Genomic DNA, 137786 nt, shown 5'->3' with positions numbered 1-137786 from the left:
TACCCAGGGGCATCGCAGGGGGGGTAAGGGGTTGCAGTCCGCCCCGGGTGTCATGACGACGACTGCGGCAATCACGAAAATGTGCCCACCAGCACTAGGTAACCCCCCTTTAAAAAGCTCAATAACTCTGGGTAACATTCCCAAAAATTGCAATGGGGGGGGTGACAAAAAAAACCTTCACACCAGGTATCACCTGACCTTACTACACCTCTGGATTTACCTGCCCTGAAATCCCAACATTCTCACAAAGCAAGTGAGTCTCACCAGTTAAGTCTCTCATGCCTCGTTTTTAAATGCTTGGTGGACAGGGTGTGAAAATTCTTGAGGAACCTTAGTGGCTTCTGTCCAGTCCTAGACATCTTTTTTTATATATATATAAATATTTATTAGAGTTTTTAGAAAAAAGAATACAATGATAATAAACATTATTGCTTTGTTTTAACAAAATTTCATAATATCCTTGAACTTCCTCACGTCTCCCGCTCCCATTTACATCATTAATAAATTTTTGTCAAGCAAATTATCATCTTATTTCCAAATCTATAACCACTTACTTAAATACAATAAAATAATTCTCCTGCAAATTTGTTTCTCTTAATCTCTCTTATCATCAATTCTTGATCTATTTTAGTGATGGCCAATTATTTATAACCAAGCATCCTTCTTAACATTCCACTAAATCACAATATTTCTGCAAGTAAATCTTGAATTTCTTCCAATCTTCTTCAATCCTTTCTTCTCCCAGGTCTCGGATTCTGCCAGTCATCTCCGCCAGTTGCATACAGTCCATCAGTTGCATCTGCCATTCTTCCAGTGTGGGTAGATCTTGAGTTTTCCAGTTCTTAGCGAGTAGTATCCTTGCTGCTGTTGTTGCATACATGAAAAATGTTCTATCTTTCTTTAACACCTTCTGGTCGACAATGCCCAGAAGAAAGGCCTCTGGTTTCTTAGTAAAGGTATACTTAAATACCTTTTTCAGCTCGTTATATATCATTTCCCAGAAGGCCTTCACTTTGGGGCAAGTCCACCAGAGGTGGAAGAATGTTCCTTCATTTTCTTTACATTTCCAGCATTTATTATCAGACGAATGGTATATTTTGGTAAGTTTAACTGGGGTCATGTACCATCTGTATATCATTTTCATTACATTTTCTTTCAAAGCATTACATGCAGTAAAATTCAACCCAGTGGTCCACAACTTTTCCCAGTCCTCAAACATAATGTTATGCCCAATGTCCTGTGCCCATTTTATCATAGCCGACTTAACCATTTCGTCTTGTGTATTCCATTTCAACAGCAAATTATACATTCTTGAAAGTACCTTAGTCTTAGGTTCTAACAGTTCTGTTTCCAACTTCGATTTCTCCACCTGGAATCCTAACTTTTTGTCACTTTTAAAAATTTCCTTAATCTGAGCGTAGTGTAACCAGTCTCGCACTTTATCCTTCATTTTCTCCATACTCTGCAATTTCCAATTATCTCCATCTTTTTCTAACAGTTCCCAATATTTTGGCCAGTAGGCTTCCATATTGGGTCTTTTCCAGGCCTTAGCTTCCAAAGGTGAAAGCCACCTTGGAGTTTTATTTTCCAATAAGTCTTTGTATTTTGTCCAGACATTAAACACTGCTTTTCTGACAATATGGTTCTTAAAGGCCTTGTTAATCTTAGCTTTGTCATATCACAAATATGCATGCCAACCAAAAGCATTGTTATAACCTTCCAGATCTAACACATCAGTGTCTTCGAGAAGTAGCCAATCTTTTAGCCAGCAGAAAGCTGCGGCTTCATAGTACAGCCTTAAGTCTGGCAGGGCAAAGCCCCCTCTTTCCTTTGCATCTGTTAATATCTTAAACTTGATTCTGGGCTTTTTGCCCTGCCAGACAAATTTGGAAATATCTCTCTGCCACCTCCGGAAACACTCCGTTTTGTCCACAATTTGCAATGTTTGGAACAAGAACAACATCTTTGGCAGCACATTCATCTTAATGGCAGCAATTCGGCCTAACAAAGAAAGCTTCAGTTTTGCCCAACTTTCCAAGTCTCTCTTAATTTCAGACCAACATTTTTCATAATTATCCTTAAATAGACTCAGATTTTTGGCTGTTATATTAACCCCTAGGTACTTTACCTTTTTCACCAATGATAATTCTGTTTCTCTCTGAAACCGTTCTGACTCTGTATCTGTCATATTTTTCCCTAACTCCTTCGTTTTTTGTTTATTTAGCTTAAATCCTGCGACCTGTCCAAAATCATGTATCAATTGTAAAACTCTTTTCGTACTAGATTCTGGCTCCTGCAATGTCAAAACTAGGTCATCTGCAAAAGCTTTAAGTTTATATTGTTTCGCTCCGACCTCAATCCCCTGCACCAGCCGGTCACCTCTAATCAAGTTCAGGAGCACCTCCAGAACTGAAATAAATAACAGAGGGGAAATCGGGCAGCCTTGTCGTGTTCCTTTTTCAATTTTAAATTCTTCCGTTACCACATTGTTAACTATCAATTTGGCTTTTTGTTCTGAATATATTGCGTCAATCCCATTTTGAAAACCCCGCCCCGCTCCCATTTCTTTTAAGTTTCCCTTCATAAATTTCCAAGAGATGTTGTCAAAGGCCTTCTCCGCGTCTATAAAGATCAAAACTGCTTTAGTGTTTATATTTGTTTGCAAAAGTTCCAAGATGTCAATAATGTTCCTTGTGTTTGCAAACATGTGTCTACCTGGGAGAAAGCCAGCCTGGTCCTTGTGAATTACTTCATTCAAAACTCTTTTAAGTCTGCCTGCTAAAACATCAGCAAATATTTTGTAATCCACATTTAAAAGGGAGATGGGGCGGTAGTTCTTCAGTTGTGTCTTTTCAGTTTCTGATTTTGGTATCAACGTGATAAAAGCTTCCTTCCACGATTCCGGCGCCTTCTTTCCCTCCAAAATTTCATTGCTGACCTCCATCAAAGGTTGAATCAAATAGTCACTCATTGTCTTGTAATACTTGGAGGTCAGACCATCTGGTCCTGGAGATTTGCCCAGCTTCATGTTCTGAATGGCATGTTCAATTTCTTGTCGTGTTATTTGACTATTCAGGAGTAGTCTATTTTCTTGTGTAAATTTTTTAAGACTGTTTTTTTTCAAAAATTGTTCAATCTCAACTTCATTTTGCGGCCCTTGAGTATATAGTTTCTTGAAATATTTCTGGAAAGATTTTCTGATTTCCATGGGGTTCTGAATATTTCTTCCTTCAATTTCTAGATTTGTTACTATGTTCAACTTTTGTCTCTTCTTCAACTGCCAAGCCAGCAGTTTCCCACATTTATTTGCCGATTCAAATGTTTTTTGTTTCATTAACTTAATCTTCCATTCTATTTCCTGATTTATCAATTTAGAATATTGTGCCTGGTGAAGTTTAATTTCTCTCAAAATCGGCTGCGACTTCGGATTTACTCTTAGCTTCTTTTCTAATTCTTTTATTTTTTCCAAAATCTTATCTTTCTTTTCATTTTGTTTCCTTTTCTTAATAGCATTCTGTTGTATTAAGAACCCTCTCATCACAGCTTTACTTGCGTCTCAAATTATTCTTTTTTCCACCGTTGTGTTCAGATTTATTTCAAAATAATCTTTCAATACTTTTTGGGCCTTTTTAATAATCTCCTGATCTCTAAATAAGTTGTCATTCATCTTCCATCGAAAGGAGCTGGTTGGTAACAATGTCAAATCCATTTTCAAAGCGTTATGGTCGGAGCAGGTCTTTGGGCAGATTTCCACTTTTCTGACCTTAGGTGCCAGACCTCTAGTAATCCATATTTGGTCGATTCTTGTCCAAGTCAGATGGGCTTCAGAGAAGAATGTTCCTTCCTTTCCCAAGGGGTTTCTCATTCTCCAAATGTCAATCCAGTCCATGTTGTCTGTCATTTCAAAAAAGGTCTTTGGTAGTCTGCCATCTTTAGTAACCTTTTGACTTTGCGACTTATCCATGTTAGTTGATACAATCCCGTTCATGTCTCCCATCATGATGATGTTGTCAAAGTCCAGATACTCCAGCATGCTCTCATGCAACTTCTTATAAAATTCCGATTTCCCTTCATTTGGTGCATAAATTCCTAATAACATAATTTTTTCTCCTTGATGCTGTATTTCAACTGCCAAAATTCTGCCATGTTCATCTTTGAATAATAATTTGGGTGAAAGGCTCTCCTTTGCATATATCACCACCCCTCTCTTCTTTACTCTGTCTGAAGATATAATTTCCTGGCCGAGTCTTTTATTTACCAAAACTTTTCTATGGAGCCTAGTCACATGTGTTTCTTGCAAGCAAATAATGTCCAATTGTTCCTTTTTTAATATATGAAAGATTTTCTTCCTTTTTTCGGGAATGTTGCAGCCATTTATGTTCCAGCTCAGAAGTTGCAGAGACATCCTGTAGAAATCTGGTTATTTTTCAGGGGGTGGTACTTTGTCCTCCAAGGGTGCCGGTTCCCTTGGTGCTCCAGGCTCCGACAGTGATCCAAGTCCTTTATGAAGGTCTTCTCCGTACTGGTTCAGAAATTTGTCTCTGTCTTCCAATGTTCTGATTTTGATCTTCCTCCCTCTAAAAGTAAACGATAATCCTTGAGGAAATTCCCACCTAAAGATAATTGAGTTGCTCCTCAATAGTTTTGCTAGTTCCAAATATTCTGATCTCAAATCCAAAAGCTGTCTAAGAATATCCTTATAAAATTCGATTCTTTTGTCCAGAATGTCCAGTGGATTTTTGTAGTGTAGGCCCAAAATTCTATCCCTTTCCTCCTTTGATCTCACTGTAATCAGGCAATCTCTGGGCTTGTCTTTTCTTATCAATCTTCCCAGCCTGAAGGCTGATGTAATTTTAAAGTCTTTTTCTTCAAGTTTCCACTGCACGGAAAATATTTTAGACAGGAACTCAGCCAGTTTATCTTCTTCTACTTCGGGTACAGATCTTATCCTTAAATTGGTCTCCCTATTTTTCAATTCAATCATCGAAAGATAGGTCTGGTGTTCACCTACTTGTTTGTTGAGTGGTCTTACCTCTTTTTCTAACTGTCCAAGTCTTTGGCTAGTGTCTTCAACCAATTTCCTGTTTTCCCCTGAAGCCTCCTCCAGTTTTGCAATCGATTGGGTGTTCTGTGCCACTTGCCCAGTTATTCTATTTAGGCATTCTGTGTTCTGATCTATTTTCGCAGTTTGCTCATCAGCCTTTTTGTCCAAAGATTCCACTCTCTTGTCCAAAGATTCCAATTTTTCATAGATTTTTTCTAAAATGGAAGAAGCTGATCCTGAGGCCATATCCTCCAGTTGTAAATCCTCTGTCTCTCCTCCCCCTGCCTGTGGCAAGGAGGCAGCTTCTTCCTCAGAGTGCGAAAGAGGCACAGACGATCTACGTTGCTGTAGAGTTGAGGCTAGAGTTGTTTGTCTCGTTCTTGGTCTTTGTTCTTTTTCCTTGGTCTCCTTTTTCTTTGCGCCACTCATTCCAAACTTATCTAGTAGTCAAGGTCAAGCTGAGTTGTTCCCATGAGAAAGGGACGGCCCAGGTGCAGCACTCAGCCAGCAGGCCAAGAAATAGAAAGTAAAACAATATCACTGTTGTTAAGTCCAAAAACCTCTAGGGGGAGCCTAAAATGTCTTTCAGGAAGGATTACCCCAAAATAAAAGTTAAAGTCCCAAAAACCTTCAAATGTTAAGTTTTTAGCAGAGTTGGTGTTATAAAAACACAATGTCTCAGAACAGTGCTTGCTGGTACTTCAATTGATGTTATAAAGTAACTAAGTCCAAACCTCTCAAATTTTCCCAGTTTATGTATCAAAATGCTTGGGTCTGCAAACTGATTGCTACTGTTGCCAGGCAGTTCCAGCCCTGGTTTCCTTCTTTAAATTGTAACTTCAGCAGAAGAAAGTTTCAAAGTCCATGCTAACACATAAATCCAATGCTTAAACTCCTTTTCTGTCTTTAAATACAGTTCGGTAAATGCTCAGATCCAGTCAGTAAAAAATTTACTTACAGCCTCCACTCCTCCAGCTCTTTGCGTTCAAGTTCAATGGCAGCGGAAGACGGACTTCCTTTTTCTTTTCGTCCTCCGCTTTCCGCCAAATTCAGTTACTTTGGTCTCAAATTGGTCTCCAATTGATTAGAAGTCTCTGTTACTCACGGGTTGCTGTGTTTTAGATGCCAAATGCAGGAAGAAAGGTCGGCGCTCACCGGCAACGGCTTCGCGGCTTCTCTCCGCCGATTGTGGAACGACCCTCAGCGCCGCTGCCTCCTCCGCGATCCAGAGCCCCTTACGGGGTCCCTTCAGCGTTTCGGGGGCAGCTTCTGGCGCCCGCCGGGTCCCAAGGCTGCAGGCTTCTGCCGCCTGCAGTTTTCCGGTGTGGGTCTCCGCTTCGCCGTAGCGGACGACCCGTTCTCGGACGGAGCTCCCTTCCCGGTTAGGAAAGGGCAGCCATTACCCTTCGCGCCGCCTCCGGAAGTCCTCCAGTCCTAGACATCTTGCCTGATCCCTGAGCTCCTGAATTGTGACTCTTGAGTCCACTGCCTAACCTGTCCACTGTTACCCTCTGAATAAAGATCCCTTTTTTACTTCGACATAAGAACCTCTGCCTACATGGGTGTGAGTCACCAAGGGCCTTGGTGGAGATCACATGACAGTGGTAGATGGGGCCAGAGACAAAAATGGGTGAAGTTATTAATGTAATGTTTTACCTTTGCAAAATTTCTACACACACTCGTACAGCTCCCTCTCTCATCCATTCAGACAAGCAAGAGTCACCAGAGTTCGAGGATGTATTTCGGCCAAGGATTTGAAGCGGGGACAGTGAGGAGGGGTGAGGCCTGTGAAGAACTCTGGGTTCCCCATGTCCACTTTAGCAGAAGACAATCCAATAACATGACAAAGGGTTTCCCAAAACCTAGTGCTGGGCCTTATTATTATTATTATTATTCAATTATGGCTCCTAGGATTCTAAAAGCAATCTGTTGTTCAAATGTCACTGGAGCAACTTCAGGGAAGCCACATCTGTGCCACATTGCGAATTTGCCACACTGAATGTAAACCATAGAGGAGTCAGTGAGGATGATTCAAGCAAGCTGGCCAAGCCCAGCCCATAAGTGACAGCAACTATGCCATCATATCCCATGCCCCTAACCCAAAAAACGGTTTCCTAGTTCCCACATATTTCCTAGTTGAAATGTGGAATGAGGGGCAAAGCCAATCTGTAATCAAACAAGCCAGGTTGTATATGGGAAGGAAAAACTGGTCCATTCTAATGAACCAATATCTGTGGGCCCAGAATGAAACTAACTATACATGTTCATTAAAAACTATAGATATTTTTAATATTTGATGTTTTGCTGTGCTGCCGGAAGTCACCCAGAGTAGCTGAGGCAACCCAGTCAAATGGGTGACATATATTATTATTATTATTATTATTATTATTATTATTATTATTATTACTTCACTGGATCCAAATAATGCCAAGCAGGGTTCTTTGTCCTGGTCCTTCTTCCAGGGACTTTCAGACTTTGGCTGTGATCATGCACCTGCTTAACTAGGAGTAAGTCCCACTGAATTCAGTAGCTCTTGCTTCTGCATAGATATGCATAGGATTACACTATTTAACCCAGGGACATGGTCCTTCAGATATTGATGGATTACAACTCCCATCATCTTTGATCATTGGCCATGCTGGCTGGGGCTGATGGGTGTTTGAGGGTCACGGGTTTCCCATCCCTTTAATAATTTTTATTTAAACCTCACCCATCTGTCTGGGTTGTCCCAGCCACTCTGGGCAGCTTCCAACACACAGAAAAACATGATAAAACATTAAAAATGTCCCAATACAAGGCTGCCTCTAATAGCTAAAAATCTGTTTTCTGGATTTTATTTTATTTTTATCTTCTAACTTTAAAATCCAAATACCTTGGATGTATCTTAAAAACAATGTCTAAATTGATGTTGATGTTTTTTGTGTTTTTAATATTTTGTTGGGAGCCACCCAGAGTGGCTAGGGCAACCCAGTCAGATGGGCAGCATATAAATAATAACAGTATTATTATTATTATTATTATTATTATTATTATTATTAGTGAAATAAATAAAAGCCAGCGAGGTAGATAAGTAAAATGAGAACATTTCGTGCTACTGGCACATGACAAAATACAAATAATAAAAAGACTTGTTCCTTTAAAAATAAATTAATTATTGTGACAAACAATCTTTCTTTGGGCTTGAGAACAGAGAGTTTTAACTGTATGTTAGCTGTATGTCTCTGTATGTCTGTATGTCTCTGTTGAGCAAATATCCAAGTAGCGGGAGGGTTGAGAAGCATGGAAGATGAGAGAATCCTAAGGAGCCATGATTTATTGTGACATAGAATGAAAACAAGTTAGACGTCAGACTGTAAAAATGCCTCACAGGATATAATGAAATACTGACTATTTGGGAGGCAACTCTGCGTCAAATATACAACATTGTGTGACAGCACCGTAGCTTCATGAAACTGGGCTACTGATTAAGCAAGTCAAACAATTCGGGACAGATTTATTGCTGTTGTCAATGAGCTAAATTTATTGTTGTGGCACAATAGCAGCTTCCCCGGAAGCTAGAAATCAAAAGACAGAATAACCTTAAATGGTCATGCCAGTAGCACCATTTCACCCAGCATTCTTGTCTCTTGACAATAGCCAGGTCTGGGTGTTAAGGGAATACGCTACAAACAAAAAATAACATTATTAGAGTACTCAGTTGCCTCTTGCACCCCTAGGCATCAGGATAAAGCTTTCTCTTGGACTTGCTTTTGTTTGATAGAGCAGCCAGATTTATGGTGGTGTCGAATAAATGCATTTTTAAAAGATTTCTACACCAGCTTTCGGTCAAAATGAAAATGGCTCCTAACAAGAAAAGAACTTTTTGTCAAGAGGAATGTGGGTGCAACGTCTGTTTCTTTCTTCAACATTTAATAATGTTGGATTTTTAAATCATTTTTTTGCATTTGGTTTTCATTTGTAATATGTTACAGGGAAATTGGATGAGATAGGCTGAGAGACTGTCCTATCCGCCCCACCCTCCTGAGCCTTGCCTCACCACGAGGCAAGGATAAGGGGTCTTTGCTGCACATTACCAAAACCTCATTCATTTAGGTTCAAAACTCCATTTACAAAGCGCCTGCCTAATCAGAAACTCCAGAACCTTGACGGCAGTCCTTAATGGCAAGAAAATGAACAGCAATATATCTGCAAAAGCGTTGCATCTGCAAGGGAAGCTCAGCCCAGTTTGAAGGAGTCTGGAGTCCCAGCTGAGCCCCAGGTCTCCAACAGAGGAAAGCAGGGAGTGTGTCAATACCAAATGTACCTGATAAATCTATCTACGTACTGGCTCAATGGGAAAATTTTAGAAATTCATTAAGAAATCACTCAGTTCCAATGGCATTTAGGGCTCAGGGAAGTGAGGTATAAAGGGAGGGGTGAGTGAGCCCACCATAATCCCTGAGATGTACAGTCATGTCCCAGAGGCTCCCCAAGGAGTCGTAACAGGTGATAGATATCCTGCAGCAGGATTTACGTATAAGCTAAACAAGCTATACCCCAAAAAATAAAGGGGAAAAAACTGGATGTACATTTCCAAGATATAAGATAAAAAGCAAATAAAATAAAACCTACATACAGAAAGAGTGTTTTGTGTTGTCTAGGCTCCTATGATGTAAATAATGGGCCCCGCCTGCTAGCCTGCTCCCTAAAATATCATTGGTTTGCTCATATCTATGTTTAGGGTGCCTACATTCTACATGGACTAATTACGTGGCAACATGTGCAAAGGCTTTAGATACCTATTAGTTCCATGAATTACCATATAGCATATATTCAACACACACAAAAAACAGTGAGAATTTGTTGTTGACAAAGGACAGCTGTACATATAAAGGGCCCCATTACCTTCAGTAGCTTAGGGCCTCATCAAACCTAAATCTGGCCCTGATCCTGCCCCAAGAGTGTCAGACAGATTACCATCTCAATCACAATGCATACCCATCCCATAGTGGGATGAAGACCGGAAAAGACATAGGGGTGCATTTGACTTGACTCAGGGACCAAGCAACTGTAAATACTTTCCTTTGTACTGTGATGGCGTAAATGTGAAAGACTGTGTTTCAGGGGTAGGCAACCTAAGGCCCATGGGCCAGAAGGTGGCCCACAGGGTTCGTTTAACTGGCCCATGAGCCGCTCCCGAACCAAACCACCCGTTCAGTGAATCCCCGCCCGCTGCGCTAAAGATTAAGATTAAGATAAATTTATCAGCGCAGTGCAGCGTGGGGACTCGCTTCCATGGCGCCGGAAATCGCGTCTGTGCAGACGCCAGAAATCGCGGGCGCGCGTGTGAGCAGGCGCACACAATCCGGCGCACGAAGGGATCTTTGCTGGAGTGAACCGGCCAGGTAAACCTTGCTGACCCCTGCTGTATTTGATTGACAGGGGTATGCCTGGATCTCAGGTTCTACCTGAGACCACACCTGTTCTGTGACATATCTATGATATCTTGATGATGCTTTTGGAAACGCATTATGGGAAGGTTTGGGGAACTTTTAAAAACCTGATGTAACGATTGATCGGGGCTTCTGGATGCTTCGTCTTTGTAGTAGTGGAAAGTCTTGTTGCAACAATAAGGATCAGACCTACAGGCCGCTGTTTTTCCTGTTAGCACCGGGCTGAAGTCTCTTGCCTGTGACCCCTGACCTGAACCTATGGGAGTCAAGGTTAGGCAATTGTGGGGTGCTCCAAGGACTATCTTTCACAAATATTTTCTTTTATAATGTTCAAGAAAATAATATCTTGTATTTCTGTAAAGTCTGCTGCCTTAAATGTCAGCCCTTAGAGTATTTGTATCTGTTTGATATTTTGTCATGATCTGTTTGTTTACGTAAGATTCCGTTTGCAGCAGGAAGCTTAAAATAAATTGAATAAATGATGATACTAAAACTGTTCATATTATTTTTAAAAAAGCAATATTAAGTCTCTATTTGCAACATCCAAGGGTTTTTACTTTTTGTGTTGCGTCCTTCTGAACTGCTTGGAGACTATTGTAGATAGCAATGTAAACTGTTTAAGTAAACAAACAAACAAATGTCTCCAGGCCTTCAGATCCCATATAGGCTATTGTAACAGGTTATTTATTCATTTATTTATAATTGAACTTAAACCCCACCTTTCCTCTACAAGGAGCCCAGGGTGGCAAACAAATGCACAATGTAAACACAAAGAAAGCAAAAACAATCTGTATCGTATCCTTCTAAACTGCTTTGAGACTATTGTAGCTAAGAGGTATATAAATTGCTTAAGTAAGTAAGTAAATAAATAAATAAATAAATGCCCCCAGGCCTTAGAATTCCATATTATGACAGATTTATTATTATTATTATTACTATTATTATTAATACCACACCCTTCCTCCCCAAGGAGCACAGTGCAGCAAACAGATGCACAATTTAAAAACAAAGACTTCAAAAGCATTCTAAAACAGTTAAAATATTCTAAAACTAATTGCAATTCAAAATATATAAAAGTAGCTACTATTAAAAACATTTTTAAAGCAGTTACAGTGGTACCTCGGGTTACAGACGCTTCAGGTTACAGACTCCGCTAACCCAGAAATAGTACCTCAGGTTAAGAATTTTACCTCACGATGATAACAGAAATCGTGAGGCGTTGGTGTGGTGGCAGCAGGAGGCCCCATTAGCTAAAGTGGTACCTCAGGTTAAGAACAGTTTCAGGTTCAAAATGGACCTCCAGAATGAATTAAGTTTTAACTCAAGATACCACTGCACTGTGCAGTTAAAAACATTATCCCATCTAATTTTTGAGGTGGTAAATATGTCCTCTCTTTTCCACTCACTTCACTTACTTTGTCCTTATTGAAACAACTTTTCTTTACACTCAGACCTACCCCTCCCCAATAGGAAACTGTGCCAGTGAAACACAAATATAACAGCAACTGAAAGAATGCAAGAACTGAAAGTAGAAGCGGGAGTTTTTACATGTCAGTGTCATTTTGTTTCATTTCTTTGATATTCTACATACAAAATAATTTCTGAAAGAAACCCCCTAACATTAATCCGGCCATTTCAAACATTTTGTTATTCTGTTCACTAAGACTGCACTCTTAAAAAAACACTATGTTGAGTAGTGGGTTGGGGGGTGTAAAATATACAACAGTCACGTGTGAAAACAAATGACATGATCTAACACAGTTACAAAATCAAGAAGGGTCAGAATCATAGCTGTCAACGTTTCCCTTTTTTTAAGGGAAATTCTCTTATTCCGAATAGGATTCCTCGCAAGAAAAGGGAAAAGTTGACAGCTATGGTGAGAATACCAGGGAGAACGCTGCAAACCAAATTAAGCTAGATAATCAAATGAAGAAAGTATGTAGCATATCTGTCATTCAAACAAAATAGAGAAATATACAAGGATATACAAGATCTGTCAATCAAATGGGATCTAAACACAGGTTGGAAGGTGCTTACATCCTTCATATCCAAGCTAGGGGCCAAATTTTGAGACAAAGGAAATCCATGCCCAGCCTTCCCCCATGATGCTTACTTTCCCCCAAGATATTTGTTCCATTAGGGGAGCTTACGTGGATATATAGTGTTTCCAAATAGCTGCAGGGGAAAGTGTTAAATCCACTTCCTCCAGTGTTTCGTCCTGACCATCTCTCAAACAAAAACACACGTCTTATCAAATTGCCAATTTTTAAAGAGATTGGGGCAAGTTTCTCCATCACCTTGTTTAGTATAGAAGCCCAGGAAGCCAGCCACCAAATAATAAAATATAATTGGCATTTAAGATGCCAATAATGACAATAGGGTGGAAATGTGTTCCAGGAGACCAAATAGGTTTCTGGATTAAGATGATGGGCAACTTCAGTTGGACAGTAATCTGTTTAAATTTAAGCATTTCTGTGGATTGGGCCCTAGGCATCTTTAAATCTAAACTATCAAAAGCAACGCAGCTCTAATTTCTAGACTTCTGGTTTCTGTAGCACAAAAGAATATTGAAACATCTTACCTTATTCCAAGTATTTTCTTCTGTTCACAAGAGATTAGTAATAAATCCTAGCAGAGTAGCAGTCTCAAGTCTCAAGTAGCACCTTATCTGTCGCCCTAACTGGCAGTAAAGCTCCGACAGTTTCTCTCATCTAAACATTTATGTGTACGTACATCCTCCTTATGCAAATCTAACAGGTAATCTCCACCTACCAAGCAAAAGTTCAAGGAAGGTAAATGTTAACGGAATGGGTTTGCTGAAAGTGTTGCAACAGTAGGCATTTTCGACGTCAATCACATGACTTACCTGGAAGGACCTGGCAGCTTGACAGAAAATGACACAGCTGTTGCCCAAAAGAAAGAGCACTTCCTTCTCTGTTTATGGCTTGTTTTTCTCTCCAAACCTTAAAGTGTAAACAGGTGACTCTGTGGACAGAAACGCCTCCTGCCACAACATGATGGCTGGGCTTATTTAACTTGGGACCAGTACACAAAAAACTAGAGTTTAGTTTTCATGCGAAGAAGTCAGCTAGGTTGTGACAGTTGCTACGTATCTGCACATCAGCTGAGGCCAAGACCCTGCACATAAAAATATGAACATGGTATACAGAAATATACAACTTCCAACCATGGAGGCAAAGTCTCCATCATGGCTAGGCATTGATAGGACCATCCTCCATGAATCTGCCCAGTTCTCCTTTGAAGCCATCCTGCACTGTGTAAAGAAATTGTTATTACTTTATCTATCCTGAATCTTCCAACATACAACCACATTGGATGTTCGCGAGTTGTGGGGGGGGGGGACCTTTTTTTCTATCCACTCTCTCCACACCATGTAGAATTTTATAAACTTGTATCACCTCCTGGTTGCTTTTTCTCTAAACTAAAAAGCCCCAAATGCTTTTCTAGTAGGGGATTGCTGCATTCTCATTCCGCAGTTTAATCAGTGCAATAAAAGGCATTGCCTTGTTTGCTGCTGCTCTTTACTTCTGTGAGGGCAATATGGCTACCAATTACTTTGATCTATCTATTTAGATCACACAGAAATATGCCTTTGTAAGGCTTCTAATCTATGCTAGATCTGCTATTGGCTGGAACATTTCCTCCTTTCATTATTATTTTTTAATGAAATCTCCATAGGCCAGATGTAAACGACCGCAGGTCTCCTGAACCTTCAGTAGCTGTATAGAAGAAGGAATTGCAGCATATGTAATTTGCCATGCAAATGACACCTCCTGAAATTCTTTCTTCTACACTACTATTTAGGGTGCAAGAGACCCTTTCTCTGTTCCATATGGCCATCCTTAATCTTCACCAGCCTACTTTCTGATGGAAATGCCCAAAATTCACTTTTCATTTGTTTGCATTTAGGGTATTTGGAGTTGACAACCCTGATTACCAAATAAAGTTCTGCTTTAATCCTCTTTTAATTCTTCTTAGACATTTTGTTTAATATGCATTACTTTTTTTTGGGGGGGGGGAGTTTACACTACTCTGTGTGGAGAGAGAAATCTTGCAGCGGGTAAGAATAAGTTGCAACTGGAAAACTGAGGTTCCAGCATTTCCAAAAATCGTTGGTCAAGTAAAACAAATAGCTTCTCTTGCTGAATTCATTTGGTTAAATTTAATTGGTTTCATTGCACTGACTAGAGCCCATAGAAAACTACACGGGTCCTACAACTGGCTTCAGGTGCCCTATCCTTCCTCAAGCTATGGGTCATAGAATCACAGAGTTGGAAGGGATCCCGAGTATAATCTAGTCCAACCCCATGCAATTCAGGAATATGCAGCTGTCCCATACAGGAATTGAACCTGCAACCTTGGCATTATCAGCACCACACTCTAACCAACTGATTTACAGCCCCCATCAAGCATGACCCAATGGTCAGGGTGATAAGAACTGTAGTCCAGCAATATCTGAGGACCCAAAGTTGGGAAAGGCTGCTCTAGCTCCCATTAAGAGCAATCAGACTGGTATCCAGCACTGAGGGCCTTCTGGCGGTTCCCTCATTGCGAGAGGTGAGGCTACAGGGAACCAGACAGAGGGCCTTCTCGGTAGTGGCGCCCATCCTGTGGAACGCCCTCGCATCAGATGTCAAAGAGATAAACAACTACCTGACATTCAGAAGACATCTTAAGGCAGCCCAGTTCAGGGAAGTTTTTAATATGTAACGCTGTACTGTTTTTAACACTTGATTGGGAGCCACCCAGAGTGGCTGGGGAAACTCAGTCAGATGGGCGGGGTATAAATAATAAATTATTATTCTTACTATTCTTACTATTATTATTATATGAGAGCCAGTGTGGTGTAGTGGTTAAGAGTGGTAGTCTCGTAATCTGGTGAACCGGGTTCGCGTCTCCGCTCCTCCACATGCAGCTGCTGAGTGACCTTGGGCCAGTCACACTTCTCTGAAGTCTCTCAGCCCCACTCACCTCACAGAGTGTTTGTTGTGGGGGAGGAAGGGAAAGGAGAATGTTAGCAGCTTTGAGACTCCTTAAAGGGAGTGAAAGGCGGGATATCAAATCCAAACTCTTCTTATTATTATTATTATTATTATGTGTACCAGGGAGAGGGTTCTTTCAGAGATGGGCCCAATGTACCACCCCAAGAACTTTGCATAGTTCTCTCACTTGCCTTATTCTGCCAGGCTTTTTGTTGATTTAATTACTTTTCCCATCCCCGATATACAGTTTTATTGGATGCTGTATTTTAAAAAATCATTGCTACATTGCTTTAAACTTTTATATGTATTGTAAGCTGCCTTGTGAAAGCTTGCCCAAAAATGATATGTAGAAATACAGTAGTAGTAGGAATAATATTTATTTTTTTTGCTATGTGTCCTCTTTTTCCAGCACACACCATCTTTTTCAGGGTTAGAATTTGAGACAATTTGCATTTATTTGCTTTGAATAGAGTCACAGCGTTCTTTTTATCTGCTCTTCAAAACACGGCAACCCTATTAACATGCCAATTTTGTAGACATTAAACCAAATTTACTATTACAAACACGAGAAAATATTGTGTGCGCTATGCAAAAATCACAATGTGGGGAAAACCATGAAGCCAGCCAATGCCTCTACACGGCTCCATCCTTGTTTCAGACATTATGATATATCAATATATTGCGATGATTAGCTGGTGATATATCACGAAGTTGAAAACACAGTGCTAGTAAACACCAGCGCCTTGCTTAAGGCCCTGAAGTGAACATCTAGTCAATGAAATTCTTTTAAAATTGCTGCAAAAATGAGTGAACTTTGTTGCACTTGTCAGAATTCTGGAAGCCAAGCTCTGTACTAATTGAAGTTTGAAAAAAGGGTATTGATTTTCCCGCTTACCTCCATTAATTCAAAGAGCAGTCCAGGCTCAATCACAAGTACCACCTGATATTCCAAAGCATTTTTGCCAGGGATCGAACCCAGGAAAACATCTCTCACTGCACATGCTCCCTTCACTGCTACATTGCTTTAAACTTTTTTATATGTATTGTAAGCTGCCTTGTGAAAGCTTGCCCAAAAATGATATGTAGAAATACAGTAGTAGTAGGAATAATATATATATTTTTTTTTTGCTATGTGTCCTCTTTTTCCAGCACACGCCATCTTTTTAAGGGGTAGAATTTGAGACAATTTTCATTTATTTGCTTTGAATAGAGTCACAGTGTTCTTTTTGTCTGCTCTTCAAAACACGGCAACCCTATTAACATGCCAAGTTTGTAGACATTAAACCAAATTTACTATTACAAACATGAGAAAATATTTTTATAAAATTTATCTATTTCCTCTTAGGTGACTCATTTTGAGGCACTGGTAAAGGTAGCGAGTCTCTTTCTTCAAGCAGATAATGAGTAAGCAGTTAGTCACTCTCAGGTTTGGAGGGAATACACTTCTGCATAAACCTCACTGTCTGTGTTAGGAGACATTGCGGTTTATGAGGAGATACGCTGATGATGTCCAGCTCTATTTCTCCATAATATCTGAGTCAGGTGAGGCTGAGCATGGTCAGGAATGACATCTGGATGGAGTTGTGGAACGGATAAGACCTAGTAAGCTGAGCTTGAACCCTGGGGAGATGGAGGCGCCCTGGGTGGGTTCCTCCAGTGTCCAGGAGGTTGATCCTCTGCTTGTCCTAGATGAAGCTGATCTCCCTCTGAAACAACAGGTGTATGGTTTTGGGGTCCACTTTGTCACTTGAGGCTCAGGTAGTCTCAGTGGCTAGGGGTGCCTTTTACCAGCTATGGCTAGTGCAACAAAGACAGGGATAGCCTAGCTGCACTGAGTCATACAGTGGTGACCTCAAGACTTGGTTATTGCAACGCACTCTATGAAGGTTATCCTTGCACCTGGTTCAGTCCAGCTCCTGTAAAAGGCTGCATTTAGAGCATTGATTGGTACGTAACCACCCCCCACATAACTCTGGTGCTCAAAAGTTGGCACTGGTTGCCCATGTTCAATCTTCTTGTATTAATTTATTAGACCTAAGCAACATTCTTAAGGAAATCAGCCCTGGGTGCTCACTGGAACGACAGATCCTGAAGCTGAGGTTCCAATACTTTGGCCACCCCATGAGAAGAGAAGACTCCCTGGAAAAGACCCTGGAAAGATGGAGGGCACAAGGAGAAGGGGACGACAGAGGACGAAATGGTTGGTCAGTGTTCTCAAAGATACCAACATGAGTTTGACCAAACTGCGGGAGGCAGTGGAAGACAGGAGTGCCTGGTGTGCTCTGGTCCATGGGGTCACAAAGAGTCGGACACGACTAAACAACAACAACAAGCAACATGGGTCCAGGATATCTTAAGGACCACCCGATCTCTTATATTCCTGCCAAATTACTGAGATTTGTGGGGGACTTTCTGTTGGTAGCAATGTTCGAAACTCCCATTGTTCTAGGTGCCTTATGCGACAGGGAATTTCATTAGCATGAGCAGTTTCTGAGCTCTGGGTGCAGTACTGTGCCTAAGATTTCAGATTAAAACTGCAGAGTGGAAGGAAAGGAGGACCTTTTTCTGTCTCCCTGCTTCCAGCTACTCTTTGAAAACTGGAGAAGAGCCCCTCTTAAGAATATTAGTGGGGTGGGCACTGTGAAAATGAACGTAATATTTTAGCTGAAGTTCATTTACTTTCAGCTTTGTATTCTTGTTATTAAAAAACATGCCTAGACAATCCTTTGTTGCACCCATAACCTAGATTTAAGGTGCCATTTAGCTCCTAGATTTCATTTCTGTTTCTAACAGTAGTTGGTAGCCCCCCATGGTTCAGATACATGGCTTCTAACTAATGGAAGCTGTGTAGTCAGTGTCGTGGGCCCAAACCTGTGGAACTCCCTCCTAATTGGGATTAGACAGGCCCCTTCCTTGAACTTCAGGCTCATAGTCCAGCAGCCATTGTCAAGGTCGTGCTTGGTTTTATGATCATTTTTTATTGTTTTACTGTCCCATCCATCTTCTGTAGACTGTTTTATGTGCATGGCTAGGAAATGCAAATAATAAAGTGGTCTATAAATGCCTTCAATAAATAATAGATAGCAAAGGCTGTCTATTAATATAAGCACAGTACAGCACGAAACATGCTGAAAAACATGTACAGGTAAATAATATAGAGACAGAATGTTGTGAAAGGAGAAAAATAGCAACAATCACTCAGTTGCCACCTACTGAGGGACCTGGGTGGCTCTGGGGGTAGAGCCCAGCGCGGGTCATGGGGCAGAGTTACGCACCCAGCAGGAGGTGTGGGTGAATCCCTCCATTTTGGTTTCTCAGCGTTTCTGTTTTTTTTTTTTCATTAAGTATGGCTGTCACAAGTAGGGTTGCCATATATATGTCCAGGAGCAGTATCCAGGAAAATCCGGACATATTGTTGGCAGTGTTGTTTTTGGCAATTTTCAAAAACTTTAATTTTTTTTTGTTCATGATTTTGCCCAGAAAGCTCAACAACTTTGGGCAAAACTTTAAAAAGCGCAACAACTTTGCCCCCAAAAAAGTTCATTGCGCCTTGGTCCAAATGTATAGGACCTTTGTGTCCAGATTAGGAAAAGCAACTTTGTGAATTATGGCAACCCTATCACAAGGACATTCAGCTGCACCATAGAACTACTCCACCCTTTTCTTTCCTTGCGTGCCTCCTCATGAACCCTTAATCTGTTCCAGGATTTCCTCTAATGTTCTGGGGCATGCAGGAAGAAAAGAGAGCAAGGAAGTTCCGTTGTGCAGCGAAAAGTCCTTGTGCTAGCAGAATAATTTTTTACTAATATATATTTTTTTGTATGGAATTTGTTCTAATATACAGTTTTCCTTTTTTTTTTTTGCATATAATTTTTATTAATCCACAAATAATACAAAACAAAATGCATAAGTTTCACATCTTTTCCATTACTTATTTCTCTTTTGGACTTCCCTCAACTGTTCCGTAAATCATTCATAGTCGTAATTATAATTACACATTTCTCAAATTTGTATTGACATTATTTATCTCTTTTTTTCTTATTCCCTTTAGACAATACTTCTTACTTTTCTTACAGAGCTTCTTTAAATCCCTTAAGTGTCATCTGTCCTTCACTTAAACATTCCAGATATTCCACAAATTTTCCCCAGTTCTCGATGAACTTTTGGTCTCTTAAGTATCTAATCTTTCCTGTCAATTTGTCTAGCTCTGCGTAATCTAACAGTTTTATTCTCCAATCTTCTATGGTCGGTATTTCTTGCTGTTTCCAACTCTGGGCCAGTAACACTCTTGCGGCTGTGATTGCGTATCTAAAGAATTTGCAGTCTTCCCTTTTTATCTCATTTCCTACCATTCCCAACAGAAAGACTTCTGGTTTTTTCGTAAATGTGTATTTTAAAATCTTCTTTAACTCATTGTATATTTTCTCCCAGAAGTCTTTCACTTTCTTACAATCCCACCACAAATGGAAGAAAGTGCCCTCTTTATCCCTGCATTTCCAGCACCGATTGCATGTCTTGTACATTTTTGCCAGTTTTACCGGCGTCATGTACCATCTATAAAACATCTTCATCGTGTTTTCTTTTAGCGTCATACAAGCAGTGAATTTTAATCCCTCATTCCACAGTTTCTCCCAATCTTCGAATTGTATATTATGACCCACATCCCTGGTTTCTCTTCAGATCGTATAAATCTTTCGCCTTTTACTAATATACAGTTTTCCAAAGCAATTTTCCTTAAAGGAATATGTTTTTGAACGTTATTTTCAGTCATATATGCATTAATTTTTACACTTCCTCCCGGCATATGCATATTTTTTTATATACACTACTTGGCAGGAGAAGCGCATTGCAGAATTCAGAAAAGGTAACTTTGCTTTTAAATGTGAATTGAATTAAGTTTCTTCCCTGACCTGGAGTGAGGCCCAGCAGGGCCAACGGATAAAGTTTTGTGCGTAGAGCTGCAAAGGGTCAGACTGGCCTATGCATTTGGACCAAGGCACAATGAAAATTAGTAACAGTCTGGGGCAAACACTTTGCTCACCTTGTCCTTGCACAATCCATTCTCCCACGTATGTCACAAAAACAAAGCAAGGACTAAAACTGCATTACTCACGACAGTGATCCCAGCCACATGTACAACACACGTCAATGAAATGCAGAATGCCACTAAGAAATTATGTTTAGAAAGCATTCTGGAAACATTACAGAAAATAGTTTTAAATGCTAGAAAACAATTCAACATTTTATACAGCAGACTGTCCCCCCCAAAAATCACCAAATCCATAGCAGAGAACTCCAGATATGTGCAAAGCAGTCCCTGAACACTCTGTGGTTTCCAGCAACTGATATTACTACCTCCAGCTGAATAATAATTATTATTATATACAGTGCTATTTTTCTAGAAAAAGAGGTGGCGGAATTCACTTGTTCTCTTAGAATGGCAGTGGTGCCCACCTGAGAAGTGCCAGAACTGAGTTCCAGCAAGTTCCGGTTTAAAAAACAAGCAAACCCTGAATTTATATATTTACTTATGCCTCACCTTTTTCCCTGATAGGGACTCAAGGCAGCTTACAGATAAAAAAATAAGATAGCCAAAACATACAGGAAAACAATAATCAAAACAGTTAAAGATTGATAGGACTTTATCTATCTATAATCTATAAAAAACATAACAGATAATTGCAAGAAGAACAGCCAGGCACTAGCATTTTCATTAAAAGCAGACAGTTGCCCAAAGCCTGCCAGAAGAAAGACAACGAGGAGGGAGCCAGTCTAACTTCTCTAGGCAGGGAGTTCCAAAGTCTGGGAGCCACCACTAAAAGGCCTTCCCCGTCTCCACAGAGCATAGTCATAAGGGTAGTAACCACAGATCCCTTAACCCCCATGATTTTGCCTAATTCTCTTTTAAAGCTATCCAAGTTGGTGGCTCTGGCTGGCTTCTGTGGGAGTGAGATCCACACTTCAGCTATGCGGAGCTATCCCAGAGTTAGCATGCATTTCCTCCTGACTCATAGCCTTTGATGCCCTTTTATTCTCCATTGGTTTGAGAAATCCCCTTTTAAAGACCATCAAGACACACCTTGTGGCAGTGAGTTCCACAGGTTATGTGGTTGGTTTGTAAAGATGTCATGTCTTTTGCCTGCCTTGAACAGTTACGTATTTGGGGTGTACAGTATAATCACTAGAAGCGCCCTCAGACAGACTCTCTGCCTGCGGTATTTTCTTATGAGGCTTCTAAAATCCTCGCTCAAATTCTCGTTCTGTCCTCTAGGTGGCGCGGCTTTGGCTTTGCAGGCACCTCTGAGGAAGCTTTGGCTAGGCTGGCGTTTGGTGCAGCTGATTCCGCTACCCACTGCGGTGCTGCATTCTATAGCTTTCTATCTCTATGGTGATTTTTTGCTGGCGGCTGAGCGGCAAGTCTTTCCGGGAGAGCGGCCATAAAGCTATGAAAAATGCAGAGGTGGAGGTGACAAGTCTGCGCAACCGATGAGGGCCGCTGCCGTCGCTCTCCATTTCCAGCGGCGGGCTCCTCGCTCCCCGGTCGATTTCCATTTAAACAGCCAGCTGTTTTGCAAGAGAGGCTGCTGGCTGCTATTGCTGCTGGCTGGTCCTGCGGCAGAAGAATTTATTCTTTGCAGATTAGCTCATCAGCCCTCGCCCTTCAACTGAGAAGCCTGCAGAAAAGTGGACCTCAGAACGCAATTGATTTATCAAAGCATCCCCCTTTCTGAGCTTATTTTCGACAATCATAAAATTGCTCCTAGGCCAAGTAATGAAGTGATAAGGAGGAAAGAATACTGGCAGTCGATTTAGCTTTGCACCTTGGAGATTTCCACTAGAGAGCTATCTATTTGATTTGTTTTTTTTTTTATGACCTTCTTCTTCCATTTAATGCAGATCAGGCAGGACAGGAATAATTGGTAGCATTTCTTGCTAAATTACAAAAATGTTCAGCTGGCTGGGTAATGAAGATGGGCGAAGGAAGGACCCGGAGGTGTATCAGACTGTGAGTGGAGGTCTTAAAAAACTGTACAAAACCAAGCTTCTCCCTCTGGAAGAATACTACAAATTCCATGCCTTTCATTCACCTGCCTTGGAAGATGCGGACTTTGACAACAAGCCTATGGTCCTTCTTGTTGGGCAGTATTCCACCGGGAAGACCACCTTCATAAGGTAAAACGTGGCGGCTCTTTACCTTCCAGGTGGGAACACATTGTCACTAGGGTGTATTGTTAGAAGTGCATGCATGCATAAACTATGATCCCTATGTTCATCTTTCAGGATAAATATTTAGCTGCTAATTGTGTTCTTTGTTTCTGGCTTGTGACTTTGAAGGTTGTTATTCTTCTAGCTTGTGGTTTGATCACACTCCAAAAACACTGGCTCAAAGGAATGTCTCCCATGTCAGCTTCCAGGCAACAAATCATTATGATTTGTTTGCAGGGAGGTTAGAGGGTGCTGGGTTCAAGTAATGGTTGCCCCACGCTTTTCCTATCCCTTTTCCCATCACTTTCCTTATTGCAAACAGTCCAGTTGTTTTTTAGTTCGGTTTTTTTGCGGGGGGGGGGAGAGGGTTTGCTGTGCAAGACCTGCCAATCAACTATCATTGCACTACCTGAATTTGCAGGTGTGTGACTGAATCTAGCGTGGAAATAGCAGCAGTCTGGAAGTCCCTCCAGCAGCTCTGTAAATAATCTCATGGTGAAATGTAGAAGACCTCTATGCAAACATGAATGAATTAATCCATGCAAGAATGAAAGGCTATTCAAATGATCATATCAGCACTGAAAAACAAGTTGTGCTAATTTTGTTTTTGACAGAAACTCACTGTTGTACATTTGTTACCTTTTGCATATAACTGGGGGGAAAGGTTCAGAAAAGAGCTACACCTTGATGATCAAGGTGATGGAGGAAAAGGTTGCGGCATTTGGGACTTTTTAGTCTAGGGGAAAGGTGAGGAAGAGGTGAGATGATCCAAACAGGCACTTCTTTTGCTCTTCCATGTTATTGCTTCAGACCCGCCCATTCCTTCCTATTCTGTAGTGAGGTTGTGCTGTCTCTGGAGCTTAGCAACAGTCTTCCTTGTTATCAGTGTTGCCTATTCTGATGTGAAACTGTTTTACACGGGGGGTAAGTACCAAAATGGATTGTACATGGTTGATCTTTCATCACTGTCTTCTGCTTTTATACCAAATGGAATAGCAGACATGTAACGGTCTCCTTTAAAATCCTTCAGAATGTTAAGCAGGACTTCAGAGATGCGATTAAAAGATGCATGATATAAAATCATAGAAACTTAGAGGAAGGGACCCTGAGGATCATCTTTCTGGCCTAGTCCCCTGCAGTGAACCAGCAACCTTGGCATGATCAGCCCCACGCTCTAACCAACTGAGCTATCCAGTCCCAGATTAAATTTGGACCCGACAGATTAAAAACCTTTGGTGGCTATCCATGATACCATAATGCTTTAAGCTGCATCTAAAGACAATTGGCCGGAGAGCCTTCAGTCTTCCTTCCTGACATCTTGAGCTATCTGCTTTAGATCAAGGCGAAGGGTCAAATGAAATTGTCAGCGTCACAACCAGTGGATGAGGTTTGCAGAGGCATGGCCGGGAAAGCTGGTTTTTGGTATTCTTAGACGGGTTTGGAAACTGAAAAGGAGAAAGAGGCCTGCTGTGCTTAAGGTCAATGGAGTATATCTGTCTGGTTCCAGGGGAATCCAACTGCGTTTTCTTTGCAGATCTCTTTTGCCAGCACTCCCTTAAAATCCTTCCTGCTGTGTACTCATTTTCTCACCCCAGGCTGTCTTCTCTGAGTTCCAAAGTGTGCAAACTGCCTGCTGGAGCTGAACTCTCCAGTTGCACCTTCCTTTTAAATTTAAGTGCATTACTATCTGCTAATGAGCATGATCCAAACTGCAGTAGCTTTTATATATTGTTTGCACGAGGCAGAGAAGGCGAGAAGGGACAGTAGAGTCACAGTGCTCTGTATATTGTCATCCCTGCTTACTCGGCTAGAAGTGATTACCGAAGAAGAAGAAGAAGAAGAAGAAGAAGAAGAAGAAGAAGAAGAAGAAGAAGAAGATAGCTTTGGCTTGAGTCCACTAACCTCGTTCATAACAAATTTCCTTTTTATTTATTTAGCAAGATTTCTATACCACTTAATCAAAACAGAAATCGCAAGTCGCTTACATAAAAATTGTATTAACTATTCCTTTAAAAATAACCATAAAGTAGACTTTTAAAATACTGGGTTGTAGCCAAAGAAAGTTATCCTATTAACACAAGGATTTCTGCCTGTGTGATTAGACTTCTTCTCCCCGCATGTTCCCTGAGTCTGTTCTGAGGGTTCCCCTAACTATCCAGAACATTTTTTGGGGGGGGAGGTGCATGGGGGGAGAGGAAATCTCCTATTGCGCAGGTGGAAATCCCTGCACTAATGGGCCAATTTTGCTGGATACAATCCTTCAGACATCATAAAATTATCCAAGTATAGATGAAATCAATAGGTTTTAAAAACAAATGCACCTAATGAAATTGCATGCCTGGGTAAGCTCGCTTAAGCAGAAAAGGGTTTTAGCAGACGTCAAAAGCAGTACAACCAAGGCACCTGCCTAATATCAATGTTATTAATAAAATAAACACAAACTGACTACTGCAGTGCTGGCTGCCCACGTGGGCTGTGTTAAAAAACCTTCTCCTTTTCTTTGCCACTTAACCACTCTTTCCATCTTGGAGGTAATGTGCTCTTCTTCCTTGGAGATTTTTAAGCAGAAATTGATGGCCATCTGTTGTGTATGATTTAGTTGAAACTCTTGCTCTACAATTCTATGGCTCAATATCACCCACGAGTTTTGTTTTGTTTTCATTGTGCCATTCCTTTCACTGGGCATATCTACCCTAGAATCATAGAATTGTAGACTTGGAAAGGATTGCCCAACCTTCTGCAATACTGAAAATGGTATAAAACCTAAAATAGCACAAAACCAATATGGCTGTCGTGGTTTCATTCAAAGTATCCTGGGAGTTGGAGTTTAGAGAACGTGCTGCAAACGTGCTGTTAGAGGTCTCTCTCTACACACACACACACACACACACACACCCCTACCTCTGTTATTGAGCTACAGGTCTCAGCAGAGAAGAAATGACCACAGAAACCAGCCTAGGTTCTGGCCTGTGAAGTATCTAAAGAAATAAAAATTGTGAACAGAGCAGGCCAAATTAAACCAACATGTTTATGCAGGGCTGTCCAGAGTACTGCCTGGTCAGGTGTTAATGGGTGACTTGAAGGCTGTGGTCAAGGTTCTTGGATGGATGCAGGCATTGTGTGTTCTCAACCCTTAGCCCTCGTGGCTGATAACATCTGGCAGGGAGGTAATTAATCTCTCTGAGAGAAGTGTCCCAGGCTGTGCTATTTTTCTTGATATTTTTTCACCATGAACACCTCCCTTGTTCTCTTAGAATGGTGATGGTGCCCACCTGAGAGTTCTCAGAACTGAGTTCTGTTGAGTTCTGACTGAAAAAAGCCCTGGTCCCAGGCCACCTGAATGCTACGGCAGTGATACTACTCCTTAAGAAATCCTCTTTGGTCCCAGAACTATAGGTTCTGCTTGTTCCCCTTCCTGAACATTGCCCTTGAGTTGGTGGATCAACTCCAGACAGCCTTGAACAAGATGGATATTTTAGGTCTATATCAACCAGTAGTACCAGGGTTCATGGTGGTTTTGACACAAAAACTGCCTTGGTTGCCCCATATGATGACCTATGTCAGAAGAGTCTCTACAATCTCTCAGCCTCATGATTCAATCAACCTTGGTATCTTTCTGTGGAAACTGTCTGAATTGGGAGTAGAGGCCACCACTGCTGTGAGTCCACTCCTACTTGGATGGTTTCAGGATGTTGTGCTTGTGCGGGGGGGGGGGGGAGAGATAATAGTTGGTCCCATGATGTCTTCAAAAAGGGAGTTCCACAGAGTTCGGTTTTATTCCTTATGTTGTTTAATATTTACATGAAACTGCTGAGTGGGGTCACCTAGAGGGTGGGGTGACCTAGCCATCAGTATGCTGACAACACACAACCCTACTTCTCTTCTCAGTCAGCCTAGCCTGAGTCTGGATGAGAGCCAACAAACCCAAGCTCAATCTATATAAGCCTAAGGTGCTATTGGTGGGAAGTTAATGCTGAAGGTTCTGAACTGTCTTCAAGAGCAGCCCCACCTAGAACATACTGCAATAGTCTAACTGAAAAAGTTGCCAAGGTGCTTCTGTTTCACTTGACCAGGCTGAATATAGAAGGCACCACTGCTCTTCAAGCAACACAGAGAAGCATATCAACTTGCCAGCATGTGATTCTTCCACCAGCAGTGAATGCATCATGCTTCACTGATGTGTTGTTTGATGTCCTGGCACAGTCTGTTGCTCACAACAACTTCCTTGTCTCTCTTCTACCTCACTCTCAATATAATAAAATCCTTGTTCTGCTGAATTCTTGTTGCACCATTTCCTCGGCTCTCCTTGGGCAAATGTTGCTGGCTAGGTTTTGCTGACATTTGACCTAACTGGCTCTCTGTTTTTCTTCTGTACTTCAAGCAACATCAGATTCTTCTGAAAAGTCCCAGTCAGAGCCAGACTAGATGTGATGCTGTTCACATCATTTCAGCCTTGCGTGTACCCCCCCTTACAGACACACACTCCAGAGAGATTACGTGTGTGTGGACCCAGATTAGCACTGTGCAAGACAGGTGGGGGCTGTTATTTCCTATGGGAAGAAAGCACCCATTGCTGATTGAAAAAACAATCCTTTCTGCTCGTTGCAAATAGTAGGATATGGGGTGGGGGAGATTATTCATGCAGCAGAGGCAAAGGATTATAGCCACACACCCCGCGCATCACAGTCCTGATCCAGCTCTGCCCCTCACCCCGCAAACTATAACTATACAAGACCAAACAACATCAACAACACCACGTCTAGATTGGACTGTGTTCTGGCTAATTTGACTATGGGCTGATTCGCCTGCACAAATCGTTACATTTATGTACATGCCACAAAGAAATGTTTTGCCGTCATACTCATGATTTGCAGGGAAGACACAACCCTCCACACGCTTGGACATGCAGTGGACAAGAGGTAAGGAGAGCCATGCCTAGCCATTCCTGGCGCATGTCCACTCAGTGGCTCAGATATGCAGATTTCCTTCTGAGCTTGTGGTATTCACTGAACCGTGAGCATTGGTTTCTAGAGCAATAGCCATCGTTGCAGAAGTGGAATCAACTCTGATGCTCCCAGACAGTGTTGAATCTTCTCATAATTTAGTGCTTTTCCTTAATGAACAACTTGAAAAGAAGTTGTTACTAAGCGCAGCAGTGGCAACACCTCCTTCTGTTTCGTCAAGCCAGCATATTTCCTGGAGCACATCACCCCATTAATATTTTTATATATCCATCCATCACTGCCCACTATTTTTTTTAATGTAAATATAACAAAGAGGAAACAAAATGCAAACATTGCCAACTAACATCAACAATGCAAATATCTTAGCCATCCTCATTTCATGATATTCAGCAGGATTCATTCACATAAACAGCCCTGTGGAAACCCTGTGCACAGGGAAATAAGTCCACCTTGCATACAGAATATTTATAATGGTGTGATGCTGAATTCCACCTGTAGATTTTAGGCTGTATATGTCCACATGGGTTAAAGAAATTATTTATAATAAGCAATTTTTTAAAAATTATTGGAAATTGGAGTCTATATGCCTCACTGAATGTTATGTCTTCAGAGACATGCTCCTTTCCCCCTTATATGGGAAAACATTTGAATGAGGGGACAGAATCCTACAGTACTAATGATCTCAGGGACTCTGGATATCTGGAAAACGGGATAATTGGATGATGGGACTCTGGATTATTTAGCATCTGCCAAGAAATTAGACTAACATTGCCTGCTTTGAATGGCTGTATCAAATGTGCTGGGGGGAAATTGGCAAAAAAGTAAGAGATGCTTTCAAACCCAAGGGCTCTTAAAGCATGAGGATGCCCTCCCAGTGGAAACCTGACCTCGGTTGGTCCAGAAGGCAGGCCACCAGATTCCCAGATCCCTCTTCTGATTAATGCACAGCATAAGTGGTTGGTGCTGGAAATAAGTGTGGATACTTCTCGAGTTGAGCTGTCCTTAGGATTTCCAAAGGCTCTTATCTTGACCTTACTCCCTGCTTCTTTTTTAATCCTCTTCCAGGGGACAAAGAGCTCACAATAGAAAGCACTTCCAGGTAGCAGTCTGCTAACTTGCTAAAAACTGCTGAGGGTGGAGAAGATGGTTCTTTCGGGGAGGCTTGCTGTGATGCTGAACCTTTGCTGTTGAAATGGCTCTGGGCTTTCCTCTCTCCAGAGGTTTGGCAGAGCCTGCATCTGACTGTCGCTTGCTTTGTGATATTCCTAGCTGGCTGGAATCACATCCTGCTCCCCCTGGATTTTCTGCTGTCTGCAAAAGAATGATCATGTTCAGTTTGCCTCATGACTGGGGCCAGCAGACAGGCTGTCCACGCAGCTGCTGCCTGCCTCTGTATATCACATGCTTGCTTGTGATGTATGGAGATTGCTTATATACGATAAGCCATTCCCCACCCTGCTCCTCTGAGTGTCTTCTTTTTTTATATAATAATTTTTATTAACTGGCCAATCACATCAAATTAAATCACATCATATAAATTCCAAATTACAAAGCCAAATTTTTAAATTTTGTTGGGGGAACCCATACTTCAAGATCCAAAGGGGGATTCAGATCATCTTCTTATTACTGCGTTAATGTCCAAATCAGTCCCAATCAGTCCAAACAAAGTTCATAATTCTATCCAGTCTTATCTTGGTGTTGCCACATCATATCTTGTTCATATAATTTCTCTTTTTCCTTTACGATCTCTTCTGTTAGTCTCCTTAAGCCGATAGCAAGTATAATATTCCTGTGTGGATTTCCCGTTCCTCCACTAAGTCCAGATGGTTTCCATATATCTCCTTCGTAGATAACATCACTCTTTCCATCGTAAATTTTGGCATTTGTCGCTCTTAAGTCCCACCGAGAAGTTGATTCACGATATGTAAACAACTCTATTTCTCTCTTTCTCCTCCCAGACCCAAGAGCTCCAACAATGCCTCCCAAAATGGCGACGGCATTTTATTTTTGACTGCGTCACTCCAAAACTCTTAGCTTTCCAGCTTCATCTTGAAACATTGCTTTGGATCGAAAGTTTATCTCCACACAGCTTTAAATCCACAGCTTAAGTCCTTAATTTCTGACTCATTAGGGGAGGGGATTCTTGTTAAATCACATAGAAAAAGGAAAGGCAGGTTTTTTTTCCCCCTCCCCCTCAGTCATTTGTCATACCGTATCTTGACGTATCTTCTCATATTTTATTCTTGTCTTGTTATCAGAGATCTCTTCTGTCAGCAGTCTTTACTCCCCTTTTTCCTTGATGTATGTGCAATTAATCTCGTCCAAATTATTTCTTTTAAAGATCATTGCAACCAGCGGCGCGAATCAGGGACGGCGTCAAGGAGTGCCAAAAATCCCACAGGAGGGCTTTGTGCCTAGTGCCCCCATCCCCATAAATTCGGGGGTGGTATAGGGCACAGAAGGCAAGGGCCGTCCCCACAACAATCCTGGTGGGGTTAAGGAGGCTAATTACCCCCATCATAGCCTCCAAATTACCTCGTGTGGGTCGGAGAGATGTTATTGTCAGCCATCTTCCGATGCGCCACCTAGTGGCCCCCCGACTCTGAGTGTCTTCAGGAAGACACAGAAGTGAGTGATAGGGACAGTGTTGTGTAATTGGTGGTTTATGGTTCCCTTTTGGCAGGAAATATACTGAAAGGCTTCTATTATTTTTGGAAGTTAACTCCCCTGACTCTTCAAACACAAGAGGCTTTGCAGATTCACAGCACAATAGCTAAATTGGCAGAGCAGGAGACTCTTAATCTCAGGGCTGTGGGTTTGAGCCCCACGCTGGGCAAAAGATTCCTGCATTGCAGAGGGTTGGACTAAACAACCCTCGTGTTCCTTTATACTCTGTGAGTGTATCAACATCTGATAGATCTTGCCCCCCTTAGGTTCCCAGGGAGATCCCCAAGTCATACGTTTGGGTCTAGCACAGAGCAAGACAAGCCTCTGTGTCTCCAGCTTCCAGCATCAGTCAAAAACTGTCTCCCACACAGTCCCCCTTTGGCCTATTATTTTCCATCCAACCAGGTGAGGTGGGGAATGAAACTGGTCTTACTGGTTCTGTATCCCCTTCTACTAGATGCTAAGTTTCCCTTGATACAAAATCGCAGCCCTGGAAGGGACCCACAGATATCCTGCAGATGGACACCCACACACCCACAACCCTATAACAAAATGAAATAGTTTTAATATCACAAATCTGGTGCTGTCCAACAATTTTGAAGGAATCTATTTTTTTATAAGATATTTATTAAAGATTTTCTTAATACAATAAAAAAATAAAAATAACATATAACTTTACAATAGCCATATTTTCTTCGCTTCATTGGACTTCCTCGCGTCTCTCGTTCCTGCATTCCAAGTTTATCAAACTTTACCCAGCAATTTATCACCTTGTTTCAATTCTTGATTTATAATTTTCCAATATTGTGTCCCTAATTTTAGATAATTTTACCCAAACCTTAAAAGCTTAATTTTAGCATAATATTTATCCAAAATTTATCTTTTCTTATATTTTCACTTATCTTCATATTCCTTTCGACTAACTTAATGGTGCCATATTATTTATAATCTTGCATCTTTCTTAACACTCATACAATTTACAATATTTTTGTAAATAGTCCTTAAATTTCTTCCAGTCCTCCTCCACAGCCTCTTCTCCCAGGTCTCGGATTCTGCCAGTCATTTCTGCTAGCTCCATATAGTCTATCAGTTGCATCTGCCATTCTTCCAGTGTGGGCAAATCTTGGGTTTTCCAGTGCTTGGCGACAAGTATGCTTGCTGCTGTTGTTGCATACATAAAAAATGTTCGGTCCTTCTTTAACACCCTCTGGCCGACAATGCCTAAAAGAAAGGCCTCTGGTTTCTTAGGGAAGGTATACTTAAATACCTTTTTCAACTCATTATATATCAATGCCCAGAAAGCCTTAACTCTAGGGCAGGTCCACCAGAGGTGAAAGAACGTTCCTTCAGTTTCTTTACATTTCCAACATTTATTATCAGACAAATGGTATATTTTTGCGAGCTTGACTGGAGTCATGTACCACCTATATATCATTTTCATAATATTTTCTTTCAAGGCATTACATGCCGTGAATTTCAGACCGGTGGTCCATAACCTTTCCCAGTCAGCAAACATGATATTGTACCCAATGTCCTGTGCCCATTTTATCATAGCCGATTTGACCGTTTCCTCTTGTGTATTCCATTTTAACAGCAAATTATACATTCTTGAAAGTACCTTAGTCTTAGGTTCTAGCAATTCTGTTTCCAACTTTGATTTTTCCACCTGGAATCCTATCTTTTTATCCAACTTAAAAACCTCTTTGATCTGAGCATAATGTAACCAATCTCGCACTTTATCTTTTAGTTTCTCCAAACTCTGCAGCCTCCAATTATCTCCATCTTTTTCTAATCTTTCCCAATATTTCGGACATTTGGCCTCCATATTGAGTCTTTTCCGGGCCTTAGCTTCCATTGGTGATAACCACCTTGGGGTTTTATTTTCCAATAAGTCTTTATATTTTGTCCAGACATTAAACACTGCTTTCCTGACAATATGGTTCTTGAAAGCCTTGTGACTTTTAACCTTGTCATACCACAAATATGCATGCCATCCATAAGCATTGTTAAAACCTTCCAAATCCAAAACATCAGTGTTTTCAAGAAGCAGCCAATCTTTCAACCAGCAGGAAGCTGCTGATTCATAGTACAACTTTAAGTCTGGCAGGGCAAAGCCCCCTCTTTCTTTAGCATCAGTTAATATCTTAAACTTAATTCTGGGCTTTTTGCCCTGCCAGACAAATTTAGAAATGTCTCTTTGCCACCTCCCAAAACACTCCATTTTATCCACAATCTGTAAAGTCTGGAACAAAAACAGCATTTTTGGCAATACATTCATCTTTATAGCAGCAATTCGGCCCGACAAGGAAAGTTTCAATCTTGACCAACCTTCTAAATCCCTTTTAATTTCTGACCAACACTTTTCATAGTTATCCTTAAATAGACTCAAATTCTTAGCTGTTATGTTTACCCCTAGGTATCTTACTTTTTTAACCACGTTTAACTCTGTCTCTTTCTGAAACCTTTCTGATTCTGAAGGTGTCAAATTTTTTTCCAATACCTTAGTTTTCTGCTTGTTAAGTTTAAATCCCGCCACCCGACCAAACTCCTGAATCAATTGTAATACCCTTTTCGTACTAGATTCTGGCTCCTGTAGGGTCAAAACCAGGTCATCTACAAAAGCTTTGAGTTTATGCTGTTTCGCTCCGACCTGAATTCCTTCCACCAACCGGTCCCCTCTAATCATGTTCAAGAGCACCTCCAGGACCGAAATGAATAACAAAGGAGAGATAGGGCAACCTTGTCGTGTTCCTTTTTCAATTTTGAACTCTTCCGTCACCACATTGTTCACTATCAATTTAGCCTTTTGTTCTGAATAAATTGCATCTATCCCATTCTCAAATCCCCGTCCCACTCCCATCCCTTCCAAGTTTTTCTTCATAAACTTCCATGAAATATTATCAAAGGCCTTCTCCGCATCTATAAATATTAACACTGCTTTTGTATTAATATTTGTTTGCAAAAGTTCCAAAATGTCAATAATGTTCCTTGTGTTAGCAAACAAATGTCTACCTGGGAGAAAGCCTGCCTGGTCCTTATGAATTACTTCATTTAAAACTTTTTTAAACCTGCTTGCTAAAATGTCTGCAAATATTTTATAATCCACATTTAGGAGGGAGATGGGGCGGTAGTTCTTGAGTTGTGTCCACACCTGCAACCACTAACAAGCCTCTGAGCATTCTATATCTCCACATCTAAGCTGAACCAATGACACATCCTGTGCTTCTTGTTGATTTCTAGGTACCTTCTTGAACAAGATTTCCCTGGGATGAGGATTGGGCCAGAACCTACAACTGACTCCTTCATTGCTGTGATGCACGGCGATACAGAGGGCATCATTCCTGGAAATGCATTGGTGGTGGATCCCAGAAAACCCTTCAGGAAACTTAATGCCTTTGGCAATGCCTTCTTGAACAGGTCAGTACGGCATCAGGATGCTTTGCAATGCTGCTATCATGATAGAAAGATATTGGGCTTGAATTGGATAAAAGTTGGGTGTTGTGGATAAAAATGCACTCTGTATACTTCAGAAATCCTCTTCCAAATTTCTTGCTGGATTTTGTACCTAACCCTGTCCTCAGCGTGGAGCCAATATAGCAGGAGTTCTCCACTAGTCAGTTGTTTGGTTTTCAAAGTTTATAGCAGTCTGCTCTTTGCTGCAGCTTACTGTTCATTTGCCTCTGAGCTCGTATGCATTATTAAATACGGCAGCAACCAAAAAACAAAACAAAACAGCATTGATGTCACTGTGTGCCATCAATGCCGCACAAGTCTCATAATGCAATTGCTGCATCAGAATTGCTAGCTTGCTGTGTTTTTGTCAATGGGCATTGAAATGGGAGCAGGAAAAGAAAAAGCAGAGAGGGGGCTGAAAGCTGTGACAAACTGTGTGCTTTGGTTCTGGAGATTAATTTAAAACTCTTTGTAGTTAAAGAGTTCTGAAGGAGTGAGACACAGGCCAAAGTGAATGAGAGAAACGGCAATAACAGAGTAGGGGGAATTCTTATTGTCACTATTTAGCCTAGTCCTCCGGTACAAGAAAAAAATTGCAAACTACAAGCCATGCACATGGAATGTGGTTCTGTCTATGCAATGCAGACTACAGAGGACAATTTGCTGAGCTTGTAGCTTGGAAAAAATGGTTGCAAGTGAGAGTAGCCACTTATGTATAAGTAGTAAGGTTAAGGCTTATTGGGAAATGATATACAATGAAATGAAAAGGATGTTTAAAATAAAATTTGTAAAAAAAAAAAAAAAACCCAGAAGCCTTTCTCTTGGGTATTATAGGGATAAAGGTAAAGGTACCCCTGCCCGTACGGGCCAGTCTTGCCAGACTCTGGGGTTGTGCGCCCATCTCACTTAAGAGGCCAGGGGCCAGCGCTGTCCGGAGACACTTCTGGGTCACGTGGCCAGCGTGACATCGCTGCTCTGGCGAGCCAGAGCTGCACACGGAAACGCCGTTTACCTTCCCGCTGGTAAGCGGTCCCTATTTATCTACTTGCACCCGGAGGTGCTTTTGAACTGCTAGGTTGGCAGGCGCTGGGACCAAGCAGCGGGAGCGCACCCCGCCGCAGGGATTCGAACCACCGACCTTTCGATCGGCAAGTCCTAGGTGCTGAGGCTTTAACCCACAGCGCCACCTGCGTCCCTGTATTATAGGGATAGAACTACCTAAATTGTATAGAAATTTATTCATGTATGCAACTACAGTGGCAAGATTGTAACTTGCCCCAAAATGGAAAGAAGAAGAAGTCCCAGCAAAGGAAGAATGGATACAAAAACTTATGGAATATGCAGAAATGGCAAAACTTACTGGAAGAATAAGAAATCAAGATAACAAACTTTTTATTTAAAAAATTGCCATTTCTGCATAACTTTTTATAAAAGAATGGAAATGGTTTATTTAATATTTACAGATAAACTGTAAACAGATAAAAACACTGTTAGGATTATTATAATAACCTGCAGCTACATAAGAGTATGCCAACAAAGGTCCGTATAGTTAAAGCCATGGTTTTCCCAGTAGTGATGTATGGAAGTGAGAGCTGGACCATAAAGAAGGCTGATTGCCGAAGAATTGATGCTTTTGAATTATGGTCCCTGGAAAAGACCCTGATGTTGGGAAAGATTGAGGGCACAAGGAGAAGGGGACGACAGAGGACGAGATGGTTGGACACTGTTCTCGAAGCTACAAACATGAGTCTGACCAAACTGTGGGAGGCAGTGGAAGACAGGAGTGCCTGGCGTGCCCTGGTCCATGGGGTCACGAAGAGTCGGACACGACTAAACGACTAAACAACAACAATTGTCAAAGTCAACAAATGACCATGCTGCAATGAAGCTGGTATTCTGCAAAGTTTCTGCCACTCACCCAGTTCGTCCTGCTCTTTGCTGGGGAAATGGGTTAAACTGTACAACGTGAGTCATGACTTGAATACTCTAGAGATATGCATTACTCTAGTGGTTTAGGAAGAAGGAAGAACCTTTGGCAGACAGTGGATTCTGGATGATTTAACGAGTTCCCTCCCCCTCCCACCCAGTTCTTTAAGATGTATGGTATGCGGAACAAGCAGCCAGATTAGAAATGGCTAAATGTTTTTCCTGTTCCCTAGAAATCTATGTGCGTTGTTCTTGAAAGTTCATGTTCCTTCTTGCCTGACAGAGTGGAACCGAATGGAAGAACAAAAGCCTTTGGATGCAGGCAGCAGCTGTAGCTGTAACTGGTGCTATGCTGTTTTTATTGTAATTGTTAATATGGTTTGTAATAGATCACACACACACACACAGTTTTAATTCTATCAATGCTTACTTGTTTTCTAATGATTGTTTCTTCTCCCCCCCCCCCCCGCAAAGTTTCTAGCAGTTCTTATTTTTGGCCTTAGTCTCGTCATGGGGAGAGCGTAGGGTACAAATAAATATATCATAATCATAATTATAACTCGCCCTCCTCCAATCTCACCAGAGATTGTTGGACTCGCACCTCTCCTTCATCCATAATCACTGAGCACACTGACTGGGGCTCTTGCGAGTTGTAGTCCAATAGCAGCTGGAGGGTACCCAGTTAAGGATGGAAACTGGCAACATGCTCCTTCAGACGTGCATGGCCACTCTTTCCTTTCCCCGTGACTCAGCCGCTCTCACATCTGTTCTACCTTCTGAATGTACAGTAGCCTCTGCAGGTTCCTATTTCTGTTCACCCATTTGTGCAGATGATTGAAGTAAGCCCGCTGCAGATCAAGGGATAAGAAGAGTTTCGATTTGATATCCCACTTTATCCCAAAGTAGTCTCAAAGCAGCTAACATTCTCCTTTCCCTTCCTTCCCCACAACAAACACTCTGTGAGGTGAGTGGGGCTGAGAGACTTCAGAGAAGTGTGACTGGCCCAAGGTCACCCAGCAGCTGCATGTGAAGGAGCGGAGACACGAACCTGGTTCACCAGATTACGGGTCTACTTCTCTTAACCACTACACCACACTGATAAAAGGTAAAGGTAAAGGACCCCTGGATGGTAAAGTCCAGTCAAAGGCGACTATTGGGGTTGCGGCGCTCATCTCACTTCAGGCCGAGGGAGCAGGCATTTGTCCACAGACAGCTTTCCGGGTCATGTGGCCAGCATGAATAAACCAGTACTGGCGCACGGAGGGCCGTGACGGAAACCAGAGTGCACGGAAATGCCATTTACCTTCCCACCACAGCGGTACCAATCTATCTACTTGCACTGGCATGCTTTCGAACTGCTAGGTTGGCAGGAGCTGGGAAAGAGCAACGGGAGCTCACTCCGTCACGGGGATTTGAACCGCCGACCTTCCAATTGGCAAGCCCAAGACACTCAGTGGTTTAGACCACAGCGCCACCCACATCCCTCGATCAAAGGATAGTGTTATGCTTCAGTGTTGAAATTTTAGTACAGTGGTGCCCCGCAAGACGAATGCCTCGCAAGACGAAAAACCCGCAAGACGAAAGGGTTTTTCGGTTTTTGCGACGCTTCGCTAGACGATTTTCCCTATGGGCTTGCTTCGCAAGACGAAAGCCCATAGGGAAATCTCCGGGGACCTCTTTTAAATGCTGGCGGTGGGGAGCAAAGCCTTTCCCCCCCCTCCGGACTTCAGAAGAGGTCCAGGAAGGCCGGCGGGGGCGAAAGCCTTTGCTCCCCACCGCCAGCATTTTAAAAGCGGTCCCGGATAGCAGGGAAGCGCTTCCCGCTATCCCGGACGGCTTTTGAAGGCAGGCGGGGGGGAGCAAAGACTTTTGCCCCCCGCCAGTCTTCAGAAGAGGTCCAGGACCTCTTCCGAAGGCGGGCGGGGAGCAAAAGTCTTTGTTCCCCCTGCCTGCCTAACCGGGGGCTTTTAAATCGCCCCGGGACTGTCCCGGGGCGATTTAAAAGCCCCCGGACGGCTTTTGAAGGCAGGCGGGGGGGAGCAAAGACTTTCGCCCCCCGCCGGCCTTCAGAAGAGGTCCTGGACCTCTTCTGAAGGCCGGCGGGGGGCAAAAGTCTTTGCTCCCCCCTGCCTGACCTTCCCGGGAGAGCGGAAAAACGCGCTGCGATTCTCCGCTCTCCCCGACGGCTTTTGAAGGCAGGCGGGGGGAGCAAAGACTTTTGCCCCCCGCCAGCCTTCAGAAGAGGTCCTGGACCTCTTCTGAAGGCTGGCGGGGAGCAAAAGTCTTTGCTCCCCCCCCCCCCGCCTGCCTTCAAAAGCCGTCCGGGGGCTTTTAAATCGCCCCGGACAGTCCCGGGGCGATTTAAAAGCCCCCGGTTAGGCAGGCAGGGGGGACAAAGACTTTTGCCCCCCCGCCCGGCTTCGGAAGAGGTCCTGGACCTCTTCTGAAGGCTGGTGGGGGGCAAAAGTCTTTGCTCCCCCCTGCCTGCCTTCCCGGGAGAGCGGGAGGGCAGCGCTGCTTCTCCGCTCTCCCGGGAAGGCAGGCGGGGGGAAGCAAAGACTTTCGCCCCCCGCCGGCCTTCAGAAGAGGTCGGGGAACAGACTGTCCCCGGACCTGGTCTGAAGGCGGTTTCCATAGGAACGCATTAATTGATTTTTAATGCATTCCTATGGGAAACCGCGCTTCGCAAGACGAAAAACTCGCAAGACGAAAAGACTTGCGGAACGAATTAATTTCGTCTTGCAAGGCACCACTGTACTGTTTTTCTGCTGATTCGTCAGTAATGAATAGATCAGGGTGGTGCATATAATTGTGATAGAATGAAGGTAGGCGATGAACAAGACTGCATGCCACTTGATGTGGGAAGATGGGTTTTGAAAGAAGATGCTTTGTTTGTTCACGCAAAGAGATTTATGTTTAATATGATTCAAATAGCTAGAGTGGAGAACTTGAATACCTCACCAAGGATTGCGCTGGAAATACACATATGTGCTTGAAACACAATGTAAATTATACTAGTCACTCCTACTATTTATATCTTTTAATGTAGCAGTATGTGCATATGAAGCTTCATATCCCAAACACTTACCAGATTCTTATTCCAGAAATCCTACCTTTTTTTTCTCTAGCTCTGGTTGTTGTTTTTTAATCATCATACTAAATTTTAAAATCTTGATATATTTTCATATTGTGGTAACCTGCTAAAGAATCTTCATTATCTTTTTCTCTGCACATTAAATAATGGGAACTCATGCTTAGCATTCTATAATCTGGGTGGCAGAGACTGATCTCTTTTTCTGACTGTCAGCTTTGACAGCTCCTGCCTGGATGCAGGGGTCTGGACCAGTGGACCCTCTTCTGCCCTTGTATTTGCACATAAATCTGAAGACTGACATGCAACATTTTGCATGAATAAGCATTCTATTCCTGCTGAAGATGTTTCACATTTCAAAAATGTAGGGTTGTGAATAATGAGCTGATCGCCAATCAGCAAGCGCTTGGTTTTCTCTGGATTTTGACAGGCATCTTATATAAAAATATTTGGCAGGTAGACACTTGTTTTTTATTTATTTATTTATGTGTGTGTTTATATGCCATGAAATGCCAAAGTAGGCATCTAAGCAGTCATCGTTAAAATTCACATTGTTAAAATCTGATATCTTCCCCACTCCACCCAATTATTGTACTTGCTGTAACGTTTTATTGTGTTTTTCCCCTCCCTTCACCTCTCTCCGTAGATTTATGTGTGCTCAGCTGCCAAATCCTGTATTGGAGAGTATCAGTATTATTGATACACCAGGGATCCTTTCAGGGGAGAAACAAAGAATAAGCCGAGGTAAGGTAAAGGTGCAACTTCTTATTTTGGATTAACATAGGTGCAGTTCTTTTGGTGTCAGCTTATGACTTGTTTCAAAATGCACAAGTCAAGATGGCGGCCTTACAATACTGTTCATTTGATCACTGATTTGGAATGTTCTAGAAAGCTTTAAAATGGATCTCAGGGGGGGAAATCGGGACAGACTTTCTGCATCTCCTAGGTAAAATTTACTGCACCACTGCAGCAGAAGAGAATAGCTCATGTTTTGAATGCTTTCCGCAATATGAAAAATCCTCAACACAGAAAAGTCATGCACTGTTGAGGGGACCACTGGCCAAGCTAGATGGGGGTGATGGGAGTTGTAGTCCAACAACACCTGGAACCTTATACTTCATTTCTGTTTGTAGGCATGTTTTTCAAAATGGGAGATCATTCAAAATTGAGATGCTTCCCCCTCAGGCCCAGTAGTTTGGAACCTGCACCAATTAACTTCTATGAATGTGTCCATTGTATGTTACAAGCTTAAAGTAAATGTGTGTAATTATTATTTTGTTTGATTTATATCATTTTCTTCTTTCAGTTCTCCTGAGTTTGTTTGCCATGTTAAAAAAAATAACCAGAAATAAAATATTTTCTATAAATTTCTGCACAAATATTTCCTCAGCTAGAAATCTGCTTTTATCAGGATTTGATTACTCTTGTGGTCCCTTCCAACTCTACAGTTCTTTGAGCTATGAGGAAATAGCTGTTGTCCTTTTGGGACACCAGGCCTGTTCGCTTAGGCTATTATTCCTTGAAGCATCCTCTAGATGGGCTGTTTGTTATCCAGATTTCCAGGTTTCTTCATTTAACAAGTGTCTGATTTCATTTTCCTCCAGCCAAAGAAATGGGTTATAGCAGTCTGCACAGATGCCCATATGGAGGTATTTACATCAGAGCAGCCACCTGCTTTCTATAGCCTTGGCTATTTTGTTCATAAAGCTAAATGCTTTGAAAAGAGCAATGAGCTATTCAGGCATGTAGCAAACTAATCCTCACCATACGCACTGCATTAGGGTCTTTTAAACAGGATTGCCGTTAATAAATATTTGGGATTGTGGGTTTGACTTCGGTCTAGTCAAAGAAAACGTAGGATCGATCTAGAAGGTAAAATCGCTAAATGGTCCAGGCCTAACTAAAATGGTTGAATTCTTCAACTTCATTGGCCCCACAACACCCTGTGATTGTTTAATAGCAATTCAAGTATGCTTAATTACACGTTTAGATTGCTCTTGAGAATTTTGGCCTGCTAAGATACTTTCCTTAATGGGATCTTGATTGTGCGTTAAATGAAAGCAGAGACTTTAGTCACAAGACTTGGTTGAAGTAGAGAGCCAGCGTGGCTTAGTGGATAGAGTATTAGACTAGAACCTGGGAGACCAGAGTTCAAATCCCTACACTGCCTTGAAGCTCACTGGGTGACCTTGGGGCCAGTCACCGTCTCTTAGTTTAATTTAGCTCACAGGATTGTTGTGAGGATTAAATAGGGAGGGGGGATCATGTATTGCCACCTTGAGCTCCTTTCAGGAAAGGTGGGATATAAATTTAATGATGAAATCAAATAAAGACTTTTCACCAAATTTAGCTTCTGATATTGAGTGGCTTACATGACAGAGGCAACGCCAGCATGTGCAGATTAAGGCTTCCTGGTATGTTCACAGGAAGTGAGGGGAAATGGTCAGGCCTTCTGGCCTAGTGTAACCTAGGCAACTGTCGCCACACCTGTGCCACACTCCTAGATAAAGCCATAATTTTAACGGCAGCAACTCACTTGCAGCTTCTTACTTATCACAGCACTGGAGAGCTTATTTCTAACTGCAAATTTAAAACGTGATGCTAGGACCTTTAAAATGCAGCCTTGGGCTATGGTCACATCCACAGTATATGTTTAAAGCATGTAGCCTCACCCCAAAGAATTCTGGGAACAATAGTTTGTTAAGGGGGCTTAAAGAAGAGAAATTATCCCGTTTGGCAGCCTAGCTGCCAAAATAGAAGTGAAGAGCCTCTGGTCTTGGCTATGACCCTGGGATAGCTCAGCCAGTAGAGCATGAGACTCTTAATCTCAGGGTTATGAGTTTGAGCCCCATGTTAGGCAAAATATTGCTGCATTGCACAGGGTTGGACTAGATGACCCCATGGTCCCTTCCAACTCTATGATCTGAGTAAAGTGATGGACCAGTTAGCACCCACCATTTGCCTATCTTTCCTCAGGTTTTGGAATAACTGTGATTCTAGCTGTAAACCATGTTACCAGATCTGCACCACCTTGCAAGATTATATTAAATAACTGAAGGTGGCCCCCAGAGAGCTGCTCAGAAAGGAATGTGGCCCTCAGACTGCAGAAGGTTCCCCACCTCTGCCATACGGCCTTGTCTCTGTTCTTATGGGGATGTCTTCTTTCCCCAAAAGGTTATGACTTTGCTGCTGTCCTTGAGTGGTTTGCCGAGCGGGTGGACCGCATCATTCTCCTCTTCGATGCCCACAAGCTAGACATCTCGGACGAGTTCTCGGAAGTCATCAAAGCCCTGAAGAACCATGAAGATAAAATGAGGGTTGTGCTCAACAAAGCAGACCAGATCGAGACCCAGCAGCTTATGAGGGTTTATGGCGCTCTCATGTGGTCTCTGGGGAAGATTGTCAACACGCCTGAGGTCGTGAGAGTCTATATCGGTTCCTTCTGGTCACACCAGTTGCTCATCCCAGATAACCGCAAGCTTTTTGAGGCAGAGGAGCAAGACCTCTTCAAAGATATCCAAAGTTTGCCCCGCAATGCTGCTCTTCGGAAACTGAATGATCTCATTAAACGGGCACGGCTAGCCAAGGTGAGTCTCTCCAAGTGGATCTGCCCAGGTTTTACTTTTTGATTTTTTTAATTATTATTATTTTAAAACATCTTTACTCAAAGTTCAAAAAGTACATAATTATATGTGCACCAGACATGGTGAGATGCAAACGAAAAAGAGAAATAGAAATAGAACCCATCCAGAAAGGAAAACAAGGGGGGGGATCCAAAACTATATTTTACAAGGTTGTTGTTGTACTTCACCAGATCTTAACCTATTACAGTATTGTAAGAATGGATTCCAAATATCATTGAATTTGTCCATGGCAAGTCTGTGTTTATATGCAAGTTGTTCATATGTTGCGAGTTTATATGTCTTCAATCCAATTGTAGAAGGGAGCCACATTTTTATTTTTTCCAATTCATCAGTATGAATTGCTGTGGTACGGAGAGCCCACTCATATTGTCCTTTTGTAAGGTTCCATGTGCTGGGTATATAATTCAAGAGGATATTTTGCTGTGAGATGCTGTAGGAAAGGAAAAGGAAGGGAGAAGAAAATGAGAATGAAGCACAGATGATCCATTGGAAGGGTACATAATGTTAGCTGTGTTCTGGTGATCCCATTGTTGCAAACACATAAAATATGTACCCACCCTCTGAAATGCCCTTAGGTTCATGCGTACATCATTAGCTCACTTAAGAAGGAAATGCCATCGGTGTTTGGCAAAGACAATAAGAAGAAAGAACTCGTGAACAATTTGAGGGACATCTATGGACAGATCGTACAAGAGCATCAGATTTCACCAGGAGACTTTCCTAATCTGAAGAAGATGCAGGTAAGGGCCAGAAGCAATAGAATCCAAGAACCATGGCAGAATCTGCTCCATTTCAATTGCGCAGAATAAGTTTGGAGCAAAGATGAACACTGCTGCTGCGTCTGTTGCAGAAGCATACCTCGGGTCCCTTGCACCCTTGGAAAGGAGCTGTATTGGCACATGTACACACATACACCCCCCCCAAAAAAAAATCACCTTTGAGCCACAGTGCAAGAAGGGCTGGAAGCTACTTTCATGTTTGATCTTGCCACGATCGCAGTAGCGCATCGCCACACAGAGATGTGTCATACACTCCGTAATTTTGGTGTGCCCCCAGCGGAGGCTGGTTTCACCAACCTCTGCTCTGTTGGGACATTTGGGTTCAAAAGGAATGTTTTAACCTGAAAGACAACCTAGTTTTTCGTTTAGAATATTATTGTGAAGGGGAAGAGCCGCTCTGCTTCTAAAATCCAGAATGACCGACATCTTAGTCTGTCGTAGTCAAAACGTAACTGTCCCATGGCACCCAAAAGACAGTACACACAATGCAGGATAAGTTTTTGCTGGCCAAATCTCACTTTGTCAAATGCATGAGGTGGTCTTCTAAGTAGGCAGATTTATATAGTGTGAGGCTAACAATAGTAACAGGCTTGGTTTAGTTTATTACTTTTCCTCCACTTTCCCACAAAGGTATTCACAGTGGCTTACAGAATAGACGATTGCAAACATTGAAGCAATATAAAAATAGAAATGAGCACAGATCTATAAATAGTGATCAGCAAACAAAATTGAAAGGATCACGACGTTAGAATCAAAAGCTGTAAAAAGCCAAGGTCAGTAGCATTTTAAAACACACACCATACGGCTGACTGAAATATGAAAGTATTCAATAAGCAGCTGATAGCAAATGAAGAGGGGATCTGCCTGGATTGCTGTAGCCACTCCTCTTATGTTGAATGCTACACTGAACAATAAAACAGTCCTCACCCGCCACTTTTGTTTGTGACGTTCTTTTCAGGAACAGCTGCAAGCTCAGGATTTCAGCAAGTTCCAGCCCCTAAAGACCAAGTTGCTGGATGCAGTAGAGGATATGCTGACCAATGACATCGCACAGCTCATGGTCCTGGTGCGTCAGGAGGAGTCCCGGAGGCCTACTCAGATGGTGAAAGGGGGAGCCTTTGAAGGCACCCTCCACGGCCCATTTGGACATGGCTATGGGGAAGGGGCAGGAGAAGGAATTGATGACGCGGATTGGGTGGTGGCCAAAGATAAGCCCCTGTACGACGAGATCTTCTACACGCTGTCACCCGTTGATGGGAAAATAACGGGGGCCAGTGCCAAAAGGGAGATGGTGAAGTCCAAGCTGCCTAACTCAGTGCTGGGCAAGATATGGAAACTCTCTGATATCGATGAGGATGGGATGCTGGATGATGAGGAATTTGCTTTGGCGAATCATCTTATAAAAGTGAAGCTGGAAGGTCATGAGCTTCCTGGGAGTCTCCCATCCCATCTCATCCCCCCATCTAAGAGGAAACTAGCTGGGTGAGAAGACACCAGAAAGAAAATGGGGAACAGGGAAGGGAAGGGAAGGGAAGGGAAGGGAAGGGAATGTACCAAAGTTGTGCCTGCAGTGATGCTAGGTCACCTTTTGGCTTAGAACTGTTTTCAGATGTGAAGAGGAAACTGTTGTGAAGCAAAGCCCCAGTACTTTCTCATGATGAGCTGCAACTAGCTCTGTCCTGGTATCTTCCAGGCTTCCATGTATTTGTTGATAAGAACTGATACAGATTGAAGGTGCAAAGTTGGCTGGGATCTGGAGAGCTTTTTTGATAGTTTCTGTCACTGTTCAGTCAAGCAATGTCTGAAATTCCTGTTGCATATATCCCTGATGCTTTAGAAAAACATTCTAATCCCTGATAGACCCCAAAATTCTGGATGGGAGTTGTGCTTAAAACTTACCTAGATCTTAAGTATTTTTGTGAAATAGTCTTTACTTTCTGTTCAGCCTTCCTGTCTGTTGTGCCTTTAAAAAAAATTATTGAGTACAGGAAGCCTACAATTTACAAGGGGGTTTCTTTCTGGAAAGCCAAAAGCATGTATAGTCAAGAGACAGTGGGTTCAACGGCAAGTGGAATTGCCAAAGTCTCCCCTCCAGATACCTGCCCCCTTTCTGTGCCCTTTTTAATTTTTTGTTTTGCCAACCACTTAAAGCTGAATGTGCACAGGTTAAATGCATGTATGTTGCAGGCTTACTGTACACATTTGTCTGCAGAATATCTCTGGAGAACCAGCCCACAGGAAAATCACCCCCCTAGGCACCTGCATTTTCTTATAGGTTCTTGGTGAGAAACCTGCATTGAAAATGCCACATCTTTCCATTGCTTTGGAAATGCTGGGTTCGAACCAAGAGCCTTAAATCCTTTTCTAGTTAATGGGGTGCCAGTTTGTAAGTCTGCGCCACTGTACTTCTGTGACTTTAGTCTGAGAACAGTGGTGCAGCTGGGAGAATGGGGTAGAAAGAGTGAGAGCTTAGGAGTTCAAGAGAGTCCCTTGCAAGGAAATGATGACAAGATCAGGGGCAGGGGATCAAGGTTTTTGACAAGGAGAGCAACTCATCCTGGGATTTCGTATCCCTAAACGGGACAGTGCATTTCACATCTCTTTGAATTATGGTCAAGCATGGTTTTGGACTAATATAATTTAGTGTGTTTACATTCCATCACAGATATTGATGTTACAACAGAAATGACAAATCTCTACTCTTTCATTGTCTGTTCAGCCCATGTAAGACATCTGTCCCCAGAACACCCATTTGCACATCAGTCAGAGGATGGTGATCTTGCTGTTGCTTGTGGGCTTCCCATAGGTATCTGGTTGGCCACTGTACTGAATGCTGCATTGCACAGAGCTTTCATCTGACCCAGCAGGCCTCTTCTGTTCTGTCCTCTTCCCACCTGCAACCTTCATCTTTGACTTAACCCTAGGATAAGTATTCTGAACCTTGTCCAGACAGAATAGCCAAGGTATTTTCTGCTGCTCTTTCTCAGCCTAATTTCAAATCAATCCTTTTTCTCCACCCCATTATTTAGTTGGTGTCTGGGTAGAGGTTCGAGTCTATGTGGGTTTTGTTGATACTGAGAAGGTGGATGAAGACAGAACAAAATACCTGCACTAATATTCTATAGACAAACAAGATTCTCTTCAAAGCTCCTGTCTCCCCAATTGAGATGAGGTGGGGGCTACTAAGCAGAGGACCCTCTTGCTGGTGCCTTCTCTGTGGTCTTTCCATTGTCAAGTGAAACTTATTCACCCGGGACTTTAAACAACTAGCTTTTTAAAGCAACTAAAACCTGGGCTTTGATTTTGCGGCCTGTGTTTTTATTTTATCCAGCTGTTTGTTGAATGGTTGCATTTCTCTCTGACAAAAATGAAAGTTATTTGCTGCGTTTTATTGTTTTCATTGATTGCATTGTATGTCGATATTGTATTTTAGGCTTTGTCCTGTAAGCCACCCAGGGGAGATGTGTTGATAGTTGGCTATATAACTATAATAAAATTAACAATAAATATTCAGTGTGTAAAAACAACCTTATTGCAATGCATTTATCACGACTTACGTTTATGCATCTATCCTGATCACAGTCTTATTCTCCACTATGGTGAGATGTACTCTGTATTTAAATTGAGAAATAAATTTGTATCTGTGCCCTATAAATTAGCAGTTGCAGTTTCTATACAGATCTGTGTCCTCTTTTTCGGCAGTGCCTAAGTGGTAGCTCTAAAGTGTGAACTGGATTAATTTGGGGCAATCTTTTGTGCCCCATTCCCCACTGCGTGTCATGCTACTAAACTGCAAAAGTCTGCAGGCTAGCCAGAACACCCCCTGATTTTGCCTGTAAAATCAGTGAATTCCACCGTTCCATGTAAGCCTCTTTGGTGGATCTTCCTTTTTTAGCCAGAAAGTATGAAGCTCAGTGTGAGGTCCTGAGTCTTCTGAAGGTAATTTCAGCAGGCAAGCTTTCCCTTTCCTTTCCTTTCCTTTCCTTTCCTTTCCTTTCCTTTCCTTTCCTTTCCTTTCCTTGAATGTAAGAACTGTTTCCATCAAAATCTTCACATACTGGAGCTATGTTTAAAAACACACATAGGCATGCCTATAGGAGAAGGAATGGGCAATACCTCTTTTAGACAATCCACAATTTTTGATGCTTGGGTTTGATCACCCTTTGGTGGAAATATAAGGATGCAACGGGGAAATGAAAGTAATTGAAGTATCTTCCCTTTTTTAGATGGGGTTATCAATCTGTTGCATTTAAAATAGTTTTTATTGTATTGTAAGCCGCTTTAAAGGTATTAGCCCGGTGGCTAAAAATGCTTTATTAGAAACAATAACAAATATTCTGCAGAAGAAAGCAATCGGAGAGCCATTCACATCTATTTAAAGCACGTGGCTTCCCCCAAAGCTGCCCAAATGTCTAGTTAGGATGTTCATAGGCTTTATTTACAACCATGTATTAAGAGGATAAACAGCTCCATTTAGATTAAGATGCCAGCCTTGGCCATTCCCCACAGACACCTGAAGCTGTTTGTAGTTTCCCATGCTATATCATCCTTATGTATGTTGGAAGCACAGCTATGATTTGGGGCTCTTCGATCAGTCCCAGTTTCCCTGAGAGTCAGATAAGCAGGCAATGCCCATGAATGTGCAAACAGTACTTTAACCTGACCCTCGCAGTTGCTTCATCCCAGAGTAAACACTCAAGGGGACTCCTGCTGACATTGCTTCAGGTTGCTTCCTCTGCTTCCATTAGCAGCCGTTCACTTTGATAGCGCAGACAAGATCATGCGCTTCCTCGCCCGACTCCTCATCTTAGCTTTTCTGGGTTTCATTTCCCTGTTGTGGTGGAGGCACCTTCTCTGGAGAAACACACCACAGAACCAAGGTAGGATTCACCGCCACCATAAGAAGACAATCTGAGAAACAATTATAGCCTAATGCAGTCCAGCAATGCATTCTCGTTCTGCCAAGTGCCTCTGAGTTCAGTCTTCAAGCGTACTAGAGGACAGGGGTTGTACTTTTAATAATTATTTAGAATGAAGGATTCTGACAGAGGAAGTTTTTCGCACTTCTGTAGCCTTTTGCTGCAGTAGTTGTGGTAGTTCTGTAAAATACAGTGGTACCGTGGGTTACATACGCTTCAGGTTACATATGCTTCAGGTTACAGACTCCGCTAACCCAGAAATAGTGCTTCAGGTTAAGAACTTTGCTTCAGGATGAGAACAGAAATCGTGCTCCGGCGGCGCGGTGGCAGCAGGAGGCCCCATTAGCTAAAGTGGTGCTTCAGGTTAAGAACAGTTTCAGGTTAAGAACGGACCTCCGGAACGAATTAAGTACTTAACCCGAGGTACCACTGTATCTCATATGGTGAGATATTCATAAATGCCCATTCCTTGGTCCTGTTTACTCAAGTAAATTATATTTGCTTTTACTCTTCTATTTAACATTCACATTGACTGGAGAGCCAATGTAGTATAGTGGTTATTGTACCAGACTAGGACCTGGGAGACCAGTGTTTGAATCCTCATTCAGTCATGAGGCTCACTGGGTGACATTGGGCCAGTCCATGCCTCTCCACCTAACCTACCTCACAGGGTTGTTGTGAGGATAAAATGGGGATGGGAGAACCAGGTACACCACCTTGAGCTCCTTGGAGGGAAAGATGGGATATAAATGCAATAAGCTAACGAAATAATAATTTGAAAGCATTTGACAGATTCATGCATGGCATCTAAAAAACAAAGCACATCCAAGGGGACTCCATTTCGATTAGTAATAGGCAATAAAACAACTCAATAGTAATTCTGCTGCCGTGCAAACCAGTGAGAATAATTTAATCCCGGGTCCACAGTCCTTAGCACCCTTCCCTTGCACAGACAAACTCCGCTCCCTCCTCCGATCCTATTTTGCAGGCAGATTGGCCATGGAGGATGCGGAAGAAGATGTCCCACAGACGTTTGACAGTCTCCTGCATATTCAGCTGCTGAGGAAAAAGGTGCTGAGGTCCTTCTGCAGCGAAAGAGGTAAAATCACCCGACTCCCACCTACCCAACAGGAAGCTTCCCAGGCCCTGTCTTCAATTATGGTGGACCACAAACTGCACTTCCTGTATTGCAAAACCCCAGCCACTGGGGTGGAAGGCTGGGAGCGGCTGTTGGAGATGCTTCTGGAGAAAAACGTTAGCCTGCAGCTGCCAATTCCTCACCACCGGCAGTTTGGCAGCCAAAAGGCACTGAGTGAGTATAACCGGACCTCCATGGAGGCTATAATGCAGTCCTACACCAAAGTGATGTTTGTCAGGGAGCCTTTCCAGAGACTTATCTCTGCTTACATGCATGGGATGGCAGACGGCCTAAACTTCAAGGAGTTCGTTCAGTACATCTTATACAGCGGGACCAGGAATCGCAGCATGGAGTGGACACCGTCGGTCAGTCTGTGCAGACCGTGCCTCGTGCGGTATGACTACATAATAATGTTTGGGTTCCTTGACAACGAGGTGCGCCATTTAATGCTCCGGGCTGGGCTTCCGGAGAATATCCGGATCCCCGAGTTCATAGACTCCAAAATCCGGTGGACCTATCGCTGGCTAGAAGAGCAGATGCTCAGCCAACTGTCCCTCGGGGAGAGGAAAGGACTGTGCCACTTTTTCCGGTTTGACTATCAAGCATTTCGCTTTCCCCGCAGTTTGCTCTGGAACCTCACTTGCACTCCAGGAAGTGGTTAGGGTTGTTTTGGCTGGAAGAACAGAGAAAGACCTTTACTGTGATCAAGGACAAATGCAGCAGAAATTAGCTGGTTTAGTGACAGCTTCTTTTGTATACAGAATGGGGATCTACGTTACTTGTTGGTCAGCAGAGATTCCTGGTCAGGATCCATTTTTCCTGGAGAGCTACTTTGAAAGCATGAGTGAGAGCAAGCGTGCAGCCTCAGCCTGCTATAGTGAACTCCATATATGTTTTATGCCATAAATGGCACTTTCCCCATATCTCTTGCCTCCAGGTTGGCAACATGGAACATGCAGCACCTCTTAGGGCTGGATTTTACTTACAGGTCTCCAGTTGCTGACCTAATACAAGTTTCGCAGTGATGAACAAAATGAATGATGTGCATATACTTCTTAGGAAGCAGGTGATAAAGTAAATTTTCTGCTGGCTCTCTTGTGAATCTTATGTTTTCTTCACAGGCTGTGTTCTGATTGTGTTATTTTCCATATATATATATATGTATAATTTTTCTTGGTTTGTGGCCATAATAAACCTAATCCATCCATCCTTACTTTATCTGGTATCCATTCAATCTTTTGAGAACCCCTCCTTCCATACAGTGGTACCTTGGTTCTAAAATGCCTTGGTTCTCAAATGCCTTGGTTCTCAAACAGTACATTGGAAATTTCTTTCATTTCATGGATCAATGGTCTCGTTAGATAGTAAAATTCATGTTAAATTGCTGATTTAGGGGTTGTTTTTAAAAGTCTGGAACGGATTAATCCGTTTTGCATTACTTTCTATGGGAAAGCGCACCTTGCTTTTGGAACACTTTGGTTTTGGTAACACTGTATTCCTTTTTTAATCAGTGCTTAAAGGGCAGTAAGTTCATGGTTGTTTATGGAACTTTGAGGAGAAGAAGTTGTTGTTGTTAATACCCCACCCATCCAGCTGGGTTCCCCCAGCCATTCTGGGCGGCTTCCAACAGAGAAACGCTATGGGAGTTTAAAGCACTATTAACACTAGTTTTTGGAACTGTTTTTGTGCACATGTTCTTCCCACACATGGCACACGATATTCTGCTCCAAGATTCTGGCATAGAACCATCAATGTGAGATGTCCAGTAAACCATATAGGCCAACTCTCTGCTGGATGCAGGAAAGCCAGAGCTGAAACACCCCCCAACTAGCTGTGTAGCCTTTGCTTCAAGACCTCTAGTGGGGAAGAGTCCACCCCACTCCAGGTAATTGCTTCCATAGCAATTGAACTGCTATTACATGCCCTAGAACATGAGAAAGGAATCTGCAGCCCTTAAAAGGTTGCTGGATAACAACTCCTATCATCCCCAACCATTGGGCCATGCTTGATGGGGCTGATGGGAGCTTGTCTAACAGCATGTGGGGGGCAACATAAGACAGGCCTGCTGGATCAGGCCAATGGCTCATCTAGTCCTGCAACCTGTTCTCACAGTAGCCTGCCAGATGCCTGTGGAAAGCCCGAAAGCAGGACACAAGCACAACAGACTGTGTTTCCCTGCAGTTCCTAGTAATGGCCTTTGACAGTGGAAGTAGTGACTTGAGAGCAGGGACTTAAATCAGGTTCTCTATCCCTGCTTTATAAGTGACCAGGACCCATGATGGAGCGATGCAGGAAGCAACAAGGATAGACTCTGAGGTAATTGGGAGTCGGGAGCAGATGTGGCCTCCGGTCTACCTCATTTCGATATGTGCGCCCTTTTGTTTTCTCCAATATGGGTACACGCTTGACATTCTTCTCATGTTATAAACTGGGTGGTGTTATAAATGACTGTTTAGGATAGGGAATACCAACACAAAGGGCAAGAAAATCTTCTGCCCTCCATATCAACATTTTGTGGCACAGCCATGCACACTGTAGAGCCCCCATAATAATGACAGTATTTTCCTAGTGAGTAATTTAGCAAACTTGCAAAGTGCTTTTCAAATCACATTTATTTCCCCCCCCCCCAATAGTTCATTTCAAGCAGTGTTTCTTATACATTCAGATCACGAAGACACTAATTAATGAGAGAATTCATTTAAAAGATTCTGTAAAGTCCTCAGTTTCAGCAAAACTACATGCTTCCTGGTAACTTGTCGTTGTTACCATGGACTAACAACTGTAGGTCAGCGTTACTATTGCTTCATATTTTCAGTTTGCTTCTATGCTTGGCAAGATATTATGTAGACTAGTGAGAGAAACCTCAGCCTTTGTCCTACAAAAGGTACTGTTAAAAAGGACCTTTTATGGGTCAGAAACCTGTAGAAAAGCCATGGGTTGCTTTATGAGAGCAACTGTCAAGGATGGATCTTCTGGCATGAGAGAAAGTCACACTTTAAGCTGCAGTACAGAATTATTGCACTGGGGACGGACTCTGAATATGCCCACTCCACAAGTATGACACAAACCATAAAAGTCAGGAGAGTTAACACCAGCACGGGAAACATGATTGATCTGTTTATTTCAACAGAACAGAAATTGTTCTCTATCAACAGCTAGGAGTCATTTTGGTAAATGGCAATAGTGTCAGCTCATAATTATTAAACAGTTCCAGAAGAGCATTTAATGCCCCTAAGTCAAGTTGGGCATATTAGCATACTAAGCAAACCTTTAGAAAAGCAGCAAGTGTTTCAACTGTCATTGGCTCATGCACATATTTGCTTCTGGCAGGCTATTTTCTTACATTGCGAGAACGCCATTTACTAGCGGCAATCAAAAAAATGAAGCATCCATGAATGTTGAGAATGCTTCTGTCTCATAAGTTCCAGAAAGCACTCTGCTTTCATATAGCACGTCCAATGTCAACAAGACAACTCTATCCCAAAGGCATGATGCAAATCCATTTCCCTGAACGATGCAGTGCACTGATTCTTGAACATTTCAGAGATAAGTTCATGTCTAATTCTCTCTGAGAGCTAGTTCCCATAAGGTTGTTTTGTTTTGATATGAAAAGGAGGTGTTTAGCATAGGAAATACAACATTGTGCGGCCTGGAAAAATGGAGTGCAGACTTTTCATTCAAACAGCTCTATTATGAACTGATACACCTTTGGGAAACACAGGTTAATCTCGGAGCAAACCTGGCCAACTGGCCGAGACTCTCTGCATTGTGCCATCGTTCGAGGACCATTCTTTTGTCAACTGATCACAGCAATCTGCATGAAATTTCAGATATAACTGTACAATTTGCTTCAGTTCATTCGGAGGGGTTCACCTGAAACTTTGACAACAAGTTTGCAGAATGATATAATAGTAACTCTAGGAGATTTGCAAACGGCTAGCAAATGGGATTTAGTGCCTGCTGCACAAAGCATCATAGCTCATGAAGAATATAAAGGAAAGCCTAGCTAGATATCTTTCTGATGGAGTGTTTTTCATAACCCCTCTGTGAGGCCAAGTAATGTGTGAAAGCAGTCCCTTGTGAGCCTCAACACATTCATATTTTTGCAACCTAGCAGATTTACCCTGGTCTACTTTCAGCAAAACCAAATGAGGGGAATGCACCATAAGTGAGGTGGCTGGATGCACAAACAGGGCAAGACTTCTGCTCTTCTAATAGTTGCATAGAAGAGAGATTTTCAGCAAGCATAGCTTGTCATCTGTTCTGCACAGCCAATAAAAGATACAGGAATCCTGGCCACTTTTGGACCTGGCCCTCTTAACTATGGGATGCAAACTGGCTCTCCATAATTCATAAGCACCTAGGTAATAGCTATTTCCCCCTAACTCTCTTAAACATCAGCTCCAAGCACACTTGGGAGTAAGTGGTACTGAAATCAACATATCTACCTATTCAGTAACTATACTGAGGATCGTGACATTAGCCAACCCTTGTGCATTTGCTTCCAGTGTTATCTCATATCCTCAGCATACAAAAGCAAAGTAGAAGGTGGGAGTGGAGGCTGGGATCTCATTAGCTAAATGTTAATGAACTTCCCACATCCTCATGATTCAGAGAGAGGATGCAATGGGGTCCTGCCCTCATTGTTGCTTGCAATCATATATCCAAAAGAGGAAGGATGGAAAAGTGAAAAGGGGGGACTGGCTGCATCATAATCGATTCAAATTAGCATTTCATTGAATGTCGTGATTACACTGTAAAAGTGAACATATTAGCAAACGGGTTTCGCTGATCTTTGCCATGAGCTTAAATGAACTATGTAAGGATTTCAGATTTCACAGAGAACAAAACCATACATTTTTTCCCTCTTGGTTACATTTCACGCCAGCTGTATTCCACCAACAGGAACCCTTTCCTTAGGCAATGGACGATTCAGCTATTAAATTATAAAGCTTCATGAATCTGCAGGGCAGGTGCAGGAACACAGATCTCTTTTCAGCAGTGAGTCATTGCTTCCTTTTGGTCCCCTGAGGTGAAACCAGCTTGATGAGTGGAGATGGTTCCTAAAGGTTACTTCATTCATACTCTCACAGACCAGGGCTTAAAGGTGCCCGGCTCAGCAGATGGACACTGGATAAAAAAATAAGAGTGGAATAATTGAAAGAGAAGGATGATACACAGTTGCCTTCATCTGAAATGTCTAGACCATGTCCCAAAGTTGGCATGGCCTTTGCTGGGCAACTACAGAATGTAACCATCTTCAGATCTACTTATCTTCTACACCAGGGGCTGATGGACTACAACTCCCATAATCCCTGTACATTCACCACACTGGGACTGATGAGAGGTGGGTATCCAACAACAGCTCGAGGACAACCACATGGTGTAAATCAGAGGTAGCCAAACAGAACAAGATTGCCAAGCTGAGCACTGAATTCGGCTGACTGGCATTGTCATGCAGAGCTCTTTTTCAGCCGGAACTCACCGGAACTCAGTTCCAGCACCTCTCAGGTGTGCACCCTTGCCATTCTAAGAGAACAAGGGAGGCGTTCATAGTGAGTTCTGGCATCTCTTTTTCTAGAAGCACTGACTACATGATAAGGATGTAGGCATATCTGGTTCAGTCCCACGTGAATTTTTGTACATATTGTTTGGCTGCAGAACTTCTCTGCAAAATTTGGCAAAGTGCAAGTTGGGAGGCATTCAATGGATGGCTACATTTCTGTTCGCCCATTGCTTCGGAAACTGTAAATTAAGTAAGTTTGCCTTTAAATGCCAACTGAATCAAATTTGTCCCCTGTTCCTAATAATAATAATACCGACTTACTTCACGGGGTTATTGTTTATTTTTATTTTTTTAAAGAAGAGTTTGGATTTGATATCCCGCCTTTTCACTCCCTTTAAGGAGTCTCAAAGCGGCTAACATTCTCCTTTCCCTTCCTCTCCCACAACAAACACTCTGTGAGGTGAGTGGGGCTGAGAGACTTCAGAGAAGTGTGACTGGCCCAAGGTCACTCAGCAGCTGCATGTGGAGGAGCGGAGACGCGAACCCGGTTCCCCAGATTACGAGACTACCGCTCTTAACCACTACACCACACTGGCTCTCTTACCTCACGGGGTTATTGTTAAGGAATGCAATAAGCAACGCAATTGTATGACACACTTGAATTAATGAAGCATTCATTAATTAGCGTTAGGGGAACCCACTGAAATGAAAGCTGCGGACAACCAAGTAATGGTTACTGAATTTCATTACAGAAGATGAAATCGTGAGAAAGGAGGCCAGTTAACCTACCAGTTTGGTGAAGTTATCCACACAACCATTGCGTATTCTCTCTGGGGTGGCTGGACTGTCTAGTCGGAATGGCTCCTTCAGTCCCGATTCTTCCCTGGCAGAGACGATGGCATCTTTGATGGCATAAAACACGGAGGCTGACAGGAACAAGGGAGGTTCACCAACAGCCTAGAGAGATTGAAGAGCATCAAGCATTACTCCAACCACTACTAATTCACAGCTCACAGTATGCAGTACCCATGGCCAGTACCTCTGGTTACGAACTTAATTCGTTCTGGGAGGGCTGTTCGTAACCTGAAACCGTTCTTAACCTGAGGTACTACTTTAGCTAATGGGGCCTCATGCTGCCGCCACACGATTTCTGTTCTCATCCTGAGGTAAAGTTCTTAACCTGATGTACTACTTCCGGGTTAGTAGAGTCTGTAACCCAAGGTGTTTGTAACCGAAGGTGTTTGCAACCCAAGGTACCACTGTACTGGGAATATAGTAAGCTGCCTTAGACCATCTCACACCATTGGTCCATGGCCTACACTGACTGCCATTGGCTCTCCAGGGTTTCAGGAAGTGTTCTCTCCCAGCCTTATATGGAGATGCCAGGGATTGAACCTGGGACCTTCTGCATGCATATTCGGTCCAGAAGACAGCAGTATTGTTGAAAGATCAAGCCACATTATTATAGTCCATTGGTGTCTTCTGGGTTGTACCCCAGAACACAGTTTTGTCCAACCCAGATATGCCATGGACCAGTTGAATGATTCAAGAGATTCAGAGATTGGGAGCCCCTGCTCTAAAAAATATAAGACAAAATATCATTCCTCATCCCATCACTGCTGTTTATTTTGTGTCAAAATGTGCAATGTCTGTGGAAAAGCTGTAGCTCTAGATTATATGGTACCTTGGATGAATAGATGGCTTTGCTGTTTGGACAGTCCCGGAGAAGAGACACGTGAAACTCTGTTGGGATGTCACCGAATGCAGGGATTTTGTACATTCCAGGCCCACGGGTGTACAGGTTGCCTTCTGGGGAATAACGCAGCTCCTCCAGGGTAAAAAGCCCAACTCCTTGGACAAAGGCTCCTTCTATCTGTAAATGTAAACACACAAAAAAATCAAATGAGACACAAAATAAGAAGTCAGCCTCAAAAGTCAGCTCCAAACAGAGCACATTACAGTTGTCTTGTTTGGACATGAACAAATCACCACAGCAAGACCATCCCACTCCAACCAAAGCTGGTAGAGAGCACTCCTGGGGTGGTATTCAACTAAATTTTACTCAGAGAAGACCCATTGAAATAAATGGACCTAACTCAGTCATGCTCATTAATTCCAACTAGTCTACTCTGAGTAAAACATATTTGAATGCCACCCAAGGCCACTGATGTCACCTGGGCTCCCCCAATCAGAACTGAATTGAGAAGTAGGAGTCCTCCAAAATGACCAAGGAAGTTTCCATCCCATAGCCATGTGGAACTTTTCAGTTAATTTTTCTCATAGGCTAGGTCATGTTTGATGCTAAATGAACTTCATGCAGGAGTGGCAGGAGTGCTGCCACTGCTGGTATTAGTAACAAATATTGGTAGTCCAAATATTTATGGGATAATAGCAGAATGAGCTTGTGGCATATGGTCATCATGAGTGATGATTCATAAACAAATTATCTGTATCTGCCCAATTTCAGTATTTAGTTGCTGGTACAGGAAGCCTCAAGTTTAGGTTAGTACATCTAGTTTTAAGAGTTAGGGTGGTCTGCAGGTTAAAATGAAAAATGAATCCGAAAATATGAGGTTTAGCCTCTCCAAAACAAGATTCCTTTGACTACTTGCTGCAATAGGGCCATTGAAGTAAATAGAATTACTCTAGAATAACTGACTTGGAGAATGCAAAACAAAAGCTTGGGAACAGTGCAGTGAACACTAGATCTATTTTTTCCCCTGTTTCATTGTGCAGAAATGAATCATTTGCCAAAAACTTGATGAGCAAAAACAAGCTATTAATAAATAAGCAATTAACCATCTCTCCTGCCACAACAGTTCATGCTGCTGTTTATCAGGCCTGTTGTGTTCATTGATCAATTTAATAATCCAGCTAGCATGCAGACATGCTACAGCGCCAGAGAACAGGATCGTGTTGTATTGCTTACCTGCCCTATATCTATAGCCGGGTTCAAGCTGGTGCCAACATCCATCACGATGTCTGTGCGGACATTCTAAATATTGGCAAAAGCAAAGGCTGAGTAAGTACAGGACTCACTTTATGCGATGAATTAAAAGGGGGACATATGAACATCAATAGGCTACCTTAGAGTCAGGCCACTGGCGCATCTAGTTCAGTACTGTTTAATCTGTTCTCCAGCTTTTCAGGCAGGAGCTTTTCGTCAGCTCTACCTGGAGAAGCTAAGGATTCAGCATGGTACCTGCTCCAGGCATAGCAGATGCTCTACCACTGAGATGTGCCTTTTCCCCAAGTCTCACTTGAACCTGAATTGTCACATAGTAGCTCTGAGCCTGAGCTCGGACTTGGAAGAGATGAACTCTCAGCTCAGCCATGAATGTACCATGTTGTCTGGGAGAAGCAGCTATTTAATAGCCTAGCCTGAGCTAAGAGAGGTGGCCTAAGTTACACGATTATTGCAAAGATCATGGGGAAATAGACGTGAAGAGTACTTCAGCAAAAAGGTCTTGGCTCTTGGTTGGAAGTCAAATATCTGGAGCCTTTGAAACTTGAATATAAGTCTTCATAGCTAGTGGCTTGTGTGGAAACCATTCTCAGAACATAATCACTGTGAAGTATATAATTGCCCAATTATATGCGTTTCCTCCAGAAGTTCATACTATACCTCCCATTATCCCTGGCCATGCTGGCTGGGGCTGATGGGAGTTGGAGTTCAACTGCCTCTGGTTGGCCACAGGTTGCCCATCCCTGATATACACAGAGAAGTCAGATATTTCATTCAACGAAAACCAGAGCTGGAAATAAACTTCCTTATCAAATATACTCAGGTTATTAGGTCCTTTCCCAGTCCACCAGAACAAAGAAATACTTTTGACAAATCTGCCTAGCCTACTTACCTTATGGTCACCTGTCAAACAGTCAATCTCAACCTCAGAACAAGCCACGCCATAAGAGAAGTAGCAGAAGGGCTTTCCTTCATTTTTCTCATAGTCATACCCAAGGTCTGGAATTCTTAAGGGTGGCAAGAAAGAAAGAAAAAATGAAATCTGCAGGAATTTTACTCATCACTTGACTGAAAGAAAGGTCTTTTTCTTACCCCACTGAATCACTTCCTGATGGGTAAAAATGCAAGTTACTGGACTCAACAAGAATTCGGGGAGTTTTGAGGATCAGGCCAATAATCATCATTAGCTGAAGTTTGGAGATCTGCATGCCTTTGATTGCTCTGTCAAGTATATCAGGCCAGATCCCCACCTCTCCCTTTTTATCTTTCAAACATACCAGATTTTTAGTTGCTCTCCAACCTCTTGTCCATATACCTCTAGAACTATGCTTCTACCTCTTCACTCATGTAACTCCAATGTTACAACATTGGGCCTACTACATTATTATGGAACAAGCCAGGAAATTGATGATAAGCCACGGATGGGGAATCTCAGGGGGCCAAATGCAGCCCTCCAGCTTTCTCTGTCTGGCCCCTGGGCCTCTCCCTAGGCCACATCCCTTTGGCACCAGCTCCAGTTCTGGATACGATGGTAGATCCAATTTTAATTCTGTTGAATAATGCTGAAGAAAGCAATGGATGGAATCTCTACTCCTTCCAGTCATCCCATCTTAGTCCATCACTTCCTTTATTCACAAGCATGAACAAAAAATCGAATTTCCTTTCAATATTAAGCAATACAAAACATTTCAAAAATTTATTTATTGCAAATTTTAAATGTTTCCCCTCTTTTTCCAGCTCCACCTAAAACTGTTAAAGAAGTTCAGTCTTCAGTAAAATGCCCTCCTCCGTTTTTACCACCCACAGAGAGTGTGGATAATTTGAGGAGATCATTTTCACTCAGCTCTATAAGCTTAAATTGGTTGCCTGTTTGAGTCCCAAAACTACTGCAGAAAGTAGGGCGTTGCAAATGATGTTGCACATAAAGAATTGGCAAGCGAGCTTGAAAGCTCTTGTGGAGCCTGAGCTTCTACACCAAAATGGCAGTTTAAATAAAGTAAACTGAAATCTAAATTGGTAGGTAGAGATCCAAGCCAAGGGGTAGCCAATGTTGTTCCTGTCCAGATGCTGTTGACTCCAATTCCCATCACCCCAACTCTTGCCCATCTTGACTGGGGCTGATGGGAATTGGAGTTTGAATGTTTGGAGGGTGTCACTTTTTCCACACCTTATCTAAGGTCTTCTGAAGCTTGTAGGAGATGCATAGTTCTGAATTCTGTATTTACAGAATGGAAATATTAAAGGGTTGATTCTACTTTGGAGCCATAACACTTTACGGTATGATTTGAATGAATGGGAACTGCTTTTACATTTGTATGCCATGGGTCAAGTAGAGACTTCAGATGACTTTAGTGCCAAGGAAAAGTTAGTAGGCACATAAAGTTTACAGAATACAAGGAAGAGATTACTAGATCATATCTTCTTATTTCAACTAATTTCATGAAGTGTGCATATCATATCAGACCAGTAGAGATAAAGAGCACTCAATAATATTTAGAAGCATTATTTGCAATCCCACTTGGGTCCTGTTCTGACTCACCTGTAAAATCCTGTAGCTGACAAACTCACACAATCACAGTAGGCTGCTGACACCTAATGAAAACACACAGAGTTCTTTGTGTCTGGGGTTGTTTTTTTAATTAGTTCTGCTGAACTAAAATAGCTACAATGCATTCTGGAAAAGCTAGCAATGGGTGTGTTTTTTCAACAAAATACAAATGAGTGCACTCTATCCATGTGCAAAAAGGGGAGTGCCATTATCAACAAACCTTACATTTGACACCTCTAGACCCATCAGGCCCAACTTTGTGAAATAGTGCACAAATGGAGCTGTTAAACAGATTTCACTCTTGAGAGATATCTTCATTCCAAATCATGAAGGGGGGGGGGAATCTAAGGGCAACTTTCAGAAGCCTAGTCCATCATCATCTGTTATCATCATCATATAAATCAACATCAGGAATGGCACTCAAGTTCATGGAGGGATTTACATGCGTCACAAAACACTAAATACAATTCATAACAGAAAAACTAAAGCCCCAAATAAAATAGATCACAAGAACTGATCACATCAAAATTATGCTCACCAACTCATATGGACGGACTGTTTTCTGTTTTGTGTGTGTGTAAAGAAAACACCCCATCCTAAAGCAGAGGTCACTGCTGGACAGAGTGCCAGCAACAGCCCTTTGAAGCCGCACCACAGAATGTCAGGATGGTGTAGGATGGTGAAGGCACAAGAAGGTGAGATAAAGTGGGACAGGGACCAAGCTAAAGGAAGGAGCAAGGAAGGGAAGCTGCTTAAGATTCACAAATTATCACAGTTCAGTTGAAGTCTCTTGTTGAAGTCACAAAGCTTCATACTTGTTTGGGGCTTACAGAACTGCTGGAAGAGTTGCAAGAATATCAGCCAGTTCCCTACTAGCTCCTTTAGCCCCTGTCATGCCACAATGAATTAATGGATAATTGAGATTTTCCTAATGATAGCAAATCCACACCATGCTTCCAAACTGCAGCAGACACAAACATACCCAGTCTTCCCAGGAACCTTTTGGCTTAGCAAGTTTGATTGGCTCCAATCTCTTCAGGATGGTCTGGCAAGCATTCTAAAAGAAAGAAAGAAAAACAATTCAAAGCAAACAGAATGCATCTTTTGATATTACAGCAAATTGCCACCAGGTATTCTCATGTTCATCAATCCAGATGTGACAACAGGTGTCCACATATCACAGGCTTCAGAATGTCTTGTACTCTTTTGACTAACTATGCTTTTAACAGAAGGCTCTGGCTAGAAATGGGAAAGGTCCACGGTTCAATCCACAGCATCCACAGAGATGCCTGGGACCAATTATTGCCTGAAGTCTCAAAGAGCTGCTGCTCATCAATGTCAACAACACGGAGCTAGATGGACCAGTGGTTTGACACAGTAGATGATAGCTTCCTATGTAGCATTAACATATTTTCTAAGTTAATACCATTGTTCAATTTGGAAACAACCTAACATTCGCCACATCACCAGAGAATACACAGTTGGCTCCTTTACTGTTAAAGTCACCATACTGGGCACTTTTAAGCAGCACACATGCTGATAGTGTGCTTTCCTCCTAAAGCAAAGTCTGCTAGAAGCCTCCCACAAGGCCTATCTTCATAGAGGCAACAAGACAGATTCTTTCTGGGGTGCAAATGCAGTGCACAGCAGACAGAATCAGTAGCATCCCTTGTAGAGCAGTGTGTTGAGTTCTACCCCTTACCAAGACGGCCATCCCATTGATATCAGCACTAACAGAAGCAGCTGTTGGAGATGCATTTGGCACTGTGTTGGTGCTTGTCTCACTGATGTAAATCTTGGAGGTGGGGATTCCAAGAGTCCTGCTGGCAACCTGCAGAGAGACAATGCCCAAACATGAACTTCACTGCAATTGTCATCACCACCAATGGAATTCATAGGACTTGAAACAGTTCTTCTTATTCCAAGTCCACAAAGCTCCAAAGACTTTTGAATAGTCCAATATTCTGTCCTGTTATACAACTGTGGGATATTTTTTTCTGATCCATCTTAATTTATATTTGTAAGTAAAATGAAAACACACAGGAAAGATGCTACGCTTCTGAAGAATGCTGCTTTGTAATCCTCCTACACATCCTCCATACCTTGTGAGAAAGTAAGGGTTGTAGTTAATCAACTCTTACTCAGGGTAGACATTAATGGCCATGACTGCTCTGAGTAAAAGTTTATTTATTATTAAATTCCTCCCATAAGAACCCATTCTTTGGATTTCATCCTTCATATTCACATTTAAATTAGAATGGATGTGGGGGGAAATTGCAACATCTGTAAGATAAAATTCTGAAAATGAATGCTGCAGTACATTTTTAATACATTTAATGGATTATTATTATTATTTTATTATTTACACCCCGCCCATCCAGGTGGGTTTCCCTAGCCACTCTGGGCGGCTCCCAATAGATTAAAAACAGAATAAAACATCAAACATTTAAAATTTCCCTAAACAGGGCTGCTTAATGGATAATGTTAATCAAAACAGCACCAGACAATTAATGCATTCATAGTTTACCTGGATCATCTTGGTATGGAGGCCCTGGCCCATCTCAGTCCCACCATGCGTGAGCAGCACTGAACCATCCGTGTACACATGTACCAGGGCACCAGCCTACAACAGAAATCCGAGAGAGAGGCGGTCAAAGACTGTTTTGACACACAAGCTCTCTGAAGCACACTTCACAGGCATCGTCTACATACAAATCAACATTCCTCACTTCAGGCAGTATCCAAGGCCTTTGTTCCATTAGCACAAGGATTTACATTTATGCTACTGTACTGCTCCAGCTTCTCCTCCCTCTGTGCATGCCCTGTGCCCTCCTCAGTTCTGCTCTGGAAGGTTGCAAGAAACCCCAGAGCAGATTTGGAGGGGGGGGGGAGTTCCACTGTGCAAGGGCAAATACTTGCTCTCTTGGAACAAGAGATTGAATGCTACTTTGGATAGAAGTGTGTGTGTGTGTGTGTGTGTGTGTGTGTGTGTGAGAGAGAGAGAGAGAGAGAGAGAGAGAGAGAGAGAGAGAGAGAGAGAGAGAAGATAGAAATGATCCAATAAGCCTAAAAATTAACTTTTGATTGATTCAATACTTAAGAAAGCACTACTTCATTCACTGACTAGGGTGGGGGCTGGCATCCGTCCCACCCCCCAACATTAGCAAAACAAGAGTCACAAAGGATGCACAAGAATGAAGGCGGACTGCTGGATGACATACAACATAACCAAGGCTGGGACAGGGTCATGATCTAATACAAGATTGGACCTAAAATGTGCCTTGGATGTATTGCTTCAAACATTCCCATTACTGGAGAATCTTGAAGATGGACAGAAGCATTTTGCCACAGAACCTTGCTGCCCAGCTGTAATAGTTAAGGGTGCTTGCCAACCTGATTCAGAAAGGGAACTGTGAAGCTGATCCCAAACTTGGTTGGAATAATGGCCATGCCCCTCTTCTTCCAGCGATTCTTCCTGGGGAAACAGAATGATGTCAGACTCTTGTTCCCTTGCAGCATGCACCCATCCCTAAACTGCTTTCTCTGGCATGCTCTCTTTTTCTACACAATTTTGCATCAGAACAAGACTTCATAGGAATGGGTCCAGGGAGGGAACTGAAAAGAACAAATCAACATTGTACTTTTCATTGATTTTGAGCTTCTCTTTTAAAACACAATGGGTTAATGGTTTCCCCAAAAGATTACACCTTCTGCAGAGATGATTTGTATGGATGGGGGAGAAATTTTATTCAGGCTTTAATTCCAGGCTTATAGAATATTTAGAATATCCAGGCCTTTATAGAATATTTTAGTATGCCTGATATCACTCTGAAAAGCAAGATACCTACCGGTTAAACTCATCAATGAGTTTCCTTCTGGAGTGATAGTCTGAATTTGCAAGGCACTCATCCCAACATCTTCGCAAGGTGAATCCTTCTAGCTTCTGATTGAAGTGAGTCAGGTCTCCTTCATTATAGAGATTGAGTTTTCGAACCTTTCCAAAGCAAAACCCACATGGCCATGGTCACCAACGAGTCTTTTGGAAGAATGACTTTAACAAAATGTGGAATGCTGGGCATCTTGATCCTAAACACGCCTTCCTAAACATGGAGGTTAGCTCCCCCAAAATTCTGTAGTGGGCAGCCATTTCAGGGTCAAGGGTTCCATTCCCTTCAGAGAAGGGGGCTACACAGCAATGGTGGTCAGCACAGCCAAACCAAAAAGTGAACAGAGGACATCCCACAAACACACTTCATCCATCTCACAAACACACACATCCATCCGCATGAACATACACATGCATCCATTCATAAAAAACAGAAGCACACAGACACCCATCCTCTCTCTGCTTCACCCATTCATTCTCTTTCTCTCTTTCACTCTTCTGACTGGGTGAAGTGTTGCGCTGAAGGATCACTTCCCACTGGAGTATAAAGGAATGACATGCAACACCCTTGATATGTAATATCATTTTGATATCCAACCCATAAAGGACTCTAACAATCAGTGTCAACGCTGAGATTACATTACCCAATGTAAAACTGCAAAAAGAACTCACGGGTACCAAACTGGTGACATCTCATTTCTTTAACATCCTTTGACTGAAGCATGCAGGGTTTATGGAAATGTCCAGCCTTTTCCTCTAAGAGCAAATATCCAGTGCCTCATTTACGTACAGTATAAGCTAAATAAGCTATAGCTTAGGGCCCCACTCTCTTGGAGGCCCCCCCCAAAAATTAAAGGGGGGAAAACCCTGGATTTCCAAAATATATGATAAAAAACAAATAAAATAAAACCTACATATAGCAACAAAATTGTTTGTGTTGTGTAGGCTCCTATGCTAAGTAATGGGCTAGCCAGCTCCCTAAAATATCACTGGTTTGCTCATTTCTATATGTAGGGTGCCTACATTCTGCATGGACTGGTTACATGGCAACTGGCTTTAGATACCTATTAGGTCCATAAATTACCATAGAGCAAATATTCAACACAAAAAACAGCGACAATTTGTTGTTGACAAAGGACAGCTGGGCATATAAAGGGCCCCATTTCCTTCAGTAGCTTAGGGCCTCATCTTTAGCTTAGGGCTAAATCTAGCCCTGCACGTACCTCTTCTGCTGGCAGCCCACACTTCATGGCAATGTCACTCATCCAGCACTCGGTAACCATCATTCCCTGGGGACCCCCAAACCCACGGAATGCTGTGTTGGAAGACAAGTTGGTTCTGCAGACTTTGCCTATGCCTCTGATGTTTGGAATGTTGTACGAGTTGTCCATGTGAAACAATGCTCTGTCCATAACCTGGTGACCACCAATAAAAAGCAGGTCAAAAACAGACTTATGAAATTTTTTAAAAAGACTTAATTTACGAGCCATGCTTTTGTTCTTCTGACTCTACAATCATAAGTTGCACTAACTAACAAGTAATCAAAACAAAACAAAAAAAAATCCTTCCAGTAGCACCTTAAAGACCAACTAAGTTAGTTCTTGGTATGAGCTTTCGTGTGCATGCACACTTCTTCAGATACTATGGCAGACCAACACGGTTACCTATCTGTAACTGTAACAAGTAATCACTTACATGTTTTTTTTCACCCACACACCAACTGCAGCAAATGTATGCTCATCCTCATATATTGCATGGTGCAGTGATTAGACTAGAACCTGGGAGAATGAGGTTTCAAATCTCCACTTGGCCATAAAGCTCAATGGGTGACCTTGAGTCAGTCATTACCTCTCAGCCTAGCCTATCACACAGGGTGGTTGTGGCAACTAATTAAAGAATAGGTAGACCTATTAGCCCCTTGGAGGCAAAGATGGAGTATAGACACAATAAATAAATAACTATTGATTTTTTGCAACAATACTCTCATCTTTCTATTTAAATCCCTAACTGAAATTGCAGGTTAAGTAGTAGTCAAGATGTTGCATCAAACATTAAAACTGTCCCCATTAGAGAAGGCTTGGGGACAACTGATCTTTGTTTAATGAAACACAATTTCAGGATGGGACCATTTTGACTGAAGGAGGTAGGTGCAGCGTGTGTGTGTGTGTACACATACAGAGGCTTGGGTATGCTTCTCAACCAGTCACCCCAAACTACTTTTTCTCCCTCTTAGAATCAGAAATGAAAAACAGCAGAATGTATCCTTGACTCACGCCATGAGAAAGATCAACAGAATTCCCTCCATTGCTGTAATATGTCACATCTAGACTAGTAATCCTTCCATTCTTCTTAAAGCCAACCTGGAAGAAACAAAGGACGGAGGAATACAGAATTCACCTGTTACAATTACAGATGTTTTGTTGTTGTTGTTTAGTCGTTAATTCATGTCCGACTCTTCGTGACCCCATGGACCAGAGCACGCCAGGCACTCCTGTCTTCACAGATGTTTTAGGAAGAAACAAATCTAGGAAGCTGTTAGACTCTTTGGTCCATCTAGCTCACTACTGTCTACACTGAGTGGCAGTGGCTCTTCAGGATTTATTGACGCAGGATTTTTTTGATTCATGCAAAACATGTGCTCTGCCACTGAGCTACAGTCTTATACCTCATGCTCCATAAACCCAAAGTGTAAAAGATAGCTATTGGTAGATTCCAGCAGCCCTGTTTAGTGGTGTTCTTCTCCCTATCTGTAGCATTCCACATACAGTCGTACCTTGGAAGTCAAACAGAATCCATTCGACTACCAAAAAGTTCAGAAACCAAAGCGTGGCTTCTGATTGGCTGCAGGAAGCTCCTGCAGCCAATCAGAAGCTGCAGAAGCCCCATCGGAAGTCTGGCTTCCAAAAGAACATTCAAAAACTGGAACACTCACTTCTGGGTTTCGATCGTTTGGGAGCTGATTTGTTCAGGAGCCAAGACGTTTGAGATCCAAGGTACGACTGTACTGCTAATACTGGTGGTCCATATATCTCCAAATGCTCTATACTCCAAATCAACCACTTTGGCCACACCCATCTTTGACATGCAGCCCCCACAGGGTTGGCAATGGGTGACTGTGGCCGTCAGCTGAAAAAAGGTTGACCATCCCTGTTGTGTAGGAATGAACAATGCATTGTACCTAAAGATCCCCTTACATTTTTTAATGCGACCTTCCCAAGATGGCATACTTCTCTTAAAACAACAACAACCAATTTACCTTATACTGCCCCAAAAAGGGATGTCTTCCACCAGAAATCAGCATATCTTCATCTCGATCCAGCATGCATCTTACTGGGCGACCAGTCCTGTAAGGGCACCAAAAACAGGCTGAGAATAAGCCTGTGTCATATAATTGACACAATTTCTTTTCATGCATACGTACGTACAATTTAGAGGCCATCCCCAAAACCGAATTTGAATAGCTTACAGGGATTTAAAAAACAAAAACAAACTTACGATAAGTTAATAAAATGCAGGTGAGACAAGGTCACAGCATCACTATAAAAAATGACTTTGAAACAGAGTAAAGGGGGAAAGATTTTGCAGCACTAACAACACAATCTTATACATATTTATTCAGAAGTAAATCACACAGTGTTCAGTGTAGCTTATTCCCAGATAAATGCACACAGAAGGGCAGCCTTAATGAATTAAAACTAAAAGGCAGAGAAATTTAAATGTCACAGGGCTAAAGCAATATGAAGCTACAACGTAAGTTAGAACGCCTGGGAAAATTTAAAAATGTTCCTGCCTGGTGCCCAGTTCATCAATTTGTGCAGTTGTCTCATTGACAAAGGTGTAATTAATATTTCCAGTGTGTCTGCTCCAATATTGAAAAATTCACTGAGGAATCCTGTGTACTTTATCATCCTTCCTCTTTACCCAATAAGTCTACTGTGGACAGCTGAAAACATCCTAACATTTATTTCTCCATATTTTAATTAATGGTAGATCTTACACTTCCCAGTGTTTTTAATCAATCACTTTGCTTCCATCAGCAAATAGCAATTTCCTGTCCTGTTCCAAGTTCTTTCAAAGGCATGGGAAGTAGTGCTATAGCCTCCCAAATCCCTGGTATTTCATGAATCTTACTCACTGAATTCCAGAATTTCTGGATTTGGGTAATGCCACTGAATTGGAATTGCCACTTTAAAATAAATTACTGTAGGACTTGCTTTTAAAGGCTCTGCTCTTTTCTCTGCCTAAAGTACCCAATACTAATTATCTTATTCTATAGTTCTAACTAGAAGTTTGGATCCCACACACCTTCCAGAGCCTGTTTTGAAATCCAGAAGTTCTGCATCAGTGGTGGCAAAACTACGGTCTCCCAGATGTTGAGCTCCAAATCCTATTGTCATTTGTCATTATTTAATTTATTAGCTGCTCTTCATCGGCATGCCCCAGGGCGATTACAACAGTTTAATATTTAGATTAAAAACAGTTAAAACAGACTACAGTCACAATAACAGCGCTGATCCTGAAAACACAAATTTGAGCTGTTCATTGGCCCAGCATGGCCAATGCTCAGGGATGGTGGGAGTTTAGTCCAATAACATCTGGAGGACCACAGCTGCTCTGTCTACCATTGAACTTACAGAAATCCAGTGGGTTCCAGGTGGTTCTGGTAGCTTCTGTGATGCAGAATTAATGTGTTGGCAAAGCTTCCAGAACTACCTGTGTTGAAAATTAACAGTCTCACTTTAATAATTAAGCTTGTTTTTGTTTTTTGCTTGCCTTAGAAGGAGGAATTCTTCACTTGCAATGAACCATGAAGATACTTTTCATCTACTTTTCCTAGAGTCTCCTGAAGATGAACATGCTAGATCAAGTTAAATTTGGCTTGAGTTTCTCTGATCTGTCCGTCAGTGACCTATTACTGTCCAACTCTGCTCCCCCGCCCCACAACAGCTTTGAAGTCACTACACCCCACCCCAACCCCATGCCCCCTCCAAGAGGATTCTGTACTTACTCCTTCACCTCCCAATTGTACTAGCCAATGCTGGTCCATCACCCTTGCAGTTCCTTTCTTTTTTTAATCTGAAGTCTTTTATTAAAAATCTTATTCAAATTTCTTTTAACAAAAAGGAGATATATAAAAAGGACAACAAAAGAACAAAAAACTCACACACACAAAAGGGGGGAAATCTTTGTTTCTGGATTTAGCTTCAGCCACATCGAAGGCCCGCTTTTGAACTAGGGCTAACATCTAAAACTCAGAAAAACATGTTCTGTTGTGTAGTAGGGAGAGGGGCAGGCTATCCCAGGGAAGATATAAATGGTTCTGAATATCAAAGCTGTGTTGGTGAGGGGGAATCCCTTTAGCATGTTGATCCAGGAGTCTAATAACTCCAAAACTTAGTCCTTGTTAAACTAGTGGCCTTCTTTAAAGATACAAGATGTGGGTGGGCTTACCATTTACAATACCTCACCACATTTATAATCAACAGCAAACAAGTCAAAAGTCAAATCACACTGTAAACTGGTTTCCATCATGTTCCTTCACAGCAGTGGAAGCTGCTGCTCTTCCCCATGCTGGAGAAGAATAGTCCCCCGCCATGCGTAGAGCAACACAAATAAAGATGCACAAAGTGATCAGTTATGTGGATGTCTAGTTCATACTGTTTCTCTCTCACACAAAGGAATGGAATTTTTTTCACAAATTTTCCTTGCCTTTGAGCATTCATGTGGAAGACCCCTGTCAAATAGGAGGCTAAATGCATGACTGAAAATGGAGATCTTCTGCAGTATCATCTAGGATGGCTTTAAAAGAGGATTAGATGAATTAATGGAGGAAAAGTATATCAGTGCCTGCTAGCTATGATGGCTATTGCTCTGTCTGCACAGTCAGAGGTGGTAACGCTTCTGAATAACAATTGCTGGAAACCTCAGGAGGGGAGGGTGCTATTGTGCTTGAATCCTGCTTGTGGGTTTCCCATAGACAACTGGGTGGCCACTGAGAGCAGGATGCTGGACTAGACAGGCCATTGGCCTGATCCAGTGGGCTCTTCTTAGGTTCTTATGCAGAGTTATGAACTCCTAAGTGGTGAAAGGAGCAGGGTAACCGTCCTGCCAAAGTAAATGCAGATGTTCTAGATCTGAAACAAGTCCATAATCTTGATCCTCTTATCAACAACAAAGAGTTATCCTAATATTCAACTTCAGGTAATCCCATTCATCACAACTTACTTATCTGCAGCCACTGCTACAACTGTAGAGAGAATGGTGTTTCTTGTCTCTTTGCCTCCAAATCCTCCTCCCATTCTCTTGACTCGAACCACAATTCGATTTGACGGGACCCCTAAGGCATTGGCAACAAATTCCTGGTACCAAAAAACAAAAAAAATACATCAGCCTACAGGCAACAATAGAGTCACTGAGAACAAGACACAAGAGCAATCCTACTCTTGAAAAGACGTTTATATATACACTACAATACTGTGTCACCAATTAATGAGCATCGCACTGGAATTTCTAGTACTGCTCTGAAACATCTTTGGCCAGCTTAATGGCTCACCTGTAATTAATAGCACAAAGAAGCTAGAAGTCCAAGTCTCTTTGGTGTCCATTTATTTACATAGAACTTTTTACAAAGTTGAGTTGGAAAGAAGGACCTCCATTTCTCCACAAACATGCAGCTTTTTGAAAGTGCAAATCTAGCATGCAGAGTTTTTTTTTTCAAGTGCAAATAGCATCATCAGGGGAGGTGCTGATAAGTTGTGGTTTCAGGGCAGGCAGGCAGAAATTTATTTTTAATTCTTTATTTCCCCAGCTGCTGTCCTAAAAACATGAGAAGAGCCCTGGGAATCTAGTCCAACACCTGTTCTCAAAGCAGCCAAGCCAGATGCCTATGGGAAGGACCAAAATGCAAAAGCACTCTCCCCACTAATGATTCTCAGCAGCTAAAATTCAAATAAAACGTAGGCTGAGGAAAATTCCTCTACTGAAATTAACATCTGTATTTGTGGATTCCCCACTGGTACAAAGGTCTACAGCAGAAGAGGGAAATGTTACATTCTGTTTCTCTGATTCCATTAATTTTCAGCCCATTCTGCACCAATGCTAATGCACTTTTAAAAGCTTGCATGTTGATGCAAATATGAGTTTAACATCATGTGTAGTTTGTCCCAACCAGCAGATGGCTCCACATCTTAGGTAGAATACTTCTGAGGTGGAAATGGGTGTGCCACAAATAAACTGAAGTAACACAAATTCATAGAAGGCCAGGCCATAAATTCCTGCTAACCAAGCTGGCCAAGGAGACTGAATCTCACACTCTGGGCAACCTCAAATCACAGAACAACAAAAGATGGTACTCCACAAAAACCACAGGATGCCTCTACTCCAGCGCTGCCCTGTGGCTTCTTCATAAGCATCCAGTATTTATAAAAGGAGACAAACATAATCACAAAGCACTTATGCGAACCAGGTGGATTTTTGTTCAGCATTATCGCACAGGTTTTGTACTTCAATTTCACGGCTTCATTCGCCAGCTTAACGCTTTCACAAGGGATTGCCTCACCTGTGTCTTTGTTAGGTTCTGGGTAGATACAAAGAGCTCCATTTCTCCATCTTCTCTCTTTGGCACAGCAATAGTGCAGTGAGACTCCAGATAAAAATGCTCCTGTCCACCAATATATATCTCACCTGGAAGGGGAAAAGAAGAAACCTCCCAATGTAATAACTATCTAAGTCCAAAGGATTATTTGGGACTTAAATGAGCCTTCCAGCCACCAAATTTCTTCTTCTGAGTGCTCAAAATCTAAGGGCTCAGGAGAAAATGAAGATCCTGTGTCTATCACTTGCCTTCATCACCTTGCTACCACCTACAGCACCACCTGCAGAACTTCTCCCAGTTCCCAAACAATCTCTCTTTCTTCCCTCTTCTCTTTAATTTATTCTTAATGGGAAGAAACTGGATTCCCTGGACTTTCACACCGCTCAGAGATCGGTGTGGCATGCAACAGTCTACAGTCTCCCATCACAAGAGCCCTCAAACGAGCCACACCTCCCAGAGTAGAGACCACTCCATTGTGCTCTTAGCCAGAGCAGTCAACAGCCAACTAACGGTATTTTGTAGGTGGGTGGGTTTCAAGCGTATACCAGGGCATTTAGATTTGCACACAATTCAAGTGCAACAAAACTACTTTTAAGAAGAAATGGACTTTTTGCAGTTAAGAAGTTGATGGGGGATGAATTGAAAAGTGTGGAATGAACGAATGATAATGGGGAGATGTATAAACACTCTTCAGGCAGGATGAACACTCCTTGTCACAGAACTTCCCCACATAGATATCTGAAGATCAGATACACTCCAACCTCCACAAGGTAAGCTTTGTGCAAGCAAATCAGGATAAAACCTGGAGGAGCCCTCAGACAAGTTGGGAGCCTCCAACCAACCAGTTTGCTCAAGGAAATGTTGCCAAGTTTCACCCAATTCTGGGAAATGGGGAGAGCTTGGGCCCAACCGTGGACCAAACCAATGTGTTCTACTGATGGTTCTCCCATTTCTAACTATTTTTTTCCAGAATTGGAATGTCAAGTGTTACACTAGTATGATTGATGTGAAGATTGCATAACATTAATGATTTTCTTAGATGCACATAATCATATAAAGAAGAAAAAGGGATCTCACCTTCCACAATATGATCAGCCTCTTCAAATCCTTTCTGGATGCTCCCTTTCTCAATCTTCCTCACAAGCTCAAAGAAGGACTGTTTTTCAATGGCTTCCTGGGAAAATTACAGGAAAATGATGGATATTTGGAAGTGCAGCAGACAGCTTTGCTTGCTGTGTATAGATGCCCTCGAATCTCTGCCTTTCCATTCTGCTTGATAAAGTGCTGCATAACTTAGCCATGGTTGGGTCACTTCTAAAACATAACCTCACCTATTTTGCATCTGGGATTAGTGGCAATACAGAACAGAGATCCTCTACTTTTGACAGTTGTGTGGAAGAAAAAACATTTTGGTGAAGCAGTGTAAGTGTTGCAGGAGTGAAAAAAGCAGCACACAACCCAATTCCCTGTTCTTCACAACTCCCAGAGCTTCAAGATCCATCTCTTTATTGGATGCAGTCGCCCTACTTGCATCTCCTGTTCATTGGGATTAACATCAGTATCCAACCTTGCCGCTGAAATAAGTAAAACAGACTTCCACTCACATGACAGGACTTTCCTTTATTCACTTCCACACTGCAACCTCCAGCGTGCCCTCAAAATCTTCTCCAGAGGTTTGCAGGACCTCCAGAGCAGGTTTTGAGGGTGCATGGAGGGTTGCAAGATGGAGAAGAGGAAGTGGACCTCTAGTTACTCTGCAGAAGTCCACCTGTCCAGCAATGGATATACACTGGATAAAATCACAAGTGGTTTCCCTGCTGGAGCTAAGCAAGTCTGGGTCTAGCCAACGCTTGGATAGGAGACGATCTGGGACCATCTGCTCGGGGATATAGGTTGTATGGCTCTGGCCTATGAGGAATGGGCTTTATGCATGTAGGACAACACAATGGAAGAGGGGCCAACATCTGTACGTCAGAAGGGGCCCAAGAGCAGAAAAAGACTGCCCCCTATGGACAGAACACAGGCTATACACATATAGCACACAGACAGTAGCTGTATGGAGCTAAATAAATTATTAAATAAAAGGAATATTCTGTGCCCTAAATCTCTCTTTCTATTTTCACCCATCCATATCAGAATCATAGTAGTGAGAACTCAAATAGCTGCCTCCAAAGGATTTTTAAAAAAAATCTCGACTAATCATCCAGAAGGGGATTGCAGTAGTGTCACCTTACCTCAATGGTGACAATTGGTGTAAGGTCTTCATATGTGATCTTCACTGCTCTGGCAGCTCTTCGGGAATGTTCTTGTGTGTCTGCCAATATTCCACCAATGATGTGGCCAACACATGTGACCTACAAGTCAAAATACTTCAGTTTATTCACTGACTTCTGGGAATCTCAGTTCTGTTTTGTTCTTTGTGCTGTGGCATTTAATTTTGGACACAGTATCTTTGAAATGCATCTTCATTTAAAGGGGGAGGGTCAGGATTTTGAATTAAGACATGCAGTTAAATAACAGTAGGAGGTAAAACTTCAATGCACACAATCAGAAGTGACCCACGGAGTTCAAGTGGAAGTACTTGTTTTTCACATGAGAGTACACAAGATGGAAGCCTTGCACAATATGTCTGCACCAGCTCGATTCCCCTTGATTATCATTTCAAGCACAGCAAGTTTGTGCCTTATCCTATTTTCTGCTATTCATTCCCATGCTTAGAATTCTACTAACAAGTTCCGGACATGAATAACTGTTAATATTTCATCAGGGAGGCATCAACATCTTGCAATTAGTTTGCAGGTTATCTGTGCAATTATTTTAATTCCAGCCCTTGTCCCACGTATCCTCCTTCATTTAGTAGAGGTTCTCTTCATTTTTTTCTTTTCTTTTCTTTTTGAACATGCACAAATCTACTAATTCACTACAAAATTTCTTCTATTAATTTCTGAAGGGGAGTACGGGGGTGAAAAGGTACTGGAAGCCTTTGGGTAGGAAACATAAGCAAATATTTGGGAATATCCTTTCTAAAGAACCGGCAGATGGATTTTATCTCCTGATCTCAGCATTAAGCATCATAGCATTAAGCTTGGAGAGAAAGACCTCTGCCTCCTCTTCAAGGGTAAAAAACCCCAGCATCCCCCCCACCAACTCAGCAGTTAATGCAGTTTGAAATGCTGACTTGAAGTGGAGATTCAGGGCACTCTCTGTGTGTCTCCTATCTTATCTCCAGTCTTGGCTTCAAGTCCTGGAAGACCTGCTCCCTGCCTTGCAGGCCTTTTCCACCTGGCGTGGGAAAGCAAGGCCCGGACTGACTCCAACTACAAAAGTTGAGGCTGCTAAACAGACTCTTGGTCTGGGGTATTGTTTGGAGAGGGGCGTTGTTGCTGTTTAAAGATACAATATCAATATCTGAGGACAAGGAGGAGGAGGATGTGGTACTTTGCACTTTATTTACAGATTAGGAGATCTTAGAAAGCAGTTGGGGCTGACAGGCCAAACCTGGCCCAGAGTCTGCAGGTTAGCCACTCTTGCCTTTGATACAGCTTTGCACATTTTACAAAAGGAAAGGGAAAAGGTAACTACATACAGTGTCCTTTGCAAAGATGGTTTCATCATTAGCAATCCCAGTGACGTTACTCCCTGGAACATCCTTAGCGGAGACAAAACAGACAAAACCAGGGACGTTCTGGGCCTCTGTGGTGTCAACAGAACTGAGGAAACAGAACAGCACAGAGAAGCATTACTCTAAGTTATCTAGCCCCACAGCTCATGTAAGCAGTCTCTGAAGAAAGGATTCCCTAGAGCAAGTTTGGCCAAAATCCCAAAGCCTAAGTTGCCCAGCTGCTATGTGGCAGACTGGAGTCACAGCACAGCTTGACTCTTCTAGCCCAAGCTCTTCTTGCAAGCTACTCTCAGTGATGGAAACTGGCTACATGTTGTTGTTGTTTTGTAATATTCTTGAGAGTGGAGGAGGCAGAGGTGCCTGGTGCCTCTGAACTGATCCTCTAACTGTCAGAGTGGTGGGCACTTGGCTATCACTAGTGTAAGAAAATAGATCTGTTGCAGAAGCAATACATACACAATCTTGGCATGGGCTTTGGTGCTGGTAACTAGTGTTAGGTACAGCTCATTCTCGTAGTGAGGAATGTCATCACAATAGACTGCCTCCCCACTTGCTTGCTTGGCAGCTGAAAGATGCACAAGGGGTCTCCCCACCATGTCTTCAACCGACTGTCCAGGAGGCACTTCCTGTAACAAAACCAAAGGCTGGTCATACATGCCCAGGACTAGTGGTCAAATGTTGATGCTAATATTGCTGGCAAATATAGTATCTTCTCCAAAGTCTAAAATTCCAGAACTGGCAATGGGGCCATGAGGATGCTTAGAGCAGTAATCGTCATCACTTTCAGCCTCATGGAGAGCTCGTTCTATGCAGGAAGAAGTGCTCATTTAAACAAATAAAAAAGAGGAAAGAAGGCCAAAGTAAGAATGGGAATATGTTCTTGATCAATATGAGACCTGGGGAATGGAGACAAAGAGTAGCACATTTTATAGAGCTAGGAAATGGAAGGCATGATCATTTGGTTCCTCTTTCTTACCTGGAAAAACTGTACATTTTTAACAGGATCCTTGTGAAATAATTGAGTGGCGCTGGCATACCTAGCAGGGACTGTATCAGCAAGATTATTCTGTAAAAACATATTTGAAATCCAGTGTTAGTCTACTCATATGCCTCTTGCATTTTGCACAGAGCATTACTCTTATTTTAAAAACAAACAAACAAACCCAAAAACTTATGAACAGCTAATACTACCTATGCAACATTCCCTCTTTGTGACCTGTGTAAAAAATCAAATCACCCAATTTTGGTCCATCACTAATTGTTTGAGAGACGAGTGATTTGAGTAAGGAGTAAGTCCCCTTTTCCTTTCCAGATTTCCCCCTTTCCCTCCTCCTCCTCTTTTAGTCTGTTATGAGAACTGCCCATTCCAGACCATACCTTCATATCGTTGGAAAGGCCAGAAAGCTTCAAGGACCCAGAACCTACAGTGCAAAAAACCTACCACAAAAGTCTTATTTCCTCTGTTGTGGAGATGGGCAACTTGTGGCTTTCCAAATATTGTTGGACTACCAGTCCCATCATTCTTGATAATTGGCTATGCCTGCTGGGGCTGATGACAGTCCAACAATACTGAAAAAGCCACAGGTTCCCCATTACAGCCTTCTAGTATGCCAATTTCTAGAATTCAATAGAATCTGTCTCTACACACTATGGATTCCTGCTGAATCCTCAACCCGGCAAGAGGATGGAACCACTCACGTTGCCATTGAGTTCCCTGCCTAATTTCTGAAGCACCGTGAGATAGAACTTGAAGAAGAAGCTAAGGACAAGGGTCCGTCGGAAGTCCACCATGCCACCCGGGGCTGAAGGGGACAGGTTCATTTCGCCAGCCAGCAGGCGACAGGCTTCCTGCAAGAGCTTTTCCTTCCACTCCCTGTAGGGGCATAAACCATAAATTAACCCAAAACTCATTTCATTTGTTCCACAGTACTTAGGCCAGGTCAGGGGAGTTGTAACCCTCTGGATTATGTGGGGTTCTCCAGGTCCCATCAACTCTAGTCAGCATGGTCAGGGATGATGGAAGTTGTAGTCTCACAACATAAGGATAGCAACAGGTTCCCCATTGCTAACTTAGACCATGTTTATCTCCAATGCATCTGCATTGCTGATGGGGTAAGGGCAAAAAGAACCAGCGGTGTCAACATTTATCTTGTATTTATCTTGTATTTTCATCTTGTGAACAGCCTTGAGATCTTTTGATGAAGGGTAGTATTCAAATCTAAGAAATACAAAATAAATAAAAACACGGTAGCAGAAATTGTCAGCAAGGGGTTTGGCATCCAAGACTCTCATGCAGGTACATGATGTTATGAGGGTTGTTTTTTCCTTGAAGGGGTAGGACATATGCAAAGACCCTTCTAACCCCTAGATCCAGCAAGCTTTGAAATATAAGCCACACTAGCTTCCTGATGAGGTGATCACTCAGGCAATGGGCCATGAAGGGGAATAATGAAAAGGGGGTCTGTGTGAGATGGCAAATGAGCCCTCAGCTCACAAATAGTTAGAAGGACAATGTGAGAGTTGAAGAGTGAAGTGATGTGAGCCAGAAGAAAAAGCAGCAAGCTGGAAAGAGAGATAGAGAATCTGTTTGAATCCAAGGCTGCAAGATGGACGAAGCAAGGCCCTTTTCGGGGTGTTAATGCTGTGAACCTCTCCACTGTAGGCTCAAGGTTGTATATATGTGTCAATAAACCATATATCATAAAGACACCACAGTCTCCGCTGGGCCACATTCTGAAGAAAATGCAAACCCTGGGAATGCAAGGAACCCCTGGAGCCTTGCAACACTTGGAGATTGGGGTGGTGTGCAACAATAATTTCCTCTGTTACACAACATCAGGGTCTAATTCTCCTACCTTCCAATGAGCTCCTGACAAGTTTTAACAGCCAATACAGTTGTGGGAGCCATTCCTCCATAGCTCAGCTTAATATCTTGCACTTGATCAGTTCCTTCTTGAAACAGGACTCTCATCCCACAGGTCACTATAGCAATGTCATCCTCCCGCCTTGAAGCTTGCTTGAATGCTGAGAAATATTCACCCTAGGAGAAGAAAAGGAGACAAATGTTTGCCTCGATTTGTTCTCTTTGAGCACAGGTGGGATCAGGAGAATGGGCAGGTTCATATTCCATTTCTATACACAGAACTAAAAACCAGAAAGTTCCCAAAAATATGTATTTTATTTTCATCCCAGGGCAGCAAGTGCAAAAAAAAAGAAGCTGTTAATGCATATCAACATTTTAACCATTCATTCATTCGTTTGTTTGTTTGTTCATTTGTTTTGTTTGTTTGCTGCCCATCTGACTGGGTTGCTCCACCCACTCTAGGCAGCTCCCAACAAAAAAATAGTAAAAACACAAGACAACATCACACACTAAATTCATTCTGCAACTTAGACCTCTTCACTAAACAGTGCATAAAATTAATATGTAAGGCTAGTTGTTCACATGCTTCTTTCTCTAGGAACACTGGTCACTAACAGAAAAGTAGCAATGTCTGGATAGCAACGTTTTGAGTGGGTTAAGGTAGCCCTGGGCTAGTTGACTATACATTACCTCTAGTATCAGAATTTAGTGTTTCGTGCCCAGTTTGCCATGCAGTCAAGTGACAGTACCACATGTAAGATGGCAGAAGAGGCTGCAGTCTTGGACAGAGTTACTTCTAAATGAGACTTCTTAAAATGAGCAGGATTTAATGTTGTTTGATGTATGCACAGCAGAGGGTGCTGTGAGCTATATTTCTAAAAAGCAAAATTCACTGATTGGCAGATAGAATCACAGAACTGTAGAAATAGGAAGGAGGTTAAACCAGACATGGGGAACCTATGAACAAATGTTGTGGAACTTCTACTCCCATCTACCCCAGCAAGCATGCCTAAGGGTCAAGGATCATGGGAGTTGTACTCTCACAATAGCTGGAGGACCACCGATGCCTCATCCCTGGATTAAACCATCCCACTGCAACAATTCAAAACGTAAGTGTTTGGGTCGTCCTTTGCACTACTGAGTCTCAAACTACACTGCTGCAGGTGCCTGCAAAGCGGGCAAGAGATTCCCCCCGAGGCTGATAAAACACTGGAAAAGTGAAATCTAATCAACGGTTTCATGCAGTCAGTGCCAGTTTCTATCTTGCACTATGAGACACAGCACCTCTGGGGCCCATATTGCTCTGCCCTGAAAAAGAATGCAAGCACATTTCACTTTAGAGTATGGGGTTGTTGTTTTTCACACTTTCCACTGCATGTAGTTATTCTGTTTGTTGTATTTCAGAGGATAGACTTTGGGATACTTACTTATCAGCTTCCTTCCTTATCCCTCCAGTGATTACAGAGTGGCAGGACCAAACCAGACCAGTCAGTGAACTTGAGGGGGGGGGTTCAGATATAAAAGACAACAGGACTCTTGCACAGTCACTACATAACAGACTCTGACTACATATCCATGAATAGACTTTTGTGACAGCAAACCCAGGCTTATGATTGATTGATTGATTGATTGATTGATTGACTCTCTCACAAGTGTGTCCATATCCTCCATGTCTATCTCAGCCATGCTTTAATTTATTTATTTTTACATGTACACCTAAATTCATGAAGTACAAATCAGCCTGATTCACTGAGAAAGGAGGTCACAATCTTTGCCCATCTTTTCCCAGGACAGCAACTCTGACCGAGTTACATTTCTACAGGTAGGTGACAACAAAACCACTTGGCTCTGATTAATATATTCGAAAGCAAAGGACTCAGCAGGGGAAGGGGATAGGCCTGCCCTCCATTTAGAGTAGAGGTGGGGAATCTCTGGCCCTCCAGGCATTGTACTGTAACTCCCAACATCCCTGACTATTGAGTGTGCCTGTTGGGAGGAGGAATGTGAGTTCCTCACCCCTGAATTACAGGTTCATTCTGGTCCCTCATTTGTGGCACAGAAACAGTTATTCCATGCCAACTTAATAACGGTATACTCTATTGGAACAAGTGCTGAATCCATGAGAACAAAGGAAACCTAAAATAAATATTACATGTCCTCACTTAAAATCAATGGAATTCCATTGCTGGAAAACTACTGTAAGCTGGAGGAGTTCAAGAGGGACTTGTCCTCAACTAACCCTTACAATTTATTCCCAAACAAGTGCTTTCACTTCTGTCAAAAAGAGGCAAAAAAGAGGAACAAACTTGGTTCCTTTAACTAGCTGCCTTGAGTTTCCTTGAAAATTAGGCTAACTTCCCCCCACCATGACCACACAATAAAAAAACATGAATAAATAATACCATTTTAAATATAAGGGCTGATCCTGAGCAACTATCAAAAGAAATTGATCAATGAGCTCTTTTCCTAGAAGTAGAAGAGTTTGGATTTAATATCCCGCCTTTCACTCCCTTTAAGGAGTCTCAAAGCGGCTAACATTCTCCTTTCCATTCCTCCCCCACAACAAACACTCTGTGAGGTGAGTGGGGCTGAGAGACTTCAGAGAAGTGTGACTGGCCCAAAGCTCACCCAGCAGCTGCATGTGGAGGAGCGGGGAATCGAACCCGGTTCCCCAGATTACGAGTCCACCGCTCTTAACCACTACACCACACTGGTTCTCGGGCCTGAGAAGCAATGGGGGCTGAATAATGTGGTAATATCTCTCTCTCTCTCTCTCTCTCTCTCTCTCTCTCTCTCTCTCTCTCTCTCTGTGTGTGTGTGTGTGTGTGTTACATACATACTCCTTCTTGTGCATATTTCAAAATGTCCCAGGGCTGTACTTCACTTGAAGTAGCTGGGGAGTATATTGGTTATTTTCTAGGAACTAGCAAGTGCTGTCTTTCCTTCATTTTCCTTTCATTTTTGTGATCTTCCTGCGTTCCTGAGGATACTCACCTTTCCTTCAAGGACGGATCAGTAGAACCAAGAGAGATTTTGCCTTCCCATTAAAGTAACTGTTGCTCTCTACCTAGCTTTCAAAGCAATGCTATACTGTATTCCAATCACCTCACCTTCCTGCTGAAGGGAATCTCAACCGAGAGCAGTATTTCCTGAGGTTTAAGCTTAGTCTTCCTATAACCAGTGAAGAATGTCTCATCCATCCTTATAGTCCTCCTTCCCTCTGCAAAAAAAAGACATTACACAGTGGGTGGAATGTGTAGGGAAATCATATTCCATTTCATTCATTCTTAGTGGGAGTGTTGCTGGTTTTGAGTCTCTGCAATGAGAAACTATGGAGCTATACTTAATGGAAGACTACCGTATTTTTTGCTCTATAAGACTCACTTTTTCCCTCCTAAAAAGTAAGGGGAAATGTGTGTGCATCTTATGGAGCGAATGCAGGCTGTGTGGCTATCCCAGAAGCCAGAACAGCAAGAGGGATTGCTGCTTTCACTGCGCAGTGATCCCTCTTGCTGTTCTGGCTTCTGAGATTCAGAATAGTTTTTTTCTTGTTTTCCTCCTCCAAAAACTAGGTGCGTCTTGTGGTCTGGTGCGTCTTATAGAGCAAAAAATACGGTATATTCTAGCAGCTATAGTCATGCTGTAAAGTATATTCCCATAATGTGTGGGGGGGGGGGTTTCTCTTGTGTACTGTCAGGTATTGACTGGCATCAGCAACTTTTTGCAGGGTTAGGGTCTCCTGAAGCCCAGTCTAAATGGGTTAAGCAGGACATCCTTGCTGACAAAACTTGGGAAGGCAAACTCATTAACCCAGGACAGGCGGAAATTGGTATCAAATCAGAGGCTAAAAGGAGGCACTGTTGTGGCAGGGGGCATCCCCAGCATGGGGAGACCCCAAAGGAGTAACATCCTTTAGGGAAGAGCAAGGGGTGGGGTAGGGACTCTCTTGGTTGTATTAGCATAGATTTTCCTCTCTGGGCGAGAGCCAAGGATGGAGGGATGTTGGGTGGAGTAGCCACATTTGAGAGGCAGGTTGGTTTCATGTATACACCCTAAGTGTTTGTGGTTATGTGATGGCTTCAGTGGTAATCTGGAGTGAGAGGCAACAGGGAAGGAGATGGTTGTCAACAGGAGAGATGCACCCTGCAAGGTTTAATGAGAGGGTTTTGTTTGAGCACCTTCTCATATATGATCAAACCCAGCTTGCCAAAGCACAACCACAGAGGGGTGGTGTGGGTGTGTTAGGGAACACACTTAAGCTCACAAGTACAGTTGCCCAACACTATTACATGGGAATTGAGTGTGCACCCATGAACGGGTCCGACAGTCCTCTTTAATGGTCAAAGATTCTGTGACAGGAATGCAGAGGTTCCTTGACAGACATTAATATGTGAACAGTGTAAACCCTTTTTGACCACTTGGATACACACTGCATATGAGCTACCAATACTGCCAAATACAAAATACTGCCTCATATGAACTGCCAAACGCTGCAAAATTTCAAACACTGAAATCAATCCAATACAGGTAGAAAATATCTGGAGGGCATTTAGAGGCTATCTTTGCATTCAGAGTGACCTGGAAAAGATTCACCATCAAAATCAACAAAGCAAAAGAAGGATCTACTGGAGCAATGCTACCAAGTGTTATCCACCAAAGCTGATGGGAACAACAGGCGCTGCAGTGCTACCTGATTCACCCCAGAAAGAACAGAGGTACAAAAATCCCTGGGCTGATATCATTATCCTAAGTGAGCCAGAAGATGGTTGATGATGCACCTTCTGCCATTCTTACTTAAAGCTTACCATTTGATGCCAAGGTCAGTTTGCTCCCACTTGCCATAAACACTGGATTTAGGTCAGATATTGGACTTGCAGTCATTATATTTCCCCCAAGAGCCTGAAGCCAAATACAGAACGTGGTTGGGTTAGAAAGCAGCCAGAAAGGCATTGCGAGAATACTTCTTTCCATTTAAACACTGTTACTGAATTATCAAATCCGGGTGGGGGCAGCACCCAACACAGGGGTGGAGCAACATGAGTGAGGGATTTGCTGGAGTCCAAGCCACTTGCAGGAACGGGACCCAATCTGAGCCTCTCTCTGCCTACTGTATACTCCATACTCCATATGCCATTGTATCTCAGCTCCCATCAGCACCAGACAACAATCGGGGTGAGGAGAGCATGGTATAAGAGGCAACATATGTCTTGATACCATTTGCTGTTAATCACTAGAGTGAGGAGACTGCATTCAAGTCCTGCTTGCAGGCTTGCCCAGGGCATCTGGTTGGCCACTGTGAAAATGGGCTGCTGGACCAGATGGACCTATGAGCTGATCCATCAGGGCTTTTCTGAGGTTCCCCAGCCCTACTCTAGAGCTCTCTTGCTCAGTGCCTTTCCCCAACTCCAGCACTTCTCACCTATAATGCCCCTTCATGTGAGTAATGTGCAAAGGGCCTAGAGTCAAACTGGAAGTAAAACTGCAAAGCAAGGCAAGATTCAAAGGAAAGGCGCATCGTGCCTGCCTGCTATTTTCTCATTTGAGGCTTTCCGCACTTCCAGATAGACTGTTTATTTATTTATTTAACAAAAAATAACAACAAATTATTAGCCTGCACTTCAGTGCAATTATTGTTCCACTTTTCTGACTGTGAGTCATCTGACAAAAAAAAAGTGACAGAAAATTGCACTGGAAAATGCAGAATAGGAACTGATAGCTGTCAGTATCATATAACCTCCATGCAAACACGTCAGGATGAATAAGTAACAGGCACAGGCACCGTATAATCTTGTGCAAGTTTGTGCAAATGTATTGGCATGAATTCTCAAGGAACAACTGTCCTGAAAGCTACCTTTGCTCAAATCAAACGAAAAAAAGGTCTTGAGAGCACTTACAGCAACATTTCGGATCTGAGGCCCTGCAAACCACCTCAGTTGTTCTAGGACCGCTTGAAACACCTCTGATTTGTAAGGAGGAAGGTGAGCCACCGCTTTTTGCAGAACTTCTTCCATGTGGCTCAGAGTGCATGAGGCTCCAAAACTAATTCCTGGAAAAGCAGAGACACAAGAGGGATTTGGCTGGTAGCTATAACGTAGTTTTTCAAGATGAAAGAGCTGCCCTGAGGCCTTGGCAAGCCTTGGCAGTGGCGTCGCAATGGAGGGGTGGGAGGCGGTACGCCCTGGGTTCCATGTCTGCGGGGGTGACAAGAAGTCACCCCGCAGGGGCTCGTGGCGGCGCAAGCAGCCATTGTGCTGCCGCAGCCACCTCTGGAGGACCCTCCGTTCGCAGCTACAGCCGCAAGCAGAGGATCCCAACGCCGGCAGCAAACCACTAAGTACAGTGCATTGCAGCATCACACGCATGCACTGTATGTAGTGACGCCGCACATGCGCTGTATAGCGGTTTGCCGCCAGCACCATTCCAGCTCCGTACGGATGGTGCTGGGATCCTCTGTTCACAGCTGTAGCAGCGCCAGAGGGATCCTGGCACCGTCTGTACGGTGCTGGAGCGGCATTGGCGGCAAACCACTATACAGCGCATGTGCAGCGTCGCTACATACAGTGCATGCGTCGTACGTAGTGATGCCACACATGCACGTTACATAGTGACGCCTGCCCCAGGTGTCACAACATCTTCCTTCGCCCCTGGGCCTTGGTAGTATTTTAAGACCTCTAAACCAAGAGGCTGTGGCTTCTTGGAAGCATTTTATTACCTTCAGCTTGTATCTTGGGAGTTCCTGGGGCAACAGGAACTCTAAACACAGTTAAAGGATGTTAAAGCTGTCAGCATGTCAAGTTCAATGGAGACTGGTCCATTTGGCCGTATGAGGCAGTGCCCAACCTGTGCTGGTCTCCCTGCCTTCTTCTCCACCAGCCCCAATGGGCACCAGCCACCACTGAGCCAGTTGCCACATTTAGAGGATGCAGAGGCAGGAAACTATTTCGGATGTGCCACTTTTTGCGAGAAAGGCAAGGAGTGGCTGAATCTATGCTGTGCTGGGTGTGTTATCAGCGCAGACACACTACAACATGGGGGTTCACTCCCTTAAAGAAAAAAATGAGGCGGTTTGTTCAGCAGCATGCTCACTAATAGTATGCAAAGTAGACAATTATTTTCATTTTGGAACTGCCTACATAAATGCAATTGGTACACCTTGGCCTCAGGAACAAAGAAGGTATCAGAGCAGGGGATCCACCTACTCACTGGATGAGTAGTGGGCGGGAGACAGGCCTGTGGACCTAATTAGTGACAAATCAACATCCAGAATCCTTTGCATTGCTTAGAAGTCTTTCCCTGCACATTCCTCAGGCCCACGGCCTGTCTCCTGAGGCGATAAGCATGTTGCTACTTACCCTCCTCAGTGTGCTGAACAGAGTTCATTTCAGGGATCCAAGTTGGTGCTATGATCACAGGGTACAGCATGTTCTTTAACCGCATTTCAATACCTCAAGGAAACACAATCCAATGAGGTCAATGCAAACATGGCAGCCGGCCAGACTTAACAGGTTTACCAATGAAAGAGCAGGGCTGTTACTTAACAGGCCCAGCCCACCGAAGCCTGTTTCTGTGACAATATCTATAGTGACTCTTAGAGCTTTCGCCTGAACAATCTCTCCACAAAGCATTTGCACTGTTTTGCCATGGAAGTTTAAGGTCAAGGGCCAAAGGGATTCTCCATTGCAGCTAGCAAAGTCAACAAACACTGCCTCAGCACACACAGTTTGATTTCTACAGGAAATTACAAGATTCTAGCTAACATGGCATTAGCAAACCATGAGGGTAAACATCAAGAATGGGGACAATAGAGACTTAGAAAGGATGTTTTTTGGGAGATTTAATTAGTCTGGCTACTTTCCACTCCTTACCTAAAATGTGCATTGTTTTCATATATGTAAAGGTCACCTCTATACTCTCAGAGGGTAACAAAACCAACTTGCCATTAGGTTCTGGAACCCCAACATCTGCACTGGAAGGTGCAGTTTGCCAGGAGCCTGGCCAAGGGTGGGGGCATGCTCAGATTCTTCATGCCAATCTAAGGCACTACATGCTTTGCATGCAGAAGGTTCCAGAATGAATCCCTGGCATCTCCAGGCATGGCTGGGAAGGACTGACACTCTTGAGAGCATCAGACAAGATTGAGCTAGATGGACTAATGGTAAAGGTAAAGGGACCCCTGACCATTAGGTCCAGTCGTGGCCGACTCTGGGGTTGCAGCGCTCATCTCGCTTTATTGGCCGAGGGAACCAGAGCAGCGCAAGGAAACGCCGTTTACCTTCCTGCCAGAGCGGTACCTATTTATCTACTTGCACTGGTGTGCTTTCAAACTGCTAGGTTGGCAGGAGCAGGGACCGAGCAACGGGAGCTCACCCCGTCGCGGGGATTCGAACCACCGACCTTCTGATCGGCAAGTCCTAGGCTCTGTGGTTTAACCCACAGCGCCATACGCGTCCCAGGACTAATGGTACAGCTTAGTGTAAGACAGTTTCCTATGTTCCAGATGAGCACATCAATTATACCTCAAATCTCAACTATTAAAAAGCTCAACTATTACAATGGAGGTAGGGCAAGCTCTTAAGACACTTTAAAGAAAGGCATAGGTAGATTCTTAACCAGGCAGGCAATTTAAGGCCTTGTCCATACTTCTGTTTGTGCCGCCTCTTTCCTCCAGAGAAAACCTGATCTTTACAGCTGAATCGGAGCAAATGTCAGGCAGATTTTCCATGGATTGACATTTGCTCTGATTTAGAGGGGTTTTTCCCTCAGGGAAAGCAGTGGGGAAAATAGCAAACTGCTCAGACCTATGCTTTCTGGGCCTGGAACAAGCAGAAGTGTGGAAGAACCCTTAGCCTTTGCATTGTACTGACAAAAAACTCAAACAGAAACTGAGTTCTTTCCTTACCTACTTCAGTGTTCCCCACCACAAGTTTGGCAGCTGGGTACTGAGCTTTGAGCACCAACAGTTCCTTGAGGCTTGAGGGCTGAAACCACATCACTCGCTCCCCTTTGAAGCACAGTTGTTTCTGAGGCTGATCAGTGTGAGTCTGAGGAAACAACACCAGATTTAGCTTCAAATCACAATACGTTGGCACAGGAGCAAGGAATCTAGGCTCTGTTTGATTCTTCCTATGGTGAAGCAAGACTGAAACCATAAAGCTATGACAAGAAACAGAAAAGTTAGAAGTAGTCAGCTGTTACTGTTGTGCTTTGGTGTGTCACACCTTTATATGGTGCCTTGCAAAGTTTTCACAGGCAAAACAAAACCATATCTTAGGTGAAAGCAACACCACAAGGTAACTTTGTCCTTCAATATACATGTAGCAAATAGCCTTCCAAAAGTCCTTGAAGTTTAACCTTCCAATGCTTTGGGCAGATCATTATGATTATGAACCTCAGCCACTTCTTATTCCATGTACCTTCATAAAGAAAGTGAGATCTTTCAAATTTGCTTAAGGGGGGGGGAGTGTGATTGTCATGTGTAGTTTGACCCTTAAGCAGGTGTTTTTCAGCTGGTACTCACATGGAACTCAGTTCCAGCACCTCTCAGGTGGGTACCTTTGCCATTATAAGAGAACAAGGTATATATTTGTGGTGAGTTCCAGCACCTCTTTTTTCTAGAAAAATAGAACTGCCCTTAGGTGAGTTTTACAAGTGTCAGAAGCATCCATAGAGCAGCTGGAGGAATGAAGTTTGGATGGGATGCATGTGCTAGCCTCATGTTCAGATGTCCCTATCCTCATAGGTCAGGGCTGAGGAACCTTTTTGGTGTGGCAGGCCTGATCTCTATCTCCCCCACCCTGCTGGACCAACTTTGAAAAGTGGGCCAGACCATGCACCTGTCAAATAATTTGACATCTTATTGAATGCACAGGTTGTTCCCACCCCCTAGATGTGGGTGTGACCTGGCAGAGGCCCCCACCTGTCATGTAGGAACATAGAAAGCTGCCTTGTTCTGAATCAAGCCATTGGTCCGTCCAACTCAGTGTCATCTACACATATTGGCAGAAGCTCTCCAAGATTTCAGACAGGGTTCTCTCCTAGTCCTACCTGGAAGTACCAGAGACTAAACCTGGGGTCTTCTACCACTGAGCTTTGCCTCTTCTCCTGGCTGTGCTCAGTGTTTGTTTGAAGACAATTATCTGAACACAAATAAGGGTCCTCCACCAAGGCAAGGACTATGAATGACCAGGGGACCAGCAGAGCTTAACAACCATCGCTCAAGGTCAATGGACAGCCTTCAGCCACTCACTACCTCAGAATATCCTACCCCACAGGCCAGTTGGAATGATAATATGGAACAATCATATGTCCATCTCCAGGAACTTCATGAGGAAAGACCAAGACACAAAGGCAGTTAAGAAGTTGTATATCTCTGTGCCAGGGCTATCCTAGGATTGCTATACCGATACAACAACTCCAGTCTACACAAACATGGAATAACAAGTTGTTCTGTTCTCCATTGCTTCATATCTTGGGTCATAGGAAGTGCTTTTCCCTATGGAACTGTAAACTCTCAGAGATAACAGCCCTTCTGTTGTGTACAACTATATTTTCCCAAGATTTTGCCTCTCTCCAGTTGTGTTTAAGTGATTCACTGCTTAAACTACAGAGGCTGAAGTGAATTAATGGTCTATTGTCCCAAGGCATCATCTCAACATGTTCTCAGCCCATGCACAGAACTCAATGGATACGTAAATCTTCCATGCAGGAGGAACACAACAAGAAAGTCATGAGAAGAGAATGTTCTTACCAATAACTCTGGTGGGAATATCGGCTCCTGAGTAGGGTCCAAAGGCTGGAACTCAGATGGATTGAACAGCTCTGAGGAGATCAATCCCTGAAGAAATTGTCATTGGTTAGTGCATATATATATTTTCTCACTGTTAAAGAAGATTACTATTTGTATGTCTTATACAAAACATATCAATATTACTAGCCCAACACAGAGCAGTAGTAAAATCCTCATAGTGATACTTTAAAAAAAAAAATCCTTGCTACAAAAAGGACTTGAAACAATCACAATATTTGTTTAATAATGAACATTTAACTTTTTAATATACTTATCATGGTTTAAATAGCTATACAGATACACATTCCATCAATAGCAAGGAAGCACCTTGGTCCACAGAGGACCTCCATGACCTAACAAGAACAACTGCAGTTGAATTAAATTGTGCACTGCTTCTGCTAACTCCCACTCACAACCTGTTCTCCCAACAAGATACCGGAAGGGGCTCAGCTCATTGTTAGCCTCCCTCCCTCCGAGATCACTCACTATGTTCCAAAGGCTGATGGCACACCATTTCAAGACCAATAAATAAAGGTATAGCTTCATCTGTACTTTGCTTAAGCATGGCGTGATATTCTATATATTTATTTCAACAAAAGAAGATGGAAGAAGAGGAACTACAGTAATAGGTTTGGGGCACTTACAGCATTGTTCTCTTTTCCATTCATGCAACAGCCGTTCACTTTTTCTCCACAGCAACCCTGACCCTATTTGGAGGCGAGAGAAAGAGCAACATGGGAATCAGGAACTTTCTTACATGGAGATGAAATGTCATTTGTTCTCTCTTTCCATTTAAAACAGCAACTGCTAAGATATAAGGCACACACATAAAAGATTTAAAAGGACACACACTATTTTAGATGATTACGAACAGAGAAAATCCTAACAAATACAGCTGTCCTTACCCTACTTACTTGGGAATAAGCCCCACTGAAATAAGTATGTTTTAAATAGAGCAAACTCCCAGGCAGGTGTGAATATGGCTGCAGACTTACGTTTATATCCAGGAGTGCCAAGAGACACGTTCTGGGGTACTGGTATACCAGACCCATAGTCAGCAGGTACCCCAGACTCTGGGCTTTTTTTTTCCTTTTTCTTTTCTAAAAGTAAGGCCCAGATTCAACTAATGTGGTTCACTAGGAGATACCAGCACAACACAGCTTTCCCCATCCTTCTCCCGGATCCCTTTCACATTCCACTCTGAAGGGTCAGGAGTACCCCCAAAAGAGAATGTAGGTGAGGAAAGGGGGATCAGTCCATCTCACAAGCATAAATGCTTGTGCATTCTCCTCTAGGAAATATATGAGGGGTTTAAGAGACAACCAACATTAAACCATTAACCAACTTACCACATTATTTTGCTTTCCAGCCATGCAGCAACCAAGACCATTAACTTTATTCCCACAGCATCCCCCATCCTAGATGGAAAGAAATGTTTCAAAAGAAGCTCCATCACAGCTATATTAATTTAACACATTTGCTAATGAAACCATTTAACCATACAGATTTAGGGCTCATTCAAGAATTCAAGGTTCCCATACCTCCATTAATTCTCCATAGTCCGTATGGAATTCTGCTACAAGTCCACTCACTTTTTCGAGGTGGGCGGCGTTGCAGCCAGGCATCCAGGGCCCTGCAGTGATCTGGTGGGGGACTGGAATTGGCGCCCTCCACGTCACTGTCCAGGCTCCATCACTGGTGCTGGGCGGGGCCCCGCCCATGGGTGGTCCTGCTGACCAATCAGCACCCATGGGAGGCGTGGCCACGGGGAACCCTGAGCTGGCTCTCCCAACTCACCCACCCTCTTTTTATGCTTTTCTATGACACAACCTTGCTATGGACAAATGTCAGCCGCCATATTGTTGGGGCCGCGTGGGAATTTTTCCCACTTGGCAAATTGGCACCAGTCATTTGGCTTTCGCCTACCTTATAGCAATCATCACAACTTTGTGAGATTAGGAATTAGGTAAGCCTTTGTTTGGATAGAGGGGAGATTGTAGTCTCCGCCTGCCCCTCCTCATTAAGGGTATCCTGTTAAAGGGATTCGGGAGTGTGGATTCTGTCTGATGCCCAGACATGAGCTACGGCCATGTGCCCCTATTTGATTTAAGTCATAGGGCTCCCCCTATTGGTGGTTTACTTTTAAATGGACTCCCTGCAGATGGGCAGGAGTCGAGATATAGCCTGGCTTCACCCAATGTTTTAGCTAAACCACTCACATCTGTAACCAATAAAGTTTGGCTTATTTGAACCCATAAACCTACATACTAGTATCCGTGTGTTTATTATCCACTAGGGAACTGCGGATCACGGAGTCTTGGCATGCAAATCACTGCCTAAAGACTTCCCCCCCCCCCTTAATCCAGATTTTCTCATACCATCTCCTTTCTAGAGTATCACTTTCCCTAAACAGACTTAAATTAATGAAGTGAACACCAGTTTGAAATAAATTTGCCAGCATGGGATATCATCTTCAAGGATGCTTTTTATTGTACCAGTCCTACTTAAATGAATGGGAGCCATGGAAGGGCAGAGTGTTCTTTCACATCCCATATAATTTCAATAGAGTTTGCACCAGAACTCCTCCAAGAATCATGATCTGTTCCAGAAAATCCAGACTTTAGAACAAATCCTCCCTGCCCCCATTAGAAGTGCTAGCTCTGTAAAGCATAGGTAGGCAATGTGGAATGTGCCTTCCATATGTTGCTAGACCACAGATGGATGGGAGCTGGAGTCCCACAACATCTGGAGGATGCCATGTTCGCTACCTTTGCTGTAACCACATTTGTGGCAAGATTGCTAAAAATTGGAAGAGGCCCTGGAGAAGTGATAGCAAACTGATTTGTATCCAATGTTAGTCCTGTTCAGAGTAGGCCCACTGAAATTCAAAGACATGACTAATGTACAACCATTAATACGAATGGGTCTGCTCTGAGTAGGACTAACATTGGACACAGCAGACCAACCTTTTCTGTTTTAGGTGTATAATCCATTGGCATTGATCAAAAGCTAGCCTAACTCTACGAAATGCTTTTGATCTCTGGCTTCTTACCTTTGCAAATGTCCGGTAACCCTCCAGAATGGGCCTGTATCCAGTACAGCGGCAGAGATTTCCTGAATCACCGAATCAAGTTGCAGAGGTTAGGAGTCACTTAAGGATGTACAAGAAAAAAACTGATATTTATTTTGGCTCTGCTCTACCATGGAGGACATTAAACTTTCTGAGGATATCCAAAAGGGGAATTCGCCCCCCAGAGAAATGAGTAAGTATCATTGTGGTTCTATATAACTTTGAAAATGGGATTCCAGTCTCAAATGGCATCACAACCACAACCTCCAGGTAACACAGAACTGACCTGAATTGTTTGCCAAACTTCCTTTCCAAATGTTTGCCCAGCTTTGCTGCTACATTACTAGTTAATAAATTTTGCCTTGTAAACTCTCTACCTTACAAGGATTATCTGAGGGCCAAATGGTAAAAAAGATGAAGAAATTTTGTGCAGTATTTTCCCTAGCAGTTTTTAAAAATATATAAGATGTTTCACCCACCCCCACCCCGCAATTATCTAATTCCATCAGGAAAGAGTCTAATTGGAATGGATGAGGGGGTATGTTAACTTTTTATTTTTAAATAGCACACATACTCTGCTGAGTCACAATGACAGGGCCATTCCCACCACCGCCAAGGATGGCAAAGCAGCTGAAGGCAGCTGGCTTTCTTTTCTTAATGTCCAAGAGGTAAGGTTGAGCATTTCTCCAATCATATATGCAGCCCCCTCCCCAAAAAATCAAGTTGTGTCGTGGGGGTTGGACAAAAGTTAGTAAGGTTCAAAAACCTTTCACCTTGGAAAGCATCTTCAATTGCTTCCATTTTGGGTTCAGGCTGATTGCGAAGGAGCGTGTACATGGACATAACAATGCCAGGAGTGCAGAAACCACACTGAGACCCATGGCTTTTGGCTATTCTTTCCTGGAAGAAGGCAAGGACAGAAGGCTCTTATTAGTATGACAATGGTCCCCTTAGTTGATCCAGGACTGAACAAGGTCTTGCCGAAGAAGGCACAGAGTTCAGAGGCCTAATTTCTTAAGTAATCACTAACCACATCTGCTGTGGTATGTGTGTAATTGTGCTTTATCCTTAATGGAAACACCATGCTTAAATATGTGCCTAAAACATACACATTCTTCATTTGAGGATTCACTGCCAGGAGTGATGTACTCAATCATAATCACTATAATATTTCTTCTTTCAGCGGTTGAAACTTTGAAGAAAAAAACACATTCATTCTCCTACCCATGTGCACAAGAGCACAATCTCAGTACTGTTGCTATGGGTTTCATGCAGTGTCCATTTTTCCTGTGAGACTTCCCAATTCACCCTGCATAGTTTGTCAATACATAGTTGCAATAACTATTCAACTTGGTTCCATCAGTAAATGTAATAAGCATACTCCTGCTTTGCTCCCAAGATGACTACCAAATAGCTCAGAAGGGTACAATGACTTCATCTTGATGAACTGTATCTACTCTTGGTGAACCATACACTTTTCTCCAACTAGAGAGCATCCTCCTCTTTCCTTTAGCCAGCTGCTTGGCTGCCATACAATGCCTGAATTGATTGGGAAAGGGCTTACAAAACACATAAGGCTTAGCAATTCACTGTGCCTTGGGCAAGGTAATATGGAAGGCCAGGGACTGTTAGAATATAGGTTCAACTCCACACCTTACCTGTACTGGGTGCAGCCTTGTCTTAGTGCTTCCTATGCCTTCAATGGTAGTTACTGCTACATGGTGGAGAGCACAGATAGGAAATAAACAAGCATTTGCAGAAAAATGTCTAGAGCCATGAGTTAAGGAAGCTGTTCACTTTGTAAAATTGCTTCCTGGTAACACTAATGAAAGCCAATGGGCTGTTGGCTTGTACTGAAACTGCCTACACAACATTGGTCAGAAGCAAGTTGTCCTAGCAAGCAAATATTGCAGAAGGGTATACATATTGGGCTATGTACACATTGCCATTTCCTCAGGCTTCAGCATTATATGTAGAGGGTGTGTATACTTGTGAAGAGATCCATGACCTGGAATATGGAAGGCAGATTGAGAGTATATGGGTAAAAATTGTAGGAGAGGGAAACAACAGTGACCTTACTATAGGTGTCTGCTATAGACCTCTAAGCCAGACTGAAGACTTTGATGATGCCTTCCTACAGCAGATTACCAAACATTCAAAAAAGGAGAGATATAGTAGTCATGGGATACCTCAACTGCCCCAATATCAGTTGGAACTCAAACTCTACCAAGAATGCAAGGTCCAACAAATTCCTCCATTGCCTCACTGACAATTACATTTCCCAGAAAGTGGAAGAAGCAACAAGGGGATCATCTATCTAGGACCTGGTCCTTGAGTTTCATGATACAGAGGCAAGGGAAAGCAGAGTGTAGTTGGACATACACTCTGAACTTTAAGAAGGCTGATTTCAAGAAGCTTAAGAAACAACTGAGTGAGATCCCATGTTCCGAAATACTCAAAGAGAAGGAAGTCCAAGATGGATGAGAGTTTCTTAAAGGTGAAATACTGAAGACACAAGGCAGACAATTCCAACAAGAAAGAAAAATGGGAGGCATTTAAAGAAATCAGTGTGGCTGCATAAGCAGCTTACAGATGAGCTGAGATTCAAGAAGGGCATGAATAAGGAAAGAAAGCGGAAATCACAAAGGGAGAGTACACAGGAGTACGGTAATCAACAGTTGCAAGCCCTCTGCATGGATAAGATAGAGAAATGTGATTGGGCAACAGAGAGAGGGTGGAGATGCTCAATACCTACTTTGCCTTTGTCTTCACCCAAAATGAAAGCAGTGACCAACCTGGTGATAACAGGATAAATGATGCAGCCTGAGATAGGCAAAGAAGTGGCAAGTTACTTTACAGTAAAGGAATTCAAATCTCCAGGGCCTGATGAGCTGCACCCAAGGATTCGAAAGGAGCTTGTTTTAAGCCAGGAAGGTGTACTGTACATAGCCTTAATGATATAAATCCAACATGGGCTCCGACCCAGATAGAGTCATGGGCTGCAAGGTGTTCTATGCAACTAGAAGCTCAAGACATAGGATGGAAGTGATTGCTGTGCCTCTTGTGTTGTGAGATGGATGGGAAGACACCACACACACTCCTCATGTGCTACAGGCAGGTATCACATTGGATGTGCGCACAGATATACATCCATGTTCCATTTGAGTGCATGGTTCCCAACCCAGTAAAGGAATTCATGCTCAGAATTTCACAGGAAACCCAATAAAGTTTCCCAGCTCCCCAGGCCCCAAACTGCTGAACAATCATTTCCAAAGCAAGCCCATACAAACTACTAAAGCCAACATTCTGAAAATGGGTGAGTTTGATAAAAAGGGTGGGCTATGAACTCCTAAAGATTTAAATTAAGTTTGTGCTGCTGTGAAGAGAAACAGGACAAAGGGAAGCAAAGCAGGGAAGATGAGCTAAGAAGAGACCAAGAGAAGAGTAGATTCACTCAGTATACTGATACTGAACTTTGGCACAAAACTGTCCATTACATTAAAGCAAACATTAATCTTACTAAGCAAACAAATCTGGGAAAGGCCAGTGGGTTTTAATAAGCACCCTTATCAGATGCTAAAGCTAGGAAATCAAGATAACAGCAGGGGGCAAAACATTTGGATGGGCCGTAACACACGGTAATCATGTGCTTTGCCATTTCAAGGAAACCAAAAGGATTGCACTGGCCAGGAGTGATGAAGCTGCCATCCCCCAGAAGTTGCTTGACTCCAGCTCCCATCGTCCCTGATCATTGGCCATGCTGGCTGGGACTGATGGGAGCTGAGAGCCAAACCATACCTGGAGGCACCAGGTTGGTTCTCCCTACTCTATACAGTGAGATTGTGAGCCAGCCCCAATTCTTGGTATTTTAAAAGGAAGACTAACAGCACCATGCTAAGCACTGTGTCTGTTCAGACGCAAGTCCTCAGTGGGGCTTGTTGTTATTGTTTAGTCGTTTAGTCGTGTCCGACTCTTCGTGACCCCATGGACCAGAGCACTTCTGTCTTCCACTGCCTCCCACAGTTTGGTCAGACTCATGCTTCGAGAACACTGTCCAACCATCTCGTCCTCTGTCGTCCCCTTCTCCTTGTGCCCTCCATCTTTCCCAACATCAAGTAAGTGGGGCTTACTCCCACACGAATGACGATATACTTGCAGCCCAAATGATTACATAAAGGAAGACCCAGCTGGCATATTGTGGAGCTGCATGAGGCTTGGATGTAGTGCCAAGCAGCTACTTTGGCAAATATTTTAAAAATAAATTGCATTTTGTCCTAGATGACCATCGCTCAGAGATGGGGAACCTTCAACCCTCCAGAAACTGCTCAAGTACAACTCGCATTATCTCTGACCATTGGCTACACTGGCTGGCGCTGATGGAAGTTGGTGTCCGAGAATTTCTGGAGGGCTGCAGGTTCCCAACCATAGGCAAACTTTCTGCCACCCATCAAAGGAACAGAGCAAACAAAGTTATTAAATACATTTGAAAATTTATGGGAGGAACTGGCTTTACACAATTACATTTTTCCATCCACTGAGAATCTGTCCTCCGTACTGCCGACACCTACATTAGAAACCCATTCACCCATCTCATCACTTGCCATTCAAAGGATACATGGTTTTCTTCTGGGATCTGTCGAACTTGGAAATCATAACAGTGCAGGCACCACATCCACCTTCTCCACAGCCCAGCTTGGTTCCACATAACCCCACTAACAGTATGGCAGTTAAGGAAAAACATACCAACCGAGCAAGAAATTCTTAAATATATCTACAGCCACTGCTTCTTATAGCAGGCTCAGTTTCCAGATGCACAGAGTAAATAAAAGATTGAGTTATCCAATTTGTCTAGGACGATCCAACACTTTCTTAGGACAACAACGAAAACATATTGTGGCCTAGGGTTTTTCATCATCCTTCCACCAAATCATTTCTGTTTCCTGGTCCTACAGGCCCAAGGTTACTGGTAATTCATTTATTTTTGCTTGGGCAAATAAATATATCAGCTGATACAAAAGTACAGAAGAATGGTCTTAAATATCTAGATATGAATTATCCTTTTTTAATTGCTGGAGTGGATCAGCCAGTGAAAAAGAAATGTAGAATTGTGTTTACAAACACATGCTATATTTACTTCTTAACAACACATGACCAGCTAAAGAAACATCAGATTTAGGCATCACTTCCCCAGCATAGTTCATAGATGTTCAGTTCCGACAAAGATTATTATGGATGTTAGCGTATCTCTTTGGATGAAAAAAATGCATGATATTTGCCTTAAAAGTATTCTTAATCTAGTTAGCACAACATGGCCACTTGTCCATGAAAATAGAGGCCAGCCCTTTTTTTGTGGAAAAAACAAATAGTTGGACCCTAAAAATCAGTTATGTTACCACATATGAACCCCCAGCACTGCAGAATTTGCTTCAATTTTAATCCAAACCAGAGAGGTATTTCCTCCAAACCACCCAACCAGCCATTTTCTCTCCAATCTGTTGATTATCCAACTCCCCTCCCAAACCAATATCCAGCAGGACCAAACCAGTATTCCAGCAGGACCAAACCATGAGGAAAACAGGGAGAGGGAGGGACATATTTCTGCACCTGGCATGGTGTGTTGCCATGCACTGGACCACGAGGCCTTGAGGAAAGTAGTTAACTTCATTCCCTGCCATCAGAGACAGGACTGGGAGAGACTACCCTCCCCTCTACCCATGGCTTGCTGTCAACTACTGCAAACAGGAGGCTTCCAAGTCTGTGAGGGAGACCAACTCGTTTACAAAGTCAAATTCGCTCAGAAATAGGCCAAGCTGTTTTTCATTTGTGGGTCATGGAAGTAGGTGGCTCAATGAATTTCAGAGCCCATCTGACAGAAGCCAAAAAAAGGGGGGGTTGGTACAACAGAGAGACTGCCCATCTCCACATATTAAGCTATTGCTTAATGTCTTGAACATTAAACATCACTGAGACTGGGAATGGTAGGTGTAGAAATAGCAGGAGAAACGGTATTAGCAGGTGCCCAGTTCTAAATTCAAGTGAAGCTCAAATTCTGCAGGACCATCTATACAACTATGCCTTGGCCATTTTAAAATCGCACGCACGACGTGCCGGCTGACATCGGATACATTTCCTTCGAAGGTAGGTTAGCAAAGTAGTTTCTGGGTCCACATTCTTCTCCACCACCTGGAAGACAAGAAACATGATTTCCTTAAGATATGTGTTCATGCATGCGCTATAGTCAGTGCATCACCAGCATCAGAAAGTATTTTGGAAGTCAGAAAATTCTGGTGATTGTCAGTAAATCTCCCAAACCATCATTTTAAACAAGCAAACAAATAAAAGAGCTCTCTGCATTATGCTATGGTTATGGGCATGGGTATTTTAGCACTGTAGGTTTACCCCTTTGGTTTTCTAGGCGATTGCATTATGGTGTTTGACTTGACAGATTTTTGATTATTTTTTTTTGGAAAGGTTGTTTGCTATTTATTTGCTGCTTGATAGATTCTTGTTTTATGGGAATTGTGATTTTCAACCTGTTTAATTTTATACATCATCCTGAGAGCTATTCTTATTGGGTGACTGTAAACTAAGAAATCTTTAATAAAAAATATTTTTTAAAAAAAAATGGAATAAATAATAGTATGACAATAACTATATTGTGGTATTTCTGTCCTATGCAGGGTTTTGTTTTGTTTTAGAAGCTCCAAGTGCCTTTCCCCTTTCTATTTTGTTGAATCATGGAATTGTAAAATTGGAAGGGACCTTGAGGATCATCTAGTCCAACCCGCTGCAATGCAGGAATATGCAGGGGATCGAACCTGCAACCTGAGCAGTATCAGCATCACGCTCTTTTTATAAAAGTCTTGCTGACTCCCATGTGTACTGTATTCTCTGAGCAGAAAGGCAGGCTATAAGGGCAAAGGGAAGACCAGCTTTGTCCTATCCATTAGCCAGTGAAAGAGCAGCCACTCTGGTGCTTGCTTTCCTCTTCCCTCCCCATTTGCTTTTCCTTTTGGGTCTGTACAAAATATACAGGGGCAGGTACCGCTTACCTTTCAAAATATGTATGGTGGTTGGAGGGCAGGTAATTTGGGGCACTTTCTAAGTGAAATAAAATAAAATAATAATTAATAATAATAGCAGTTAAGCTATGGGCACTTTCACGCATTGTGATTTTTTGAGGGGATTTTTACTGACACCTCCCCATGGGTGCCATAGGATGTACTGGCAAGCAAACTGATGCTCATGGATGCCCTGCTGCTGACCCCTGCAGTAAAAGCTTAAAATGTGCCTGACAACATCTGAGGTGGTTTTTTTTCTTTGTTTACCTTGCCTCTCAGGTTCTAGATGGAACTTCAGATGCCTGGGGCAGCAGAAGCCTTTGTTCCTGCCGCTGCAGCAATCGCAAGCCCACAGGATCAGGACAGGACTTTTTGTCAAGATCAAAATGGCACAGTTTTCTTCCTACATGTAGAAGGCAGGCAAAGCAGACTTCGTGGCACCTCAAGTTGCCCTCCATTCCTACAGTCTTGGCTTAACACTTTTGGCCTTGCCAACTCCTCTCCTGGCCTTTAGCCAAATTAACCATTTCTTTGCAACAAAACAGCTCTTGAGAAATAGCTGCTTGCATATAACCTTCGCTGGCTTTCTCAGTAGGCTAATCCAAAGTACGTACCTACAAGCCATGTGTTGTACACATATGTATGGGTCATAGCACGGTGGTTTGGCAGGCGGTCCCAGATTTAATCCCCAGCTTTGCTAGGTATGGCTGCAACTTCCTCCCAAGCATACAGCCTTGGGGATTATGGCAGCCAGGGCGGGGCGGGGCGGGGGCTTTTTACTTTTAAAGATAAAGGGACCATTAGGTCCAGTCATGACCGACTCTGGGGTTGCAGCGCTCATCTCACTTTATTGGCTGAAGCAGCCGGCATACAGCTTCCGGGTCATGTGGCCAGCATGACTAAGCCGCTTCTGGCGAACCAGAGCAGCGCACGGAAACACCGTTTACCTTCCCGCCGCAGTGGTACCTATTTATCTACTTGCACTGGTGTGCTTTCGAACTGCTAGGTTGGCAGGAGCAGGGACCGAGCAACGGGAGCTCACCCTGTCGTGGCCTTCACCCAGCCAGCCTTCAGCCAGCCAGCCTAACCTGGAGCCCAATCTTTATTCTCTCCCTTCTTCCCAGCACACTTTGCTCAAAAGCAATCTTTTCCTGCCACTTCTCTCATACACCCCTTCACCGTGGCAACCTCAGTCTGCCCAGGCCCAAGATTCCTCTTACAGTGGCCATCAACACTTTTTGTCATGTTGTTGTTGCTTTTTAGTCGTTTAGTCGTGTCCGACTCTTCGTGACCCCACGGACCAGAGCACACCAGGCACTCCTGTCTTCCACTGCCTCCCGCAGTTTGGTCAAACTCATGCTGGTAGCTTCGAGAATGCCTCTTATCCCAGCTGAGGCCCTAGCTTGGAAAGGAAGCTTAGTCTGTATTTTTCCGCTGACCTCCAATCTTCCCTTCAATACTCCAAATAATCAAAATCCTACCATTTATTAATTTACAGGGTTTATAGAACTCAATCCCACAAGAGGAAGTTATGGCCACCAACTTGTCTGGCTTTAAAATAGGATTAGACAAAAATCCATGAATGGCAAAGCAGTCAGTGGCTAGTAGCCAAAATGGTGACATTCTCCACTAACTGCCAGAGGCAGTAAAGCCTCCAAATACCAATTGCTGGGTAGAGAGAGCCCTGTTGTGCTTTGCTCCTGCTTCCCACAGGCATCTGGTTGGCTACTGTGAGAAAAGGATGCTGGCCCAGATGGGCCTTTGGTCTGATCCCACAGGCTCTTCTTTGTGTTCCTCGGGTGCTCAGTTATGTACAAGTTGTTATTGTCCCAGTACATTCTGAGAATTCTAGCAAGAAGAGAAGTTGTGCCAAGCAGCTTCTTAAGGAACACTGAAGGAAATTCCCCAATGAAGAGATTGATTTTCCAAACGTGTCAAGACAATAACCACTTGTGCAGCTGTCTCTCTTTTGGTTTGACTTGCTCTACAACTTCTTTTTTAATCCTTTCCTGCTATGCCCAGGTATTCCATGCCCTGCACACATAACAATTTACCCAACTGTCGTAACTGTTGCAGTCTGCTAGGCAGGATTCCTGAAATCTCTTTCCTCTTTGGAAACAGAACCCCTTCTTTCCTTCCAATGTTTGGCCTCCATCAAGCCCTTCCATATTTTTTTAAAAATTACAAATTATACTAAAACAGAAAGAATTGCATGTTATTGTTGTATACGCAAGCTGCTTTACAGGCATGATTAAAAGCAGCACTAGAATATCCATCCACCTTCAGGGGAGAAGTATCCACTGCCTATTCTAGGACTTAATGTTTCAAGCTGTGCTACTGAAGAAACACACTTGGGCCATTGAAAGTTCCATTTCCCTGCTGACTGTTGTGGCAAACTGAAAGTGGTGGTTTATCTAGGATAGCTTCCTGGGCCATTTCCCATCTTTCTGTATACAATGTATGTCTTTATGGTGCTTAGAAGCCTGTCTGTTTTGATGTTTGGCTGCATTAGGCTGTAAATTTGCAGCTAATCCACTTGACGACTGCATTCATTGTTATAGTTTGTCCCATATTGTATATTTTAGTAAAAAAAATTGCAGTTTCTTTGTTCCGACTTCTCACGTTGTCTTTTGAAACTGAAATCCCTTGGGGAAGGCGGAAGGTTTCACAAAACTGCCCTGCCAACTTTAAGCTGCTGCCACCTGCTTTATCAACCTGGCAGTGGTGACAACCTAGCAGTTTGAAAGCACATCAAAGTGCAAGTAGATAAATAGGTACCGCTGCAGCGGGAAGGTAAACAGCGTTTCCATGCACTGTTCTGGTTCGCCAGAAGCAGCTTAGTCATGCTGGCCACATGACCCAGAAACTGTATGCCGGCTCCCTCGGCCAATAAAGCAAGATAAGCGCCGCAACCCCAGAGTCGGTCACGACTGGACCTAATGGTCAGGGGTCCCTTTACCTTTTAGTGGTGACAGTGCCTCTGGGAGATCCTCTTCCCTCACAACGAGGCTGCAGAGTGAGTGCAGGAAGCATTGACTTCAAGTCTGATTGACTTAATAATGACCAGTCAGAATGAGGGCAAATGTCCCCACAACGCAGCCTCCTGAGGCCAAAATGTTGCTCCGGCCAAGGAGCTCAATTTGACACAACTCCTCATTACCTTTTAATTCATGGGTAGGCAAACTAAGGCCTGAGGGCCAGATTCGGCCCAATTGCCTTCTAAATCCGGCCCGCGGAAGGTCCAGGAATCAACATGTTTTTACGTGCGTAGAATGTGTGCTTTTATTTAAAATGTATCTCTGGGTTATTTGTGGGGCATAGGAATTTGTTCATTTCCCCCCAATAAAAATATAGCCCGGCCCCCCACAAGATCTGAGGGGCAGTGGACCAGCCCCCTGCTGAAAAAGTCTGCTGACCTCTGATTCATTTAATTCATTCAGAACCTCTAAAGGCGAGAGCTGGTTCTGGAGAACTCTTAATCAGAAACTTCGCAGCCAGCTCAGCCTCTGTTGTTAGCAATACTGCTTACTTTTATCTGCCCTTATTAGCTAGACACTTAGCTTTTATTTCAAAGACTTTACCCTTAGGGTCAGAAGGACAACATTCCTTTGCATTTCTCTTCCTGGCCGTAGGGCATGAAGTCTCTGTTGTGATTATTATTAACAGATTATCTAAGCACATTTCTTACTCATGCGCAATAAAGTGATCATGTGCTCCTAGCTCTTACCACTGCACAAACAACTGAAAAAGTGTTTATTCGATGTTTGCATCACCTAGATTGGCAGAAGACTCAGGGCATACAAACATAACACATAATTTGTCTATGGAATCGGTGGCTCGTGTAGGTAAGTGTCATGGGTTGGAGCCCCACAATGGGCAAAAGATTCCTGCATTGCAGGGAGCTGAGCTAGATGACCCTCGTGGTCCCTTCCAACTCTACATTTTCTATGATTCCTGTATTACCCTTTTTACTGAGATCTACGGGAATTCTTCATCTTATTTTACCCTAGAATCATAGAACTGTAGAGTTGGAAGGACCACCAGGGTCATCTAGTCCCACCACATGCTCTAACCAACTGAGCCATCTCAGTTCTATTATATCTCCCTTACTTTCTTAATCCTGATCTGTTATGTAAGGTGTTGAATAGGATCCAAAATGCAGCAGTCTGATTGGTCCTAGAACAATAGGATTCAGAATGCAGCAGTCTGATTGGTCCACAGGAGCCACCCAATCCAGCTCCAGGTGGAAGTGAATCCGCAACCTGATTGGCGTACAGGAGAATCCCGGAATTAGCCAATCACATGGGGCCCATTGTGTAAATAAGGTATATAAAGCAGACACTCTGGAGGAACTTCCATTCCTCCTCACCACTATGAGCTGAATAAAGAGCATGAAATCCACTCTCGACTCCGAGTATATTTCATGGTCACTGGGTTCAATCAAGTTTTGAATCATACGCGGAACTCATATATGCCATGAGACATGGAGACACCTACTCAATCAGCTTTAAATGTGAGTTAGACAAATATATGGATAGCAGCAGCTATTCGCTGTAATGGTGGATTGATTATTTATATGGAACCTCCATATTCAAGGGTGGTATACCACTGAACACAAGCTGGGGAAGAGCAGAAAATCAACAAAGAGCTATTAACCTCAGAGCCAAGCTTGTGGGCTTCCCTAAGGCACCATACAGTTTGGCACCATACAGTTTGGAGAGGGGCATCAGGATTGGAGCTACAGCATAGGAGCGGGTGGAGTTTTTTGGTGCTGTTATCCCAAGGAAAGTCCCCTTCAGAGCTCCCATAGCAGCTTCCTCCTCAGACAGCACTAGCAGCTTTAGTAGGTGAATTCATTTTGTCCGGGCAGCAATGTGTAAATGAATGGTTTACAAGCCCTCCCCACACTACTGCTCTTTATCTTTATGTGGTTAACATGTAAACACACCTATTTCCCCAAGAGCAAGATGTTAAAAAGAGAAGAAAAAGAAAAAAGTTTCCAGCTACAATCATACTGCACTCTCATAAGAGGTCAAGGGACGTTATGTTAGCAGCCGATACATGGCAGAAAAGTAACAGGTGCTTAAAGACACACCAGCAGATTTGCCTGTGAAATAAGAGTTGGCTGGTGAAGTCTCATTGTCGCTTGTGTGCCTCTGCAAAAGCCGTATCTTATCGTTTTCCCCTTATCGCCCGGCCCCATAGCCTTGAAGTCACACGCAGCACAATACAGCACTGGTTATTTTTGCGATGTCAGGCTATCGGCAACAGAGACGAAGTAACCTTTCTCACCAGCTGCAGGACAAGGTATCATGTTCTGTTCCAGGCTCTCGGTCAACATTCCCAGGGGGTGTGTTGCAATGCTCCACCCATATGTACTTCAAGCCTCCTGTTCCGGTAAGCATTGCATAATGACAGGCCTTTGCTTGCTGCCGTGTTTGCAAGGATCTGAACAAACGGTTTGCAACAGAGCTCAATCTTCAGAGCTTCCAGGTTATGGTCTCCTCCTCCCCATTTCACCCTCACGACAACCCTGTGAGGTAGGCTGGGCTGACAGTAAATGGCTGGTCGAAGGAGCTTCCTGGTTGAGTACCCTGGCCCCTCAGGTCTATCACTCTAACCACTACACCTCTTGCAGGTTTGGTCAGCTTTATTTAGCACGTGCACCAAAATACAGTGGAAACTCTACTCAGGTATGGAATCCGTTCCGGAGGTCTGTTTGTGAGTCAATCCGAGTCGCTGGGAGAAGCGCCGTTCTGTGCATGCAGCAGCTAACATTCTCCTTTCCCTTCCTCCCCCACAACAAACACTCTGTGAGGTGAGTGAGGCTGAGAGACTTCAAAGAAGTGTGTCTAGCCCAAGGTCACCCAGCAGCTGCATGTGGAGGAGCGGAGACGCGAACCCGGTTCCCCAGATTACGAGTCCACTACTCTTAGTTGAGGTTCTACTGTAAGCTATCCTTATGGGTGGGCTGATGGGTAAAATACCAGCCTATCTGGAGGTATTAACCTTAGGCAATTTCCTGGATTTGTGAAATGCAAGTGTGCACTTAGAATCATAGAATCTTAGAGTTGGAAGGGACCCAAGGGTCATCTAGCCCAGCCCCCTGGAACACAGGAATCTCAGCTAAAGCATCCATGACAGATGGCCACCCAACCTCTGCTTAAAAACCTCCAAGGAAGGAAAATCTACAACCTCCCGAGGGAGACTGTTCCACTGCCAAACAGCGCTTGCCATCAGAATATCTAAATGTGGTTTAAAATATATGATGTGTGAAGCAGCCCTAACCCAAGTGGAAATGGCATAGGGAGGCAGTGAGCATCCGCTTGGCATGCAGAAGGTCTCAGGCTCAATCCCTGGCATCTCCAGGGAGGGCTGGGAAAGGCTCCTGTCTAAAACCCTGCAGAGCTGCTGCCTGCCAGTGCAGACAATACTGAGCTACATTGACCAATGGTGCAACTGTGTAAGGCAACTTCCTATGCTCCTGTGTAACTGCCCTGTGCTGAGTCAAACCACAGGTCCACCTAGCCCAGCATTGCCTGATCCAATTTAGCTGTTAAGAGATGTATTTTTTACATTTATATCCCACCTTCCCTCCAAGGTGCTCAAGGTGATGTACCTAGTTCTCCTCCCCCCCCTTTTGTCCTCATAACAACCCTGTGAGTTAGGCTGGGCAGACAGTGAGTGCCTGGTCAAAGGTCACCCAATGAGCTTCCCGGCCAAGTGGGGATTTGACCCCTGGTCCTTCAGGTCTGAGCCCAACACTCTAACCACTACACCACATTGGCTGGAGGTCCTATGCCCTGCTTTCCCACCCAATATCCTTTTAGCAAGAGGTGCTGGGGGGGTAGGGATAGGACAAGGTACATGCAGCCTTCAACCCTATGAGTTGCAGGTGCACAATTCATCTCAGAAACAGGTGTGTAAATGGGGTCCCAACTGTGCCCTGGTGGCTTCTGGAAAAGCTGTTGACTCTTCTTAAGCCTTCCATTATTACTGCTTTCTTAGAGTGACACTTGTAGGACAGACACTGCAGAGAGGGCCAGATTCCTGCCCAAATGTAAGGGGAGTCAGATGTCAGCACTCTGCTTTCCTAGGTCCAGCCTTGCTGTCACTAAAGGAGAAAGCGCAGGACAGACAAGTCAATTTGCTCTGTGATTTGCTGATGTAACTCAACCCCGTCTCCACTCCTGTGCAACCCATATGGAAGCTCCCAGTGCACAAAGGTGCGCCCTGGTTGACACCACTGGGCAGTAGCAACACAGAACCATCTGTTTGCTCAGGAAGGTCAGCTCCAGCCCCAGGCAGAGGAACAGAATTCCACCATGCTGAATCAGATTAATACCACTATTTATAGAGGGGAGGTGCTGATTTGTTTCAGTCTGTGTGCTGCAGTCTCGTGGCCGGAGCAAAATCTCCACACAGTCAGGCAGCTCCGGCTAAATTAACCTAAGCATAGCCTTGCTGGGTCAGACAGAACGACTAGGTGCAATGCTCTCTCTCTCTCTCTCTCAAATGCATCAGGAATGGAACAACCTGCCACCCCACCTCTGGCATGCAGCTGCTTCGCTGGTAATCACTAACATTTGATCTCTTTATGCAGAGGTGGAAATCGCTGTAGGTTTGTAATCATCGTGCTTGCTTCTGTAATTTAATTTAGGGAGGGTATCAGTCCACCAGCAACTGCCCAGCGCTGTCACTCAGTTGTTTGTTGCTGGCTGGACAAGCTACAGGCAGAGGGTGTGAAGAATAGTTATGTTACCTATATTACAGGTAGTCGTATTTTTAAAATGTCATAGAAAGCAAACACAGGATGGTTTTCCTTGCATGTACTTCATTCACTGGGCATCTTTCAGTAGCCTTCTTTCACTCTGCTTTATTCAATGTAAGTTTAGGAAATGTGGGTGTTTATTGAATTGGGGTCTATTTTTTAAAAATGTAACTCTTTCAGCAATGAAACAGAAGCATTCTCTGGAAGAAAGAGGCTGAAAAGCATTACAGATCATTATTATTTTTTGGCTAAAAGAAAGTTGGATACTATCTTTCTAAAAGAGAGAGAGCAATAGCAGCAACCTTCCACTTGGTCATTTGATTAACGTGTCTCCCTTACTCTACATTTTAACAAGTTTTAGTAGTTCAATAAAGTTTGCTTGTTTTAGAAATGATGATTTTTCAGTTTCACAAATGCTCAAGGCTGTTTAGCTGCATGTGGAGCACAGTTCTCGATAGTGCAGTCTGCAACTTGTGAAGTTAATCCAAGGGCTGAGATACAAACAAAAGAAAATAAAATGTGAGGGGTCTCCCCTACCTTCTTGCCATTGACAAAGAAGACCAGCTCATCTGAAGCCATCCTCTTCAGCTTCCTAACTTCATCCAAGAGCAGGACAGGATCCCAGATCACACTTTTCCGAACAGTCCCAGCGCCACAGCAATCTGAATCCCTGCAATGGCAGCCCAAGCAATAGAAGGAGCTCCTTAAGAATCTTTCACCTTATTCCAACGGTGGTGCCCTGGGAGAGCCCAGGTTATATAAGAGCCACCCGGAGGCGTGCCAGCTGCACTTGGCTGTGCCTTCTCTTTTCTTCACCCCCCCCCCCTCTAATGATAGCACAGGAGAAGCTGAACAAAACAAAGTCACCGCCCCTTTCTATGGCACAAGATTAGACTGAATCACTCTTCAAGTACATTGCTGTTCCAATAGATCAGGGCACCCAGAACCTGGCACAAGAAAGTTTGCCAACAAGTCGTGCTCCTGTTCTTTCAGCTCCCGGGTAGATTTTCTAACCACTTCTGCTGTCTCTGCCACCCCATTATGCCACCCACCTAGCTATAGCTTCATAGCAGATTTTACTAACTTTTTTTTAAAAAGCATGTTGATCGTGGGACTAGTGATTTACACAGTTAGAACAGGGTTCCCCAAACTTTGGTCTCCGGCTGTTTTAGGACTACAATTCTCATCATCCCTGACCACTGGTCCTGCTAGCTAGGGATGATGGGAGTTGTAGTCCAAAAAATAGCTGGAGACCCAAGTTTGGGGAAGCCTGAGTTAGAAGGTAGCTTAAGGCTGGAGACAGGAGTCCCTACCCCACAAGTATCTGTCAAGCGCACACTCATCTGATTATCTTCTCCAGCTATAGGTTTAGTAGGTTTTGCAATACATTTCAAAATGTAACAAACATCAACAGCTGGACAAAATAACACGATAGAAAGTGGTCAACTCTGTTAAAAACTATTATGAACATAAGAAGAACCTGCTGGATCAGGTCAGTAGCTCATCTAGCGACCAGTCTTTTCTCAGAGTGGCTAACTGGCTAACCAGGTGCCTATAAAAAGCCTGCAAGTACAGTCTGAGTGCAAGAGCACTCCCTCAACCTGTGGCCTTCAGTAACTATGGAGGCAGAGCACAGTCACCATGGTTAGTAGCCATTGGTACCCTTTTAATAATAATAATAAATAAAATTTTATTTGTATCCCGCCCTCCCCTAACAACAGTAAAAGTAATACAGCATTCTAAAATCAATTCATTCTAAAATCAATTCAAAATCAAATTAATGGCAACCATTGGGCTAGAGTTCTGTGAGGATTACCAAAGGAGGGGATCAGGCTGTGCCTTGGCCAAAGGCCTGGTGGAACAGCTCTGTCTTGCAGGCCCTGTGGAAAGATGTCAAGTCCCGCAGGGCCCTAGTCTCTTGTGACTAGAGCGTTCCACCAGATCGGGGCCACGGTTGAAAAAGCCCTGGCTCAGGTTGAGGCCAGCCTAACCTCCCTCTGGCCCAGGACCTCCAAGATGTTTTTGTTTGAAGACCATAAGGTCCTCCGTGGGACATACCAGGAGAGGCGGTCCAGGAGGTATGAGGGTCCTAGGCCGTATAGGGCTTTAAAGGTTAAAACCAGCACCTTAAACCTGATCCTGTACTCCACTGGGAGCCAGTGCAGCTTTTCTTTTCTCCCAAGAATCAATCTAAACCACTGGTCAATATATTGGCAGTTCTGTCTCCATCCTGTTTGTCTCTACTGGCCTGGAATCTCCCCTTCAACTCTCCAAATATTATCTAGATACTACCATTTATTAATTTCTACCATTCACTAACTCTGGTACCCTGGATCTGTGACATTATGAAGGAAGGACACTAACTCAAAGCAAGTTCAGAATAAATCGTGGGTAACAGATATCAGCTTAATTCACAAGCTGGAATGGTTGGTTTTATAGACATATATTCATTTTGGACCATAAAACTAATATTTGAGGTTAAAGGTTTAACTGATGTTTGGGAAATGCTCGATCCATCATTTAAGGTAATAAAGGCAACGTTTTCTTCATCAATTAATGGTCAATAAATCTGGATTGTGGAATGTGTAAACACGATAAGCTGGGCACATGGATGTCAAGATAGAAATAGTCCTGGAGATGGGCAGCCTTGCAACTCAGAGTTTGGGAATGATAATAAGTTGGAAACATTTCAGGACTGGAAAGGTCAGTGAGACAAGTAAGAGATAAATTAGGGTTCGAACCTGACAGATTCAAGTACATACAAATCAATAAGTTCCTGAATAGCTTCTATAGAAGCCAAGATATTTGGAGAAGAAAGACCATGTTTGAAGCATTATTATTAGAGGCTGACAAACCCAGGTATTTATCAAAACTGTATAAAATAATTGGCAAGGTACACAAGATAACAACCTAAAGATAGATGGCAAAATGGAACGAGGATCTGAACAGCAAGATTCCAAGCATAGTATGAGCATTTGTTTCAAATGTGTTCAAACTACTCAACTGCAGTATCTTATAAAGAGAACTGTAATAAGATGGCAGCCCAGTGGCACTGGGCTCCATGAAAAAGGTGGTCAACAAGTCAGCAGATGGAAATGGCTGGACATGTCAAGAATCAAAGTTAGACTCTTAACATGTGTGGTGGGCTTATAATAAAGTGCAACACTTTTGGAAAATGTACAGGAGATGGTCTGGGTTATTTTTAAGCTCCTGATGGTAGCAGAACCATAACTATTCCTGTTAAATTATAAACAAGGCCGATGAGTGATAAAGGAATACCAGATGCAAATTTTCTATGTGATCATTGCCAAGATATTCTTTGCCATGAGCTGGAAACAGGAGGAACCCAAGCAAATGGGAAAGTGTCAGGAAAATCTAGGAACAATTAGATATTATAAATTTGATAGCAAACAGGAAAAGACCAATTGGATACCAACAGTACCATATTAAAAGAGATCTGGATACCACCAATATAGGACTAAGTCATATGCTACCGATATAACCAAAGTTTCTTTTCCCCTATTGAAGAATGGGTAAGACAGAGGAGTACTAATTGACAATCTGTGTTGGTTTTGGTTGATTGGCGTTTTAATGGATGTAGAATTGTAAGTTAGGATGACATGTTATGTATATATCAAGCTATAATTAATTTTTTGAAGAATAGCCTACAGTTGATGCATTAATGTTAGGATTCACTTGCTGAAGGAAACATAGAACTTGCCTTAACTAGAAGATATATACATGTCTCCATTTATGTGTCTTTTAGGAATGTTTAGGGAAAGTAATTCAGTGAGCATGGGCAAACCCTTACAGATTGTAAAACTGTAGGGATTGCTTAGAAGCAGTAAGACAAATTAGGCTCACAATCTAAACTATGGGACAGTGAGTAATTATCTTCTTATGATAAGATTCTCAGGAACTGTATAAATGTGCTCTGAAGTTTGGGTGTTATCAGTTTCCTACCATCAGAAACTTACTTGCCTCCATCTGTGCTGGCAGGATCTCACAGGAATTCTTTCCTGTGCTACAAATTACTTTCTGTTGTACCTGAATTGAACCCACACCACATCCTGCTGTCTCCCCTTTACTGTGATGATCTTCCTGGCAGGCTGGTGTGCAGCCTCCCATGTGTTCTCAATGTCCTGACAGGTAGCAGAAATCAAAATTTGCTCCTTTAATTTCTGCAGTCCTAGAGCAACTAGCATTTGGAACAGATGAGGGGGGCTGTTTGTTGGTTTTTTCAGTGAGCAGGGGAAAAAGAGCTCTCTGAAGTTTTTTTCTGGCTTATGGATCTTCTCTGGCTTATTCCCTTTATTACTTTCAGTTGTCACATTTGTAGCCTACCTTTCCTCCAACACAGTGGCGAACATGGTCCTCTCCCTCTCTGTTTTATTTTAAAAACAACCCTGTGAGGTAGGCTAAGCTAAGAGACGGTGACTGGCCAAGGCCACCTAGAGAGTTTCATAGCTGAGTGGGGATTGAACCCTGGTCTCCCAGGTCTGAGTCCAACACTCTAACCATTATACCACACTGGCTTCCTTGTCATGGGTGTTCTTCCTAGGAGGTAGGAAATGTTGTGTCTCAGTGGCCCTAGGTCACTTGGTGAGTGGCAAGGGTGCTTCTTTTCTGCTCTACAAACCCAGGTAATGTTAGTCCAGAATTCTATTCTGCTGAGCTCCTGCTTTGTACATCTGTAATATTGTGCCATCTCTGGCATAACTGAGCTTCTTGATGAGTTGACGGACACCATTCATGGACAGAGGCAGTGGGCAGGAATCCTGTTCTTGTACTTCTGTATTTCAAGTCAAACTGCAATTGTGCAAGCATCTCAACTGAAGCTACTGTGACTATTAATATATGTCCTATCGCATCCTGTGCATGTTGATTCACAGACAACTCCCAGAGTTCAGCAGGGCTGACTCCCAAGTCTGCACATTGGCCACAACTTGAATGAGAGCCACATTTCAAACTTTCTTTGCTGGGTGGAAACAAAATTATGCTAAACTGTGTCCTTGCCCCGGTTTTATTTCTTGCAATATTTTGTGGGGGTTGGGTGTAAAGTGAAACAAAGTTGGTGCAAGCACTGCTTAGGAATGCAGTCACTTTCCCCTCTGGTTTGTCTGCATGGTTTCTTCTGTGCTCCTCTCTCTCGGGGCTTCGTTTACATTAGGTCTATGCAGAAGATGGCACGTTCCAGCAGGTTCTCAGGCAGGTGCCACTGCTGAATGTGAGCTGCCTCAGTCAGTGCTTGCTTTTTGAAACCATGGCATCTGTCCAAGTGCTGAAACTTGCATACCCAGTCAAATATGGGTCCTCTTTTTCTGATGGTGGCTGTGGTGCTGTCTGCCCAGCAATGTCTGAGAATTAAAAGCAATTCACACAGCTTCTCAGTAGGTTTTTTTTCAAATATAATGATCATCTAAGAAATGCCAGCGTTACAATAAACACACCCTTAAGAATGTGAAAGAAGTGGCAGGTTCAATCCCCAACTTCCTCCAGGAAGGGCTGGGAGGGCCACTGCAAGTCTGTGTAGACAATACTGAGCTAGGCAGACAGTGATGCAATTCCCAGGTTCCTGTCTTACTAAATCAAGGGTCCCTCGGGTCCAGGGTCTTAGGAGTCACCAGTCAAATGCCTTCAAGAAACATACAAGCACCTTTGCATACCCTCAAGACCAGGAATTGTTCAGGACGGGTACTCACAGTACAATCTAATGCAGGCTTAAAGGTAAAGGTAAAGGTACCCCTGCCCGTACGGGCCAGTCTTGACAGACTCTGGGGTTGTGCACCCATCTCACTTAAGGGGCCAGCGCTGTCCGGAGACACTTCCGGGTCACGTGGCCAGCGTGACAAAGCTCCATCTGGTAAGCCAGCGCAGCACACAGAAACGCCATTTACCTTCCCGCTAGTAAGCGGTCCCTATTTATCTACTTGCACCCGGGGGTGCTTTCGAACTGCTAGGTGGGCAGGCGCTGGGACCGAGCAATGGGAGCGCACCCCGCCGCGGGGATTCGAACCACGACCTTTCAATCGGCAAGCCCTAGGCGCTGAGGCTTTAACCCACAGCGCCACCCGCGTCCCAATGCAGGCTTACTCAGAAGTAAATAGGGGTTTCAGCAGTCCAACAAAGACAGAAACGGAAGCAGAAATTGCTAACGTCTACACAACTTTCTCTCATGCCCATAATAGGTATCAATCTGGTGGACTTGATCAGTAGTGACTGCAGGGCTTTCTCCACAAATGATATGCAAGTGATGTTTAAGTATTTACTAAACTAGATTCATTTTTCCTCTGTTCTTCCCACATCACCCTCTGTGTTCTCAGCATTGATTACGGTATTTCTTAACAGTTTTGCAATGCCCATTGTTAATACTTAATGCCTATCTTAGTCACAAGCACCAGCTGCTGCGTTGAGCAAGCAGTAAGAGTGCGCACCTGTATAACGCAGCTATAATTACAAGGCTGCATGATATGGTGGCATTACTATACTGCCTCAGCTTGACACAAACTTTATTGTGGTTGTCATTACATCATTGCTCTGAACCAGGACAATGCAGTCATCAACACACTAAAGAAGAAACCGAAGCAATAGGGAGAAAAGCAGGATGGCGACATGACCTTGCTCACTCGCAGTCCCACTAAAGCCAGTTGCAAGGATGACATTTGGAGCATGGTTGAAGGTGCAGCTGCACGCCCATTCAATACGGAAGCAGGCCTGAATTTTTATTTAATCATGGCATTCACACACACACACTGCTGTTACCAAACAGCATCTGGTCCTACTTAAAACCCACAGATGGGCCCCAAACACAGCACATGAGCTGAGCACATGCTGCAGCATGGCTAATAACCATCAATGCATGCAGTCATGTGGCTGCATTCTGGGTAGCCCAGAATCACAAGGGGAGATGGGGAAAACAGGATGTAGAACCCACATTAGTCAAATTCCAGATTAAGAGGCCTAATCACTAATGGATGCCAACTCCCCATAACCAAGCTTTTTTCAAATTTTGCAATCCTTTTAGGTGTCCTTTCAGGCCACCCACAGGCCATTTCTGTAATCCCTTTTCACCAAGTAGGAATATGTCTCCCAGCAAAGATGTCGCCAACTCCTGGTTCTAAATGAGGTTCCTCTGCCATGAAATAGCAACACAGCATAAGGACAGGGAGACAAGTCATTAGATGTGGGATCTTTGGGGAGTGCAGCATCATAGGGGGCAAAGGGAAGGTGGGTAGTTCAGTACTAAGGGACAAACTTTGCAGGCAGGAGTTCAAGAGCTGGCGACTCCTGTTTTGATACAACAACAGGAGCAGTTGCTGTGCAGGAAGAGGTGAGTTAGATCAGTCCAAAGTTCTGCAGGGACTCAGATACGCTCTGTGTGGCTTAGGAGAGTTCGCTGTGCACCCTCTTTGAATGCACAGTGCAGTCTCCCACTGAACTGTCTGGAAAAAAACTTCACTGCATGAGCATAATAAAAGCTCCTTACCAACTATCCGCCACCAGCCCAATTACTACATCAGCTCTTACTAAGGCCCCATCTGCCCTGTACATTTAAAGCAGTATTATACCGCTTTAAGCGGCCGTGTCTTGCCTCTGGGAAGCCCAGCTTGTTAAGGGTGCTGACAGTTGTTGTGAGGCACCTACTTCACTCACAGAGTTACAGTTTCCAGAGTTCCCTGGGAAGAGGCGTTGACTGTTAAATCTCTCCAAGAACTGTAGCTCTGTAGGGGACTAGTGGTCTCCTAGCAACTCTCAAGAGAAAGGCATGGCTGTTTAAAATGCTATGATACTGCTTTAAATGTACCGTACAGATGGGGCCTGCATTTAACACAGTGTTATCTGTGATTTGAAAGAAAAGTAGTGACCAAAAACAGTTACACTAAACTGATTTGCCTGTCTCTCTAATAACTGGCTGGCTGAGAGCCATGGGCCAAAAGTCCTTCACCCCATCGCAAGAGCTTGCACCTGATACCACTAATGGCCGCATTTTGAGTGACAGGGCTCATCCACACTTCTGTTTGTGCTGCAATTTCTAGGCACGGGGCTGTGATTTGTAGGCATGGGACCAAGAAGATTCCCTCCCCCCATCCTGCCCCTTTCCCCAGGAAAACCAATTGTATATCATTAAATTGGAACAAATATAAATCTGTCAGAAGTTAAATGGTTATAACAAAAGGGGGGGAAACCGCTATGGAAAACCGCAAAGAATTTTTTTTGCACTTCAGCACCATCTAGTGTTACAAGTTTATAATGCATTCAAAACACTGTTTTATGACTAACGTAGCTGAGTCCCTCATTGATGTAAACAGTGGCCCTTCCCAGGGAAAGGGATGGAACAGGGGGAAAACCCTTCTTGGACTTGAGCTCTTAAAAATGAAGATGGATAAACATATGCAGGAACACAAGACATCCCTGTGCCTTGCTTGAGAATGGAATGTACACACCACAGGAAAATGACAGGCGACAAGTGGATGGGGGAGGAAAGGGAGGGGCTGAATTTGAGATAAAGATGATGCACTGAGTCCTGTTCTCCTGGCATACGTGCAGCTGCTCCCATTTAGGTATTTAGTGGAAGCCAGTAGGTGTAGACAGGTACAGTATTATCCAGGTCAAGTCGATTGATTCTTTCCCTTCCTTTCTGGGCCAGTGGGGTGGGTGTTCTCACCTGCTCTCTCCATCTCTCAAGCAATTCCAGCTCTCTCAAAGAAGCTCATTCTAGATGAACTTGCTCTGCTTCCTATTAGAATAAGGGTGGAGCCAAGGGAACTGAATGAAGCAGCAAAAGCTGTTTGCTAGCACTACATGTTGACTCTTCAGATATTGTATACGCATTCAGAACCTAGCAAGATAGGTAGGCAAGCTCCACATCGCTAGATGCAAAATCTTATTGCTGCATTTCCTTCAAGCCTGACCCCACTTTCCTCATTTGTAGCTTTAGGTGGCCACCAATTTCCTATTATTAAATAAATATATCCTTTATTAGGCATAGCAAACCACACATTATCAAACAGACACCGTATACAAATTGTGCAAAATACGAACTCAACATAACAAGGTTTGTCCCAGTCAGATCTTTAACTCCAGAGAAAATCAATTTGCATAAGTAATACAATACAACATTACCACATCACCAATCAATTAAGAACCACTAAATCTCTTTATAATGGCCCAAGGTCTAGGTCAGTGGTGTCCAATTTTTTTCAAAGAGGGCCAGATTTGATGAAGTGAAGGGCTGTGAGGGCCGACCAAAGTTGTTGACCTTTTGTTAGGACTGAAGTTGTTTACCTTTTTTGTGATTTTACCACAGGAAATAAACTGCCACAGGGGCCAGATTAAACCAACCGGCAGGCCGGATTAGGCCCTCGAAACAGACTTTGGACGTGCCTGGTCTAGGTTTTCAGTCACCGTGTGGTGAGAATCACATGGTTCTGAAAGTTGATGCAAGTTCACTTTTGAAGTCATTGCACTATTTTGAGGAACCTGGAAATAGCACTTTCCTCACTTAGACACAACACAGAACTACTTCTAGGAGACAGCTTGATCCCCGAAAGATGGGATTGTTGCTTTGCCGCTGGTGGGGCTGTTGTGGATTAACCCATCAGCCTTGCTCAATCTGCATTTCCTGGGGTGTGCTGAAGGGGAAGTGAAAGAGCCTTCTGCCATCCCCAGGTATTCTTGAACATCGAGGAGAGGAAGTGAAAGGGAAAACATCTCTGTAACCCATCCCACAAAAAAATATTGTTTTGAGTTGGGGGTTCAGTCTGCATGATCCCTTGAATTCCTTCCAGTTTGTGGGGTCCTGTACCCAATAAGGGGGAGACACAAGCTTCTTTAATAGAAAAGACACATCTGCAGGCACCAGCATAACAACAGTCTTTAACTGGGTGGCCTGAAAGGCAGGCACTGAATGGCTTGGCTTGGCTTCACTGTCAAAACTGCTCACAAAAGGACTTTGCCTAAAGTACCTGGGATTTTCCCCAAGATTAATTGAGAACCCTTACGTGAATACTGCTCTGAGAAGGATAAAATCATTTCCTAAAAAGAGGAAACATTTTGGTTGGCCACATCAAAATCTTTGTGAGGTAGAACCACAAATAATCTTCCAAATGATCTGTACTGGCTTTCCCAAAGGCCATCAGTTTAGGAAACTCTCATTTTATTCCATAGAATCTGTGTAAACTATGGTGATCAAAGGAGAAGGGGGAATAAGAATGAAGATGAAACCTAAAATATCCAAATGCTGGAATACAACGAAACAGATTTGAATGCCAGAAAAATATCCATAGTAAACATACACTTGACAATAGATTTAAATGACACTCGATCATGGATTTAGATTACATATCGACAGTGTTTCTTCATTTAATAAACACATAGGCAAAGGACAGGTTTTATTGATTGCTTAATCCTACCCGAAGAAATAAATCCTACCATTAAAAAGTATGAGCAGTAGGATTAAACAAAAAGGAACTTAAGACAGCAAATCACTAAGCACAATAAATGCCTGTTTAAACAGATCATTTTCCAAAGCCACCTAAACAAAGGCAGAAAGAGAAACCAATGGATATACTCAGGGAGGGCATTTCTAAGTTTTGGCATCACCATTAAAAAGGCCCTATTACTTGTTCTTCCTCCAGCAATAATGAGAGAAGAAGAAGAAGAGTTTGGATTTGATATCCCGCTTTATCACTACCCTAAAGAGTCTCAAAGCGGCTAACATTCTCCTTTCCCTTCCTCCCCCACAACAAACACTCTGTGAGGTGAGTGAGGCTGAGAGACTTCAGAGAAGTGTGACTAGCCCAAGGTCACCCAGCAGCTGCATGTGGAGGAGCGGAGATGCGAACCCGGTTCACCAGATTACGAGTCTACCACTCTTAAGCACTACACCAAAGAGCAGACTCTTTGCAGTCAGTCTTAGAGCTTGGGCAGGTTCATAAGCTGAGCCTTAAAGGAACCTGGTCCTACCAAGGCTGTTGAGGGCTTCCAGGGTTGGCACCAGCATTTTAAATGGAACCCGGGGGGGGGGGAGGAATCACTGTAATTGATGTTGGGATTATTCTGGCACCCACCTTTTAGACCAGTTGCAGCTTCCAAGACATCTTAATAGTTATGGAGCAGGAGTGTCACAGCCCTGCAACATCAGCTCTGCAAGATATCAGTTTGAAGGACGCATGGTGAGTACACAAGTCCCAGTAAGGTAAACAATGCAATGCACAGAGGTCTCAGGGGCAAATACACCACATGACAAGTTGTTAAGAGAAACCGAGAACAAGGCAACAGTTAAATAAGGCTAACCAGACCCCAGTAAGCTCTCCCTATCACCTGGGCCAAATACAGTAGCTACAATACCCCTCTCTAGCCATTTGCTGGACAACACAGCAGAACAGAGCAATCACTTTCTCTGTCCTAGAACTATTTTACTGGTGCAGAGAAATCTGCTGCCAGATTTACCAGTTCAGGTCTTCTGGAGCCTTACAATGTGTATCTAAAGCTACTCTCTATTATTTAAAGTAAAGCCTACAGCTAGTGAACTAGTTAAAACTGGTAAACTGTTTCTCTCGAGTCATCTAACTGGGAGGGCTCAGCACTGTCTAGTTGCTGCTTTTCCATTTTATGGTGCAACCAAAATTTACAACAGAGCACCTACACTAGTGCAGGGCTTTTCCATGTACATGTCTTTATGTCCAGTCTACAACATAGTGGGCATGAGCCCCAACTCCTCACAGTTGTACTTACGTATTCTCAGCATGAAGCAATAATGGAATCTGCATAAAGGCCCTTTTCTTCTAGCCGTTAAATATTTTGTGTGCTTTAATACATTTTTTAAAAAAAATCAGATTCTGCCCATCTCAAACCGTTGCAACTCATTTCCTTCCTTCCCTCTTTGCAGCCCATTCTTTTCAAGAGCATGTGTTTGCCCACAAAGAATCCTGGGAAGTTGAGTTTGTAAAGGGTGCAGAAGATTGTAGCTCTGTGCCTGGTGAACTACAGCTCCCAGAATGCTTTGGGGGAAGCCAGGTGCTTTGAATGTATGGTGTGGTAGACTGTAATTAAACCAACAGGCAAGCAGGAGGAGCCCTGAAATCAGATTAGCTGTGGTAGAAAGAAGTAATTGGTTAAGCATGGGGGGCGGGGATCGACAGGAGGAGCCTTAAAATTAAAAAAAAGGAAGGGAAAATAGCAATAAGGAACATATCCACACCTGCAAAGTGGATATGTTAATGGTCCATTGTTTTTCTTAACCAGGAATAACTGCAGTAGGGGAAAACAAGTTGCCTGCTCTGTGTCTACACCAGTGGGTGGAAAAGGGGCATGGATTACATACAGCTTGGATTTTCAAATCAGATCAAAACTGGTTTGGGGGAAAGCACATCAAAATGCAGCATTTCTCAAGAACCTACAGGATAGATGTGCATTGTGGTTTAACATTGTGCGTACAACACTTCACAAATTAGCGGTAGAAGTGTACTGGAGCCAGAGTAAACAGGACTGTGTACACAACCAAAAATTCACACAGCTTCTGCTGTCAATGGGAAAAGACTTCTCCTCTAACTTTGATTTCCTATTCCCAAAGCCATAGTGATACTGATGGACATATTCAGATTTCTTCTCAACTGTGGCTAAAAAGCAGTAGTCTTCTGTATGTCTCCAAAATCTTCTGTATGTCTCCAAAATCTTCCTGTGCCCTTTGTGTTATGTACTGAAGTTCTCACCCAGCAGGAGGATACTGTAGATAGTTTTCACTCAGGTCCACATAGGCAAATAAGGAATTGAAAGTGACGTTCAGTGATTGGATAGTTACAGAAAGTTGTTACTGTTGCGTTGTAGTGGAGCTCTATATAAGCAGGCTGGCTGAACCCTTCAGTTCAGTTCAGTTCTGTGAATAAACAAGAGCTGTTTGAAGAATCGCTGTGTCGTCTGATATGTTCACCCACAACTTAACTTTGGTGTACTCATCTATTGGTCATACCCTTCCTATTCATTTTTAGAATGGACAATTTCTGGCAAGTTTTTGAGACTGAGTGGTATGTGCCAAAGCATGGAAGCATCTGATACCATATCCAATGTCCTGTTAGCCACAGAGCCTTACTGTTAATCAAGCCCCTTTTGTGTTCATAAATTTTATTATAGTTATGGAAATTCTCTGTGGTTACAAATTTTGCACTGCTCTTTGCAGAAGAACTAAGACATAAACTCTTCTGTTTTTTCAGATATTTATTTATTTATTTGTTTATTTTTCCTGTTGAATAAATTGGCAGTGATCAAAACAAGACTGAATCAGATTAATAACCACATGTCTCTGACCTAAGTTCTTAATTTTGCGTGATAGCTGATAGTCCTACCAAGTTCCATTAAGCTTTATGCTCAAGTAACTCGACCCATTTCCTTTTAGTATCAGACGCAAAGTTCAACCACTTTCCTTGAATTTTAACAATTAACTTTGGTACTGGCCTTTTAATATCAAATCCGTATTAATGGACTTTGGACATTCACCTTTAAACTTCTTCCTGCTTCCACACTCCTGCTCCTTGCATCTGATGAGAAGATCTTGGCAGCATTGTGAGATTTTATTGACTTTCTAAAAGGTTTGTCCATCGCAGTTCTCCCAAGACAAAGACAAACCTTTATACAGTACATACGCACGTACATAATTTTGTTTGTATGCCACCTTTTCACAATTCATACCATGCTCGAGGCAACTTACAACAAGGGGAAAAAATAGTGTCAAGCAGCATGGGAGTTGATCCAGTTCCTCAGGATTTTATCATCTCATTCAGCAACATGTGTAGACCAGAATTTAGTAGGGGCACATTTTTCAGCATGTTTTTCCATCTGCTTCATGGCATAGCCATGAAGATGAACATAATAAAAGATATGGGTTGTGAATGTGGTCTAAAAATTGCGGCAGAATCCACTGGCGCTATGCTTAGCCCTGCTTGGTGGTTCTGCACATAGTAAGAGAGGGCGCCACAATCCCCCTTCCAAAACTGCCTGGGACTCATCAAGTGTCTAAACACAGCAACTACAAGCAGGGCCGGATTTAGGTTTGATGAGGCCCTAAGCTACTGAAGGTAATGGGGCCCTTTGGGTCCAGCTGTCCTTTGTCAACAACAAATTGTTGCTGTTTTTGCTTTGAATATATGCTATATGGTAATTTATGGCCCTATAGGTATCTAAAGCTATTTGCACATGTTTTATTTTATTTGTTTTTTATCTTATATTTTGGAAATGTACATCCAGTAGGACCCTAAGCTATAGCTTGTTTGGCTTATACGTAAATCCGGCACTGACTACAAGCCCTAGTCAAGCCCAGCCCAGCCGGGGGGAGAGGGGGTGGTCTTTTCACAAACCCTTTTGAAATGGATAGGAGTTGTGTGTGATCCTATTTGTACCCTTTTATATATGTCATTTTTTATTAGTTTTACATAAAACTTATACACCATAAAAATAACATTTTCACACACACAAAAATAAAAGGGTTCTTTCGAACCTTGGGAACTCCTTCCTTCCCTCCATGGGTTCCAATTCTAAATTTTATTCCTGCATCTTTTACTGTCATCTATCTGTTATCTAATCATAGTATCCAAAATCCATGTTCATTACAAATTTCATTGTATTCCAGCCAATGATTTCAGCTGTTTACAGTGATCTCTCAAATACGTTAGAAAGTTATTCCAGTCTTTTAAAAAATACTTGGTCTTCCTGATTTCTGATCTTTCCCGTCAGTCTTGCCAATTCTGCATATTCCATCAGCTTGGTCTGCCACTCTTCTCTGGTCTGTACTTCTTCTTTCCGTCTCTGGGCAAGAAGCATCCTTGCTGCTGTCATTGAATACATAAACAGTCTTTTATTTTCTTTTGGTAGTTCCGCACTGATAATACATAACAAAAAAGCCTCTGGGGTTTTTTTAACAAAAGTTATCTTAAACATTTTTTCAACTCATTATATATCATTTCCCAGAAAGCTTTTACCACCCATATGACCACCACATATGATAAAACATACCCTCTTTCCTTTTCTATTTGTACCCTTTCAAAGCTACCCTTCATTTCCTTAGGGTCTGCATAAAATACAATTGTTCTTGCAGAGTTTGCATGAGAGTCCAAGGAATTGAACAGTGGGAGAGGATGGGTGAATACACACCATACTTTCAAAGCACTCTCCTCCCTCCAAGAAACCTGGAGATGGTAGGTGACCCATCACAAAGGTAAAATTCTCAGCACCCCTCACCAACTACAGGTCCCAAGATTCAGGGAGCAGGGTGTTTTAATTGTATGCACATCACTCTAATAACCAAACTGCACATGAAATTATCAGTGCCATTAGCCCTTGTGTGACTGGGTTTTTCTTCCCAATAAATTGGTGTGGGTGGAGGGAACAAGCTGCATCAGGGCCATATTGAGAGGGCTTTAACCCTTTGCACCCCTAAATTGGTGGTGTCTGCTATTTGCCAGGGCAAGAAAGCTCCCAATGATGGCAATGATGTTTTTTCCCCCCATTTCATATATCAAACATAGGAGGCCCTGAATGCAGCAAGGGGCAAAGGGTAAATGCCCCCTCACCCTATGCCACTCTTCCACTCAAAATGAGGCAGAGGCACACTGGCTACTTATCTGAGGGGGCAGCCACTCAAGGGCTAAAGTTATGAACAATATGAACATATTTAGCTAGACCCTAATGTCTGTATCTGTAACGAAAACAACAAGAATGATGGCATCTTCCACAGAACTGAAAAGTGTGTTCCTGGGCCACAGAATTCCACTCAGCCATCTAGTGGCTGCTTGCAGGAAATTGCCGCACCATGTAGCTTGAGACAGCGACTGACAGGCAAACTGAACTGTGAACAACAGCCATGTTATGAAACTCTGGATGAGTTAGTTATTTGCACAGTGCCTGCCAATGCAAGATTCCCAGGAAGAAGCCGCAGCTGCGAGGGCAAGGGACACACCTCCAGTGAACCTAGGAATTGATTGGTGTGGGAAAACAGCTTTGTAAGGGAGGGGGAGACTTTCAAAACGGGGTCAGCTGAATTTGTGCACTTTGGCAGTGTTTATCAGGGCCACGTGCAACCGTTGTTCATGGTCTTTGGAAGAGATGGTTGTCTGGCCATTTCTGCTGATCTAATACTGCAACTGCGGTTTCACTAGATGTCCTGAAAAGTTAAAAAAGAATGTCCTTGGAAACCTACATTGTGCAATGAAGCCATTGAGAAATCAGGAGAAGTTGACTGTTAAACATCTCGAACTCAGACAATATAAAGACATCTCATCTATTCATTGCTGGTACTACTTTTGAGACAGAGCATACTTGAAATAAATTACAACATTAAATGAAACAGTGGCATATTGCTCTAATAAGTTCGGACCAGGTTACCTCCTAGAATGCCTTACATCATATACCTGTTTCTGGTTACTTGGGAAAGATACTCTGTATGCACCTGAAGCTCATCTTATGTCCACTAAACCCATGGCCTTTATTGTCTTGGGCCCATTGTTGTTCAACGTCTTTATAAATGACTTGGAAGAAGGAATTGAGGGGATGCTCATCAAATTTGGAGATGACACCAAACTGGGAGGGGTAGCTAATGCCTCAGAAGACAGAAACAGAATTCAAAATGACCTTAACTGATTGAAGAACTGGGCACAAGCTAACAAAATCTATTTCAATAGGGACAAATGTAGGTTCTGCACTTAGGCAAGAAGAACCAGATGCACAAATATAGGATGGGGGACACCTGGCTTACTAGCAGTACATGTGCAAACGTTCTAGAGGTCTTGGTGGACCACAAGCTTAACATGAGTCAACAGTGTGATGCAGCAGCAAAAAAAGCTAATGCTATTCTAGGTTGCATCAGCAGAAGTATAATGTCCAGATCAAGTGAAAGAATAGTCCCAGTCTTAGTCAAACCACAGTTGGAATACTGTGTCCAATTCTGGGCACCACAGTTTAAGATGGAGGAGATATGATAGCCATCTTCAAATATCTTAAAGGCTGTTACATGGAGGAGGAAGCATGCTTGTTTTCTCCTGCTCCAGAGGGTAGGACTCGAACCAATGGCTTCAGTTGCAAGAAAGGAGATTCCGACTAAACATTCAAAAAAACTTTCTGACAGTAAGAGCTGTTCAGCAGTGGAACAGACTCCCACGAGAGGTGGTGGACTTTCCTTCCTTGGAGGTTTTTAAACAGAGGTTGGATGGCTGTTTGTCATGGATACCGTACTTTAGCTGAGATTCCTGCATTGCAGGGGGTTGGACTAGGTGAACCTTGGGGTCTCTTCCAACTCTATGATTCTATGATTCCATGATTCTAATCCTATAAAGTAGATTAGGTTGAAAGAACTCATAACTCTTCCCAAGAATTCCCTAGGAGATTTTTTATTCAGCAGGGATTTGAAGCCCACACCATAGTCATCTCAGCTAATGTTATAATGCCTCTGCTGTGTTTACTAAGCTATAACCAACTTTTATCACATATATCCTGTGTTGCAAAAGAACTCAACGCTGGAGCAAGCTATGTCATTAAAGGTGATCTGCAAACATCAAGGTGTTATGTAAGGAAGCATTTTACACTGAATTTCCCCCAATCACAAAAGCTGTTAATAAGCATGCGCACTATAGTAATGAGCATGTATGCTCTAGTAAGAAAATTGAAGGTAAACTTGTAGCTGCTTTGTTTTGGCTGGAAGAAGTACTGCAAAGGGTGGCTGAGAAGGATGAGGAAACAAAAAAAGAACAAGTTGAGCTGGTTTTGTGATAGAAAAAAGTAGCTGTAATAAAAAGGAACAAGAAGGTTCCACTACTGCAGCTGCTTCCAGATGACCCATTTATTTGCAGGGAGGTTAGAGGGTGCTGTGTTCAAGCAAGGGTTAACACACACTTTCCTGTCACTTTCCTTATAGCAAACAGTCCACTTTGGGGGTAATTGGGTTTGTTGTGTAAAAGCTAGTAAAACTACAATTGCACAACCTGAAGTGTGGTTGATTCCCATTTCAAATAGCAGCCATCTGGAAGAACCCTTCGCTTTCACCAAGGACTGATCTCATGATTCCTGTTTCTCGAGGACAAAGCTCTACAGGAGATGTCTCCCAACTCTTTAACGGCAATACCACAAGATAGATTAGGTCATGACCCAAGTTTTCCATTGCACTTTGCCAGCCCTGTGGGCTCATTTCTGCTGCTGGTTGCCTTTTGAGTCTTGTAATGTTGTCTTGTCAGTCTTCAAAAAACATGCACAAGGTTGTCAGTGATCTACACCTATCATCTGCAAAGCACTGCCCTATAAGTGCAAGTAACTTCATTAGAGAGAGATACTTCTCAGGATTAGTGCAGAATAGGACTGGGTTAAACTGTATTCCCCGCCTGCTGCAATCCTTATAGATATTACCCTTCCCCTCCCTGGCTGATACTATTTGCATTTTTATTTTATTTTTTACTGTATTTTAAATGCAAAGACGTATTTAACATCTGGTTTGGACCTTAGCTTTAAGGATTGACAGATAACTCTTATCACTTATCAGCTGACACGGTTCTCGAATCAGAATCTAGAGTCAAAAAGAAACGTCTGCATTCTCAGGCAAATCTGAATTGGTCCTCCTTGGCTGGGTGTGCTCAGCACAATGCATTTGCTGTTGCTGTCTCCATTTGGCAGGTTGGTTGTAGTTCATTCAAGACCCACACGATGGCCTCAGCTGCTTGAGACATTTCCTGCCGCTGACTCCAGAAAATGACATGCTCTGCTTGAGCCTGCCGCTTTAATTAGAAGCACAGTTCTTGTTAAAATTGGAGTGACCTGGCCAGTGCATAACAGCAATTATTCACAAATCCCATGGGAGCAGTGGGATCTTATGTCAGGGCCAGCAATTGGTGACAAACTACTTTGCAGAGGGGGGTGAGGGGATATTTCATATGGGAACCATGTCCAGAATTTCATTTCAGAGGGAGGTGAATGACTAAAAGTGGACACAGGAAGTTGCTCCCTGCTTAAGTAAATATTGAATACTACCACAGCCGTTGGCACATTCTTTACATTGCTAACACGATGACTATATGAGAAATGAAGATGAGGGCAGACAGCTCGAGACAAGGGAGAATGCAGTTCCTTTCTTTCTGTAGCCAGCTTTGTCCAGTTATCATCGAGAATAGAACCATGACCTCAGGGTGCATATGACAGGAAAGCTATATATAATAGGCCTTACCCCCAGTTTTGCACCCACACAATCCCAGAAGAATATCAGTTGCTGGAGGAGAGAGTGCTTTTGTGCTTGGGGCTTCACTCAAGCACCTGGTTGGTCACTGCAAGACCAAGATGCTGGACTAGATGGGCCATTGTTCTTATGCTCTTCTTATGTTCTAAATTGACATTTGTATTTAAACCATTTTTGACTTACCAGTCTTTTTCTAGGCTAGGGGAACAGAGAGGTTTTGGAATCTGCAAGGGCACATTTTAAAGGTCTAATGGCCTATATTTCCATGCTTTACTTTGATGTGTATTTGGTGATTTTAAATAACTGCTGGGGTTCTCTCCCTAAAGAGTACTTGGAACTTGGCATCCAGGAATTCTCCTTCTGCACCTATTTTTTCCCTTAAACCAACAATATAGGGATAGCTCTGGATTCAGTGTAGAGAGCGAGTCAAGTCTCTCCCTAGCCCAGTTCCAAGACAAGATGGCCCTTCATCTGTTGTTCTCTTACGCTCACTGGCAGCATCGTTTCCAGCCAGGGAGGTTGAACTCACTGGTCTGGCCACTTTAGCAGTCCCTTTTCCTACATAATCACATCTTATAGCTATAAAATCCACCGGCTTGGTGGTGACTCCAAACATGCTAGCTATGGTGATTGTCTCTCCCTGCCCCAATCCTTTAGCACCATTTTTACTCGGTCCCACTGAGCAAAACACTACTTACTTATGACCTGGTGGTGCGTTGGAAGAAATAACAGCATATGAGATCATGCCCATGTGATTCTAGGCTGACACATCTATTTTCTAAAAGTATACTTGCCCAGCCTCCTCAAATGCCTGAAAATATATCCCAGCCCTGCTCAGAAGGGCAAGTCTTGATAGCTCTTGCTATTGTTCTCAAAGTGGATTCCGAAGCTCACAAGCATCATTGGATTACTCTGACCTCCTTCTTCCTAGATTTTTTGTTGTTGCTGTTGTTGTTTTGGTTTATGGGTGACAGTTACTACTATTGCATTGGATCATGGGTAGGCAAACTAAGGCCTGGGGGCCGGATCCAGCCTAATCGCCTTCTTACTCCGGCCTGCGGACGGTCTGGAATCAGCTTGTTTTTACATGAGTAGAATGTGTGCTTTTATTTAAAATGCATCTCTGGGTTATTTGTGGAGCATAGGAATTTGTTCATTTCCCCCAAAAAAATATAGTCCAGCCCCTCACAAGGTCTGAGGGACAGTAGATCGGCCCCCTGCTGAAAAAGTTTGCTGACCCTTGCTCTGGATTAACATCTCATTTGTGTCTGTTTATGATGTTTCTGGCTGCTGAAAGAGTTCTTATGAGGTTATGAGTTCTTTGTTATGTAAATGGACATTATTGTCTTGGAAGGTGTTTAGTAGGGCCAATTCTGGGGTGATTTCTAGTACTTGCTTAGTTATTTTACATATTTCTTGTATGGCTGTTGTCCAGAATAGTTGTATTTGGGGGTATTCCCACTGCATGTGGAGGTATGTGCCTGTGGAGGTGCGCCCTCTCCAGCATTTAGGTGAGGTTACTGGGGGACCCACCCCACTCACACATGAAAAGAAAGCTCACCACAGCCAATCACAAATGAACAACCACACCCTAGGCCAACCCCAACTTCTCTCACTACCAAAGGAATACAAACAAATAGCAGACAACCTGCACAAGCGATGCTGACACAAAACCCCACACATATATTAAGTAAAATAGAAACATCACCACCCGTACCCGCCCCACTCACTTTTTCCCCCTCCACCTCTTTCCCCCTTTTTCTTCCTAATGTAACACTGATGTCTCAACAAATGAAACTGATCTGTAAAAATGTAACGGGGGAAAAAGAGAGACATTGCTCATGCTTTTGTAAACCAAGAAAATCTTTAATAATAATAATAATGATAATAATAATAATAATAATAATAATAACCACATCTCATTTGTGGAAGACTTTCTGTTTGCCTGTTTTGGTCTGCCCTCTGGTGGTAAGGAAACACTTGACAATTGTGCTAAAATTTGCTAAAGGATGGTGAAAGTTTGCTTGTAGGTGGTTTGAGGGATGGAAGAAGATATCGAGTCTGACTTATGCAGCCAGAGCGATCTGCTTATCACTATGTCCACTTGATACTCTCTGAGCATGTCAGTACACTGCATGGCAAAAAAGTTCATAAGGGCAAGAAAACTAGCAGGGATAGCCTTACTATTAAGCTGAGTAAAGTGCAGCAGGTGCTGAAGGACAGGGAGTAGCAGTGAGTTGCTGGGAGGACATCCCACTGTCTATGCCTCACAGCTTGCCCTGTGACCTCCCAGCCAGCCTCCTGCCCTCAGGTGCTTTGGAGGATAGTAAACCATCGCCAACCGAAATGAGATTTAATTACCAGTTATGTCAAGTTTTGTATATGGAACGGGAGGGGCATCATCTTGTCCTTCACCTCAAGGCAACAAAACGTCTTGAGCAAGCCCAGTAAACTAGGCTCGTCTGCGTCATCCTACCAAGCAGTCAGGAGACACAGAGGAGTCACAAAATACATGCTGGAATGGTCACTTGCAAACACTGAAAGACTCACTTCACACACACTCCCACAAGCAGGGCTTTTTTTTCCAGCCGGAACTCACTGGAACTCAGTTCTGGCGCCTCTCAGGTGGGCACCATTGCCATTCTAAGAGAACAAAGGTGAGTTCCAGCACCTCTTTTTCTAGAAAACTAGCACTGTCCACAAGCTCCATGGAAACCATTACTTTGTGGTTCCCAACCCAAGCAGCTGCTCTGAGGCCAGAGCTGATTATGTGATCCTTTCCCACCTAAAATGCTGAGCTATGAAATCAGCTGTACTCCCCTCCCCCACAAGCATAGTGTATTTGGCATTAATTTAGCCGCAACAATACATGCTAGCCCAGATGTGACATGCATCTTTGCCAGAGGGTAGACAATCTAAAGTAGCGTTGGGTGGAGTGGGAGTTTGCCAATAAGGTAAACAATTCCAGAAGATATAAATCTTAAAATAAGTGCAACATGTCTTGGCATCTATTGTGCTCCTGGAAATGATAAGCGTACTGCGCCTATTACAAGCCAATGAAGTATGCAAATGAGCTGTAGTCCAGACCACAGCTGTATTTTCCACATGGCCTTCCTTGAATGCTTAACAAGTCATCTGCTGGTGAGTTACACAGAACATTTTTACTAGTTCCTAGTCTCAGCTTGGCTCCAGTCTCTCTGCTGTCTTTTCTTCCATCATTTGCTTCACCCTTCTGGAATTTTTAACTATATACTTATAAGAAGGCCTTTTCCAAAACTAAATCCATCTTGGGTTGTTGAGGTTGCATACAAGTGAAGGTCTCTGTGCTCCTGATATGTCTCCCAAAATCTGCCCCTGGCAGCACTGACACTAATCCACTTCAGGGATAAAATGTTTCTTGAAAGACTGAGCATACACTTGGCAGCAAGACTACTGTTTGTCCATCTGGTTGTAATAAAGACCTGGGCTCTGGCTGAATGGAGGAGCTCTGCACCATAAACCACCAAAGGCATTTGAGGCCTTTCCCACTGCAGTTTGAGTTCAAATCCCAGCAGCAAACTGGAATTAGCATGAGACTTTCTGAAGAAGAAGAATGCAGATTCCCAATAGTGTGAAATATTGGCTGGAGAGTTGACTCCTTGGGCAACAGCTCCTGAAGGGGTTAAACCTGGCGTGAGAAACCTCTGGCTCTTCAGTTTTTGCTGTGTTGAAGTACAATTCTTATTGTGGTAATAATGGCTTGCAACCAGTTTACTTGCAGGATCACCTTAACCCATATAGTGCACACCCCGGAAATTATCAGAGTTTTTAGGGGGCTAACCAGGCTGGGATAAGCTGGGATAGCAGGCCTGTTGGTTTTTGAATGTCTGATGTAGATTTTTTCAATTTCATTGTTTTGTATGGGACAATGACAATAAAGATTATCGTATCATATATGCCCACCCAACATTGAGTAAATAAGCTATGCCCCATGTTGGAGAAAAAGGTAATATTCAGCATGTATTTTTTTATTTAAAAAAAATCAGCTCAAAAACGTATTTTAGGATTTCTGTGAGTAAAAACATGAATCTTTTCCCTAGCTATAAGATAAACATTTTTAAAACATACACAGTACTTTGCTGCTCACTACCGGTTTTGTGTCATAGCTTGTGATGATATGTTTAGCTCAACATCTGTGACAAAAGGATTCCCTACATTTATAAAGTGTGTGTTTGTTTATGATGCTGCTGTGTATCAAAATTATAGACTTCAGTTCCCTTAGTTATAGACATGAGAGTTGGCTAAGTGTTATGTGCCAACGAATGCAAATAATCTCTCATCACACCTCATTGTTTAAAGAACTCCTTTGATGTACCCTGCCTGTTTGCCTGTTCGGCAAACTTCCTAGCAGATAATGATTGATATGGACTCTCTGGATCACCTGCTGTGCAAACTTAAGCAATCATAACCATGAGTCTTGTGGCATAATCTTTCATGGGCCAGAGCTCACTTCTTCAGCTGCACGGCTTTGGCAAATGAAAACTTGCGCCGTATGAAATTTGTTGGTCTTTAAGGTACCACAGGATTGTCACTTGTTTTTTCCTAGCATGGTTCCCAGTCTGGTTTATCAAGGAAGTCCTGACTATACACAGAATATTACATTATAATTCCCCTTGGTTTTAAGTTTTGATTAAAAAGCCCCAAAAAAGGGGGAGTGTCTAAAATTCCATGTGTCCTTCTGTGAAAATTCTTGTAACGGTAAAAATCCAGATTTCACTGCTGGTACCATCAGTCTCATAAAAGTCATGCTAGAAAGAGACAGAGAGGTGTTCATGAGTAACGTACAAATCTTGGAGAGGAGACAAGTTTCTCTACCACAAAGGCCTTCCTGGTGTAGAATGAGCTTCAGTTTTAAACTGGAATGGCAGGTCTGTGTATACTATTTTTTTCCTTCCACCTCCTTGCTAGACCCAGTACCTGTGCATTTGTGGTGGAGCAATACAAAGGGAGAGGAGAATAAGGTCAGGTAAAGGGAAATGTGATGGAGGTGACATGCAGACACCCAGGGCTGGTCACTTTGTTGCTCATATCAGCAAGGAAGCCAGGCCTGGAACGTTTTATGATGGACAGAAAGTATCAGCTGATCCTCTCTATCCTATTGGTGCAAGGAGGAGTCTTCTCTGGCTAGGTATTGCTTGTCCCCTTACCAGGAAGTGGGTAGCACCGTGGAGAATGCTGGCCGCCATGTTGCCACCAGCTATATTGTATGTTGGGACACAGTCAGCAAGGCATCTTCCAACAACTACAATGATCTCACAGGTCTCTATGGCTCAACCCTCTCTAGGCTTGGTTTCTACTTCCACTACAGAGGCATTATGCCTCTGAATACCAGTCTCTGGGAATCACAGGTAGGCAGAGGGCTGTTGCACTCATCATGTCCAGCTTGCAGGCTTCTCACAGGTATCTGCTCAGCCACTGTGAGAACAGGATGTGGAAACAGAAGAACTGTTGGCATAATCTATCAGGCTCATCTTATGTTTTTACATACTCCTCCTTCTCCTCCCTGACCAAACTCACAAAGTTCTTCCTGAGCTACCTTTATCTCAACAGCTGTAAACATTCCCAGTTACCACCCAGTGTTCCTGGCATAAAACCCAAGTTTGATTCACCTGAAGGGCAAGATTTTTACCTCAGCTGTGATCTCGAAATTCAGATCACAAGCCAGAGTAACAAGCCAGATATTCCTAGATCTTCAAATTGTCTCATTGACCGGTGACAGTGGGCTTCACAGAGCCTTTCTTTCCATGAAGTATAGATAATCACAGCTGTTTTATTGGTATAGCAATGACTTAAAAATTACCACTCATGACTCAGTTCTGTCTTTCTTTTCCCACATCAAAATAACATTTGCACATAGGATGTGAATTGCTAATCAGACCACACACATTTAAGTGTTTGCTGTAAGCACTGATGAACATATAACTGTGTTCAGAAGTATGAATGTATGTTTTCGGGCCTTAATAAAAAAAATCTTAACTTTAAGGGAACCCCCCGACCGTTAATACTCTGCTGAGGTAAAAAAGCAGTTACAAATTTCAAAGATCACCACCACAGAGAAGCTGTCTGTGTGCTCTTGTGTTTATTCGTCAGCATCTGCCTTTCAGATTGAAACATACAGATCATTGCATTTGCGAATGGCCTAACATGAGAACTACTAAACGTCAGGAGACAGAAAGCAAACAATTGTTCAAGGTGTGGGACACAAAACATTATAGCACTGCAAAGTTTTATCAATTTCAACAGAACAAAAATAAAAAATAAAGAACAGATTAATAATTGTTTTAGAACTTTGTTTTTCTTGTCCTAATTAAAGGCTTCAAGCTATAATAACTTAAATTGATAGATTAATCAACTAAAGCTTTAGTTGATTTATCAGCAGTGGGGGAAATTTTGTGAGGGCAAATCTTAATAGGATGGACAGTTCATTAATTGAATGGTGATTTATTTATCCAGGTTAGTTTAAGTTCTTGTCTGTTAGAGAGCCAGTGTGGTGTAGTGGTTAAGAGCGGTAGTCTCGTAATCTGGGGAACCGGGTTCGCGTCTCCGCTCCTCCACATGCAGCTGCTGGGTGACCTTGGGCCAGTCACACTTCTGTGAAGTCTCTCAGCCCCACTCACCTCACAGAGTGTTTGTTGTGGGGGAGGAAGGGAAAGGAGAATGTTAGCTGCTTTGAGACTCCTTAAAGGGAGTGAAAGGCGGGATATCAAATCCAAACTCTTCTTCTTCTTCTTCTTATACCATCGGGGATAAAGATAAAATAACAAGTGTCAAAACAACAAGAGGTAGCTTGTTCTTATTACATTGTAAGTCATCTTTACTTTCTTTCAGCATTTTAAAGGTACCTACATCAAGGTTTTGGAAATGTACAGATGTATTTCAGCTTTATTATGAATAGGTAAAAGGCAAATGTTTAATGAACAAAAATTATTTGGTTATCTGGAGACCTGTTATTGTCTTTATGTGCTCAAAATGTACAACATCATGATTGTTGCAACCATGGCACATCTTCAGACACAGTGTGGAAGCTCTATATACACAAAAAAGTAATGAGGAAAAAAATTAAGGAATTTGTCCTTAATACAGGCATTGTAACCACCCACCTTGTAAATAGATCAAAAAAATGAAACAGTATTGCTGTTTTTCAAGTTGCTAGTTGCAGAGGAACAAATAGTTACCATTCCAAATGAAAGTAAGGGTATTATTACCAGATTATTCACATGCTTGATAAATGTTTAACATGATAGCAGGGTCATTTGAAGCGTTCATCACATGGAACTCACAAAAAACTGCCTTTTTATCCCAAAGCAATATGCGAGGCAATTCTAGAGATGTAGGAGAATTCTGATGAAAACAGGAGAGGAAATTGCCCGTGTTGGCTTATTTGTCACATTTATGGAATGGAAATCAATGCAGCGAATATGATTTGTATTTACTGATAAGTTTCTTTCAGTCTACAGATGATATGTAGTTGATTACATTTTTCCCTTATCTGCACTGTGTTTCCTTTGGATTGAAATCAATGGGGTGGAATAATGCAATGACATTACATGTCTGCGTCCGCAGTAGACAGCAAGACGAACAAAGTGGAATTCCCTCCCATCAGATGTCAAGGAGATAAATAACTATACAACTTTTAGAAGACATCTGAAGGCAGCCCTTCATTGGGAAGGTTTTAATGTTTGGTGCTTTATTATATTTTTATGTGTATTGGAAGCTGCCCAGAGTGGCTGGGGCAACCCAGCCAGATAGGCAGGGTTTAAATAATAAAATTGTTATTATTATGATGTAGTGTTTGGCATATGGTGAGCTGCAGCCGAAGAGAGACAGTGCTGCATGCGATGATTACAGGGCAGAGTGGAAAATGATGCCTTCTTACATCCCCACCTGACACACATACAATTGATTGGATTGAAAGTTTGGAACTTGTAACCATAATTTTAGAGCAGTAGAACATTGTGAGGATTTCCCTTTAATTTAATCATTTATCATAAAGAATAGACAGTATCCATTCATATTTCTCTTGGGGGACAGCTGTATGTTCAACACTTCTCAGTCTACCAAATATGACAGAGTCTACAGATCCAAATGCTTCTTGGTTATAAAGTGGTACCTCGGGTTACAGACGCTTCAGGTTACAGACGCTTCAGGTTACAGACTCTGCTAACCCAGAAATAGTACCTCAGGTTAAGAACTTTGCTTCAGGATGAGAACAGAAATCGTGTGGCAGCAGCGGGAGGCCCCATTAGCTAAAGTGGTACCTCAGGTTAAGAACAGTTTCAGGTTAAGAACGGACCTCCAGAACGAATTAAGTTCTAAACCCGAGGTACCACTGTACAGTCAAGAGACTTAAACACTATATCTCTGGTGGCCTTTGATAGCTGAGAGGTATACTTTTAGGACTGACCCTATTCTCTTGACTGTAGTTGATTTTAAATATTTTTAATATCTTGTTTTTAAATTGTTGCAACTTGCCCTGGCACCTCATGGGGAAGGGCAAGTGACAGATCATTATCACCATCAGGTGTTGAAGATTTGGGTTTTGCTGCGTTGGTTACATATGACACTGTGGTGAAATGTGAATCTCTCCCCCCCCCCCTTCCTTAAATGTATTGATAGTTCATATTACCTACGGCTATGGTGAATGGTTGCCCAATAATAAAATGCAGCTCTTAAGAGGCGGGGTTATTTCTCTCTTGGCTGTTTTGCTCATGATATGTTAATTATAACTGGAAGGGAGTATTCAATCATCAATAAATCAATGATGCTCCCAAGGGCAGCTGCTTCCAGGCTACCTGTTCTGTGCAGAAGTTGATTACCCTCACACAGTGTGAAATTCCATTTCCAGGGTCTTCCATAAATATCAGCCCTTTGAAGAAGGGTCCAACTCCATGCCCTTAACTCTGTGCAAGGAGGCTGCATGCCAGCTGTCTGAATCTGTCCTACAAAAGGGTTGACCAGCGCTGCAGATGTTCCTAGAACATTAAGGAAGGTTGGATATTCTACTAATGGTCAGAAGGAGTGCCATAGGCATGTAGCCAAAATGGCACTATCCATGCACAAGAGATAAGCATCAGCATGTCTGAGGAAAACTCGGAATTTTGGGGGGTGGGGGCAGAATGGGAGGGTTTGGGTGGACACCAAAAAGGGTTTCAAGCCAGGCCAGTGAGCACTGAGAATGCTAAGTGAGCATGGAATTCCGACTGGCTGTTGGAGGGGGAGAGATGGAAATCCAGTGGGGAGGGCAAATAGAATGGAGTGTGCTTAGAAAGGGTGTGGCTGGCTGGCCCCCTGAACAGGAGCACTCCACACTGCAATATTTCACTTGCTCTTTTTCTAGGTTTTGGCTTTGTGGCAGATTCTTTCAACCATTATGGCTGGCAATGGTTGCCCAGTACCTGTTGTGACTCAGGCTGCCGCAACACCATTCTTCTTTATTGCTCTTTCCTCCCGATGTTTATTTTTATTCAGACAGATTGTCAAGGGTGCCATTTCCGAACAAAATCTCTTACGGCAGCAAAAATCACAAAGAGTCTTGCAGCGCTTTCAAAGACCAACAGATTATATAATGTGGCATACACATTTGTCCACATATCAGATGCACCAAAGCTCATTTGTTTTGTTTGTTTTATTCATTACATCTTTATCAAGCCAGCCCCCTGGGAGGTTTGCAGCCTATGCCACAATAGATTTGTTCAAGGTGTTGCATGACTCTTGGTTGTTTTTTCAGCTCCAAGGAGAAAGTTGAGACAAAGTCTCAGGGCTGGCTTCTCCTTTTCAGGAGCTGGATATTTCAGTCAGGAGTGCTAGTGAATGAGTGAAGGCAGAAACAATTGTCACCCTCTGCTTGGAAAAACAAGTGCTTGTTATAATGGAATGCTGAATGCCTCAAGAGCTAGACAAGTGGCTGAGTTTAAAAAAAAAAAGGCAGCAGCAAATTCTTACATAACACTGTACACATATTTCCCTTGGTAATAAATTATAGGTCTAAAAGTAGAGCCATACTTTTCTGTATGGAGGGCGCAGGGGGAGAACCCACAGACTTAAATCAGAACTACATCCAAATGATCTTTCCCAGTAAGGCTCTGTAAGCCTTGAACCGGTGAGCGGAGTAACCAGGGAGACTCCCAACTAACTTATTCTCTGTGCCACAAAAGGCGGCTTGCCAGAAAAGGAAGCTACAAGTCCATCAAACTAGTTAGCTGCTGCTTTTGAGCACCACTGGGGCAGCTGGCCAAAGGAGGTACTGCAGACACAGCCAGCCTTAAGTCTGCCACACTCAGGCTGATCCCTGTTGACTCAGCAGTTCATCAGTAATCCAGGGAGTCATTTATGCTTTCCTTTGTACTGTAGCCATCTCAGAAGCTGCTCCTACTCCTCATAGAGCAACTTGTTTCTCAGAAGGACATTTTCTCAGAAGACATTTTCTTGGCTGGAAATCTTCTGTCCCCACTTTTTATTTTCTCATCTAGAGACAGAAGACCACTTTGTTTATTTTTCTCCAAGTATTCTGCAAATCAGAGGTCCCCTACAACATCCAAGCTGGCAGGCAGTACTCAGAAGTGACATCCACAGTGTTATGATGCTGATACTAGTAAAAGAAGGGACAAGGCTAGGAAGAGATAGTGAAGGCCAGGCTTGTCTGGAGAGGTAAAGTAGTGCCCTGAGGGTAGAGCATGGTGTTCACTCCTTATAGGTGGGGGCCCCAAGGGACTGAGAGGCAATAGCCCTGGACAGGAAGCTATGGCCTTTGCAGGGTAAAGAAACTACAGGGGCCCAGTTTTTATCAAAGCCACACCCCTAAAAAAGATTCCCGCCCACACAACCTCGTACTTTCCAGGTGAAGGGTGGCAATTTTTCAGTGGAAGCCTGGAGCCCTCTCTCTCGGGGAATGACCATAGCTTAGTGGTACAGCATCTGCCTTGCACACAGAAGGGGATGTGGAATAAATTGGAATAAATATTTAATCCTAGATACCCAAGTGTGGGGGCAAAGAAATAGTCAGCTTACTGCCTGTATTCAAAGTGTGGGGCCAAAGAGACTCTATGATGGGAGACACCCCTAAAAGACTTTAACACTATACACTATTAAACCTTTTTCTACCCATCTCTGCAATGAAAAACCATACACTGCAAAGTAAGTTTTAAAATTTACTTACATAATCCAAGGTCTGCTGCATGTGTTATTCATTGCAGTAGCAAAAGCAACACAGGTTGCTGGATCTAAATACAGAAAAATAACTTCAGGCCTGTGCCTGAAGCTGGGAGGTATTGTGAAGCACGTCCTCCTCCATGGCTTGCATTGTGAAGAAGAGAATGAGGAAAGAAAGAGAAGAAAAACACCACTTCCTTCCTCACAGTGATAAGGAGGCATGACCCCACTGAGCCTACTCTATCAGTTAGGGCTCTGTGGTCCTTAACCCCTTCATATACCAACTAGCAAATCATGCACACTTATGTTGGATGGCAAATCTCCTACAGAAGATCCCAATTTAAATCTCTGGTGTCTCCAGGTACGGCTGGGGAAAGCTCCTGCCTGAAACCCTGGAGAGCTACTGCCAGGTGGAGTGGACAATAAAGAGCAAGGTGGACAGATGGTCTCATGGAGT

At 43.0% G+C, this 137786-nt stretch overlaps 3 protein-coding genes across 6 annotated transcripts; 2 read left to right on the top strand and 1 right to left on the bottom strand.

Annotated features, from left to right (window-relative positions):
- Positions 1 to 21796: 21796 nt before the first annotated feature.
- On the top strand, positions 21797 to 46864 carry EHD3 (EH domain containing 3). 3 transcript variants are annotated; one of them, XR_014166249.1, is made up of 8 exons: positions 21797 to 22652; positions 33557 to 33733; positions 39433 to 39530; positions 40391 to 40435; positions 41961 to 42373; positions 43006 to 43170; positions 44168 to 46090; positions 46140 to 46864. XR_014166249.1 is itself a non-coding variant. In XM_081904103.1 (7 exons), exons 1-7 carry the CDS (start codon positions 22426 to 22428, stop codon positions 44693 to 44695), a joined length of 1653 nt encoding a protein of 550 aa, XP_081760229.1. In that variant the 5' UTR covers positions 21797 to 22425; the 3' UTR covers positions 44696 to 46864. The 3 variants fall into 3 exon arrangements, 2 of the variants coding, with proteins under 2 accessions (XP_081760229.1, XP_081760230.1); XM_081904103.1 differs by having other exon boundaries at positions 44168 to 46864; XM_081904104.1 differs by lacking the exon at positions 40391 to 40435 and having other exon boundaries at positions 21798 to 22652; positions 44168 to 46864.
- A 1090-nt stretch (positions 46865 to 47954) lies between these two features.
- LOC309365843 (carbohydrate sulfotransferase 8-like) lies at positions 47955 to 50136 on the top strand. Of its 2 annotated transcripts, none has more exons than XM_081904374.1 (2): positions 47955 to 48089; positions 49117 to 50136. In XM_081904374.1, the coding sequence occupies exons 1-2, from the start codon at positions 47990 to 47992 to the stop codon at positions 49926 to 49928; spliced, it is 912 nt and encodes a 303-aa protein (XP_081760500.1). In that variant the 5' UTR covers positions 47955 to 47989; the 3' UTR covers positions 49929 to 50136. The 2 variants fall into 2 exon arrangements, with proteins under 2 accessions (XP_081760500.1, XP_081760501.1); XM_081904375.1 differs by having other exon boundaries at positions 48072 to 48089; positions 49121 to 50136.
- A 2227-nt stretch (positions 50137 to 52363) lies between these two features.
- On the bottom strand, positions 52364 to 107683 carry XDH (xanthine dehydrogenase). The gene is made up of 37 exons (XM_081903721.1): positions 107476 to 107683; positions 98232 to 98289; positions 96722 to 96818; positions 93765 to 93873; positions 92880 to 93006; positions 92089 to 92150; positions 90386 to 90454; positions 89681 to 89743; positions 88998 to 89084; positions 87150 to 87291; positions 85603 to 85695; positions 84145 to 84296; positions 83056 to 83149; positions 81361 to 81470; positions 78243 to 78427; positions 77086 to 77260; positions 76364 to 76453; positions 75844 to 76013; positions 75352 to 75475; positions 74000 to 74119; positions 72843 to 72939; positions 71730 to 71854; positions 70397 to 70530; positions 67428 to 67515; positions 66445 to 66531; positions 65395 to 65586; positions 64134 to 64279; positions 63679 to 63760; positions 62813 to 62908; positions 61988 to 62116; positions 61268 to 61342; positions 60277 to 60329; positions 58630 to 58744; positions 57702 to 57767; positions 56457 to 56645; positions 55562 to 55729; positions 52364 to 54396 (listed from the first exon to the last, which is right to left on the bottom strand). The coding sequence occupies exons 1-37, from the start codon at positions 107515 to 107517 to the stop codon at positions 54346 to 54348; spliced, it is 4062 nt and encodes a 1353-aa protein (XP_081759847.1). The 5' UTR covers positions 107518 to 107683; the 3' UTR covers positions 52364 to 54345.
- Between the last annotated feature and the right edge of the window lie 30103 nt (positions 107684 to 137786).

The sequence above is a fragment of the Podarcis melisellensis genome (assembly GCF_964234715.1).
Source record: "Podarcis melisellensis genome assembly, chromosome: 3".
Taxonomy (NCBI): domain Eukaryota; kingdom Metazoa; phylum Chordata; class Lepidosauria; order Squamata; family Lacertidae; genus Podarcis; species Podarcis melisellensis.
The sequence above is the reverse complement of the archived record's forward strand: the minus strand, read 5'-3'. Positions and strand labels throughout refer to the sequence as shown.

Bases quoted from the DNA above. Each gene is read 5' to 3' on its own strand.
- EHD3 (XM_081904103.1), top strand. From the start codon at position 22,426: ATGTTCAGCTGGCTGGGTAATGAAGATGGGCGAAGGAAGGACCCGGAG. The intron at 33,734-39,432 runs GTCAGTACGGCA...CTCTCTCCGTAG, and splicing joins GGCAATGCCTTCTTGAACAG to ATTTATGTGTGCTCAGCTGC. The intron at 42,374-43,005 runs GTGAGTCTCTCC...AAATGCCCTTAG, and splicing joins AACGGGCACGGCTAGCCAAG to GTTCATGCGTACATCATTAG.
- LOC309365843 (XM_081904374.1), top strand. From the start codon at position 47,990: ATGCGCTTCCTCGCCCGACTCCTCATCTTAGCTTTTCTGGGTTTCATT. The intron at 48,090-49,116 runs GTAGGATTCACC...CCTATTTTGCAG, and splicing joins AAACACACCACAGAACCAAG to GCAGATTGGCCATGGAGGAT.
- XDH (XM_081903721.1), bottom strand. From the start codon at position 107,517: ATGGCTTCAGATGAGCTGGTCTTCTTTGTCAATGGCAAGAAG. The intron at 89,744-90,385 runs GTAAGTTGGTTA...GCCTCCAAATAG, and splicing joins CTGGAAAGCAAAATAATGTG to GGTCAGGGTTGCTGTGGAGA. The intron at 87,292-88,997 runs GTAAGAACATTC...TTGTTTCCTCAG, and splicing joins TATTCCCACCAGAGTTATTG to ACTCACACTGATCAGCCTCA.